At 38.3% G+C, this 144179-nt stretch overlaps 1 protein-coding gene across 1 annotated transcript; it reads right to left on the reverse strand.

The window, feature by feature from the left end:
- Nucleotides 1-19509: 19509 nt before the first annotated feature.
- On the reverse strand, nt 19510-81749 carry PRKX (protein kinase X-linked). Its single transcript, XM_029999043.2, has 9 exons — nt 81290-81749; nt 51148-51316; nt 46627-46890; nt 40137-40256; nt 34122-34217; nt 29738-29795; nt 27075-27152; nt 23872-24020; nt 19510-23345 (listed from the first exon to the last, which is right to left on the reverse strand). The coding sequence occupies exons 1-8, from the start codon at nt 81471-81473 to the stop codon at nt 23895-23897; spliced, it is 1095 nt and encodes a 364-aa protein (XP_029854903.1). The 5' UTR covers nt 81474-81749; the 3' UTR covers nt 19510-23345; nt 23872-23894.
- Nucleotides 81750-144179: the final 62430 nt, after the last annotated feature.

Raw genomic sequence — 144179 nt, forward strand, 5'->3', positions numbered from 1 at the left:
ATGAATTTTCTCGCCACTGAAATACTGGGAAAGCCAGGAGCCACAACTTTGGGCACAGTCTTATTTACTCCAGATACTCAGAACATATCTGTAAAACCAGTCCTAATGTCCAAACATTAGCAAAACCATATGGATTACTGTGTCCTACTGGGACAATGACGGACTAAATATACCTACGTTGGTTTGGCAGTGGATGTTACATGCCTATGAGATAAGGTGGCAGCTGAAGGAGAGTTTTGTGCATCTCACAAGCACATGACGCTGATGCAAATTCCTTCATAGTAAGGAGATGCAAATTGGCTGGGAAAATCTGCATGTAACGAGATGAGTAAGAGCTGCTATCCTCATCTCTCCAGAAGAATAATATAGTAAAGCATTGTCCATCTCCATCTAAATTTAACATGAGGGATCCTTGCGGGTTTTATTTAGTGGATTAATAGTTACCTTATCCAAACATCCTCTTCCCTTTCACTGTTTCCTTCCCTATTGCCTGTCTCTCCTCTACAGCTGGGAGGAAGCACCCCTTGGTCCCACAGGACTGTCCAGCAGGTCACACTGCGCTCGGCCAGTGCCCCTCACCCCAATTTGAGCTGAACACACATATCTTAGAGGTGCCAGAAGCCTAAAATACATGGGCAATGGGAAATACAGATTAGGCACCGGGAAGGGGGGAGAGAGGGAGGAAGTCTGGCATGAAACAGTGAGCTGAGACGTTATCCCCTCCGTTCCTCTCCCTGCTGTCAGGAAGAAGGAGAGATGCTCAGGAAGGTGTCTCATTCAATACAAGGCTCTCAGCCCTCGTATTGCTGGAAACGGGTATCTGATAAACGCAGAGCTTCGTTTCCCTTCCCTGCCACCCCAGCCCAGGTCTCCTCCAGGTGCTAGAAGGGAATGAATTCCCTCTTTCTCCGTCCCCTGGCCACTCTCCCGTTGGAGCACCCTTCAGCAGCTCTGACTGACGCTCCCAGGTCACTGGCATTCACATTTTCAGAAAAATCCGGTGACACGGGGCCAGCCGTTCTGCACACAAAACCCTGGAAGGTCATGATGTGCTCAGCATGTGCAAGCTGACTAAGTTCTGGGAAACATGTAATTGTCTGCATATAGTTGGAGGTAGTAAGAAGAGAAGTTATTAAACATGGGATGAGGGAGTTTATTAGGAGTAATAGGATGGAATTGAGAAAGCAAACATTTGAACATATGGAAAAACTGCCTGACAAGAAGATCAACTTTAAGTACGAAAGGCTAGTGAAAGGAAGCGGTAAAAGCCGCATTTAAAATTAGACAACACTAGAAAATGTGCTGTGGGGAACACTCCCGCCCTGGCAAAGAGATGTGCAGACTGATCGAGTAAATCTTTTCTCTCTGCACATACCATTCCTGCATCTGAGAACAGGTCCAGTCACAACAGAGCCAGACTCCACGTTCTGAGGCTCCAAGCTGTCTCTGCCATGATCATGAGAAAACTGTTATCTTTTTAATGTATTTTACGAGCTATCGGAAATTGCAGCTGAGCTGAAAGTCACAGAGAAGATAGGGCAAACAAACAAGGGAGATGAGGCCGTCTTTGCACTGATAAAGGCCAAAGAGCACCTTGCAGGACTGTAATAGTTATTTACTTCCAGACTTGCCATCACCTGCGGCTTTGTCTAAAGATTTTATTATGCATCTAATATTTTCTGGATGGAGAAGGGAGTGAAAGGAAACTAAGATGCGTGAGTTTAAAAAAGAAAGTCTTTAAAATTATGTCCAGGGTGTGGGAAGTTCAAGCAGTATGTTTTGCCTTTCTTGCTTTCAGTGTAAGGGGAAGAGAGCTGTCGGCAAAGTCTGGCTTGATTATTTTTACACCTACACGACTATTGCTAAACACAGCATGTAGACACTGCCGACTGGAAATACCCACCCACCACCTACGTATTTATTGTGAAACCAAGGCAATAGCAGAAGGCACCAGTGCTGCTGTTATCAAGTCAGCTGGGAATACCAGCAATTCACACGTCCTCTGCAGCTCCAGCCAGGCAGCGAAATCCTGGTTCTCAGCTGATACGACAGTACATATATGGGTCTAAGAAGGCTTGAATTAACTGTCAGACATTGCCTCAGGACACAAAGATGCATAGATTTTTCCATCCTCCTTTTTTGCAATCTCTCCGCTTAATCCCACACAGCAGTTTCAGTGAAACCTGATAGGTCACTGGTGAGTTGCTTCCTACAGCTCCTGTTTTCTTCCTCCGCAGACAGTCTCGAATGGAACAGCTAAATCAGGTTTAAGTGTCTGGCATGCAAATACCAGAAAAGAGCAGAGGTTTGTGTGGATATATTAATCATCATATTGATTTTAATGACTGAACAGTGCTTTTTTAGGAGGTAAACATGGACGTGGCTAAAGCTATTGTTGCAAGTTGGTATTTTTGGAGGGTATTCTGGTTTTAGGACTAGAGATTTGTATTTTTGAAAAATATCTCTCTCGCTCTATTTTATGCTATGGTGCAGTTTTACACCCTTGTATGTGCACTCTGGGGGTGTCTTTGGCCTCTTGTATAATTTTTATGTAGAAATCAAGAGTATTTCACTGTGTAAACACACACCCATGTGAGGCAAATTGAACCATTTCTGTTCCCAACCACCTGCTCTATCTCAGAATCCCTACAAAGTGATTACACAGCTGAATATAATGTCTGTGGAATTTGATGCTTTTTCATTACAAAATCTTGGCTAAGAAATTCTGACTTTATCATCGTTACTGTTACGCACTTTGGCAGCATTACACAAGGAAATCAAGGAAGGTCAGTTTTGTTAGTTCACCCAAATGATATACGTTTTCATCATGTGGTTTGTAGAAAATACTGTAAGTAAAATGCCATGGGGAGTTGGTGGAGTACTTGCTAATCAATATATCCAAAAAACAATGGCAGATGGGTGCTAAAAAAACATTCAGAAAATGGCCTAAAGAATTCTGAAGCTGTGTAACGTCACTGTTGTTGAAAAAAACCAATAATATTTGCATTAAACTCAAACACTGTTGTTCTTGATAATACTTCTACTTAAATGCACAGATAGCCAAAAGACAATCAGGAAATACTACAAGTTTGTGTTTGCTCTTCTGTAAGTGAGAGAAAAGACCAGTGTGTGTTTACCTCATTCTTTTGAGTTATGTTTTCAGTCAGCGTGTAAGTGCAACGAATTTGTTTTCACTTCCACGCAATCTGAAATACGTTTCCCCATCTATGTTCCAGATCTGGCTTTTGATGTAGGTGACAGGATGTGAAATGGGTTCCTCTTAACCACTGCGGAACGCGGTCTTAGAAGGTTGTCGAGAGTTATCTCAGCTGTCCTGAAGTCTTTTGTAACTCAACTCCATCATATTTCTTGCTTTTCATCTTAACACCGATGTCTGTGAACAGAAGCTACACGGTGCGTTTTTTTCTGCTGTGCTCCTGTGTCATGCGGTATTACCAATGGATCAGTTAGAGAAGAAACAGGCTTTGGAGGTCAGGAGTTTTGGATGGCAGGCTGAATTTAAACATTTAATTGACTCTCAGCAAGTCATTTCATTCTGCGCATCAGTTTTCCCTCATAACTGTCATTCGTAATATCCAGGACACGGAGATTTCTGGGTGGGTGGCACTGTTGTTAATTATGTGCATGACTCACATCCAAGAGCCCTGGTCGCAGAGTCAACCCATCTGCGTTGAACACAGTACAAAACTGACAAACACACACATACAGATTGTAAAATCATGTGTTAGGGACAAAGTAACAATAATCCATAACGCAAACAACGTTAACGTTAGGTGTCTTTCATGACTCTTGCAATAGAAAATCCTGAAGGAAGCAGAGCTTTGAAAATGAGACAAATAGATGAAACATCCACTAGAAATGACTTAGTCACAACAAGTTCCCTGCTCACCAGCAGATTGTTTTGAGAAGCTGCTATCTGGAATACTTGAGGCAAAGCAGCTGTTTCCAGCCACCCCCCTCCACAGTGAGGTCTGCAGAGGAGGCGAACGGCGAGGATACGTGGAGGCAGCTAGCGCCTATATGATGTCACCCTGAAGCGATCAAACATCTGAGTTTTGTTTTATTTCATAAGGCTTTTTTCATTAACAAAGCCAAATGTCATATTCTGTTATCCCAGTCCTTCCCACAAAAGGATTATAGCTGTCTAGTTCATCAGGGTTCATTTTTTTGCTAACAATGCCTACATTTCCTTCTCTTTGCAGTACGATAAGACATTAATCTTGATTTTCTACTAATCAGTCCAAGGGTTTTAACACTTAATATTTTATGTGTGGAAAGCAAAAGAACTGTCAGCATGATATAATTAAATTCTCTCTCACTGACCCTTAAAATGTTTAACAGCACCTCTTGCAATCACATAATTACAGTAAATTGCAAGGAAAGTGTCCAAATTCACTCAGATCTCCAGAATAATAACTGCGTTCTGCATTCCTGAACCCACAGCTGTTAGCATTGCTGTCGAGATGTATTTAAAGAACCTTGAAAGAGTAACAACTATATACCCATAGCAATACTAGGTAGAAAATCCTACTTACATAATTGATGATTTGTTAGATATTGGAGACCTCACTGCAAAATGTTCGATTTTCCATCCAGAACACAGTATCTAGGATGTGATCAAAATAGTGTACCAGATGTCGTCTCTCTGCTCTACTGTCTCAGTAACCAAACGTACACAAACAGATATCAATTACAAATGTTTCTGATTAGAGATACTCGGGGAAGTATCAATGTCCCAGACCACGAGTCTCAGCAAAATGAATACCATCTCAGGCCATTTAGAGGTAAGATTCAGGAACAGATATATGAAAAATTAAGGATCAAAGCAAACTTTAAGACTGCCTGTCATTCGCACGCACCCAGAAGGGAAGCCAGGGTACCGACTGAGTCCTGGGAGAGTCCACCCTTTACGCCTGAGACACGGCCACCTGATTTTACTGTCGCAGACATCCTAAATGAAGATATTTCTTTTTGCTATTAGTTTAAGATAACGAACTCTCAGTTTGAATCCCTACATGTATAGGATTGCACAGACAATTTTGAACTGAAAAAAACAAGGTTTTTGTTTACTCAAGTGTTCTCTTTCACAACGCAGGACTTGCATACAGTGACAGCCGGGATCATCATACACACCAAAACCCCCCTACAAATATTGTTATTTAAAATAACCCTGAGAAGACATTGGTTTGCCACCTGCATCCTCTGTAGGTCCATTTCTTGCTATTGATTTACCAGAAACTCCTTCCCTCTCCGAGTCCTCCGTGCAGGACTGACCATGCACAAGTAATTCATGGAGCAAGTGAAGCGGAGGACCTGAATTTCAAGGGACCTCACTGCTGAGCCAGAGCAGCCACCCTTCTGATTCTCACCAGCAAAGCTCTGTTCTCCATAAATCTGATTTCCCTAGACTTTTCCTGCTGATCAAAGTATCGCCCAGTGATAATGCGGAGCAGAAATGGAGGTTTCTTGGCTGCTGGATGCAGACATGACAGCACTCAAGGTTAACAGATGTTTTTGCTTTATCAGAAAATGATCTCAGCTTCCACCCCCTAAATTTCTCATGCCAGGGGAAAAATCAGACCAAATCAACGGAGCAGATATTTGAGGAGCGGGAGGAGAGATAGGTTTCCTTTAACCTAGGCACCATCAAGAGCCCCAGCCAGCTCTGGCATGTCCATCTCCCCTTACCGCTGTGAGTGCTTAGGACGGGCAAAAGCCATTTTCCTCTCTGTCTTAGTCCGCAGCGTGTTCAGGGCAGTTTTCAAGGCTGTTATGTGCTTCCCCAGCCAGACATAGCAGCTGGGTCCGCGGCCAGGAGTCCGGCTCATTGTCCAGAAATGTGATTCTGATTTGGACTTTGTGATGGGTGAGGGAGCTCCGCTGAGCTTCCTTGGGGAAGAAAGGAGTTTGGCCAAAGTCTTTGTAACGCAATGCAAGTGTAAACCCCAGAGCTGGAGAACGTCTAGCGATAGAAGGAGCTTCGGCCAGCCTCATTTATATCACTTGCAGCACTGCTACAACTTGCAGCTGTACCACATCTGTATTGCATGTAAATGCTAATAGATCATCCCTGTGTTCACAGCCGTGAAAGGGCACAGGAACCCTTCGACACACGACCTACGGTAAATGGTTCGCACTGACCTCACAGCTGTTTGCCCCTACTTTGGAAGAGGATTAAAAATACACAGAAAGCAAGGAAAGTGGCTCGGTGCTGGTATCCTGCTTGTGCGGGGCCCTCTCCCTTGGAAATGGTATGTGAGGAAGAGGAGAGAGGCAGGCAAGCTCCCCTTCCACGAACGCTGGCTCTTTGCAGCCTCGGTGGGATCTTAGGTGGATGGGGACAGTGAAACTCAGTAAGGCTGCCAAGGCTTGGCAACACAGCTCTAATTATTTGAGCTGTTTGCATTTTGGTTATTTTCTTGATTGTTATATGATTATGTAAGTAATCTGTTTGTCATGATTTATTCCTTATCCTTTCAATTTCCTCAGGAAAGAAAGGAACCAAAGAAATTTAATAAGCAAAGAAAGGAACCTGAAGTATTTCCAAGGTCTTCTGTCCTACAAGCTCAGGACTAGAAAGCGAGCAAGTTCTCGAGTGTACAATTACAAACTACAACTACTACAAAAGTAGTTGGATGCTGAGAAAGCAGGGATATGTGCTTCCTAGTTAGGCTGGTTTACATTGCATAAAAATACTCTCTGGTGCAGGGATGGAGCCCAAGACTCCCTACCAGGCTGCAAACCCCTGAGCTTTTGCTCTTTCTCATCCATTCGTACTAGATCCTTGCCCCTAGAATATCACCTAGCTTCAAGAAAATGCATGGTCAGGGCTGAGAAAGTAAACAGTGATCTCTGAACTTCTGTTTTCATTTTGGGGGTAAGTAATCACTCTATTTTACAAAAGATGACAGCAGCAGCATTTCCTTGGGAGGCTGTGCTATCATGGTTACCTGTGCTAACCTGTAAGGATTTGAGGCTTTCTCTCAGTCAGATTGAGACATCTCGCGAGCGTGCCTGTGTGTGCCTGCCTAAGCTCAAGAAAGGAGAGGAAATTCAGCCCCACAACAGCAGCATGCCTGTTATTTCTAGCAGGAGCACTTACTTGCTTTTTCAGATACACACCTAATTTTTGCCAGTTTGACAATCCTCCAGTAATTCTTACTACGTGAGTAACCGCGTGCTCCGTTTTGGCACCTCTCCTAAGGCCAAGAAGCGACGGTTTAAGCGTGCTGGCCCTGTGAGCGGGCAGAGCGGCATTTTTGAGAAGCAGGACTCTTCCCTCAGTCACAGACGTCTCGAGGAAATTCACAGCTCCAGGTCTGCAGGTTGAGTCTTTTACCAGAGTTATCCTCTTAGGAATCACACATCTCTTCTCACACCAGTGGGATCTTTCTTGACCTTGTAGGGTCCTGAAAGAACCCCAAACAACATTCTTTTTAATTTGCCAGGATCAGACAGGAGCTGGTTATAGCTCTAGGTAGGATATGATATTTTATTCTTGAAAAAAAAAGACCTTTATGTAGAGCAAGTACAAGGTCTGGATTCATTTGCACAGTAAGAATTTAGATCATTCTCTTTCTAAGCTCATCCCATTGGATTTTTGAATCTCATTTAAAAATCTTTCAAATAATTACCCTATAATTTACGCTGATCTTTGCTTCTCTCCTCCTGACCCGTACTGCTGCCACCAGACTATCATTCTACAAACAAGTGGGCGCAGCAGTTCTTCTGTAGGAAGGCCAGAAAAAGGATAGAGAGACAGAGCAGGTAAGAAACGGGAGCAGAAACTGTCTTACGACTCCCAGAAGGGTTTTGTTCAGCTAACAGCAAAAGCTAGTTATTAGTAATTAGCCTGCAAAACCAGTCGCCTGCTTACCCTGCATTATAATTTTTCTGGTGTTTTTTCCATCTCTGGCTGCAGAAAAAGATTCAGTATCCCTGACTAAATAATTTTCTCTTCCCTCCCACTACAGTATTTCTACATAATTTCATCCCAAGAGTACTGAAAAACATAAATTCTCCCATGGCAATCAAAGTTCTTAAGTACATGAATGTACTGCTAGGCAAAGGTACCGGGCAGACAAATTTATCCATAGGAGATATAGCACAGGTAGCAATAATATAGGGTCTCACTATAAGAAATTACTACAGCTGATGAGATTAAGCTATCTGTTTTTTACAGGAAAATCTGTGAGAATGAAGGAGAGAAGCCTACGTCATTACATATGTAACTAGAGTAATATATATGTTTGTTTAAGTTACCCACAATATAATAAAATGGCATTCATCAAAAGCGACCAAAAGAGAGAGGACTGCAAGGAGAGGACAAACAACCGCGCGTCTACAGCCTCCAGCGCCAAAGCAGCCAGGGGTTCCCGGCAGGGCAACGAGCTTTGCTAAAGGACCAGCAGCAGCCACCAGAACGAGGAGCCCTGCCCGCCAAAGCGAACGGCGTTACGCCGCTGCGGTGACACGGGCTGGGGTGACACGGGTGTCCTCGGTGCCCAGCTCCCCTCGGGAGAAGGGGACGTCTCTGCAGACCCACCTACGCCGTAGGAAGAGGCCTACTCCGAGGGAGCAACGCGCTAAAAGCACTTTAAAAATATTTTTCCTTTCTACGGAGGTTGCTGCTTCATCCGGGAAGAGAGGCGAATGAAATCTCTCCGTTCGAGTCCTTTCAGCCTCGTTCCTTCTTAATTCGTTTTGGCTTTGTGACAGCTTCCCTTTCCTACCCCGTTGCTCTTTCAGATCTCGCCTCTTCCCCCAGCTAGCTGTCAGAGCTCTGCTTTCTCTCTCTAGCTGCTATTTAACATCTTTGTGCAAACCCCAGACCACAGGCTCTACCCCACAAGTCTTTTTTTATTTTTTTTTTTTTGGCTTGCTTTCCCTCGGACCATGCTTACAGACTCTCATCTTACTAAAATACAATGGAAAAAGACCACTCCTTATTTTGGCTCCTATATATTTACGCTACCGTTATAGAAACGGTCTGCTGAAAGACAGAAGAGACGCGCAGGTGTTCGGGTTTGCGCGTTGCACGGCGGCGTGCTTCGACACCTCCACCACAAAAGCCCTTACCAGAAGGCCCGTGGGGGCACCTTCCGCTTCATTAACGCCGGCAGACGCTTGAAGAGATAAAAGTATCAAAGAATTTTAAGTATTAATTTGACTCCAGAAGGACATTTCCAGCGACTGCTCATGCAGATGCTGGATAACTGCCTGGAAGGTAGTAAGCCTTGGCCCAAGCTGAAATAAGTGACTTAGGGTGCCAGGCTCCCATCAGTAAGTGTCCGACAGCATGCAAAAATGCAGCGTACAGCAGGCCTTCGAGAGAATTTTTACCCGCTACTCGGACGTATCTAGGACATTGTGGAAAGCTCAGATTGAAAAAGGTCTGCAGAAGCTCTTTATTGGATCGTGGCGCTGTCATTGTACATGAGGATGATGCATTTCCAGCCTGTTGAATCACACTTTTTTACTAATCACGTATGGGACCTGGATACGAAAATATTTCTGTGTGTTAGTAAAGGTTTTTCTTGTCTGTGAAATCATGTGTTGAAGCATTCTTATGAATCGAATCACTTCGTCCTTAATTTATCTCCCAGCTACTCCACTGGGAAACTATTTAAAGCAAAACCCAGAAATTTTGATTCAGGTTTGGATTTTTTTTTTCTTCACAGTACTCTGGTGCTAGCCCAAGTACCGTACATTTTTCCCTTCAAAATGCCTGATTTATCCATTCAAAGTTAATAAACGTTGTTTCATTCAGTAAAACCAGAAACATGATGATGTTAACCCACTATGACTGGCTTAAGGGAGATGGACTCACAGACATGGGAGTTTTGTTTTTGTGAAGTGCTTTAAAACTCCTAAACTATTACAGAAGAAATAATCTTTCCAATCTCATTACCATGTTTAAGTGTAAGCCAAATTTACAGGTGCCATTTACGTGATGACAAATCTATTTTTCAGCGAGTAAAGGCAACCTAAAAGGATAGCAGAACATAGGAACATCATGGCCTTCTTAAATCATGTCAGAACTACTTGTGTGACCTTGACTTACCTGAATAGGGAATCTTTAATGATTACTCAGTTAAACAGCTGCATAGTTTTCATCTGAATAAACTTACAATTGCCACTCTAGGTTAGAAAATACCAGAAAAAAAAAAAAAAAACAAAACCAAAATCACCTTTGTTCTTGAAAATGCTCCCATTAGATTCCTCCCAGTTAAATGCACTATGTTTTGTGAGCGATGTCTACCACTCTCACTGATCCCAGTGATGCTGTCACTTTCAGAATCACTAGTATTTGCAGACATAAATATCACAAAATATACATTTCAATTATAAAATATCAAGTTGGGCAGACTCACAAGGATGCAATAAAAAGCCTTGAGCCTCCTTATACTCTAGGTCCACACTTAATGTCTCAAAGAAATCCTCGATGCCCCACACGAGCGGAGACGCAGCCTCTCCGGAGGTCCGTGTAATCTCCTTTACGTCTAAGGATGTTTTGAAGCTCCTTGGCCATTACTTAAATTTTTAGGGCAGAATCTCCATCTCCTGATTCATTTATATCACTCCTTTTGAATCAGGACCATTGGGAGGAATCAGAGCACTTGGTGCGTGACAGCTGATGTTATCTCACTGTGCCTTGCTGTGCTTTTGCTGCTATGTATTATACTTCCAAGATTGTGATCAGCAGTATTAGAAGGCAATACATAATGTATTCAAAACACAGCAAGCTGAGAGTAGAATCACTTCTGTCCACAGTAGTGTAAAACCATTAAAATGCTTTTAATAGTGCTGTAGCTCATTTATAAGGACCCCCCCCCCCCCTTTTTTACAAAACACACTGGATTATCAATTCATGCTTTTCATATGAGGACATTCTGTGATCGTTGACTAAAAGGAGAGCTCATGGGGGAGTAATGCTTGCCAAGTTAACTAAAGAGGAGCCCGAATTCTCATCAATTCAAACAGGAAACGAGAGAGGAAGAGTGTTTTGTTTTCCTGCACATCTTTTCACGATCAATTCTTTAACTCCAAATTTAGAACTGTTTGGAACTAAGCCCGGTTGAAACAATTGAATGATTTACGATTGTTTAAAAATAAATACGACTACTCTGGAGTATACTATAAAAGTACTTCTGTGGTTATTTTATTCCCTAACTTACTTTTTTTTTTTTAGAGGGAGAACAATTCTTCCACTATCCTCCTGTCACCAAAAGGACAAGAACAATTCAGGTTCTGTTAATTAACAGTGGTCAAATGTTTCTTGACTTTGTCTGGAATGTTCTTCTTTTTCATTATATGGTATTTCAAAAGAGGAATATTAAAAAAAAATAGATGGTGTTATTACTGTATGTACAAAAACCCATCGCTAAGTAAACAAGGAGTATATCACAAGAAAGGCATTACTTGGAAATGGCCTCAGTCTTCCTCTGTTTTCAATTAAACATATTCCAGGTCAATTCCCAGGGCACGGTTTTCAGTGGAGGAGGAAGGAGATGTACCTTCTGTATTAGTAAAAGCCAAAGTATTAGAGGGAATTGTTTTGTTGACATGAGGCACCCTGCATGAGCAATATGGCAGTTAAAATTTGGGGTGTTTGAACAAAGCTGGGTGGGTACAGACGGGTCTATGTCTTTGGACCTACCGCACAACCCCGTCACCCAGCCCAAGGAACAGAAGCGAAGCTGCTCCAGCCTTTGCCTTGAACGCCTTTCCTGCCCAAGGTAACGTCTTCTTTTCCGAGAGGTCTCGCTGTGCTCCACTCCTGTCTGCCTGTGATGAAGAAGTTGGCTGGCAAGCTGAACGCGATCATGCTTGGGCTCATGGTTCCTGGAAGGGCTTTTTTGCGGTGACGCATTCTCTTTCCACACTCCAGCTAGCTGTACGGGAGCTCATCAGCATTTATGAGTCATCCAGACAACCACGTCTGGTGGAAACGCAAGCACAACATTACAAGACTTCATAATTTGCCAGCTTGTCGCATCACCATAGAAAGAACTGGGTGGAAATAAATTTCTGGTGAAACTTCATCATCTGACAGAGGCGTATTCCGAGCAGCATCCAGTACTCTTTGGATTCAGTGCACATCCAGCAACATGCGAGCACACCCATCTTCTGGCCCTCAGTTTGCAAAGAGCTGATTTCAGCCCCCCTCCACAAGTCAGAAGAAAGCCACACGAGCTTTCTAGACTTGAGAGAAACAAGGTTGAATGGCATGAGCATTTAAAACACCTCTGAGGTAAACAAGTTTATGAACTGCTGGAAACTTGGTTCTACACGTGGTAGTCAATGAGGTAACATTCTTTCTACCATGAGCTGGTTGACATACAAAATCAGGTTTTTTCCAAATGAAATTCCAAAGCTGTCTATAAGGACAGCAAATCAGCACCACCTTCAAACAGAAGAACTTGCTTGTCACGAGCAACCAACGTGAAGCAATTGACATCAACACATAGTCCACTTCACGACTTCAGACCTCCATTAAAACCAGAGAGGATGAACAGTCCTTCTACAGCATTTGAGAAGAGAAGGAACTGAAAAAATTCCTTAGCTTGTTATTTCAACTCTGCTGAAGTTAAAGTTGTGAGAACAATTAATTTATGAGTTTGGTGGCTGTTTGGAAAACTTTAAAATGGGGAAAAAATTAATAAACAAAAAAGCTTTATTTTTTAGTGAAATACCAAAAAAAGAGCATTGCATATTTTATTTACTTAACTTTTGAGGACAGTTCCAAAAATGTCATTTGGGATGATTGCAAAATACTGTTTTATTGTTTTGGCTTTCGATGGCCCTGCATGAGCAGGGGGGCTGGACCAGATGACCTCCAGAGGAACCTTCCAACCTCAACCATCCTGCGATTCTGTGAAATGGTCAAGTGAAAGTCAAAACTTTTCCTAAGTATTTCCTTCCCCCTTCCAAATTAATTTACCTAATTTGATCTTTGAAGTCCTGAGTCCCTCTGGTGTAACATAAGGTTCTGAGTATGAGATTCAGATAGAAAACTTTTAAAACCAAGGAAATAACACTTCCTCTCCCATTCCTGAGACATTGCTATTCTTTAGTTTCAAGTACTCTCTTCACCCCTAGAAGCTGCATCTGCCTTAAATCAACTACTTCGTGGGCGGTGGAGTTCTTTTAGTTGATTTTGGTTTTATTCTTATAGAAGTAAGAGGATACAGTATCAAAGAAAATAGGCGTTGAAGATTTTTATTTCACATAGTCTGTTTTCCAATTTGAAAAAATTAAAACCCTAACCAAAGAAAGGAACACTGCCTAAACGTGCTATGGTGATACCAGGAAACAAATGCATTTTTTTGAAAAATATATTTTCTTCCCCTTCTTGCCACAGGTAAACATTTGTTATGCGGTGTTACATTTCTATTAGAGCAGTTTGTAGAAAATAGTTTTTTCACTTATTCCCTTACCCAGAGACCCTCTTTTTCCAGCCAGTTACGCACACCCCTACTTACTGACTTCCCTCTATTCAAAATGTACAAAATGAGATAGATTGGGTAGACGGAACAAGTGACATTAATAGGAGAAATTGTCTTTGATCCTTAAGCTTTGTATCTTAATACGTTGTTTTACAGAGTTTTAACTTAATTGTGTTACTGGAAATCCTTTTAAAGACTCTAGCATGATGAGGCTTTTTCTCTCTGTCTACTTCTCATTCATAGTCCTTCATGTGACTCACAATAATGCATTGTTTCAATCTGTAATTTATTGCTGCCATCTCCTGTAACACCTTGAGAAGAAACAGGAGCAGAGATTCTGACAGAATAAACAGAAATGAACTCCACTGAACGTCACCCTCAGGGCAACTGGGAAACAAGCTTGAACATGAAGCAAGTACTTCCGAAACAATACAGGAAAATACAGCTATGGATGTCTTGAAAGGGAACTAGCTAAAAGAAGCCAGTAAACGTACCAACTTTTTGGCAATATATGAAACTATACTGTAACTCAAACCTGATTTTCAAGGTGGCTTGTATTTTTCCTTTCAATACATCATATGCTACAGCCCTATGCAGAGAAAAAAAAAAAAACCAAACCCCACACTTTTGGACAACATATGTTCTAGAAGTCATTGACTGTTTCTATAATCTTCTTGCAGTTTTTCTTTTTAGCTCCTTGAAGCTATGCCAATCTAAGATCAAGTAAAGAGATCAATCTAAGATCAACTAAAGAGATTTAGAGAGAAAAAAGTTATGGACTGAATTATTTCAAGTAGGATGAAATCTCCGCTCAGTCTACAGGATACACCAGAAGCTTAAAGACATTACAAGGTAAATGTCTTCTCATCTGCATTTTGATGGTATTAATTACTATTACTGTTGACAGTTTGAAATCAGAAAAAAACCCAGAACACACAGACTCATAACAAAGTTAAATAAGGAGCATATGTTTGGTACTGTTCATGATTCTGGCACTGGATGATAAGAAAGTCTATTTGTTTTTATTTTTTAATTACAATGCTAAAAATCATCACCCCACTGTTTGATCATTGAATCTTATTTTATACTAAACTCAAAAAATCTTTTGCAGCTCTTGTCTATCACCACAAGCTCAATGGAAGTTTGTGTCCTAGAGCTGATAGGTTATCCTTAACGTAGGCTATTTCACTCCATGAATCCCATCCTCTGGTAAAGTTATTACCTACGAAAAGATATCTCTGCAGAAAGCCCAGAAGCTGAAAACCTGCTTGTGTTGGCAACTTCACTCTTCCTTTGACATCCATGTGTATTGCTTAATACACATACAAGAACAAAAACAGTGAAAAAGCCTCATATTTTAAAGCTGCAATCCCTCCTCTGCTTAAAAAATGGGACATGTCACATGCTGAACTTCAAACCATTTAATGTTTCATGTAGATACTTAGTAATTTTGAATGTAAAAAAAAAAAAAAAAAAAAAAGACACAGTTAACACTATTAACTCAGCTGCTCCTTTTCCATCCAGGTAAACACTGCTTTTGGGGGTAATAAGCCAGATTTTGCACTTCTATCAAAGACTTACCCTTCAAAGTCATACAAAAGGCATTTAGAATATCAATGAATGACAACAACCAACAATTTGTTTTCAGGAGGTAAGTGACTCCCAACATGCCTCATCTCATGAAGTTTTTGATGAAAGCACCCTAGTAAAATCTGTCTAATACAAAACAGAGGACAAGCTGTGGAGCATTCACCATGACATGGATTGCAGTTTTAAGAAATGCCCTGTAGATATCGCAGCTTCAGACATTAGCTAGTGCCGTAACTACGTTTTTTTCTACTACGCAATTTTTGACAGGTGGGTGGAAAAGAGAAATGGGTGCCAACTTCCTCTTTTCATTCCTCATTCAATAGCTTCCCCTTTTAATCCCCAGCTGAAGAACTGAAATCAGCCCGCCTTCCTGATACCTGTTTATTCAGACAATATGACTCTATTTCCAATCTTAAAATATTTCACATCAAAAGCTTTGATATTTTTAAATATCTTGTTCTTAAATTGAATGCACAGATTTTCTTTATTTGACTACCATGTCAGTGTATTAAAGTATAAAAATTTTAAACAAATTAATGTTAAATTTCAAACCTGTCATATTTTGCATGTAAATAATCACCAGCTGTATAAATAAATTTAGAATAGTTAATTACTGGCAAAATCTACAGACCCTCTAAACAGACTTCACAGACATTTTCACAAACCAAAAATTCATTATCTCAAAACCAAGGGTCAGTAAGAAAACCTGACTCAAGAGTAATGGTCACTCACGTACCGATGGCCCGCCTAGGAAAAAAAAACCAAACCAAAACACCACACCACCACCACCTCCCCCAACTCCCTTTCTTCAATAGCCAGACAGTGAAACTGAAGAAGCGACTCAGTCCCTAACAACGCTGACTTAACTGATCCACCACCACCACACTTTCCTTCTGACTTCACCAGGATTTTGCTGGGGATTACACGAGTCACGGGAGCTTTATGTAAATATTTTAAAATGGGTTCAAAACGTGCTGTTTGAATCTTGTGTTACTTTACAGCACGTTGCCATAGTCTTTTTTTTTTTGCCCGGTGACAAATACCTGCAGAGAGAATAGAAGGCCTTCAGCCACACTCAGTTATTGGAAATTCCTTTTCAGATCAACTAAGTGGAAGTAGTGCTTTTGATCCAAAGTTCAGTTCATAGCAGGGAAACATTTCTCATAGATCAGTTGAGTTAACGGGCTCACTTATTGCTGCTACGTGGATGACGGCAGACTGGCGGGAGGAAGCAAGTGTCACGGCACAGGACTGGAGTGCTGCTTTAAGAGACAGGCCAGTAAGAAAAATCCTAAATCTGAATACACTCAAACCATGAGTGTATTAATCTGGAACAAACTTTGCTGCGCCTCGACAGTGCGTTTACATATGTAGTCCCAGCTCAGTTTTATTAACACAAAGACTAAATAATTTAACTACTTTATTTACTTACCTGTACTTGTTTTTTTGCAAAATGTGTTACTAGAAGGGTAAAAGCTTTATCAAGACCTAAGAACAGAATGTTGAGTAATTTAGTCAGCATGCCTCAAAGGAAACTGTTAAACAGTAGAAATGAAAGACATGCCACTTGTGAAGGTTTTACTGTATTAACACAGTCTAGCAGCCCTGCTTCAGTTATTTTTACAAGCACCTTGATTGGAAGAGGGTCCTAAATTAACTTAAAATTTCTTTCTAATTGAGAAATTAAAATCAGGTCAGAGAAAGTACTAGATATTACACACACAATTTGAAACACTCCATGTTTATGACATTTGTTCACCAAACTTCAGAAGCACCAAACAGCTGAGAGTCTTTTTTGTATCCTAAATCAAAAATTGACCTGTCTAATGCTTAACTTCTGAAGAAATGTGGACTTAAAGAAAGCTGCCTTTGAAAAGCTCAGAGATTTTCTCAGGCTCAGTCTTAATATTTGCTAAATGCTCAGTTACACTCTCACAAAGCTGCTGAAAGAGAAAAGACTTGGTCCTTCAAGGTGAGAAGACACGTTTAGGCTCTGAAGGAAGCCTGACACTGCATGCTCAAGCGAGCTGCTGTTTTCTTCATGTGATTTACAACAGTAGCAGCATTCAAAGCACAACCACCTCCTCTGCACAACTTACACTTGCGCAGAACAGAAAATTAAGAGGATGATGACTGTAAAGCACATTTCTCCTTCTCTAACCAAGGGGTTTTAGTCTCAAGGATTCTCTAAACTACACTAACTACTGACTAAAGTTGAAATAACTTCTGGCTCCTACAACTATCTCTTTTTATACAGTATTAGGAAGCGCACCAGTTTATAGCTTAGCAGCCAGCATAAAGCTAGAAAGGACACAATTTTCTCTACAACCTTTAGTGACAGAACAAGTACACACACAAGTACGTACTGTTCAGACATACCAAGTTCAAGCTTATTTAGTTTCCCAAAATAATTTTCTGTCTTCCATTTGCCTTCTTTATTACCACAGTCTAAAATATGGACAATATGCTGGAGACGAGGACTAAGCAAAAAAAAACCCAACCAAACAAAAACCCCACCTCAAGTTGGTTAGTTGTTTAAGCTGAAACAGACCTTACTTTTCAAGTGATCTATGTTATACTCTGATAAACTAAGTAAAAATCAGTGCACTAGAGACAGCACCTGCACAGCACCTTAACTAGAAGCAAGATAGGCCTGCATTTTTGGTGCTTCAGGTTACACATCAGTTTTGGGATCTCCCTCAGAGACTGCAGTGTCCTAAATTACAGAAACACTGGCTGGTGTCCTAAATCACAGATGCAGTAAGAGATGCTTGGCTCTCAACTGCCCCAACAACTCATTCTTATTGGCACCGAAACAAAGACAGCAAAGCGGATAAAACTGTATCATAAGTCAAAGCTGGTATAATAGCCCTACCTACTGCTGAAATTTTCTGTTGTCACAGTTGGGAATATTCCTGCACAAAACTAGAAAAATATTTAGAGACATTGAAAGAAATTATTAAAATTCAGCTTGGAAAAATTTTACAGTATTCCCGGTTTCAAGGATAAATATGAAGCTTAAGATATATTCACGCATGGTGGTTTTTTGAAGGGTAGATGGAAAAGGTAGTCGGAGAGAGAAAGGAAAGCTAGACTCTTCTACTGAGGACAGCAGAAGAGCCTTTTACCTTCCCTGTGAAAAGCTGCCTAAATTCTGAAGCTGAGATTGTAGCAGCTAGCAGGAGTTCGCACACAGAAGAGCTTGGTATGTGAATTATATACCAATTCACAAAGTACTGGGCAAGATCCAGAGTTGCAACAGTGCCAGTTGCTTTCAACCATTTCTTATAATATCATACTGGTACTGGTTAACAGTAGGTCATGGAAGGGTAGGTTCTTGTCAAATGCTGTTTTAACAGTGTTCTGCAGTAAAAAGGGCTAATGAACCATGAAGTGAGACAGATTTGGGAGTAGTGAGTAATACTGTGTGAGTATGGTCCAGACAAAGTTATACATCAGCAAAACTTACCTGCCCTGCACGAGTGAAAAAGCGTATTTAAAACGGCCTTTGTTGGATAAGATCTGGAGTACACATGCAATCAAAAAAGACACAGTACTCGGGTTAGAACAAATGAACAAAAACTCTACCACATGGCAAAAGGCTGGGGTAAGAACAAGAGGCCAAACCAAATTCTTTACAAACACCCTGGACACTTGCTAACGTTCAAAACTTTGGTATGTTTTAACTGAGCGGTTCTTTTGATTCATGTCAAAGACATGACTAAAAGCTTGCCAGGGCTTGTTGCAGTGTTCCTTCACTTTCCATTAGCAGTTTCTTGAGGCACATGACATAGTGGTTTACAAGAGAAAAAAGTCAATGCACAATATTTAGAATTAAGCCAGGCAGAAATAAAGCATGAAGTTCTGTGTTAAAAACCCAACCCTTAACTAGCCCAAACTGTATCCAGTTGGTTCTATGCCTATATAATTATCTCTGCAAGATTAAGCTATCTAGTGGGTAAGAAATAAAATACAATTGACACAGGAGAAGTAATTTAACACCAACAGCTAAACAAATTTTGTTAAAAACAGACTTTTGAAGTTCTTGATGGAAGATGAAATAAAGGTTTAGTTAGGTGTGCCTGACTTCATAAAAATATTTTTTAATGCCTAAAGAAACAGATTGAAATGAGTGTTCTGGACAGTGTTCAGGCCATTAAGTTGTGAAAATGTTGGAGCAATTAAGGTCATATAATCAAAGTTTAATGAGAAGGCTGAGTTAATACTTTTCATTACTGGTGCACTACCTGAAATGAATTTGAAAATATACTTTTTTGGTGCTTCTTCCATGCCAACTGAAATATGTTCCACCACTTGCATCTTGCTCTGGAAAGACTTAACTCCTGAAAAGAAGGAACAGTTATTTTTCTACTCCTCTCCTCTTTCCTTGCATCATTTTATTGGATGAAGAACCTCTACCTCCTCCCAACATAAATGGAAGCAAACTAGGTTTAAACATTTAAAAAGATATAAAGGTTTATTAAATGAATCCAGATTTGACAGATATTACATAAATTAAACAGCAATAAAATTTTACTAGGGTTTATGTACAGATCACAGTGATTTTCATTGTGCAATGAGGGCTGACTTTGTAACTTTGAACAGTACTTATACATGTGAGCTACAACAAGCAACCAGCAACATACGTTAGTCCAAGTTAACCTCGCAAGTCTAGCAGTTCAAACTGATTATGCAGTACACAAATGCCTGCTACCACTATCACTACATACTACACAACAGAGTATTTATAAAGCAGTCAAGGTTTGCCATAGAAAAGTGCAAAACATGGAAAGTCTGTACACAGTACAGTACAAAAAGGAATCATGCTACAGTCATTGAAAGCTGAAAAATAATTCTATAGCATAGGAAGCACTGCATCACAACTCTTCTGAATGGCAAGCAGATGGGCTGAGGAACAGCCATATCTTAATTGCTTTCAAAACTGCAAAATCCCTGTTCATCCATTTAAACATAGTTTAGTACCTATATTTGATCCATTAACAATGACTTTCTACAGTGGAAGATCACATTAGTTAAAGCTCAGTAGCACACATATTCATTGATCAAGCTAATTTACAGGAAAATCTACAGCATGTTCTCCATTGAAATCATGAAGCATTTATATCATTTGGTTACAAGGCAATTGAGTTTACAATGCACGTTTATCACTTAAAACCTCAAATTGGGCAATTAAAAATATATATATATATAAAACTCAAAAATAAAGGTTGTTTTTTAATGTTTAACATTCTTGTTCACCGAAGCAGAATACCAAAGGCCTACGGGCTCTTCCAAGAAAACAGTCTTTATGCAACAGTCTATACGCAAAAACACGTTAACAGAAGCAACCAAAATAAAATGAACTTCAGAGACTACCACACTTGAATCGAAAATAAAAAAGTGTTCTAGTCTGCTTAAAAAAACCCCATAAAACCAGAGTCCTTAGTGCAGTGTGTATCTGGGGACTTCTGCATGAGCACTCAGACAGGACTATGTTAGTGGGCCACGAAGTCCCAGCAAAGACTTAATATAAAATATTCACTTGTGCAAATAAATAAAATGGGCAGGTAATAACAGCTCAAGTTCAAGACTGTAGAGAAAATAACTGATCACTTAAAATAATGCTTCAACAATGTTTTGGTTTTTCTTTTAGTGAAGGATTTTAAATAAAAAAATTTGAAAGAAGTTTTGTACTAGAAAGCATGTTGACGAGGTCAGTAGTTAGGCATATGTACACATGGCTCTGGAAACAATGTTAAGTCAATGGATTAGCATTATTAATTAGATTGTATTCATTTCTTTAGTCTCTATCATAATGAGTGTCAGTGCATCCACTGCCAGCAATGGATAAGATTCATAAAAAGAAAATCCACAATCGCCTGTCCTGTTGTTCAAGCATTCAAAACTTCTAACCACCACTGTGGCACATTAGTCAGATGCAACTTCATTTCCTCAGCTTTTGAAGACTTAAACACAGTGCAGTTTTTAAATTCGGAAAAAAAAAGAAAAAAAGAAAAAAAAAATTCTATTTAGCATACTTGCTTGTTTCAGTTTGTACATTTTTAAATAAGAAACTGGTTTTGTAGTACTCAGATTCCATAAAATACTGTAAGCTTACACATTAAAAAACCCCTGAACTGTGCTTGCTCCCCTTAGACAAAGTAAGCTGTGTTTTCTGTGCTTCAGTTATTCCCAACTAATTTCGAATAACTAATTCCACAGATACAAATAGAGTGGACCAGATTCTTTTTTTTTTTTTTTTTTTATTTTCCCCTCAAGAGAATGAAGTATTTTTACCAGGTTAAAATGACAATTTTCTATGGATTTTCCTGTATTACATTATACATTCTTACACAGTATTTACTGAGTGGTAGCTGGGGCTATCAACTTGTGACACTTACATAACATCAAGAAGACTTTATGATATTCCAGAATTAGCACTTTGAAGTATCCTGATTTTGTTAAATATTGTGCATTTTCGCAGTTATGCAATCTCTTAGACTTGCTTTATGAAGAAATAGATCTAATACCCTAGAAACTGCAAGCTCTCAACAGTATTTCTGTACTGTTTAGAGCTAAACAAAAGAAAATGGAGGTCACTTTTTCATGAGGAGACTCCAGCTGCAGATCTGTCAAAATTATAAACATGGCAATTTCAGTAGCAATTACTAGAATGTCTACTTCATAAGCATTCAGGATTTAGTTCAGAAAAATGAATCTTTGGCCTACATTTCTTACGGCATTTCAGATCAAAAATGTGGAGAGCCATTTGTGGGAGAAACTATCTGTATGATCTACTTAAAGAGTTTTATGTAGAGCCATCAGTCATAGTAGTGGAATTCCAGTGAGCTGATATGCTTTCGAAAAAAATATTTTTGGTCTAAATATCATAATTTCACTGAAAGTTATCTAAAACCACAACATCTGAAAGAATGTAATTACTTTTTGAAATCGAAGCACTTCAGAATCAATTCCCCTATATTAACACAAGTTTCACGTTACGTAACATGAAAAAAACCTAAAAAAAGATCCTGACTTGTATACAATCTACCTTCGTGTTTATGTGTATTCATATACATAGATACATACATATGCACTTATCGATATTTGGTGCTACTTAAAATGAAGCAGTACTGCAAATACTTCCTAAATACAGTGTACTCAAGCTGCTAGAAAGATGTTAGTACAGGATGAAAAAAGAGACTCCTTACATCTAAGGTTTGAACTCTGTACATATGGAATTCCTGGCAGCAGAGACTTTAGGACATTTCCAAAAGCAGGAGCAGAAAAATCAGGCTCTAATATATATTCAGTCTTCCCTCTGATACTCTGAAGTGCCAAGCATTCAACAACAACTATTTCAATAATGAAAAAAGTCTGTTATGGCTCATGCTTTACATTTGGAGAAGACAGCAAGCTTGAGAGAGAACAACTCCCGTAAGAGCTAGTTAGAGCCCTTTTATCAGTATGCACTGAATTGCATGTTTACAGAGAGTCTTCATGTGAGGAATCTCATTTCAGACAGTGTATAATCACTCAATATCCTGGTTTGTAAAGAGACATCACTGTAACAGAACTTCATAAATTAGCCATTAAGTTGCATCTTAATCAACAATAAAACATGCCCTTGTCTTTCTGCTTTCAAGTACTATGGTTGCAAGTGTGAGGCATTGGAAATTTTAGGTACAAATCTTTTTTAAAACTTAATTATTTTTATTTTTTACAAAGAATTATAAAATGTATATAAGATGATGAAAAACTCATTTATCCTTTTAAGATTTTTATTCCTAGAGAACTTCTTGAAAAACATTATTTGAAAAATAAAAATCATAGACTCTGCAAAGTACAAAAATTTACATCTTTGCACAGTTCCTGTGCTTTAGTTGTATTGTATTCATTATATACATATATACTAATTTGTGCTTTTAATTACACAAGTTTAGTATAAACTTATAAAATTAAGTCTATGAGTTAACTATGCAAAAAGGATCTGGGAATAGCAGGAAACTTAACTAAACCATAAGTTAAAAAAAAAAAAATCCTAAAATATACCATTTTAGTGAGTCTACTTCAGAGCAGACTATCAATATTACAATTTACTAAACTAATGTCAAATGTTTACAGCAAAAAGTTATTCTTGCCTGCCTCCATCTCTTTAGATATTTACTATATACTAATACATATCTGAATGCAGTATCATTCTTATCTACAAAGGAAGTCTTCATTTACGCATGAACTCCATTTTTCTTCAGACTTGCTCTTAGCACTTCAATTTCCTTCCAGTTTCTAAGACAAAAAATAATGAAAAAGGAACACAAAATACAATGTGGAGCATGTGAATTGAATGACAACTATCAGCCTATCACAGTTATAAGACAGAATTCAGGGTATAGAATTAATCTGACAATCTTATTCCTCTAACTGAAGTCTTCATTCTTAACATAAAAATCTTGCCATCAAGAATAATCAAATTTCCTTATCTGTCAAATCAATCTAGATATTTGCTTTTAACACACTGTTTTAAAAGTTTTAAGGACAGAACAACTTAAATATCTCAACGCAAATAACTCTTCATCACTGTAGAACACCAAAGCCTGTGAGATAAATTACCTTTGTCATTCCATAAGCCTGCTTCACAATATTTTATTTCAACCGTTTACTTTATACTATGTATTACTGTGACTCATGTTGTTTTTACGAGCTATAAGGAAGTATTAATCACTGTTATGAACCAGAAGATGTAATTTCTGCATACAGCTCTCATTCACAGACATGCAATTGTTTGAAGAGGACTCCTGACATTTGGACATACCTCATCCAGTGTAGATGTCGCATTCAGAAGTTCTTGAAAATTTCTAGATCTTTAGGGGGTACCGGAGGCATCTTGTTCCAGTCATCTTCAGGATAAGCTTCAAAATTGGAAGTATCCCCATCATTGGATACTTTTGGTACTATGGGAGGCTAGTCAGAACAAGCACAACAAAAATGTTAGTACAATTTCCTCAATGAGCTCCTCTCCATCACATTAAAGCAGAAATTCTGTAAAAGACTGATTAAACAAAAGGGGTATGTATTTATAAAAGTTCACCTTTTTCACAAATAACGAACAGCATGAGAGAGAAGCTTGCAGTGACATAGACAAATCCCAACACTTTGTCTATATTGCAGTTAAATATTGTGGTTAAAGGACACTTGTAATACTGATACCTGTTTTATTTAGCACTCAAGTTCTAGCTACTTTGCAGACCAAAGGTAGCTACTGTAAAAGATTACTACAACTAAGCTTCCAGGCACGTGTTGTTACAGCATAATCTGCCACTCTCCTTCCTCACTCTTGCCCTCTTCTGTGTCCTATGAGCAAAAAAGGAGTGTAATCACATTAGGTTCCTTTCAAGAAAGAAAGAGTCTTGATGGCAGTGTGGGGAACTGCTTTCTAATTGAAGGAAAAAAAGCTTCCTCTTCATTGCTTTCAAATAGATCGATTGCTTTCAAGAAGGTTGAGATGACTAATTTGTGTATGCCTCATAATACCTACTATGCTTTTTCCTAGACTAGCAATAAATTCGAGCAGGTAAAGAAATTGCTGCAAAAACTTATTTCACAAGCATGTCTGTAAAACCATCTTAATTCAAATAGATCTTTTCAAGGAAGCTTGGAGGTGCCAAGAGAAATATCTGTTTTCTATTTCTTTCCTCAGAGGATCCTTTGGATTTCCAGTATTGCCTACAGGTACTGCAAAGCTGGTGGTTTTTCCTTGTCTTATATCTAGCATCAAGATTACTCTGCCCTTCTAGCCACAGGCAATGAGATAAAGCTCCTTTCTGGAACATTTCATTAATCGCAGGGGTTAATGTAGGGCAAACCCCTTTTCTTCTTTCAAGGGTCATTCATCTCTCTAACCCCTTCTCAGTGACAGAGCGCTTAACTATCGTCAGGACTCCAACAAACACTTTAGAATGAGAAAACCTTAAGGATGATCACCAAACTGGCTAATAAAAGTCATACCACAGAACGATAAAGTACAGCAAAATGTTATTCTGCACCTCCTCAAAAAGATAAAAGTCCAGCTTCCGCTAGCTCTGAGTTCTTATCTGATCTTTTGGGCTTCTCAGTTTGAAACAATGCCCTCAGCAGGTTTTCAGTGGGAAAGAAAGGGTCCCTGAGGGATGGTACTTCTAAGCCTCAGACAAAAGCAAAGTCCTACTTTTGCATACAGCAGTCACAGTATGCTGCCCAGATGCTTAAGAAAATGTGCAGAATCTGCTCTGCTCCCAAGGACTATCTGTTCCACTGCAGGCAATGCCTGGCACCCCTACCTCCCTGTAAGCATTCTGGCAGAAAAAAGGGAAAAATAAAAAAAAGAGAGAAAGGAAAATCCTTTATTTTAGATTAACAAAATTATTTTCTCTCTTTCGGCCATTACTATTATTTATATAATACTGATATTTAAGCTCTTATCAGGACCGTCAATCAATGCTTCATTTGTACAATAGGCCAATTCACACTTTTTACAGGGAAAATGGAGCACTGTATCCATTATTTCATATTTTCAGTCTCTTCATCAGTATGAAATAGTGAGATTGTGAAAACTAATTCTGAAGAATATAGCTGCCTCTAGAAATAACAACGTAAATTTCTGACCCAATTCACATCCTTGCTCTGAAGTATAATTAAACAGCATTTCATCTTCTAAGATCTTAATGTAACCATCAGAAAAATTAAGAAAACAAGTTTTGGATTCATAAAAATCTGAATGCCATGGTGACTTTTTATTAAAAAAAAAAAAAAAAAAAAAAAAAAAAAAAAGGCAACACAAAGGATGTTTGGACCTGAAACTTTTGATTCGGTCCTCTAACATTCAGGTTTTAATACTATTAGTTTGTTATTTATTTGGTAATACGGTAGGTCGTCATAAACTTCAGAGCTGAAATACTTATAAAACATGTTATCACCCAGTTTGTGTTCTTTGTTGATTTGTGTGAGCAGAATTTACTGTAAATAATTTGAAAAATGTGACTTCATTACAACAGATCTACGTAAAACATCAACTGGGTGTAGTAATCATTAAAAACAAAAAACCCAAACCCACAAATTTAAAATAATGTAAAATTATTTTTTTTTTAAGGAAAAAAGTCACTTATAGCTTTGTATTAGGATGTTGTCTACAAGAATATACCAAGAACATTTTCATCTCTTAATTATTTTGCAAGAACTCAATTTAAGATATCTAGCCAGAAATTCATTGTAAGAAACTAATGCAAAGAGAAGGAAAACCAAACATTTAAGCGGTACTTGATTGACTGCATATGGCAACCTATGTTGCTGAAAATCACTGCTGTAAGAAATCGTAGTAGTTAGAACTTTGAGGAAGGAAAGAAAGAAGGCAGTTTTACTTCCAAAGGATTTTAAAAAGCATTTTGCAGTGTTGATAGCTTTTGCAAACATCTGCCCTCATACAATACTAGAATTCAGTGCTGTTAAAAACTATGTTAGAATTACATTAATAAATTCTTCTCTTTCACCTTCCCTATTCCTCCTACTCCCATATGCTTTACATTTTATTAAAGCATTTACCTGAATTGAACTTGGCACAAAAATTTAAAGCCCAGAGTAAAATACTTCCACAGATATAAGGGCGGGGAATCAAACCAACAAACTGCCAATCTCCCCTCATCCCCCCAAACAAAAAAACACCTACAAGAAGTAATTACTTACAAAATCCTAAAACTGAAAATTAAATGTTGTATTAACTAATCAGATTCAGCAAAACAAAGCAGGGATTTTTTTTCTTAGACATTTTGTATATAGACAAAAATGCAAGTAGACATTCATGTAATTAATTCTGCAGTGTAAAAGGGCAAAAATGCATGTAATTATTGATGTGTGCATATACATACATGCTCATACACACATACAAACACACAGACACAACACGCCACAAAACCTGAACAGATCAGCTTAAATGAACAATGATTTCTTGTTGCAATGTCCTATGCAGTATTTTGCAGAATATACCTTTAGTCTCCTTTGAGGTACAGCATCCCAATCTATAGACCTGAACCATCGATGTCTCTTCACATCATCTGCTCCATTCTTTAAAGAAAAAATCAAAATTAATATTTAGTGAGTTATAAGTATGCCAAAGCATGTATTTCACCATAAGAACTGTGGTGAAAAGGCAGACTAATGGTCTAACTTTTTTTCTTTTCTCAGGTGATAATCATTAAAGGATTCTACAGGATAAATTCATAGTTTTATTTCCCTAGCAGATCCTGAGTTCCAGCAGTAAGATCCAGTTTTGGGGTTTTTTTTTAGCAGCATTCTTCTGACACAAGGGAGATCAAGAACAGGCTTTAAAATACCCACAAAATCCTTCACTGCAGTTCTATTCACTTCTGTTTCCTCCAACATTTTAGAGAATGCCTCTTATTCAGATATACTTTCTAATTCTCACACTAATTAAAAAAAAATTGAGCATTGATGGTGTCAAATAAAAATTATGCCTGGGAATCACGTAGTTCTATCAAATATTACAGACGTTTAATGCTGACAACAAGAGGTTCTCAGTACTGTTACTAAAGTATTTATATAAAAACATTTGTTTTCATTTTAGATATACGGTTAAAGGCATATTTGTCTTTTAATGATTATTCTCTCTGAGCTGACTGTTTTGATTATGTGCATAAAGAATGAAAACGTCTTCCCCCACTGCCCCCCAGATGAAGCTTGGTACAAGCAGAGACCCCTTCTCAAGGCATTAAGCACTGGGCAAAACCAGCTGGTTCTCTGTCCCAGGCCTGATCACAGCATAGTTTTAATGCACAGCACTGCACTCAAGCTCATACCACATGCAGCTCCACAGAATGAAGCATATCACACATTTGTTTTTTTCTGATGTATATGGAGTAGGACTATCCATGCTCATATCCAAAGAAGGAACAAGGAGAGTAATTTATCACCTAGTTCCCTCAAAAGCAGATCTGACAATGCTTCGCCAGAAAATGCCCAATGGGATTTAAGCCTTTTTAAACCAACTACGATTTTTTAAAAGGATCAGACTTAAGACTGACCTACCGCCCCCACCACAAATCCCGCTTCAAATTAGAACTATTTTTGATTTTGACATTTTAGCCAATTGTACAGAAAAAACCCAAACCAAAACAACCACAGACAAAAAAAAAAAAACAAAAAAGAAAAAACCAAAAAACAAAACAAAAAAAACCACCCCAAAAAACAAAAGCCAGCCAAACACACTTCCTAAAACCCATGTTCAAATAAACCAAGGTTTGCTTTTGTTTTTGTCTTCCTTCAAAACTATCAAAAGAGAAAAAAGTTTTCACTGGTCAATAACTTTCTAAATTTTCAGCTTATGAAAGTTTGGTTTTAATCCTCTTGCTCTCACTCCCACCCCGAAAAACACTGGAAAGAACTCTGAAGGATAAGAAAAACATTTATTTCCTAGCTTTTCTTACCAGTCTAAGTTTGTGCCATAAAAGGCTCTGAAAAGGAACTTTGGACAGCAGGTTCTAGCATCTATACTTATATCAGTATGTTCAAGGAACCTGGATGACTGCATCTTTTACATTCTTCACTTAGGTGCATCATAAACTGTGCTTTGTGCAAAAAAGCAAACTTCTAACCTCCCCTGCCCAAGGAGATGGAATTTTTAGCTGTCTCTATAAAACTAAAAGATTACACAGCTAATTTACGTACCTGCAACACTGTAACAACAATAACAAGCCAATGAATACAGGATTATTTTACTCTGCCAAAGGGTAAATTAACCTACACTGAGTTTTGTGTGGTAGTTTGGCTAGCCTGTTAAAGTACCCGAGTTTGCTCACATGCAGCTAACTTCTCACTGCACTACCAACCATAGCTACTGCACAGCTGCAGAATCAAATAAGCTTGTAATACAGCTGTCATCTTCTTGGCATTACAAGTAGTACCACATCAGGACATCACACAGAATTCACAGGATTGCTTTGTGTTCCTCCTTGATATATCACAGATGTAGACGTATTTCTGAGGTAGGCTAGAATGTTACCTGGAACATGTGAGCGTATTTTTCATTAGTAAGCTATTGCCTTCAGAAGTCTGTTCAGAATGGGATGAATAATTCTCCTTGGTGGAAGACTGTTTGACTGTGCTTAATCAGCCCCACCACCAAACTATCAGGACAATGACCAAACATCATGGTACTACAACAACCTTTATATTCCTTAAAATAATTTTTAAGCTTCAAATTTGGTTAGTGCTCCTTCTGGGATTAAACAACTCCCAAGAAAGAACCAAAATCAGCTGGCGCTGTCCTACAGGACTTAACACCATGTTTCTGGTCTAATGTAATGGTTTAATATAAATCTTCAAATTAATCAGGAAACACGTAGGGTTTCTTTTTTTTTCTTCTCTCTTTTTTTTGGGGGGGGGGGGGTGGGTGGGGAGGGAAACTGTCAAGAAGGATAGCATTAATCCAGGCAAACAGGAGTATGATTTCCAGAAATACACTGTTAAACTTTGCATTTAGGATTGCACAACTGAATTAATGTATGGGAAAATACATCTCAATTTCACGCTTATAAAAACAAAAGCCATAGAAGAGCTGTTCTACATCATTCCTACAGAATTCTTTCAACCTTGTGCTATGTTCTGCATTACACCTAACATTTTATACTGACCTTCATATTTCCTAATCGTCTTGTCCTGTCTACCACAAGCAGCTTCTTAATAAGGTCTCTGCAGTAAAGAAAACATGTTCTCTGTTAAACAAAAGTAATTTATATTTGACTGTCATACAAATGTTACAGAATATGAGCATACTTCCCTTTGAATAGCTAGTACTATGTATAATTTACCCATTCATTTCCTACATATTTTAGAACACTTAAGAGTGAATGACAAAAAGGAATAACCTGTTCTAAAAGGAACTTGCAGAATTCTTGCAAGTTCCTTTTAGACTCTTTCAAGAAAGAAAGGAGAAAAATTTTCTCTTTTTCTCCTCCCCTGCCCCTCCGCCAAGTAGTACTATATCTTTCTTTGTATTTTTGTATTTTTCTGGGCATTCCAAATCTCAAAATGGATCTCAAACATATTTGGCAGAACACAACTCTAATATATATAAAAAAATACTGATAAAGCCGCACCCTCAACTTTATACATTGACATTTAAACCGTGGCAGCTAAACATTCAGAGAAACAGTGGATGAGCTAGTCATCTGCTTTAAACTACTAACATCTATAAGCTTTAATTTAATTGAAAATGAAAAGCCTCCCCTGAGATTTTAGTTCATTGAACAGTTCTACATAAAGCTAAATCAACATTTTAAAAGATGAATACAAGTTTAGAGACATAACGGACTTCCATTTTAATAGCAAAGTACTTTAAATACTAAGCACCAAAAACCCAACATAAATCAAAGTGAGCATCACAATTTATTGAGTTGGCTTGATTACTTCTGACCTGAGAGAAAAATCTGGCTTCACAGTTCTATAAGCAGTTACTTTTTATCTCAAAGATTATTTTGCTATTTATTTTTAGGATAATAGCATTCTGGTCTCATTGCATAAAGTACCAATGACAGGAAAGAACAAAAGTTTAGCCATCCTTCTTCCTATAGCCTCAAACAGACCCGAGAGATGCAATACTGCATGAAATGCTGGGAATCTACAGAGTATGGCTAATTCCAATTTTTAACTTTGTAGAAGGTTTAAAAAAACCCAACAGTTTTATTTACAGAAAAGAATGCAAACATATTAATGACACACCTGTCTCTCTCTATCCCTAACTGTAACACCTACTATCCCAAAACAAAAACAGTATTCTGTTACCTACCCCTGAAATCATAAAAGTGTATGCACAAATATATGAACTGAGAGTTAATGTGCTAGACTGCTTGAAAAGCTGTTGTATTTGGCAGGAATATAGTTCTAAAATTCAGCTAGAAAAATATTCAAGTGGTAGATAAAAGGAGAATAAAAAAGTCAAGGTAGAAAGCAACTTTTAAAACTCTCATGATCATTCCAGCCAATCAATATTTGAATTAGATTAAATTATGTGACCAACTCCTTTTACAGTCATCTCGCAGAAATACCTTCTCCCAGTTCTTTGCGGAGAATACTATTCCTTTTGCAGAAGGCTACAAGAACGGCTATAACCAGGCTTTAAAACGGAAGGAGGACTGAAAAAAAATCCAGAAACCCAGAACTAGATTCACAGGCTATATGGCCAAAGATAAATCATGGAGTTTCCTATTCCTATATACCCAGAAAACATTCAGTGGATCATTCTTGGCTTGCTTCAAAAATTCACCTTATAAGAGAACAGTTAAGGGATGAGCTTGCTCAGTGATACTGTGTTGTCACTAAAGATGAAGACATTTGCTGCATTCAATAGAACAAACACCCATTAAATTGAAACAATAGATTGTTTAGTACTTCTTTATTACATAGTTTCTCAAGAGTAATTTAGAAATGATCATGTTAAAGTCAACCCAATAGATATGTTGCTCTATGTATGCAGGGAATGAAATTCTACACCAAGGTCCTTCCAGACCAATAACCATTAAACTGCTGTAGCACTGGTGTTTCATTTGGTATTTTCCAAAATTGTCTTCGCAAAGAAAAGTTTACAAAAGCAAAAAAAAAAAAAAAATGTAAAGAAATAACCCATAAACTCATTAGTGGCCAAAGAAATAGGTGGAACATAATTAATACTTATGTTTTATCAGAAATTAAATAACACACAACTCTGCTGACAGTCTTATTTTGGAATGTCTAGTTGGTTAATTTATCATCATCATCAGGGCAGAAGTTGCTCTTCAGAAGAGATCTGAACTAATGGTCAAATGTGTCAAGGACTTCACGTATGCAGGACAAAGGTCTTGGAGAAAACACCTGATCAAATTGCAAGGTGGCTAGCAAAAGGGACACAGCAGAGAGCAATGTGAAGAGATGGTAGCTTAGGCCAGAAGGAACAGCACTTATACAAGACACCCAGCAGTTATACAGCACAGTAAGAGACAGTGAACATCATGCAGCAGGAGGGAAAGCAAAAGTAGTACAAATTCAAAAAGTAGAAAGCGTGGGAGGGTGATAGGGGGTACAAGGGCAGAAAAACGTCAACCAGTAAGTTTACGTAGTGCATCTAGGTAGAAAAGCTTTCTCAGAATTCAAAAAGGAAAACAGTTTTGCTGCCTAAAAGCAGAGAGTTAGAGTTCAATTGTTATAAACAAGGTATAGCACTAATACTTCAGACATAGCCTGGATGTGACAGGACCCAAGACAGTCTTCTTCCTTGCTGAGATACCGATAGGAAGAAGAGAGAAAAATCAAGCGGGATCCAAGTAAGGTAAGAAGCAGACTGTCGCCTTAGGACAAAATAATCTTGGCACCTGCTTTAAGCTAATGGCGCAGATGTCAAAGACTATCCAGTTCTGCATACTGTGGTTCAAAAAAAAGGAAGGGGGGTTGACAGAAGAGAGATACATTATGCTAACAACTCACTGCAGAAAGCAGGTGAAGCCTCACAAATGAATGAGATCACCCAAAACCAAGGTGTGAAAGGAGGAAAGCCCAAGCTAGAATCCCATGAGACCCCTTAAAGGCAGGAGTGTACTGGGAACAAGCTGCCAAACACACACTGAAAGGACATCTGGATAAGAAAAGCTGGGAAAGAGGTGTATCAACAGCTATGTTGATTAATGTATCCTACAATTCATTGGCAGTCACGTCTAGACTGAAGAGCAAAACCTGCATATGCATGCTTACTACCATAACTAGGAAACTTCACAGCATCAGGCATCTTCTGGACAGTAGAAATCAGTGGTGGTCTGTGAATGTCAAGCACGAACAGAAGCTAGCAGCATCTCTACTTTTAAATGCTTCCACCATGTTAGACAGGTTGCTAGTGATAATAACCTCATTTGAGCTGTTCATTTTCTGGTCACACTCTTATACTTTAGTGCACACAACACTATGTGAGATACTCAGTTTTCTTCTTAAGACAGACTGGGTTGGGAAGACAAAACAATGAGACTACATTAAATTGGAAACAGCATCGAGATAATAAGGGAAAACTCTGTTAAGAACAGACACAAATATGAGACATTAATCAGCCTAATGTGATGTAGACGTGCTTGATTCGGTGCACCTGATGATTCAGTGGAGGCTTAAGAAATCCTCCCCAAATGATTATTTTTGCAAGAGAATTCATAACAGTTCAGAGAAAGTTGGACAGATTTCATTAGATTTACCATACATTTTATCTATTTACCTAGTGACAGTAAGCAAGTGCCATCTCTATGGTCACTTCTTCAAAACACCTTGAATGATTAACCTGGGAACGTAAGAATAACTTCCTGTCCTCGTTCACTCAGTCATCTCTGCTTCTGAGCAGAAACTTCATGTTTAAAATTGCACTTCTTCTGTTCTAATGTGTACTAACAATTATTTCAATTATGGAATTTTTCAATAGGGAAAAAAGCATTTCATCTGCAATATACCTGTCAGAATTGCAAAATACTATGAATAAAACCCACACATGCATATATAAGACTGCATATTGAACTGGGGCCCTGCTATCAGAAATGGAAGTTGATTTTATACTGGGACTTCTGAAGTATCAGACAGTTCATTCAAATAGTTATGTTGCAGAGTGATTTAACTGGCTCATATGCATACAAAGGAACAGTTTAGTATTCGCTTCCTGCTCTCCTAATTTTTACTCATATTAAATTATCTCCTCATATTTCTCTTCTTTTCTTTCTTCCAGGCACCAACCTGGTACCAACGAGCTTTGCACAAGGTAGAAAAGCATTTAATATTCCAAAATATGCAGAAAAGTAAGAGATGCAGATACTATCTTACAAATGTATCTCCAGCTTGAAAACTACCAAACACATGATTTTACTTGGACTGCAAGAGTAAATGTAATTAAAATATTTTCCAATGTGGCATTTTAGAAAATCAGAATCTGGTATCTGGTCTTCTATGAAGATCCTTTAGAAACAGTGCTCAGGAGGTGTTTAGAATATAAAAAGACAGTGTTGGAAGTCATGGACTTACTTTACATATAAATCCAAATGCCTCGGGAAATCTATTTTGCCAGCAAGAATCTTCTGATATATACCAAATGGATTGTCATCAAAAAACGGAGGAAACCTATTTTAATACAGCAAATTTTTAGAGGTTAGAAAAAGAATTTCTAAAAAATCTTATAAACATTATGATGCTATAGTAATTCCCCTCAGAAACTATTATATAGTTCTTTATGGTAGGGCATCATCAATCAAATACTAACTTGAAGAATAACAAGTTAAGGCTGCTATTGCAAAACAAAAAACTTTTTTGTACACAGCACCATGAATACAGAATTAGAACTGAAGTATTACAAGAGAGATTTTTGTTACATTAATACAGTAAAAATATCAATTATGAAACAAATTTCCAGTGTTAAAGTAAAAAAATGCTTTGCCTTTATCTATAAAACCCCAGGGTATACTTTCCAAAACAGCATTACCATTTTTGTTCTTGTCCTGTAACTGCAGGCATACCCTTCCTTATTCACTAGTTTCTATTTAAAGTTTCAAAGGAGCCTCATATGAATATTGTCCAATTCAGTTATTTATTGTACTTCTGGAATTCAAGTATATATGTTTTGTTAGAGAAGGTGTGAAAGAGACAGACTGTTCAGAACCTGAAATTCTCTCAAGTGCAGCTGTCTTTCTGTGTTGGACAGATAAAGTACTTGTTTCATAATCTTCCCAAGATGATCAGTAAACCAAGATGCAATTAAATTTCTACTTCTGCTATTTTCTAGAAAGTTCTTCATGAAGTTACGAGCTAACAGAGAGACTACTTCTTGTCTTATAGCTACAGTAAGAATTGAAAGTTTTCTGTTGTGCTTCCTTTACTAGTATAATACATACCCTGATTACCGCAAGAGGCTCAGTATGGGTGCATCAGTACAGTCAGTATAAGCAGCTTAGCCCAAGTGCCAACAAGTTTTCAGAGTGGCAGTCACCTTTTTAGAAGTTACCACAGGAAACCTTCTAGGGGAATGGAATAACTAACTACTCATTCACTAATCTCAGTCCCGCCTTGACTTCTGTAACATGACCAAAGCATCCCTCCTACTATGCATCTGTCTCAAAACCCCTACAGAATAGAAAAAAAGGGATTTTGAGTATCAACCATATTAGTAACATCCAACCACCATTACAGTCTAACGTTTAAAATATTTTCACATCTCCCTAACATTTTATAATTACTTTCTAAGAGAACTTAACTGCATGTGTACACACACAAATACAGTGCTGGTGGCTTTGGAAATCATTGGTAGCACAAACAAGGGTGAAAACAACGTTTCTTCATTTCACATTCTTTCCTTCATTTTATGCTACTCAAACTAGCTTATTCTTCAACAAGTACCCTACATTATTTCCATTACGTATTTTCAGAAGTACTAATGTCTTCATTATTCAGCTGATGGTCAAGTGAATTAGCGTTTCCTTTGAAATACTGTAAAATTCAGCCACAAACAAAACCAAATTCCATCAGAATAGTTAAATAAAGTTGTCTGTATGCATAAAGTAAAAAAAGTAATACTTCAAAGCACAGAAAAGCATATGTGCTAAAACTATATGGTTAAGGAAAGGCTGAAGAACATTTGTTGATGGTGTTCAGAAAGCCAGAGTATTTTCATTCTGAAAAACTGAACAGTCTCAGCTAGAAAGAAACTGGAAAATATAAGAATCTCAGGAAAAAATATTTGTGTTTTTGTAAATTCCTGCTCTGACACTAAAGAACAAGGAAAATGTGATAGATATTTAACATATATAAAATTTTCCCACACCACAGAGACTATCATATAAAGTTTCTTTTTCAGTCAGGCAACATTATTTTCTTCACATTCTCCAAAGCAAGTTGACAAGCAGTACACTCAAATTTCCAATTTTGTATTTGTTATTAGGTATTAGCATCTATAAATGCATAAAGCAATTAGAATGAGACTTTGTAACTATGTATTACAAAGGTGCCAGCTGCAAGTAAGCAGATTGATATGAAATGCAGCAAGGTTTTTTCCCTCCATTTCCAAACATTCTTCACACCTCAGTAGTGTACAAAAAAGAAGAATAAGAAGTATGTATAAGTTTTTACATATTTACATATGTTTAAATTGCTCTTTGCTTTCCCACTTTGAAAATCCGAAATTACTATGTCTAGAATTCTTGAGAGAAATTTAAATCACACTTGGCTCTATAATAATTTAATGGCAATACTGCTTAAAGTGCATTTGAACTGTATGCAAAATGGGAATAGCTTTGAAAGATTACATAGTTTTCTTACAGACAAACCAAGTAACTTAACTTTGATACTACTTGTAAATATCAAATCTTCAACACAGAACAGATTTTAGACAAAACAATGTAAGTATTGTGCTGGAAGCTACCTAATAAATCAACAAAAACCCCCTTGAGTTTCAGACTGTCTTCACACCGTAACACAAATACAAACAGCTGCCTTTTTCCACCAACTGAAAAGCTGCTAAAAAAAAAAAAAAAATCTCTGTATATAGGACAACAGCTGCAAACCATTCCTTTTGCTAACTGACACATAACAATGGCACTGACATTGGTCTCAAAGAAAACAGGTAGTTTTAGCACTGGAGAAGAGAAATTGTAAAACCTCAAGGGAAAATACACAAGTCTGAGAATATTAAACCGTAGACAGGAATCATTAGCTACCTAAAATGACAGACCAGCACATCACATATGACCACCAAAGCAAAACAAAAAAACCCCACAAAGCCCTCATCAAATGAGAAAATTCAGTTAGCTACACATCTGATGAGAGTACAATTATGACCTAACGTATCTAACGTTAAATAACAAGTATATTTTCCTCTATGGTAGATTGCAGCAGAACACGTTCACTCAAAATAAATAGATCTTTCAACTCTTTCTATTGACAGTTTGTTTAGCTTGTTTAGATTAACTCTATGAACTTGATACTACTAATCTGTTCTGTAAAGATTTCTTCTCACCCCTGGTTTTCCTCATTCTTACCCCTTCCTATATTTTACTATCTTAAACCTAAATGGGACCATGCCTTAAGCCTAGTGTGTGCAGCACTAGAATTCCATGAGCCTCTAGAGATTAAGTTAGAGAAATAAGACACTGCAGAACAGGAAAGTGTGGTTTTGTTTGTTTGTTTTTAGAGAGACCATTTCCTTACACACACATCTACCAATCTTCTCAATTGCTTTTGGGGTTCAGAAAGAGTAACTTCAGGAAATAACTACCAAATGTCTTAAATAATTTACTTGCAGACAATATCTTAGTCTTAAAGTCAGTTTTTTTCAAATTCAAATAATTTTCATATTTCTTAAATAATCTTTGAATTTCAAGGGATAAAGTTACCTAGGACTGTTTTTGCATTAAAAGCCTTATTAGTAAATATCAAGCCGCATCTTGAGTTAAGTTTTAAAACACTACTGCCAACAACAGCAAAAAGCTGATAAAATGCTAAAAGCATATGCCCTATGTGACAACCTGCCTTCCTAAAGAAAACACACACAAGCCACAATCCCTGCCTCCATCAACCTCCCAAACCCTAGAATCTTAAAAATTCTAAGCAAACAGTATGAATCTATACCCCCCCAAGACCCCCCAAAAAACCAAAACCAAACCTGAAAAACCACAAAGCAAAACCAAAAAAACTCAACCAAACTTGGGTGGAGTCCCTATCCAAAGGGGTGATAGGGACTCCACCCAAACGCTAAAAAATAAAAAGAAGCATCCAATCATTATGAAGACCACATCTACACAAATACTGTAGTAAAAACCATTACAAAATCACTTTCAGCAGACAGCTGCTCTGTCAATCAGCCTATATAAGGTCTCGGTTGCCTTTTAGAAATGTGTAATTTATCTCTATTGGTTATGAGTCTCTATAGCCAAAGTGTTTATATTAAGCTTGGGGAAATCCAGATCTCATCACTTGAGCCAGATAGTGTCAGGACACAGAAGATCTTACATAGAAATAATTGCAGCTGCTCCCTTTTTTTATGAAGAATATAAACCGGTCATATTTCAGTAGAATATATAGCAGTCATACTTCAGCGCCATGCAGTCTTGAGGTCTCAATGACTCCAGAGATGAGATCTTGCTTGATTTTCACCTGTAGACAGTATGTTAACTTTGGAAACCATGTTTCTATTACTGCTCTAGTAGAGAGAATCCTACCAACGTCTCTAAGTCACAGAAAGAAAAAACGCCCAATATCCACTTACACTGAGACCACACAGACCAAACAGAGAGTGGTCCCACTGAAACCTGTGGCAGGAAAGTAAATCACTCAGACTACAGCTGGGAGACTGCAGCACTTGCACTCACATTACAGCACCAGACACTTTTATCTAAGTCTTCATGCTGTCTAGGACTAAGATTAGTGGCAACAAGGCTGCTGGGAATCTCTTGCTCCTTTTCATCCCTCCGAGAAGGATTCCCTTGACCAACTTGGGCCGCTGAGCCTTACAGGGAGAGGTGGAAGAAAGGTGAAGCCTGGCCTCTGCACACATCAGCCTACATAAATAATGACTTTTTATTAGACCAGTCAGCCAAGGCTGCCTGGGTCAGTAGGGAACTATTAGTACATTTTTATGCTTTTTCTGTCCAGAAATTGCCTTGAGATTCAAAGTAAATGCATGTGCAAGCCTTCAGGACATTAAGAAAGCAAGCAGTGGGCAGCAGTGCTGTCCTGGGATAAAGTTTTGATGCTGTGACTTCTTCACACCAAACACAAGCAATGGACTGGAGCTCTGAAGTGATCATCCATCTGAGGAACAGTCTGCTCAGGCAACCTGACGAGCTCGTCTAAACACTGGAAGAGTCACCAGTTACCTTGAACTGACAGTACGGTATAGAGAAAAGGAAGAATAAATCCATGCAAGGATGTTTTTGTTCTGACCACTCTATGGGGCTGCAGATTCAGAAGGAAAGGCCACCGAGGCAACACGATGCATGCTCAGGGAGCAAGAAGGCACACAGCACGCTGGGCCTGGCACTGAAAAGAAGTTCTAACGACTATGAAACCAAAACTGATTAAATACACTATGTTTCTTCCAAAGCTATGAAAGCCTTGCTTTCACCTGCATTTCTTCTACTGCAACAACCACGGCAAAACCACTTTCTTTCAAAATTTCCACTCCCCACCCCCAAGCGCCTTCAAAAGATACAGCCAAGACAAAAACCAAGGAAAAACATGTGGATGCCTTGTTTAGTACACAAGCAGAATTTCACGTTCTCCCTCCAACAGTTATTTATTTTACTGAAAATACTATTTCTTTTTTGAAATCAGAGAAAATTTAGACAATTACTTTTACCTACCTAATACTTAACGTCAGTAACAGTTAATTGTGTTAATGCCAGAAAGTGTCTCTTCAGTTTGAATTTGTATCTTTCGGAAACAATGCTTATCAAGCAAATTCCAAAACATCAAAAGTAGCATTTGAGCAAACCAATTTCCAAATAGACCTTTTAAGATTCTCCCTGTTCTGTTTCCTTTGGTTTAAAGAAAAACAGTGCTCAGTAGTAATACAAGCTGTACTAATAAGTCTTCCTACTTGCCACTATGCATTTTTACAGGCTAAACCTCCCACTGCAAATATTATTTTGCTATGCTAGAAATTAATTACAGAGGTTTCAAAGAAAACTGGTAGTCCTCTTCACCCTTTAAATGTAAAGGATTTTATGTATAAAAATCTAAACTTCAAGAAAATCTGAATTTCCAAAACAGGTAAGGAAAAGAGCAGCTGTTAAAAAAAGCCTTAAGTAAAAAAAAAACCCAAACAAAACCAACAAACAAAACCAACAAACTCAAAAAACTAAAAAATCCCTGTAAGAACAGTGATATATGTTTTCTACAGCTTCCCAATTCCTTTCTTCAGAGGCAGAAATGAAACTGGTATATCAATAATAAATTTAGCCCAAATTTGCTATTCCGAAAATTGTAAACAGAACTAGTAAAGAATCCTGTATTACATAATATTGCTGTGATATAGTAATCATTATCACTTACCCTGACAACATCTCAAATATAAGAATTCCTAGGGCCCACCAATCCACAGCTCTTCCATGGCCTTTGCTTTGTATAACTTCTGGTGCAAGGTACTCAGGAGTGCCACAGAGCGTCCATGTCCTGGGAGGAAAAGAAGAAAAAAAACCCCACAAACAACAAAACCACACTGAAGTGAAACTGAAATAACAGTAATAGAAAAAACCAAACACACATATGAAGTACTCAACCTATACCTATGTATTTATTGTATATAGCAACAGGAGAAAAAAGAAAGAACTCCACAAGATCTAAAAGGACTCCTTTGATGATGCTCTCCAATGTATTAACAGTGGTAAAGCCCTGTAAGCTGCAGACCCTGAGAGTTCATGGACTACTTCTGACAGGCCCAGCAAAAAGCAAGCTTATTGGCCTTTTCCAGCAAAAAGAAAAATTTTTGCTTAGAAAAAACAAAGGGAAGAGGGAGAGATAAAAAAAGTAGTAGTTTAAATCAGTAAACAGCTGCAGACATAAGTAAGATTCCTTTTACAGTCTAAGTCACATTTTTCAAATAGTATTGAAATGTAACCTGTCATCACTTCCACAATACCCATTAAAAGGAAAACATTTTGTATTTTTAATTATTTAAAATATTACAAGGTGTAGTTAAAAAAGTGTGAGATATGCAAGTAATACTTTTTATATATTTTAATGTCATTTTTAGTCATAGCTTTCTTAATATAAGCTCAGGATATAAAAGTGTTATATTGCTACCTAATTGAAATGTGCATTTCAAGTTCTATAAATTCATGAAATAAATTGAAGCTAAGTAGTTAATATTTACAAAGACATAAGCAGTTAACATTTACAAAGACCAAATTACAATTTGAAACGAAGAATATTCTGAAACCATTTCTTTCAGAAACGTGAACTCTTCTTTGTAAAAATACCCATGTGGAATTTGCCTGGCTTTGCTACCTTGACTTATGTTTAAACACATGCTAGAGAAAAAAAATGTGCTTTCGTTCTGAATAAATTACACTTCCCTGATAGCAAGTCAGAAGATGAAACTGAAAAAGTGCTCACTAATTCAACGGCACAGAATAAGAAAAAAGCGTACTGCATTTTAAGAAGAGTTCTAGTAAGATGACAAAGAATATTGTCACAAAATTAATGGTCACTGCACATGATTAATAACTTGCAGCAAAAGAAACTCTAGTTGTTTTGTCTGTGAGTGCAGGAAGAATCTTCTCCAATCAAACTGGTAACACGGTCCTGAACAAATGCATTAAGATGAAAAGCAATCACCTTTAGAAGTCATACAGACTCCTTGCAACTTCTGTTTTTTCCTACCACTGTTCTGCTAAACTTAAACTTTCTTTTTCCTAACTGTAAATGGAAATTCAAGATGCACCTTATGGAATCTCAGACTGTTAATAATTTTTTTAATTTGTTTTTTTTCTTTTTAAAGATTAAATAATACATTTTTCTGAGATAGCAGAATTATTTTAAACAGAGCTTTGGGGTATTTTTTTCTTGTTTTCCTTTTCTTTGTTGTTTTTTTTAAGCCTTACCCTTGATTCATAAAAATACTTAAGATCAAGGAATAGGAGCTGTACAGGCAGTCAAGACTTTACATGAAGATTTATGATGCACAGAGTTGAATTTCTTTAAGCTTGATTTTAATATGGCAAAAGCTAAATTACTCCAGCTAAACTGTCAGAATGCATTAGACACACTATGCACGCATGTGCTGCATGGTTCTTGAAACTACATTCATTAGTGTAAAGAATACATGTTTAATTTTTGTCATAAAAGGGTGGCATAATTTTTATTGCTAGAAAATATAAACACTCATTTTCCAAATCAACCATACTCAAGAAAATTCTTCGGTACAGCACTGCTTTACACACTACTGCCATCTAGCAGTTGCCTAGATCAGGACTAGGCAATTCAGAGAAAACAGCAAAGCTTTGCTATCTTAAAACAAAATAGTCGCCCCTCTCCCAAATTTAAAAAGCTGTATTACAATCCATCGTATGACTTTTTTTTCATATTGATTTAGCCAGCTCTGCAAATGAAGCCAGCTGACCATTTTACTGTATTTGGGAAGAAGGGCTGTACAATTAAAGCAGACAGGGCAGGCACATTCATTTTAATGGACAAGCTAGACAGTTTGCAGGATAATGCCCCACAACGGTCACCCTTTCCTCCCCCAAAATTGCCAACACTATGAATGCACAAATTCAGCTAAGATGCAGTCTTTGGTGATTTTCATCCCTTATTAAGGTCATTTACATACAAAAAAAAAAAAAAAAAAAAAAAAAAAAAAAATCAGTCTAACACCTGACCATGACTTCCAGGACCCACGTAATTTGCTGGTGACAATGTAACTAAAAAGACTCTCAATTACCATACAGGTTAATAACAAGATCCTTTTTATTCAAGCAAAAGGAAAACCACAAATTAAGGAAAGGCAAACATAACTTGAAGTCCCCTAGCTGCACTAGGAAATAAAATTTATTACCACCAGCAGGTCATCTACTTCTCTTACTTTCAATCAAGAAATTTATGTTTACTAAGTACACAAAAACTTGGAGGAAGCTCAAATTCTTTGTCAAGCTGTGTATTTGTGCCATAAGATCATGACTTTTATTTCCTCTTTTGTTGGTCATGAAACAAACTATTTAAAATTTTGGAAAACACATCAAGTAAATTCTATAAAAAGATCAAATTGTCTTCAGTATTTTTTTTTAATCAATACTATTTCATGACTGTTGCATATTCATCTGAAAATCCTGATCATTCTTTTGAAGATAAATTATAAAGCAGAAAAATAAGAATAGACTGTTGCCTTCAAACAGCTACAAAAAGTCCACTGCTCTGGGTTTTCAAGATAAAAGCTGAAATTCAGGTGAGCAATAGTTGATAGGTTGAACATGTAATTTTAAAACAGGAAAATAAAACAAAGAATCTACTCTGGTCACAAAGATAAGCTATAAAATAATATTTGCAGAACTTCTTCAAATAATACTGTTAACAAGTTAAGCCTCAATGGTTAACTATTTTAGCGTTCTACACCATTCAGCAGCCACGTCTGTAGTCCCTGACAGGCTTCTTGCATACGAGCCAGAGATTAACAACAATGTCCTTTTTGGTATTCTCTTCTGGAAGTTTCTCCATAATTATATTCAATGGAGATTGCTTTGTTTCTAGCCCACAAAGTTTGTTCTGCAAGACATTCTTGCTTCTAACAGTGACAAACAATACACTTTGCAAACAAGACTTCCTGTGTCTTTTTTCTCGTCAAGTCACTCTGCAGAACAGTCATGAAGCACATCCAGCTTAAGTAACAGTGCAGAAGTATCCCCAGAAGACTTTCATAGTTTAAAATTATTTTTTTTTTAGGAATGTAAACTGAACAAACTACAAATAACAGTGAATAACATTCCTCAATTAAAAAAAAATTAAAAAATCATGAAAGTCCTAACTATACCTAAAACTGTCGTAACATTCTGAGTGAACTCTGTGCATTAAAAAAATATAAAACTCTATGAGCTTTAGTTTTGTGCTTCTCTGAAAGAACACAGGAATTAAAAAAAAAAAAGTGAGAAAGATCAGAAACATATTTAATGGGTATGCTATATCCAAAAAGTGGTATGTTTTCCAGAAAAAGAAAGTTCTAAAAATGTAATGGCTATAAAGTTCAAAGGAAATCCTTTCTACCATCCTTCAGGTAACAATCATTTATACCCCCCCCCTTCTTTTTTCTTGACATTGCCTTTTTTTTTAAAGCAGTGGCACATATATTTTATGTGAATGTACTTACAAGAAACTGAAAAGGTTACTAATTCTTCAGTTAAGCAACACCAAAATAGAAAAGAGAAGAAATAAACAGTATCTGAGGCAAAGACACACTGTTTTGGAGAAAAACTTTTATTCTAAGTACACTATGAGTGAAAAGGGAAGAAAAGGGATAAACAGAAGGATATATCAACAAGAAACAGGAGACAAGAAAACCTCATCTTTCCTTTTTCTCCAGAAAAAAAAAAAAAAAAAAAAAATTAAAGTTTAGCCCTTCAGAAAATGTACTAATAAGAAGGTAAATGTGCAGGCTGTTTCCCACAGTGGGAACATGAGCTCTGAGCCAGCTACTCTCCCTAAAGAGCAGCTTAATTGTAGATGGACATGGTGAACACTTCACCCTTTCACACATGGTAATGGCAAGAAAGAAAAATGTGTACAGAAAAATCTCAATTAAGCTACTAAAGAATCATTCATGGGAAGTATTATGTATCAAAAATGTGTAGTTGTATTGAAGGTCTTCTGCTGACCACGTTTTATTTTACATATCATGTCTTATCTTCTCTAGGAATACTTTTGTTGGTTCTAAGTGGCAGGCTTCCTCACAGCTGTTTGAAAAACATACATACCTTGTGTTTTATTTTCACAATTCATATACACTATATATATACGTATACATATATACACATGAACCTTATGTGTATGTGTGTATGGACATTTGCCATGCATAAAAATTACATAACATCTCCTATACTTTTGATACAAAACAACCTACTGGAGTGCATTAGTGGATAAATTGCTGGCAACTGTGTATTTTTACAGTGACAAAACCAGCACTGTGAAAATTACTACAGCTAGTGGGAACAATACTATGTAGTTCCAAAAAACCCCCAAAACAAACAAACAAAAAACCCCCACCACCCAACAGCCCAACATAAAAAAACAAACCAGATTTGCATAGGTAACTACCTATGCTCTAACTGATACAATCCTTGCTCCTTCCAACTTTATGTTCTGTATTTATCTTACCTGTTGTACATTTATAGGTAAATCAGCTACGAATATAAAAGTACTATAACATTCTATGTTTCAATTCAACACAAACTGATCAGTTTTACTGCCCCCCCAGCAATACAGGATGCAAAAACCCAATTAAAAACAGTAGTGATAACTTGTTTTGATGTCCTAAAATGTATTTGAACAAATTTACTCTTACAGATTCATCTTCCAGATTGAAAAATACACTCTGATGTGAACTATCACCTTATTTAATGAAGGGTTACTTCTCTTGTGCCTTAAACCCACAGAAATCCAAATTAAGAATAACCACTAAGTGGCAGTATCTCCATGTAAAAAGGAAGTCATAAGAATTTGTATCAAAATATCTTCTTTACTTACGTGGAAGTAGCCTTACCTCTTCCTGCAAAAAGTTATTTCAATTTAAAAACAAAATATTAAAAAAAAAAAAGCCAATATTTGTAGACCTATCTGCTTGCCCAGTGGAAACTGAATTCAGTCAAACATGTTGATATTAAAACACTATGGTTTTAAAAGACTTTTAGACCTTAAGGGTGAGTAGAACCAGCATACTTACTAGTTGCCTACCATTCTTCTGTGCCAAGGCAACCCAGCACTGTGAGCCTGTAACTTATACGGAAGCAACCTTTATGACCTCCATAACACAATTTGATTTGTCTCAGCTGACTTTTACTTCATAAGGGATCCATTAAGAGTGGCTCCCTCAGATCAACTTTCATTTCAAATTGATGTTGTAGAATTTCCCACACACACTGAACTGTTGCAAAAGCAGCATCAAACAGATAAACAAATGAGTGAAGAGGATGAGCGCCTATGGAATGCCTAAGTCGATTACAAGGCTGCCTCAGCTAGAACAATCAGATAGTCTCCCTCAAGAGGTAGCCCAAGGGCATAATACCAATCCTTGTCACGCTGCTTTTCTAATAAGACAGGCTAGTTTTTTCCTCCCTTTTTTTGAATCCCAATGACAGCTCTTGCTTCCTTGTAAGAACATGTATTATAATCTTGGAAGAGTAGTTCAAACAGAGAGAACAGAGAAATCACTGGGGAAAACACCTCTGTGTTATCAAAAAGTTTACATATGCTAGTAGAACAGACATAAGGCTGACAGTATCATAGAAGTTACAGTTAAATAAATAACTTCTGCTGAAGCTAGCCTTATTGTTTCTGTCTAGATTTTGCAGTTTCATTTCAGCAACAGGCTAGTGAGAACACCGTATCCAGTTTTAAAATCTTATTCCCACATTTCAAAAATCTCTCTAAAATGAAAGCAGAAGGAAATACCAGTTACAAAACATTTAGCAATTCAACGTGTATGGAGGAATAATGTCCCATTTACCATGCTGATGTACATACCTCAATATTTGCTCATATTACTTCACAGAACTCCCTTTTTACAAGATGACTGCTGAAAACTTAAATGTACAAAACTACTCATATAAAAATATTTTTCTACGGTAGCTTATCTGTGATATTGCTCCTAGTTATACCTAAGGTGTAATATTGGTTTCTGTGCAGCCATTTTAAGACAATCATTTCCTTCATATTAAGGCATTTGACATGTGTGAACCACACGGAATGTTAGGTGAAATGCTGAGCTCTGAAATCGAACTTTTTTTTCTTCCAACTGTTTAACATGCAAACGTAATTACCATAACAAAAACCTACTTACCTATCCACCAGCTTTTTAGCAAATCCAAAATCAGTAAGCTTGATATGTCCTTCTTTGTCTAGTAATATATTTTCAGGTTTTAAGTCTCTGTAAACTATTTCTTTGGAGTGCAGGTATTCTATTGCACAAATAATTTCTGTAGAGTAGAACAGTCCTGTGCTGTTGTTGAAACGCCCCATGTTGCGCAGGTAACTAAAAAGTTCTCCTCCTGGCACATATTCCATTAACATATATAAAAAACGTTCATCATGGTTGGTCCAAAATCTGTAATAAAAATATTATTTTATTGAATAAAGAAATTATCTCTCTGATTTGCTTCAGAAGTAAATTTCTGTAAAATGGTCTCTGTTGCCCCATGTACATAATTAATTTATGCTTCCTATTCCGCACATATTAAAACCCCCAAGAATCTAGCAGGATTATGTAACAGACATTCAAGTACCTGACTTAACCTGAAAAATAAAACAGGTAGTTCAGGATGTGCACAGCACAGGCCAACAAAGAAAATCTAACTGATAGACTCCGTTGCATTGTACAAAACAGGTCTCTGCTAAGCACCTAACAACTGACTTAGTGTACTGCCAGTCTAAGACCAGACAATTAGTACACACCTTATTAATCAAATATTGCCAAAGTGATGCGAGGTGAGCAGAATCTGCTTTTGTAAAGATGTTTATGACAATATGTTCAAAAACAGGACACCAGAGAGTTCTCCTTCCGCTCCTCCTATCCCTTCATCCCCGGAAATCTACAACCCCAACTAAAGCATCAGATTACAATGCTTGCTCTTCTACAGTTATCTTTAACAAAAGCAATAGAAAAGCAAAAATGACAGCAAAACAAGATTTATTTCTGTACCTCAGAATTAACTTAATGATAAGTACTTTCCATTCCTCAGACTGTTGCCTTTAATTTAAGAGCTATTATTGTGGTACAGTCATTACTAGAGTGCAGTAAAGAGCAGCTAGGAAAGAAAATCATTCCACGTGGCTTTCAAATGCTTCATTACAGAATACAGGAATCTTCTCTCCCACGTTCCCCAAAACTAAGCTGTTTTTCCTTCTACCCACATTAAACAACTCATATACCACACCCCCAAATGTAACTCAACAGTTAAGAAGAAAATAAGTATCTGGTAGAGGTCCTGAAGAATATTCTACCATTTTAAAACAAACAGCTATCCCTATTACTATGATAATAGATAAAGAAGACTGTATCCCTACCTACTTCATTGATATAAGAACAGAAGTTACTGTAGCTTCTAGTAACTGCTTCTGCAGTATCACAAGAATGGAAAGATCAAATATCTTTGGGTTTGGTTTTTTTTTTTTCCTTCATTAGCTGGTTCCTAATCAAGGCATAGAGTCTCAAGAAAGATAAGCAGAGCAAACTGAGCTCCCAAACCCATGAGTGACTTCTGCTCAGTAAGATTTTCTTTCTTGATACCAGCACTGAGGCAACCAAGAAAATGAGACTATCAGACATCAGCAACAGCCCCTCCATTCCTTCAAAGTGATGAAGAAAGCAGAGCCCAGGCTTGTCTTTTGCTTTTATGGCACTACTTCCCTATCACAAAGTCATCAACATCATTAATTGGCTATTGATGATGTTCATAATATCTTTATTGACTATGTAAAAAACACTCTTGAGATGTATTTTAAGTAGTTAGGCAAAGTTGCACCTACAATAAAAAAAGAAAGAGGAACAGGAATGGGCAAAACAAAGGAAACCACATATTTAATAAACAAAAAAACACATACAGGGGAGAGGAAGGGCAAAATCTGACAAAGAATACAGAGGAAAAAAAATGGAAGACCTAGACCATTAAACCCCAATATTTTTACTGGAATTAATTTCTTCAAGAACTGACTCTTAAAGGTTTCTCTAGCCACAGAAAAATGGATACATTATTTAGTATACATGGAAGACTGCAAAATAAAGAACTTCAATATTTGCAATACAGATTGCTTTAAATGGTATTTTAATACAAAAAAAGAAAATATCACAGAAGAGGTCATTAGAATAATATGCAAGGTATCATGTAACTTTACAATTCAGCTTCACTACATGAACTTTGGATGCCACTTTGAACTCTTACAGACAAATAACCTATTTTAGCTTATAGGACTATAAGACAGTTGATTTTTGTTAATTTTTGTTCTCTTGAAAAAAAAAAAAAAAATCAAAGATACATGTCAAAATTACAGCACAATATGCACCCACAGAAGTATGATACATCACTCAAACATGTCAGTAAAGATTGCCTAGGAGTCTCCAGTGACCAGTTGTTGCAAGAGCACCAAACAAGCATTTCCAAAAATCAGTTTAAAAAAATACATAGATAAATAACTTCAGTATCTAGAGAAAAACAGGATCTCCCTATATGCAGGAAAAGCATTTCTCAAAAGTAATAGGAAAAGAAAAAAACTTTCTTATATAAAAGTCTTTATAAATAGGAAGATATAGGAAGCATGAATGCCAGGAATAAATTATGTGCAGTATTACTTTAAAACTCTCCATCATAAAGTACTAAAAATATACAGTATTATGCTGCGCTAACACATATTCCCTGTTTTGCAACCACAGGAAGATACTATCCATGTTTAAGATGGTGACGCTAACTGAAAATATAAAAACCAGACCATGTAGATAACACAGATCAAAGGCATTGAAACAAAACTATATAGATTTTTCTTTTTCCCTTTTTGTTGATCAATTATAGTCAAAGAATTCATGGAAAAAAACATGTACTGGGCAGGGGAGGAGGCAGCTGAAAAAAACCTGTTAGCCACACAAAAAGCTGCAGGAAGTTTTATTTGTCATACAGTCAGTGATAATCATCGATGAATGCTTGTTTAACCTAAAGCACACAAATATTAACATGACTTAAAATTTAACTACTTCACTTCAGCTAGGTTGCTTTGAGTCTTCTTTGCCAAGGGACAAAGGCATCACATGGACAATTACAAGAGCATAGCTGATCCAGCATCTCATTGAACACGTCAAGGGAAAAGGCAGAGAGCTAGAAGACATGAAGAATGTTTGTCTTGCACACAAGTGAACTTCCATTTGAATTGTGTCTTTCCTTTGGTGATTTTAAAAATCTGACATTTTGGAAATAACGCCTGAATGAAATCCAAGAAAACTTACCAGTTTGGATTTTTGATCACTTCTGTATGGACACAAACCCTCACATCCCCGTCTCTGATTTCTCACCCAAGTTTCTCTATTCCCACACTTGCTGCACTGTTCCAAACGCACAAATGTACTGGGTTGGGGCGGGGGGAGGTTTGCTTGCTTTTGGTAGTTTGTTTTTCTTTTATAAAGAATTTATGTATGTACACAGATATAGATATAAAACCCTGTTCCCCCTGTTCCGTCCATATTTTAACCAGTCTAACCAGATGTACTCAGCCTCTCCATCTTGCTTTCCTGCATGCATCTTGAACTCCACACACCCTAGGACTCATCTTAAACCAATACTATGCCACACACAGTATTTTTGAACACTGGCTGGAAACTAATAACATCATGATGCTAGAAAATGCAAGAGAACACCAGGGAAAAAGCCTCCTCCTGCAGGGCTCTTTCTGTCTTTCAGGTAACTACCATGCTTTTGCCTCTTCTTTTTTCCCTCTGATACCTTCTTAGCCCTGGGAGGAGGCTGCACTCCCTGCAGCTAGAGATTAACTAAGGCTAATTTTACCTAATTTTATGTAAAACTGTAAATGCAAAACAAATCTTGGTCAATAGCCCTGTATCCATGCATGAGAAAATATAAATGGAAATTAACTGTGCAATTACCCAGAGGTTTAGTTATCTCATTAATAGATATGGACTCAGATACACAAAAGGCGTTGTGGTGCTGTGAACAGAAAAGTATGCTGCCTTCTCTCCTTAATAAAGGCATCACCACAATTCCACTAAAAAAGTAGTCTTCATGAACTGTGTTTAAATCATGTTTCTCAATAGGTTCCCTCACTCAACCTCAAATATGGGAATAACAAAGCCCAAGAAGTGTTGCAGTCATTTAAAATTTAAACTCTTTAAAAATAAAGTTTGCAAACGTAAAGTTCAAAAAAGTTTTCGAAAAGCAGATACTTAAATCTAATTATATCTTTATCTAGGTATCTACAGGACATATGTATGTAGAAATACTTCTTTTCTTGCCATTCTAACATCAGGAATCATTCTAGAAGTCATTTTGATAAGCCAATCCTAACATTTCTTCATTAGTATTTTCCCATCACTTAAGAAAATTTCACTTCTGCAGTATGAAAATAACAGACAGAGTAAAGCTTATAATAAATTATTGCTTAAATGTTTAAATTATGCCTCTTGATTTTAAATTGATTCTTCTGTAATAAATACTTTAGTCTGAAGTCTATTTTAGTCTAGATTACATAATAGACATAAACGCTTGGTGTTGGTTAAGTACCTAAGAACTTGCAGTGAGACTCTGGAACACCTTAACTGCATTTTATACACGAGTTAAATGAATTAAAAAAAAATAGAACTCACAATCTGATCAAAAAGGGGTGGTTGACTTCTTTCAAGACTGACTTTTCATTGTGCACATGTTGCTCTTGCTTCAGTCGAATGACATCAGGAATGCTCATTACTTTCAGTGCAAAGTAACGTTTGGCCATTTTTTCCTTCACCAGATGAACGCGCCCAAAGGTACCTGTGCCTGAAAAGTTGAAGAACAGTCAACTTATTGTGAAAAAGACAAAAAACAAAGATAATTTACTAAATTAAAACCTACAGGAACACAATTTCTGGTTTGTTTGGTTTTGGTTTTTTCTCATCAATATACCAGTACTACATTTTTTTTACCTGTTTTCACACCATTTTTTCCTTGGGATTTCTTAATTTTTAGTGATTTTGATTTAATAAAAATAATGGTATTGTGATACTGCCACTCTTTGGAAAGGTACTGGAAGCATTTCTTGCAAAGAAGAGAAGTGGTCCTGAGAAAGGGTAAGGGAGATGTATAAAAAAAAAAAAAAGTATGTAATATGTAAGATTCGAATATAACCAATATAAATGAAACAAGCAAAACTGTTCTCAAGTGCAGAAGAAAGCCTGGGAAAAAGTTTTAAACTTCAGAGATCAGTTTTAATTTAGACAGGGTGCAGAGGGATGGGGATAAACTCAAAAGTAGCATTCAGCTTATTATATCCACAGTGTGTGGCATAAAAGAAAAAAGAAATCTCGTTACTGTCCAAGAATGTAATGTTCAATTGTAACAGATTTATTAATTCCTCAACACAAAAAACTACTTAATTTTCCATATATTATTTATTAAAACAAGGTAGCTAAAAATCAATCAGTTTTTAAAATGTAGGAACTCGTAACATGAAGAGTACAGAAAATACAAAAATGACGACAAAAAAAATTTCAAAATATTCATTTACCAAGGTTCAGTGACTGAGAACAGCTGTCTGCAATTATTCAGGTGAGGAGATTATTCCCTTAAATGTGTACAGATAGGTGAAGTAGGATAAGGGAGAGATGGGAAAAAGTACTTAAAAGTTGCTGACCCTTCTAAAAACAAATAAAAAAATCTGCTTATAGTGCTGCATCGTTATATCACATGGAAACAGTAGATTTCGGGCACCCGTTTTTTGTAGTTAATGTATTCCTTTTTCATTTCACTCTTAAAAATATAAGAGGAAATAAAAACATTGTCTTTTAAATAATGGATTATGCATTTCTCTATTTCTCAGTAGTCATTAAAGTTCCTTTTATGTGCATAGCACTCAAGACAATTATACATAACTGAACTCAGTATTTCTTTTAGTTTGAAATGAAAGTTAAAATCAGTACATTTAGCCACACTGCTATTTGTACTGCAGCACAGTGTTATACATTTGAAGATGAACACACATTTCAGCTCGTTGGGTGGTTGCTCATTGTTTTTTCGCTCATTAAACAATGCCATTTAGGTGCCATTAGAACAGTACACCAGATATTTTTAATCCTATTCTCTGACAGAAATATGTGCCACTATAAAGGATGCTTGGCATTCAGACCAATTCCCTAACTTGTAAAAGGTCACTCTTGTTGAGAAACACCTTTCAAAGAATTCAAAATCTTATACTTAAATTAACAATCATCCCCTTCTTTGCACATACCCTAAGAAGGCAGCCCATAGACCTGTTTCAGCACTATTAACTCGTATGTCAATTGATTTCAGATTGTGCTGACCTGTTACAATCAATCTATACTACAAGACAATTTTGTAAGACATGTAACGGGTGCAGGGAGACGAGTATGTATGTGAAAGGAAATAGATTTTTGAGAGAGAGGTGGGTGGCAAAGACTAAAAAATGAACTTCCAAAACTGTATTACTTGGGGAGGGGAGAAAAAGCAAGGGAGTTTTTGCCTCTGGTAGGTTCAAGAATCTTGAGAATTTATTTAAAAAAAAAGTTTGTTTTCTGTATGTGTATTCTCACTTAAAACATTTACATTTTATCTAACAGTTATTCTTTCCAGTCACTTGTAATATTAAGAGCATGGCATTTACTAAAAACCAAAACAAAATACTCATATTACAAACTAGAAACTAACAACTTCAGCAATCCAGTTTTAGGGAACTTCCAGGTCCACTACCAATACAGCTTTCAAAACCAGCTTTCGAGATAAAACTTCTCACTACACAAACCCACCAAGGACTACAGTTGTCCAAGCACAGAAGATTCTATCAAAGCAGTTTTACATTCCCACCGGTCCTGAGTTACAGTTCTTTAACCATAAAAACTGCAAATAGGTCTCAGATAAAGCCTGCTATTATAGTGAAGTAAGCCATCAGGTTACCCCGGAAAATTTATCATGCAATTAAATCCTTTAACAATGCAGTCACATTACATGACTATACCTGTAAACAACCTTATTTGCACGGGGATGGGCTTCTGCTGTAAAAGCACCCGTAACAAAAAAAAGGCCCAAAAGCTTCCAAGCAGAGCCATCTGTTCAAGCTACTTAAAATACTGATTATGTACATCTATATTGAATGCATAGACAAAAAATATTAGGTTATTTCAGAATTAGGAGCTGAAATTTAAGTTCTGAGTAAAAACACTGTCAAGAATAGCTATATCCGTATTGCACACCAAAACTAAAAATCTTCTTAAATTTTTAAGACTTCCAAATGTGGACTCAGGGAAATTAACAGTACCAACCCCATAAGTAAATACTGGTTTTATATGCATTTTTATACTTGTATGAACAAAGTGCTTCCATAGACACACAGGAAAGTCAGAAGTGAACACATACCTAATTATTCCTAGGTCTCCAGTGATCTCATTTTTCATGACTTGTTCTACTTCTCCTAGAAATTTTTATTTTAGAACAATTTAATTTTTCCTTATGCTATTGGTCTAACTTTACAAATGGTGCTGCTGAGAAATAGTAACAGTAATAATAATAGCAATCACAAGTTCCATCCATTTTCAAAGAAGGACCTGTCGGAGACTTATTTAGCAATAGTTCTAACTTTGGAAACATGGCCTCTTTAAAAACATCTCTGCCAGGAACGGCAAAGCCTGGCAGGCTATTCCAGAATAGTGGCAAGCACCTAATCTCAAGAGCCTCCGGGAAAACCAGAAGACCACACAGACAGGCGAGAACATACAACCTCCCTAGCTAGTTTTATTGTTGAACTGATTGCAGTCTTTCTTCAAACATCTTTAGCCCAATTTCAAGCAACTATGGAAATCAAGACGACAATACAGACCAAGAAGCCATCTAACATTTGTTTTCAGATGTCTGTTCTCATAATATGAATTTTCTCCCATTCAAGTCTTCTCAGAAAATCCATTAGGCCTACATCAGTTGGTAGTGACAGTACCCAGACACAAAACCACCAGCCTTCCAGCACTTTTGACAAACAATACATTCTCTTAAAGCCCTAAAGAAAAATAATAGTGATGTTCTGGAATTTACTTACACCATTTAAGCTGTTCAAACTCCTCTCACTGCAAAGAGAAGCTAAGAGCAAACATGGCGAGTACTACATATTTTTTCAACCAAGAAAAAAAAGACTTTAACCATGTGGGGCCATTAACAATGGGGAGCAGGGGAACTTGGCTGAAACTTAAAACCAGTTGTGTAAAGCATGCAAACGGGGTTTAATTTATGCCTTTGCACAGCCACATACAGGACTAATTGTTGAGCTTTTTTTTTTTTTTTATGCTTAGCCAGTCTTCAGACAACCAGATAAAGTTTGCATACAAAGATGACTACAATTCAAATACCTCACTTCAAACTTTAAAACTTTTGGTCTGGATCTCCTGCTCATGCTTTTAGCCATTTCTGCAAAGATTTTTAAAATTCTCTTCCTTGCAAACGGAGTGGGGGGGGGGGGGGTGGTGAGGGAGGAATGGGATGGGACATGACAGTCAAGATGCAATGTTGCAACAAGGTGTTGTTATGGTTGTTTAGCACAGTCAAGAAAATCTAGCTGTTTTATAAAAACAGGTCTTCTTGTTGTGACTAGGTGGAAATTCTGCCCCTCACATTCACGGAAAGAAAACTAAAAAATTGAAACAGCAAAGTGGCAGTGTGTAAGACAGAAGCCCAGCTCCATAAATCTGAGGACAGGTTTTTGGAAGCAGAAAAAGGCAGGGTTACTAGTCTTCCATCAAAGCACCACTGCCTTCTGCCCACCAGGAAGGAGACACTAAGCTATTGAAACAGTTTCTGTTAATCCTCATGAAAGAATTGTTCAATTTTTTGCCTCGATCACCTCAGAGCTCAGCTGTATGAACCGGCTAAATTTGACCTTCTGTGACAGATAAGTAAACATTCCTTAGGATTACCTTAAAATAGAAATATTCTGTACTTGCCCGTCTTGCACGTAATAATGAAAGGAAATACAGTGTTTCCAGATTTGCACAGTATTCTACTGACATTTATTTAATGTTTACTTCAAACCAAGAGAACGCCAGGGACCGTGTACCATTCTAGATGAGTCCCGGGATCTACTGAGTACTATCCTGCTGAAGGAAGAGCAATGGCTATGCACATACAGGGGCACACATGCGTATCCCTACCTGTATCTATTATAGCACATAATGCCAGAGTTTTAGAGCAAAAATGTGCTTACATCAGAAAACTATACCTCATTAAAACAGTTGTTATTAGAAGGTCTAAAGGAGGATTTGTAGTTTATTTGTGCAGTCCCCTTCTCCCTGCTAAGGCATATAGCAAAAGAAGGTTTCTGGCCACCAGTAACAAAAGCAAGCGAAGAGTGCCTGTGCTATTTGCAACATGCAACACAATTCAAGATTTCCAGGACTAAACGGGCAAACAGCATAAAACATGCAAAATACTAACCACTAATCCAGTACAATCTGTTTACTACAGAAACAATAAAAATTTTGGATCCCTTTACAAATTTAATGTGGTTGCAGAACTTGAAGGAATGCCAGCAACCTTCTCAATTAGGTAACCTTCTCATGTTAAACACACAGAAAAACTGCAGAGGACCAGCTTGGCCTAGGTATCAAACACAAGAAGGGCATTCTCAGTCTTACAAAACAAGCTGGAGTCCCTAACACCATGCGAAAATACCATAGCCAGTTTCCAGGATTTTACTCTCTTTGAAGCCTGGTAAAAAAGAATAAAGAATGTGAGAATATTTCTGATGCAATTTTAGATACTTTTGATGCTAGGAAAACCAATCCTGCAACTTTTGATCAGCTAAAACAATTGAGTAGTCATGTAGTAACTATTTTGCTATTGATGTAGGTGACTAATTTAATGCTCAGTTTGCCTCTTTATTCGCTCCCATTAATTAGGCCCAGCTGTTCCAGCTTCCCATCTTTTTAATCCCCAGCTCTTTCTTAAAACCAAGTTTGCCTTGCTCAGATAGATACCATCTGTTTTAATGAAGAATAAACTAGGTCATGTGAGATCCATGACCCTGAGGGCTGCTTTCTGAGTCCCAAAGGGGTTGGTCCTGACTTCCACAGATGCCTACAAAAAGCATCAGATGTATTTGCTTTTATTTACTTAGAAGAAACGTTTCCTACTGTGCCACATGTTAGTCTTTATTGGTAGCCACAAGCACAACAGACTTAATTCTGTTAAATATCAGAGATAAACTAAATGAATTGTATCAGATTTCAAACTCACTATTGAATGTCAAATTTGTCTGCTATTTAATCTCTGTCTCATCTTGGAATGGGACTCAAACAGCCTAGCAATACATATCTTACAAGGAGGAGTGGGGGTTGTCAATAAGTCTTGACAAAGAAGGGGAAGAAGTGGCACGGCAAAGGAAACCAGCCTGACCAAATAGACTGGTGATCAGAAGATTAACACTTGAAAGAAAGATATGGGGAGACCACACGACACAAGCAGCTGTAGGCTTCTACAACAGAAGACCTGGTTGGCACACGAACAGGGCAACACAGAACGAGGATGATGATTTGGGACATCATAGTAGCCAAGTTCACTTTTGTTTTTTTTATTTTTAAGTTCAACCCATAGACCAGTGTCAACTGAAAATGCCTTGCAGACTACCACTCAACCTTCTCAAATTCAGTGTCTTCACACTGTTCCACAAACCAGCTGTAGATTGCTCACCATAACTCTTAGACCACTGCTTCTATACCTCTGTACCACACTAGAGGGTTCTGATCTAAACCTGAAAAACATACCACAGAAATAAAGAAATTTAGAGGAGGTTTTACAGGCTGCCTATTGTTCTGTCTAGAACTGCGTATCTCATACTACTGAATACAAGAAGTAAATGTCAGACATACTTTTGCAAAGCTTTTGTATATCCTTCGATATTCAAATATCTGAGGAGACAGTCTGATTAAGAGAGCTTAAAAGCGTAGAAAGTAGATGCCTTGTGTAGTGTTCACCATGTGCAGCTCTGCCAGAGCAGCTTGCTTCTATGACTTTGTTCATTCACCCATTGTGCTGTGATGCAGTTTACACTAGGAACTCCTTGGATAGAGAAAATGTCTTTCTACTTAGCAATAATGTGAGATATTACACAGCAAGAAATATGCCCGCTACATTCCAGGCAACATCATCACTTTTCAGACTATCTGTCCCAGAAATTTTATTGCCAGTGGCATAGCAGTGGTTCTCTCTTACTTCTGTTTTGGATTCTAGACTCATCCCTTGTCAACCCATTTTTCAACTGAAAGCTCAGTATCATTAATTCTTTATCCCAGCTCAGCTGGAGTCGAAAAGAAAGTAGAAATGCATGTTCAAAGTACAGCCTAGCTTTTCACTCAAAGATGCTGCTGTAAAAAAATTCCACCTCTTTGCTGCTTCCAGATTCTAAAGATCTGACATATTTTCAAGTTCCTTCTTACTTGGTATACAGGGAGCTTATAACAATGCACCACTAAAACTACATTTAACAATCTGGAATTTGGTATAGTCTCTTTCAACATCGCACAAGATTTGATATGCCAGAGAATACCAAGCAATTGTGTCAACAACAGTTGCTGTTGACCCACCCAATTAAATTTTTCTGATTTACAATCCTTAAAGAATTAAGAACACAGAAATCACCAAGCTAATTAATACCCATCAGTCAAGCTTCCTGTTTTTCACATAGTTCAGAGACAGGTTCCTGATTTCCAAAAAGTGCTATTCAGCAGAACGCCCATGACGGGAGTTCCTTCTAATTCCAGATATTATATTATTTTTTGGCTCAACTTATTGGGTCTCTATAAAAATACTGTAAATATCAGGGTGTCTTTAAACAAAATAAGCAGAATCCTTGAAAGTTTCTCCTCTCTCTTTTATTCTTTATTTATTTATTTTGAAATACCAGGGACCATAAAAAATAAACAAATAAATAATAATAAATAAATGAGACCAGAAAGTCACCAGCTTGCTGGTGATAAGATAACCTTTAATCCTTTCCATTTCTAAACAGCTCTTAGAACACTGAATTTAAATGCATGTCCATGTCCCTTCACAAAACTTTCACATCCACAATCTTCAGAACAAATTCTCATGAAACTGGTATTTCCCCACTTGATTCTTCAGTGGTATTTTTGTAACTCTTCCCATGCCTTCCGCTACCTGTGATTCGTGACATGTTGATATAAAAATGAACAGATGAGTGGATGAAAAGTTTTTCCTCTGTATTGAAAATAAGACATTGCAAAGTCACTGTTACTCCTACTTCTACCTATTCAAATATTGCACATGAAGTGTTGATAGGCCTCAACTGCAAAACTGTTTTTTTATAAAAACAGCTCAAACAGAAACCTTTAAAGAGGTACTCCTTTTTCACCTAGAAACTAAGCTCTATACTACTTCTGCTGAACTAAATTTTGGAGGCCTACTGAAACAGTATATTTTAAATGATACCAAACCCCAGCTAAAAGTAAAGCATATCAATCTGTATTGACCCAATTTGACAAAAACTTCACCTATCACCTTTTAAAAGACAAGCACAGTTAAGCTAAGAATCAGGTACCTGTCTGGCTAGCAACACATTCCAGGTTAAAACACTAGAAAGCATTAAATTATCCATTTCATCTGACAAGAATTTCAGGTAATTAAAGCATTATCAACAAGTGTCACTTTTTAATAGCTGGAAGAGAATCTGTAAATCAGAAAGTATACTAGCAAGATAGGCCATCTTTGGACTTCTTAAAGTTATAAAATGTCTTTCCAATCCTATTCACAGAATTGCTTCTTTCAGATAGGGAGAGATTAAAATAAGCATGTTAACCAAGAGCTTCTTGGAATGCAAATATGAAAAAGAAGGATTTTTTTGTGTTGGCTTTTTCAAAAAAATAAATCTCTCAAACAACAAAAGCCAGACATACAAAACCCAACATCCAGCCACCTCCTGTCCATTAACTGGTGCTCAAAATTCCCATAAAGTTTAGAGCAATTCAGGATTCTTTGTAAATGATTTGTGCTCAAAGTTAATCTTTTACAATTGCTTTAATTATTTTTTTCTTTACATGTTTAAAAATACTATGAAAAAGCTTTCTTAAAATGAAACCTAAAACAAAATGATGGACATTTAGGCTAAAAGTTACTATTTTTAATTGAAGTGTGTTACACTTTTGCTTACCAAAACCAAAATAATACATGAACGCATCACAAAGTAACCAGCTCAGGCAAAGAAAAGGAAAACCAAAAAGATCACTCTAGCATTATTCAAATCCCCGGTTTTAAGCTACAAGATTCCTTTTGATTGTTTAAAAAAAAAAAAAAAAAAAAAAAGCTATGATGGCAACATTTTATATTATAACCCAAAATTATGAATCCTGATCTCTCTTCAGATACTGTTTAATTTTGGGTCTGCTGTTGTGAATACATGGCTCCTACTTCTTGAGTTAGCATTAGTACTACATTCAAAAGTTTGAACTGGATGCCCCATGAGCAGTCTAAGCCAAAAGGGATTAACCTCTAATTTTCTATGAGGATGAATAACTTGCAATTTATCTCTGGTAGTACATAAAGAATCAATTCCGGTAAAACATTGATACACCATTTTTCACTTATTCTATTCTGATGATGAGCTAGAAGTGCTTCCAAGTGATTTCCCCCCCCCCCCCCCAATGAAGGTAAGAAGAAAGATGGTGAGTAAAACCTATGCAGGGACATATTAAATTGGAAAAAACATCTCTGCTGCTAGGTTTAATTCCCACAATCAAATCTTTACCCAAGAGGGCGGTAAAGCTTTCTCTCTCATCATTTGCCAGCACTTCTATCTTCACCTTCAGTTTCCCTGTTTACAGGAAGCATTTACAAAACTGATTTGGCTAGTTGCTTTACTCAAATTCAGCATGGAGATATTTAGTTCAGTTTTCCACACAAAAAAAAAAAAAACAACAAAAAAAACCCAAAACAATTTGCTATGTCACAAAGTCAAGGACAGACTTAGCTTTTGCAAGTAACTTCAACTAAAGGAAACAGTCATTAAGGTCTTAAAAGTTTAAAACAGCACCTCTGTAGAAGATACACCACAGTTCAGGTATTTAACAGATTGTTCCAGTAGCTTTTCCTCTGCCAATTACTACAGATGAATGTATTAGGTCCTATATGTTGCTGCGAAACTACTGTATGGACAAAGCTTACAATTATACCCAAAGAAAACAGAAAACCTTAAAATAAAGTTGACTAGCCAAACGATTACAGAACACGGCTGTGCCCAAAACTCAAGTTCTCATCTAAGAAAAAGAAATAAAAATAACATTTTGATGACTAAAAAACAAACACAAATGCAATAATCCATGAAGGATTTAAAGAGTGACTTTGTTCCACAGAAGTTAAAGTTAAATGGAGCCTGATAAAGATCAGACACACATGCAGCAGTGTGGGTCGAAACTTTAACAGCAGCCCCCTCTGAACTATGTGAGGCTAAATAGGGGTGCTTAGAAGGTACCTAACACCTGATTTAGCCACTTTCCTTTTCAGTCCAGAAATATGTGCCTCTACACATTTCCAGGAACTTTACATAATGAGCATATTTTTGTCTGTCCCAAAACTCAGCTCTTACAGATTTCTTCCTTTGTTTTCTCCAGAAGAACTACTTGATGCAAGTCAGTCCCATATTAATGCAAAGAAAGTATCAGGCTTAATATCCTTGACTGTGTCCTTTTAAAAAGCAAACCAAAAGATCTTGTTAAAGTACAAAGGCTTATTATTGCTGAACGAATGTAATAAAAGCCACATTGTTTGTACTTGACCGATTTCCTCCTTCACCAGTGCTGGACAGAAGCCTTTGAGGGACTGGTACCTCTTATACATTCCTTTCAATTACATTTCGCTTCCATCTTCACCTAAAGTAGTGCTAAAGGAGAAACAAATCGAGGGGGACATTTCACATATTTAAAAATACATTTTTTGTGCACTACTTTTGAAACAGATTATCTATTCATTACTTAATTTGGTATTTCTACAATGCTTTTGAAGAGCTCTTGGATGAAGACAGACCAAAGACTTTGACTTAATTTAAATGTACTCAGCACGTTTTAGTTCTCTCATGTGTTTCAGGAAATAGCTAATAGGCAACTAATAGAAAACTGTTCAAGATTACCTATTCCCTGCTATTTTGTGTGTTACCACAGAATTAGGCACAGAAGGCCCTAGTCCAGAAACACATTTGCATATTTACGCAGACACATATCAGCAAAACTGAAATTTAGCTAGAAAGGCCAGGTTGAAATCCTGGCCTTTACGCTAAGATTCAGAAAGCAAATTCTATCAAATTAGCAGTGAAATTAAAGTTCAGTGGCGGCCAATACCTACTTTTCCAGTTTTGTTTAAGTTTAACCTTTTTTCACTCAGACTTTTAACTTTCATTTTTTTAAATTTCACTGACCTAGAGCTAACTCAGGATAACAAAAGAAAAAAAAAAAAAACCCAAGCTCTGGACATTCACACTGAAGACAAAGCCTGTCCACTGAGTAGTAGCTAAAGGCCTCGAAGCATCAGAAAGTTTGATCTTTGCATTCTACCTTCAAACTTGAAGACTGGTATTTTGGAAAAGTGACAAACTGGAGTTCTTTCAAAGACAGATTACCACCACAGAGGACCACATAGCTCCACATCATCTCTTTATGGTTGGACATTAAAAGATACAATGGATATAAGTCCTGAAAGGCTGCCATTGTTCTTGGCCTGTTGCAATTCATGGTGGGAACTTATAAAAAGTCATTTCATAATATAAAAAAATGGAAGTAGTAAAGTTGCAGACTAACAGCGTACAAGCAGTAACTGACGAGCTCGTTTGTACCCCAAACACAAGCTGAGAGAATTTCTCCACCTTCTAGGCAAACAAACAACAGCCTCTCCAGACACCTTGAACTGGAACTTCCTCGCTTATTACAGAGCTTACCTTTGCACCAGCCAGGTGGAATCCTTTCCCAGTCAACAGAGGGAAAAAAGGCACTTCTTTATTCAATTGAGCAGTTTTACACCTCCAGTTTACGAACTCAGAAGTACCTATTTCCCTCTGCTGATTATAAAGTGATTCTACAAATGTAGGTTTGATAGTCATTTACACTGTATAGGTCTACATTCAGACAGGAGAAACCAACCTTGAAGTTATATGGTCTGATAAGTGCACGTGGGATTTCATGACGTGGAAATTATTGACACAGAATATGCTAATTTGTGTAACGAAGTATACATTTGTGAGGTTTAAAGAAAGAATTGTTAGCAACTCACTAAATTCTTCATATGTGTCACCAATACTATGCCAAATGATACCTATACAACTTCAGCACTGTGACGCAAATAAAACTTACTGGCACAATATCACAAACGTGCCATTAAAAAGTCAGCTCATTTATCTAGCAATTTTTTAAAAAATACCTATATAGTTAATAAACAGACATTACACACAAGAAAGAAGAGATATAGATTTACAAATATTCACAGCTCAAACCACATCCAATTTGCAAGCTTGCATTTACCCGTATCATCTGTAATCTGACATATGTCATGCAAGTTTATACAGCACAACAGAGTCTTAGAAGGTACTTTAAACTATTGTTGTTTACATTGCATAACAGCTCAAGTGTAGACAGAAACAGAAAAATATTTCTGATACAACTAAGCCCTTCTCTGAAAATTTTATTTAGTTTGATCTTTGCTTTGAATGGGTCGTACTGAGTACTAGAGATTTTATCATAACATGCACAATGGACTAAGTGTTGTAACTATAGCAAAACGAATACCTTCCCAAAAGACTCAATTTTTTTACATCTGTAAGCTATGAACAGTGTTCTGGGCCACTGAGACCCTGTATTCTGTCTTCTGTAAATGAAGTCTCTCAAAACAAAACCAAGCTTCAAACCAGTAAGAATCTTCTCCCAAAACACTATTTCAATCTGGAACAGGCACTGCAAATGGATTTCTTTTTAGTTGAGGGTTAATACACTGAGAATTCACGAGTGGAACAAAGTATTCCTCAAAGAGAAGGCTTTGTTTATATTCATAAGGCAGCATCAACTGATATTCCTGAGAGACTACAGAGTAAAGATGCATTATGTATCTAGAATTTACTTCACGTGTTCATTACCTTTCCAAATTCTCTCATACTATACTATACAAAAAAAATAGTGTAACACTGTCCGAGGTAAGGTGATGAAATCACTGTTGCTTGGCACTAGAATGGACATAATATTCTGCACCTAAAGAGCTATCATGCAAGAAAGAGAAAGTAAGTCTAGAATATCCAAATAAAGTTATATCTGATAAGGAACTGGAACAAATATACTAGCACAAATATTAAGTTTCAAAACGTCAGTCTCCAAATTCCATTCTCAAATATCAATTAAACATTTCAGAAGAAAATCTCTGTAGTGCCCAGGAATTACATTACTGATAGAAGACTGTATTAATACCTAATGTTAACGAAGACATGCCAGTGTTAATTTAACAGTTATGTTTAGTGTAAACACTTAAATACTCTACCAGAAAGGGACTGTGGTCTTTAAATTTTTCAGGCTATTCGGGATTGTATGGACGACTACACTGTTTTTTCTCTATAATGCAGAAAAATAAGTCTAAACAATTAAAATTCTGCTGTCTTCTAACTTCAGTTCAGCCTACTATGCAATTGAAACACAGAATAGATAGGTTTTTTTCTATTTTTACGATGCGGTTTCTTAATAAGAAAAAGGCACTCTACCAAATTTCCACATTTAGAAGCCAACTGCCCGTTTTAGTTTTATACACACACTCTCGTTCCCCTCCCATCTCCAAACTGGGATCCAGTTTCTCTCCAGTATTATACCTCTGAATATCATACCCAAGAAACCCATCCAAGCCAACAAGTAAGACTTTAAAGACAAGGTTGTACATCATTGACAATTACTTAAATGGACAAAAACGAACCAGGATGAAAACATTTGAGAATTTATGAAAGAGCACACCCAAACAACCTACAAATAAATTCCTTTCATAAAACAACCTTGATTTTCAAAGTGACTCTCAAGAAACAAACTGTACAAGAAAACAGAAATCAAGAGGTGAACAGGTCACTACAGTAAACACTAAAGTAAGTTTCAGAGGCTATGGCATATATCTTAACAGTTATAACAGCAAGGTTAGACTTTTTGGCTGATACGAGATGGCATTTTTGTGCCCGACATTATTTCTGTACTTTTTTTTTTCTTTTTTTAAAGCATAAAATCATCTAAGGTACAACATTTATTTTAATGCCATGTGCATTAAATATAGTTTGCTAACTTCATATATCTGAAAACACAGGTGGGAAGATGCAGTATGTCACAAACAGGCAAGGATACAGGTGAACTCCCTAACAATAAAGTTTTTCCCATCCAAAAGCAAGGTTGACATACAAGGTTATGGAAATAAATCTCTTGCAATAACTACAACCTGCTCCTGAGCAAAGATACTTAAAGAGTAAATATGTATAATAAAGAATTTATCAGATTTTAAATTATTCATGAGTCACAATATGAAACAGAGAATTCTTCACACAGTCACATGAAGAGCAAAGAGAAGGATAAGGTTCAAAATTAAACACCCATGACATAGGGAAATAAAATATCCTACAGGACCTATGCTTCAATCATACATAGGCCAAGGCTTTTAAGATTCCCAAAAGGATGCTTTGTTTGGACAGGTGAGCACAATTTAGCTTACCTTAACTTACACTTACCAAGCTGCAATATTCACTCCTGAATTTCCAAGCTAATATAAACACTGGAGAAATGCTAAGCTCATTACTTCTTGGAATATTTATATCAAAACGCAGGTAAGTTATTTCAGACACATTTTATACTATTTGATAGCTAGTTTTACAGAATGACAAACATACCTAATATAAAACAGGATATGTAGCATGAGAATGCTTAAACCTGAGCAAATCAAAACCTGTATTGCAGAACACTAAGTCCCATTAATGGGACAGTATATGCTTCTTTAAATTGTATATAATCTTTCAAAATACAGATATCAAGTGTCATTTCTGATGACAACTGTGTTCAAATTTATGATTTCTAAATTGTTTGAGAAGGACTTTCTTAAATATTGTCTGTCAATTCAAGGACTGGCTCCATTAAAATAAATAAAAAAAGTCACCTCGTCTTCATGTTGCAGGATTTGAACAATACCATAGACAAAAATCCGTATAAATCCGGAAGAAGGAAAACAGTAGGTACATACATGAGCATGTACCCTACACAAATCCTTCCGTAAGACCTGAGAACTTGCCATAAAATCTGAAAGCACTTCAAACACTGTCAAACAAATTTAGTTCAGTTTTTAAATGCATTGAGAAGAAAAGACCGCATAACTCTTCACATGTATTGAGTTTGGGCTGATAAAATCTCATCCTTACTAATGACCCAGTGTTGAAGACTTACCTCAAATTGCAGAATCTCAGCCTAACAATTAATTGGATTCACCCACTAACTTGAGGTGACTAAGCCCAAAGCAGTACAGTGGCAAATCACTTAAGGTGTGTACACAAGAAAAGTCAATTGAGATGTTAAAAACTGCATTTCAGGACAACTGGTTGGACAATACACTGACTCAATACACATGGACAGCTCTCCATCCTAACTGGACCGGCTAATCTAAATAATGCCTCAAATGGAAAACAAAGCTTTAACAAGACGACAAAACACCCCCCCCAACCCCCTCTCCATTGTCTGTGACAGTCAAAAGCATGAGGAGATCAGAACCTTGAGATCTAAAACTGATCAGTCCATGATTAGTGTTACCTGGTTACACCCTTTCTCACAAACCTCTACTCTAGACACAAGATTTTAATTTTTACATATAGTGTATTTAGAATACTGCATGGAAACTTATTCTCAGCATTAAACATTTATCAATTGCTCTATTCCACAGGCCATGAGGAGTTATTTCCTGGATCTTACCTCATAATGCTCTGTATGGTCATGAAGAGTATCAAGGACATTATGTAGTAGTAATAATAGTGAAGAGTACTAGATAGACCTCACTAATAGAAACAGAATTTCCAACCCATCATATCACAGTTACAGTTATGAGCTAGTCAGCCATACAGAGCCCTTTTTACATCCCCAGTGTTCTCGCTTTCCAGTCACTGAAAGCAGTTAGTCATTAATACTCAGATCTTGAAAAGAAAACCAAGCTCTCTTTTTTCATAAGAATCAATATTTTCTTTTAGATTTTCAGTTATTTCACTCTGCTATCTGATGTATGTCTTCATCATACACAAATTTCATAGCAACATATACCCATATATACATAGATATATGGGTATATAATATACATATACACATACACCCATTTACTCGACCACAGGTTATTTTGTTTACTGCCATAGTTGCTTCTCACTTCTACTCTCTCCCATTCTCTCACCCCATAAAATCTCAGAATTAATTATCTGAACCAAATCTGATATTTAAAAACAGGTTCACAGTCTGCAGCAAAGAGAGCAATGAATAGCAAATCCAACACCACGTTGATAGGATAGATTAAATTACAGCTAATTGAATTCATGAGCCGTAGTTCACACGCCAAGAGTACTTGTCATGCCCTTGTAGACTCTTTCTCCAAAATTGTAGCATCATTGCTTACTAAGAGGTTCACTCACTGTTATAGTTGACACAGCACACCTTTTAACAGAAATGTATTTTAAATTATTCGTTTTAAAGAATAAGCATTTCAATATAATTTATAATTCAGGACTTACTCTTAAAGAAATAGTGCACAAGCACAAATGTGCTAATATTAGAAAGCCAGATAAAAGGATCAGAAATGAACACAAAACCAATTGTCCTGGTTTCGGCTGGGATAGAGTTAATTTTCTTTCCAGTAGCTGGTACAGTGTTATGTTTTGGATTCAGTATGAGAAGAATGTTGGTAACACACTGGTATTTTCAGTTGTTTCTAAGTAGTGTTTAGACTAAGTGAAGGATTTTTCAGCTTCTCCTGCCCAGCCAGCAAGAAGGCTGGAGGGGCACAAGAAGTCGGGAGGGGACACAGCCAGGACAGCTGACCCAAACTGGCCAAAGGGGTATTCCATACCATGTGATGTCATGTCCAGTATATAAACTGGGGAGCACTTGGGCTGGACCGGGGGATGGATCACTGCTCGGGAACTAACTGGGCATCAGTCGGCAGGTGGTGAGCAATTGCATTGCACATCACTTGTTTTGTATATTCCAATTCTTTTATTATTATCATTACTATTTTCTTCCTTTCTGTTCTATTAAACTGTTCTTATCTCAACCCACGAGTTTTACATTTTATTTTTCCAATTCTTTCCCCCATCCCACTGGGTGGGGGGAAGTGAGTGAGCGACTGTGTGGTGCTTAGTTGCTGGCTGGGGTTAAACCATGACACCTATCTACCTGGGCCAAGTCACCAGTTCACATATAACCCAAATCAGTTGTAACTGAGGGTTACCGGTATTTGACAGTTATTAGTTTATCATCCATTAATACTTTTTACAGAAGCTGAAGCATATTAAGTTTACAGCAGCAAAGATAAAAGGCATAGTTCTGCCCTGAAGAGAGATGAAATATGCCAGACAATAAAAATTATTAGGCATATTAGATATTTACTATTCTATGAAGTGAACTGCAGTTTGTTTCAGATGCTTGCACATTTCCTAGGAACAAGTAACAGTCTCAGAAGACAAGACAGAGACTGATGAAATTATTTTTTCATATATAAGAGGTCCTCCTACATCACTGACAGAAGAGGAAACTTGCATTGCACTATCCAAAATATACGTCCTCGGGAGGTACCAGAAGAAAGCTGTGCCAATGACTAATACAAATATCTTACTTCTTGACACAAAATGTTATCCTTAAGAGGATTTGCCAGTACACAAGTTATATACCATCAATGTTTAAAGAGTCCCTAAGCACCTGTTTTCACTGTATTGCCCTTTTTAGTCCAGTCAAGTTTACTGAGTTCCTCAGTCTTTTAAAATGAGGTCTGTGTACGACATGCAAAACTCTTTGGAGATGACTGTACTTTATGGTAAATTATTCAATAGTTTGCACCAGGAACAAAAAAAAAAAAAAAAAAAAAAAAAGGATTTGTCTTGCTTATAAAACTAAACCAACTATGCTTTTTTCCTATTACTACAATCATAGTTTAATTTTATTTCAAGAATCACATTTCAGAGAACCAATGGAGGCCAAGCAACAAAGCTGTGTTTGTTCTCAAACAATGCAACTCCTAACATCTCTATCAAAAATAAAAGCCAATTAGACTAGAAATCACAACTAGTCTGGGAATATCTGGAGTGCTGAATCTCTCCCTACCTGTTACATCTAATTACCAGCAGGAGAATTTTTTCCTCCTACAAATATTTTAAATGCCAAAACACGTGAAGATTAGGGAGAGGTTTATCAATGTATTTTCTTACAGGAGATAAACTGGCAGTATTTCATGCGAGAGTGCCCAGCTTTAGGGTATCAGTGAATCCCTAGCTGGTTTATTTTCAGGTGAAGCAGTAACATAAAGTTGCTGACATCACACACTAAGTATTAACTAGCAACAACTACAAGTTCAGATATACCTACCAAATCAACCACTAGTAATGTTTTCTTCACATACAATCATGTAGAACACCCAACTGTGCTCCTAGCCAGACTTTTACTCTGTTCTACTTGTTTTGCTCTGAAAAGAAACAATATCAAGGAAACACAAACCTACCTAAACAAAATGGAAGTGTATCAAAATAGCGTTAAATCCTCTTATCCTACTCTCTTTTTCCAACATCATTTTTATATAGGAATTCCAACATTTTGAACCAAAGGTATAGCCTCACCTAAGCATTCATCTCCGTTACTGCCTGCCAGCCCTCTCTGACTATTCATCTACTTTGATAGTCCCCATTTCACTAAGAACCCTCTTTATTAATACACAAATAGCAACCATGCAAAAAAGTCAGTAAAATTCAAACAGAATGTTTAAAATTAACACAGAGGTGTGAACCCTTGTCTCCAAACACAGTGTCAAACCATTTCACTTGCAATTAAACATTTAAGATCAAGATTCAAAGACTATTTATATTGCAGGCTTTTATCACCAAGGTACACTCCTAGGAAACTCTAAAAAGCAATGTGAAATAGGCATACTCTAAGCTATGAAATCAGTAGCTATGCAACCAACTCCTGCTTTAGTTCTAAGTTAGATGGGTTTACCTGCAGACCTGTCAGAAAAAAAAAAAAATAAGGACTGCTGAGGGACTGGCTAATTAGCCACAAAGCCAGTTGTCTTCTGCATTTCCCATTTCACAATGTTGCTTCTCTATTTACTATTAGCATGTATTGCAAGCTCTTCTCAACAGGTAAAAGAATTCACTGATAAGTAACATCACCTGCAGTATAGCACAACTCATACATATTTCACATTAACAGAATATTAAAAATCCTTTCTAAACAGGATTTTAAGATTCTATTTCTCAATCTGCCTCTGATGTCAGTCAGGTTGAATATTTATGGACTTACACCCTAGCCACATCTTATGATCACCTTCTGCTCACAAAATTAAATCGTATTACACTTTTTTTGGGTGGTGGTGCGGGTTGGGGAAGGCATAATTCCAAAATACCCTTTGCGTTCCAGATGTCAAATACTGTTATTTCACCAAATGCACAACTCACTCAAATTGTCCTATCACAGAGCATTGTTTTCCCAGAATTATCCCAAATCAAGCCAACAACGCTATACTCTGCCTAACTTACAACCGACAGTGCAGTAGGAGCATTGCAAAATTTAGGCCTACCTAACAACAAAGGCAGCAAAAATACGTCTTCACTGCCACCAAAATAAATCTTTTAGCTTACAATAAGTGTTGCAGACACAAAGAGTTGAGACAATTCTAGAAACTCTCTTCACTTAGACATTTAGAACAAAGGATATAGTTTATTTTATTAAACACATAAAAGGGATAGCTTTCATAGGCTTTACAGCATCAGGAATGGATGTGCCCCAATTTGTTTCTACTTTCAAATGACTAAGTATAAAATGTATACAACTGAAATCCAAAAAAATAACTTAAAAAAACACCTTCCCCCCACCCAGAAGAAATATATTTCCATGTCTTTTAAAACACTTTGCATTAACTTTGGTGTTAGTTCTTTTTTTCAGATTCTTTCCAAATCTCAGTTACTATGTTTTCCTTCTAATGGTTCTGTCTTGTAGGACACACCATCTTTCTAACAAAACCAACTTTAATCAAGGAAAATTTTCCATGAACAGATCCAAGGAATCACTGGTACTCACTGTGAAATTACTAGGAGAGATTCAGAAAGCTTTTAAACAGAATATTTTGAATTAAGTTGTAATACTGGGAAACTTTTAGAAATACTTCTAAATATATTATATCCCAAATGACATTATTTCCAAAGATATTAATGAAAGAGCAATTTCTACATATATGGTTGCTAACATGAATTTATTTTAAGTGGATTGAACTATGTCAGTCACTAAAAAAGGAGGAAGAAGAATGTTGTTGATTCAGTATAACTTCTATATCTGCCACTTCTGAGTGTGACAACTGGGTGGGTTAAATAAAGACGTACTGCAGAAGGCTTCATAGGCCTTTGAAAGTCACAAAATTCAGGGAGAGTTTAGTGGCCTCAGAACACAAATTCAGCATACCAACATGCAACCTGAAACATTTTCATGAAAGAGGGGACAAGAATCCCAGTTTAGAAACAGACTGACCAGCAGCTGTCCTCATTGTTTGTTCTCCAGGGACAGACAAGGAGTTACCCACTAATCTTCCTGAAAACAAACTAAAAATTTACAATGCATACTCTGAAGTTATTTTTGGCAGACTATACAAATTAAAACTGTACAGGCTATCATCTCCTGCACCCAGGGAGCTGTAAAGAAGCCAGTACCAAGCTGGGGGGAAGAGGTCTGAGGCTAGAAGTCTGTCATCAGTTTTGAGGCAGGTGGCTAGAAGAGTCTGCTATTATAGCACCCAGAAGTTTCACATAAACACAGTCAGCTCCAGCCTCTTGTTTTTTATATTTGCTGTCCATATAGCTATTACAGTGCATCCTAATTAGTAGATCAGCAAAGTAAAAATCTTACACCCAGTTTAGCCTGTTTCTGAAGAGTCTATGGAGGCATAGCTCTCTTAGCATCTACCTAAACAACTTTGGAGCATTTAATTTACTGACTGGAGCACTACCACAGAGCCATAAAAAGCAATACTGACTAGATATTTTGCTTTAATCCAGAGAGCTCCCTGCACCTCAAACAATAATGGCAGTGTCATTACCCTAAATATTTCAAATTGCTCAGAGTGCCCATATTCCTCAATACAAACAGAACGACATTTAAGCAAATGCCACAAATGCTGTATAAGAAGCTAAGTTTTAATGAAGAACCATACCAAAACTCAAATACTGCATAGTGGGCATCCTAAATGGTCACTTTATATAATTTTGGTAACAAACCATTACCTCCAATGTAAGAATCACGTAAAAAAAACCCAACGAAACAAAAAACCCCAAACCTTGGCAGCTCCACATGCTTTCCTCTTGTATTAGGCAACGTAAGAGATTATATAGTCGCTTTTTCCAAGCAAAATAATGTATTGTATTCATAGTTTTAGTGCTTTTTAAAAGTATGTATAAGACAATGTCAAGTGTACACAAGACAAACAAAAGCGCATTTAAGTTGCAGGTTACAACTGCTAATAATAGTTTATATTATATAGCTCTTCTGCCTTGAGTTGCCTTTCCCAAGTACTCCAATAAATACAACTTATAAATCATTACACCTGAATTCTTGCAAATTGCATGTTAGAATCAAATTAACAAATACCAGATATGTGACCTTTCATGAAAAATTAGCTCAGAATCAATCCTTTAAGTAAAAAATATCCTGGTTAAAAAAAAAATTGCTACATGTTGTAGATACTGTATGAATACTTTGAAGAAAAAACTGCTAAGTGCAATAGACAGCCAATTAAGAAATTCTATATACACTGACAGAGAACGAGCAGACTTTTCCATATTCTCATTCTTTCTACATCAAGCTATAAAATTCTAGAACTTAGGTTTTATGAGTTTATATAAATTTAAATATATACACATATATATATATATAAAATCGATAATCCAATAGAGAAAGCTGTAGGTGATATTCAAACTGAATATCCAGAGAAGAAACAAGAACAAAGAAGATTTTACATAAAAATTAGTCTGTTTTAGACACCATAACTTGTTGGCATAAGGGCTACGAAATACATTGCAAACCAAGTAAAACCATATAACCAATCTACTTTTACTTTGGTATTAAATAAACACTCACCAACAAATAGAGTCACAAGACTCGAAATCCAGATACTTCACAAAGTATTCAAATCACCTGAGTGGTGTAGTTCAGATTTACTTAACTATAACATAGGTCAAATTGAGCCGGACTTCGCTGCTCCCTCAACGGACTAAGAAAGCTGAGGGTCAAAGCAAGACTTTGGGAATGGTTCTGCTGACCAGATCAACCCAAAAGACAAGTCTAACATTCCATTGACATTGGTATTATACAGAAATAAGTTATACCATGCAGTTCATTCACACTGAAACGATGCTTCCTTCATTAATTTTAATGTGTTCCAGTTATAAATAAATCAATAAAACGCACACACTAGCAATTTGTCTGAGATGAAGCGTATCGAAGCAGACCAATTGATTCCCTGGAGAAAAATCACAACAGATATACACAAAAGTTACTGTCAATCCATTAATAGACCAGCTATCAACTGCTCCAAGCTGGGACTGGAGTGAAGGAGGGCAGAAGAAAGAGGGCAGCCAAGTGGAAAGTTTTCATGAACAAATGCCACAGATCACCACAATTTAAGACTGGATAGGACAGATGTCAGAATTCACCAAAAGAAAATCTGAGCGTCCACGAGCAACTCTGCAACACAAACATCCTTGAACTACCTTACAATAGGTATAGATATTAATACAAATCCTTCAGCATGAGCATTACACAGCAGCTCAGGCAAGCTTATTTCACTAACCCAAAAGCACAAGCACTTTAGCAATACAACTAGCAGTTTTACTGAAATGAAGTGAAAACAGTTTAAATCTAGTTTAGGTATGCCTAAAAAGGAGAACTGTAATTGTATATTCTACAATGTAGATATGTCCAGAAGACCACATTCTGAATACTTCTAGTAATGCTAGGATTTACAGTTTCAACACCGTTTTCCCTGCTCCAGCCACCTTTTGCCCTTTCAGTGAAAGAGCTTAGGTATTTACAAAGAACAGTTATGTTGCTTACATTGAATTGCAAAAACACAAAATTTAGAGTTCAATAAGACTGCAGCCCTTAAACTGTCTATAAACAGATGCTTAAGTTAATCCTCATAATGAGATTGCTATTTTAGTATTTTCAGAATGCTCTTCAGAGTAGAACAAGATGTTTTCTTCAAGTTCAAAGAAGCTTTCCGAAATGATAAATCTGTATTATTCTCAGAATATTTTTTTTTAAGATTATCAATGGGTCTAGGGAAAACCTGCTCACAGAAACACTGTAGCTATTTTATACCCTGTCCCTCTAAACCTTTAGAAGAAAACAAACATCCCTCACTGCTTCAGAGGTTACATCTTTTCAAACACCGTCCCCTGAAACCCCTCAAGAAAGAAGTCTTTAATTTGCCAACTTACCATCACAATTGAAATTATTTCAATACCCTTGAAACATATTATTTACCCAAAATAAAATGGTAAACATAATACAAAGGGCAAAAATTTGAACATTTCCTTTACCAAAATTAACAAAGCAAGACTACAATTATCCACAGAAATACAATAAGATGATTGACATAAGTGGCTTTTTAATATTCTCTCATTCTGTAACATTCCACTCACTTTCCAAATACAATGTGTTTTGTTAACTACTTTCACAATTTAATCACCTGTCTCCCAGGTGAATTTCCTTAGCACTCTAAATTTACAGTTTCTGTAGTAAAGAAGGGGCTGTACTATGGGAAAAAATCTCTGATCCACCTTTAGTATTAAAAAAAAATAATAATCATAATAATAGTAAAGCAATATGTATTTCAAATAAAAACGGAACCACTACTCTAATGTGAAGTGCAAACAGTGGTTACAGAAATGTTGTACCCTATATCTACCCCCTCCTTTAAAAAAAAAAAAAAAAAAGGCCACATTTGTTCATTAGAGATACTATTCCTGTGGGAAAACAGAAATACAGTCTAATTTTGAGAATTGCTCTTCCCTATCACCTTAATATCCCAGGTGCATACTAACACACAGTACTCAGCAAAATTTTACTTGCCAACATCTTTGAAGCTGCTACAAAACCTCTAAAACTGTGTAGGAATGGGAGGATGCTTTCCCAAGACATTGTGTCAAACTACTCCAAGTACTATTCCAAGTAGTACAAGCTAATGCTGAAGATTTTTTACACTCATAAGTATCAACAGTAAGGGAACTGTACTGTTTAACCTAAACCAATTTGGTTAAGAACAACTTATGCCCAGACAAGCCCTTGCAACATGAACACAAAGTTCCCATCTTTTACTTCACAAAAATTCACTCTTTGTTGCTGTATACACATCTATGCCTCTCATAACAAACAAAAGTAGTACATAAACTCCACCACCCTTTCTTTCTTCTGGTATTTACATATTGCATATCACCCTTAAAGTGGACCAAACCAGGATTAAATGCACTTTAGCTTGGGATTAATTTCTCTAAGTTTTCGTGATGTAAAAGCCAAAATATCAAGACATCCATCTCCAAAAGGCTGCTCTCCCTGTCCATTACAAACAGTCCAGACATGCAAACTCAGGAACCTAAACATAGAAAAGGTGAGTCAAGACCTAAGAGCCTATGTGCTGTCAACCACCAGTACTTTAAGTTCAAGTTTCCTCCCTTTGAAGAAGGGGAAGGAGAAAAAAAAAAAAAAAAAAAAAAAAATCAAATCTCTATTTCTCTTCTATCTTTTTCAGTTTGGGCTGACAAACAACACTTTTGATGGAAGAATTTTTCAACAGCATCTTCATCTGGAACATTAATTTTATTTAAGCATAAACTTGGCAGGAGGAAGGTGTGGTGTTAGATGCTTTTGATTTTGTGAAGAGGAGTTTTGCATGCTTATTTCTGAAATATTAGCACTAGTTGGTTCAAGATTATTTGATTATTTTCATTGCAACAGGCACTTATGGGCGTCTCTGGGCTATTTATAGGACTTAAATTATTTATCTTCAAGAATTGTATCTGAGTGTCAAAGCCCATTCTATAACATACCATGAAGTTCACAACATCAGGGAAAGAATTCTGAATTTCTTTTCACAATCAGTTAGATATATAAATATGATTAAGGCAAAAGAAACAGGTGACAGGCAAACAGGTGACTAGCCGTTTACCTCAACACTGATTTTAAACACTGGAGATAGAAAAGCAAAAGTATGAACTTTCAGTTTTCACATGTTCAGACTTATTCCAGGTACTCTCACTTTTCTGACCTTTCCGAAAGATAAAAAAAGAGTATTTGTTTCAATCCACTTTTTCCAGCCTAATGAGAACAAAAACCTTATGGGAAGGGACCTGGTGCTGCCTACTCCACAATAAACATTATGCTACTGAAATTCACCTCAGCAGTGGATAACAGGAAAAGCAAGAGAAGAAAGCTGAGTCACACCTGGTCATTTTCTCTCTAGAACATCAGCTATAACAATACTAAGGATTTATTTTGGGACAAGTATGATCTTGTGGGAGGGAAAAATGAAGCAAGAAAGACATTCCACAGAGAGTGAAAACAAAATCCAAGTCATTTAGCTTTATGACTAAAGTCTCAAAGATGTACAAATGTAATGGTGAATTCAGGTCACCATTACAGTCACAACATTCAGACCATGTTTTCTTTCAAAACTTGTGGCATTTAAGGATGTTGCCAAGTAAAATCATGGATTATTATTTATCATTTCAGTATCAAGAAAGGTGAAGAAACAGGAAAAAAATGCTCACAGATCCCTTAGAATTATTTTTTAATTATTTTTAAATAGGTGAGGACTCAGTAATGAAACCAAAAATAGCACTTGGTAAGAAACTAAACTAATTTGAGCCCCTTTAAAAAAAAAAAAGCCACCAGTGTTCCCTGCTAGTAAAGAACATAGCTATTCTGGTGCAGAATTTTTTACCTAGACTATACACAGGGAAAACAGCACTGTAATGTCCTATACAGGAGCAGATTCCTTCTTACAGCATTAGACTCCAGTTCTGTACCTACTGTCCTGCTGATATAATGCCATTTGAAATATATTTGGCTAGCATATTTTCTGTGTGAACACAGTGAAATTAAGTATTTAAAAATATGTTGCACTTCACTTTTCCCATGTACTTTTAAAAATTTTCCCATGCTCATAAAAATTAAAATACTGGTTTGCCCAATTTTTTATTCTGCATTTGTTTAGTGTAAAGCACTTCATGGGAACAGTTGTTTAAATTAATCTTTTCACATGAAAATACTATTATTAAAATATTTCAATCAATTGAATAGATTTACAAAACCCAATTTACATTTATAAAGCCTGCTATGGAATTCATTGCACTTTGAAAAATGGGCAGGAAACAAATCTCACAGGAGAAAGGGCAAGAATAAGTTTGTCATCTTTCTCCTCCTAGAGTTCTCTTCCTTCCCCCTTCCCTATTACCATACTTTTCATTTAGGAACAAAACATTTGTTCTCCCAATTTCACCTACTCAAAAGTGAAGAAATATCTTCTGGTTTTCTTGTACTTATTATTCTAGTTTATCTGAATTACTTCTTCATTATGGCATAATTAAAAATTTAATATCTCAAATTCAGGACATATGTCAGGTGTCCAACTGCAGCCCCCCTGGCTACTGGAATAGGAAGGTTGCTCTTGTTAAATTCTCATCAAAACCAAGGATGATTCAGAAACTATGCCACTAGTGTTCATAGTCTCTCTCTTCCACCAACCAGACCTACAAAAAGTTTGAAATGGGTTCAGATAAGCATGGGTGGGCCATGAACTTTCAGCAGTTAAGTTTCAATTAACATGTTGGTCATGGCATATAAATTTTTGCTTCTGTGCAGCACAGAACTACCTCAGTCTTGGCACAGCCGAGTATGTAAATTCAACTGAGATTCACAGAATATTTCAGCCTGGTCCAAGCAGCAGTTTCTAAGTGTGCTGAGCAAATATTCGTATTTTGACCTCCTTTGAAAGGAAAATTAATCCAGAATCAGAAGTGGACAACCAGGCACCTTCAACAGCTCCAGAGCAAGAGCGCTCACCTTTCATAGAGGAGGACTAGTTAAAAAACCATACACCTCAAAGGTTCAAAGCCACATGTTCAACCTCTCAGGAAGTACCCTCAAAGAAATACTCTTCCTGTTCAACCTCTCTTAAGTGCCAGAAACCAGTATGCACCCCACTCCTGTGCCCTCCCCAAACCTGTAACTCCACTTTATGGACTGAATATAAGGGCACTTCCCCCAAAAGCATACCTGTACTCTAGTCTCTGCTCCCAATGCCTTTTACCAAAGGGCCCACAAACACCAAAACAAAGGTTGAGTCCTGGGATGTTTGGGGGAGAGAAATGTCCTCCCGATCATTATGCTAAACTGTTCTCCCCTTTTGCTCTTTCTTCCCTCACAGTGAGTTCTTTGCTAAACCAGGCACAGTGTCCAAAAGAAATCACAGAGAACATGTCCAATCCAGCCTGCATTATGGTGGTCGGGTCAACAGATTTTAATCCTCTTAAACTATGAAGGATATTCAAAACAGTAGCTATTATAGTCAAAGCAGGTACCGCTTCCAATTTTTTTCTTTTTTTAATTTTTACATGAACTTTATTCCATCCTCCAAGAGAAGGTGCCTAAAGTCAGGGATGACCACAATCTCACAGACACCAACATCATTCAGCTGTAACAGCATGGAGCTCCCGTCCCTGTTTTGCTACTTTCTCAAGCTGATAGTTTCCAAGGCCACACTGTTTCTAAACCTGAGTATGTCTATAAGCAACAATGATTCCACTAGAGAAGATAACAGAACTTCCTGTCCTCTAATTTCTCGGTATCCCCCTCCCCACCACAACCATCTCCAAATACCTCAGATAGAGCACACGGCTTTCGAGAACATCAGCAGAAAGAAAATGGCTATTCTTATGACAGCAATCAAACTGCAAACGACTCTGAATTGCTGTAGTGAAATTGATGACAATACATTAAGCTCATCTATTTGTGCAGGGAGATCAAAACAGGATAGGGTAATATTGACTTAAACCACTGCTAAACAAAACCCCGTAGATATACTCTTTCAGTACTTGTGACATAAACCTAAACTGTACTTAACAAACTCAGTTAAAAAATATGTAAGCCAAGCAAAAATGAGCCTTTCAAGCTCAACCACATACACATCTACATAGTACTCTGCAGTATTCTGCACTGATTTAACTTGCAGCCCATTTAACTCAGGAATGCAATGTAGCATGTTAGTAGGTGCGTACAGAGCAGCCTAACCTCACACAGAGTTACCGGCTCAGATCTCAGCTGCACTACGACACATTAGCGGGGCACTGCATCTTTATGAACTCTGCCACTCAGAGGCAGGTATAAATGTGTTGAGTTTCAGTATCGCTTTGAGGCTGCTGTATTGCTTCCTGGTCAGGAGCTAGATCCCTTCCCTCCTCACAGCCTTCTATTGAGGCGCATAGGCATATCATAAACTCATTTTAAAACCAACTTACAACAAGCCAGCTCAGCTTCTTTGGTAGGGTAAGGCCTTATGTATTTATCTGTGCATATTTTTGTACCCTTCAAGTTTTGCGTTTTGTCTTCCTTCTCACTACAAAACAACCAATGCCACGGTTCATAAGAGATGCAAAGAATGGTTGTCATCTCAGACGGAGCTATCTGAGAAAAGAAGAAGAGAAAAAAAATCAAGCTGGGGAAGACAAAGAAGGAAGGGAGACCATTCTTTAAGTATCCTGTCAGTGCCCTGATAGGCAGCTATCTGCTCCTTTTACATTTTATTCCCTTCTCTGTGTCTTCATATCAAGCAGCTTCACTTTTTTTAAGTCTCTCTATACCTTTTGGAATCACAACTCTCCTATTCCTTAACCTCTAAGGAACACTGCACAGAACACTCTAAAAAGATATGCTGTTTAAAATTGACACCAGGATTATTTCCACATTTCTTCATTGGCCTCGGGGACATATCCGTGACTTCTATGTCTTCTTTAAAAATTACAATTTTTCTGCAGCCTATGCTTCACTTTAAGTCATAATCCTCTGTGATGACAATTGTATCCACAGCAACTAGCCATGATGTAACAAACAAGATCAACCATTTCTGGTGGAAAAAAAAGCATCACAAACCTTTCAAGAAGTCTTTTAATAATTTTAATTAATTTCTCAATAAAATGCCTGTTCGCATTTCAAATTGGAAAAAATATCCCAAAACCCAACGCACTTCAAGAGAAGATAACGTGGTCTTCACTGATCATATTCTCAGGCATGGTCTTCACCGATCACAACATTCTCAGGCCTTTCCAACTCCATATTTAAATACTTATTAAACCCATCAACTTCCCTAAGAAAGGGTTTAAATCACACCTTTTTGGCTAAAGAGAGCTTAAGGGAAATTAAGATTTACAGCACTTACTGGAATAAACCTATCCAAAATCATTTCACAGTCCTATGAAGAAAAAAAAAGAATAAAACTTCCGTATACTTGAACACACAAGACTTCAAACCAGGTGCAAAAACGTATGTAACTACACGTACTTTCAAACACAACGCACAGACAGATACAGTGGATACGAACACAATGAACATCATCACTGATGTCTGAAGCACCAATTTATTAAACACACGCGTTTACTCTGCAACGCCGCTGATTACAGGTGGTTTTCAGTAAGTGTGGTAGATGTGACACGCAGCCTTGCCTTCTACCAAAATTCTACACACGCAAAGCATCTCTGCATCAATATTCAGGGCAACAGCGCGTTGGGGTTTTGAAATATACTTAGCCGCCTCCAGTTAACCTGTTTGATCTCTTCACCGGCCCGACAACTGCATTTAAATGATGAATTTTTTATCACGATGCAGGTAAGCGAAGTGAAACCAGATAAATCAGGTTTTACGCCAAAAGCTCTTTCGGCTTCAGCAGCAGCCGCCGTCCCCGTCTCACAGGCAGGCCAAACCCGCTTCCAGGCTCGTTCAGCCGCAGATCAAAAACCACGATCGCGCAGCCAGAGACCGGCGACACCGGGCAGCGCCGCGGCTGCTCGGCGCTCCCGCACAGCCGCGCCAGGGACAGACAATGCCGCCCGCCCCAAGCGCGGCTCCCAAACTCCAACCGAGCCTGCTGCCGCGCCTCTCCCCCCGCCGCCCGCGGGCAGCCCCGCGGCGCCCAGCAGCCGTAAGGCCAGCCGGCGGCCCCCTCCCCAGCGCCGCCGTTGTGTGTGTGTGGTGGTGGTGTGGGTGGGGGGGGGATCGCTCCCAACGGCACCTGCCGGCCGTTAAACGGCCGGCGGTCCAGCCCCGCTGCCTCAGAACGGGCCCGCCAACGCCCGCGGCTCCGGGGGAAAGAAAAGGGCGGGCGAGGCGCCCGGGAAGGGAAGGGGGCAGACGGCCGGAGGCAGGCACCTGGGCAGCTCCTTTGTTCCTCCCCGGTCCCGCCGCCTCCCTCCTTCCCGCACTCACTCACCCACGGTGGCCAGGGTCTCCAGGTCCTCCAGCTTGTAGGCGGCGGGCTCGGCGGGAGAGCCGGGACCGGCGGGGCTGGGGGCCGGCGCGGCGGGCTGAGGCGCGGCCAGCCCCGCCGCCGCCGCCGCCGCCTCGCCGCCGCTCTTCGCCCCCATTTTGGCCTTGGCGGCGCTGAAGGCGTCCATGGGGCCGAGCGGGCGCCCCGCGGCCGCTCAGCGCATGGAGAAGGGCGAGCCGAGCCGGGACGGCGAGAGGGGAAGGCGGGAGGAGGGGAGAGCGGCGGGGACGCAAAGTTTCAGTCTTCAGCAGGCGGGCTGGCTGCTGCCGGGGGCTGGAGCCCGTTCCCGCTGCCGCCTCTGAGGGGGCGCGGAGCCCTTCAGCATCGCGGCCAGCCGCCGCGCCGCCCGCAGCGGGGACCGCGGCGCGGATGAGACAATGGCGAGGGTGAGCCGAGCCGAGCCGCGCCGTACCGAGCTGTGCCGAGCCGAGCCGAGAGCCGCGCTACACGCGGGGCGGAGGGGCGGGGTTTGCCTTCCTGCCGCTGCGGCACGGTCCCGCAGAGGGCGGGCGGGGAGGGAGGGAGGGGTGAGGGAGGGAAGCGCGGCCCCGCCGCACAGCGGGAGCGCGGAGCTCGCCCCCCCCCGCCGCGGGCACAGCCGCCGGGGGGGGCGTCTGGTAACGCCGGCGCCCTTCGCTCGGCCTCCCGCCTCAGAGGCGGCGGGCGGATGCCGCGCCCGCCCCCGCGTTCCCTCAGTGCTGCGGCTGCGGGGACGACGACGGCGACGGGGGGATGTCCCGTCCGCTCCCCACGGCAAGTTAAAAACGATTGATGTGGCCCTTGCAAAGCGGCTTCCTGGCCTTACCTGGTTCCACGGTGACAGCCGCGGGGGGGGGGGGGGGGGGGGGGGAGAGCCAGCCGTTCCCCACGCGTGTCCGAGTAACTCGGCGGGGCCGGGGTTGGCGAGCGTCCCTCACCCGCACGTTGCAAAGGGTTCCTCAGGCGTGATTTTTACTCCCTGCTTTCACGTCAGGTGTGGGTGTCGCGACGGCCGCGGGCCCTCCGCGTTCCCTGCTCGAGCCCGCGAAACCCTGCGGGGACAGGGGACGGGTGGCGGGTGCGCCGGGCTCGGCTGAGGAGGCACCTGCTGTGGCAGCAGCCGAGCGACCCATGTCGGCCCTTCCTCGGCCGCCGAGAAACTGTGGGCGATTACGCCGAAAGACGGGGAATATTGGCGCGCGAGCCGAGTCACTGAGAAGCGGTCGCGTTCAAAATTGGGAAGGAAATCCTCATTTTTTCCCATGCCTTGTTCGGGCCCAGTTTCAGGCTGTTCGCAGCTCCTAGCCTGCGCTCCAATAAGCAGGATATCTGTAAAGCTGATGTGTAAATCGAGTCACGAAGGTGGCGTTTTGCATCTCCTTTTTATTAAATGTGAAAACATGGGCATGTAAGGCCTACTAGTTTCTGTGTGGAGTAGGCTCAATAATAATGAGAAATAATTACGTGTGTGTATACAAAAAATGAGTATAAATATGCGTTCTATATAAGAATTACAAATTTATGTACATCTTTCCTGATCTTTAAGAGATCCTTACAGTCTCGTTTATAGTCACGATACCCAGAGGATATAACATGTATTTTTATCTTTAGCTTGTTGACATGAAGGATTATGACTAATTTGGAAAAATGCTAGGTCATCTCTGCTTCCTGTCAGCCTGTGAAAAGAATTACCGGTCAATAAGGATGACATCACTTATGCTACAAAATTTCAAATTTCATTTGTGTACTCTTCGGAATGCAAGTTTTGCACTTCTGTTTTGCTTTACTACTTAATTTCTTTTTCTATTACGTTTTGTACATCGCATACAAAAATTATCGTGATTCATGCCTTGAATTGAATGTTTTAAAGATTCCCTAAACTGCAAATTGTAAATGTTCTGGCAGGCTGTAAATTTAGTTCCTGTTTGGTCAAAAGGTGAGCAAGCCAACAAATCTGTCTCAACAGTAACAGAAAATTTTGTTTAAAATAACAGTTTGAAAAATAAGCATTGAAGAAATCTCAGTGTATATAAAAATGTAACTTTGTTTTTTAGACAAATAATTGCAAATTGAGATGATATTTAGGAAAAGGTACAATCTAATTGTGATCATCATTTTCAAGAGAGAGTACCTTAACTATCCAAGAAGGTCAATATGTGATCTTCCTGAAACCTCCTTTTTTTTTTTTTTTTCATAAAAACTAAGAAATCATTCACTGCTCAGATGTGAAAAAGGACGTAAAATCCTTTACAGAAGGTACTGATTAGTTTCAACTGATATTTCTATTTATGCTACAAACTTTACTTAGTGATTAAATTACTTGCATTCAGGAACTTCAAACTTTCTTTAAAGAGCCTCCTACTGCCGTACTTCCACAGTTGGTGGCCTGTATGACAGCACACATTCAAAAAGGCTATGATTCAGCAAGGTTTGTAAGCACAGGATTAGCTCCATTCAGTGAAGTGTCTATTTTCTTATGATTAAAGTTAGCTTTCTACCTTGCTAGACTGGCATCCAAAGCATTCGCTAGTTGTAGTTGTAGCAATATAATTGCAATGTTTATATTTAGAACGTCAACATATTATTAGTGTGCTTTACCACCTCTGTATAACCTACTTAGAATTTATCTTGCAGACACTGATTATTATTCACAATATTTCAGGGAAAGAAAATGCCGTTCTTTCGAAATAGAATGAGATTGAGAATCAAAACTCCTAACTTCATAAATTGCATGTGGAAGTAGAGCTGGCCACGGGGCTGCAATACTGGATATGAAACTTAGTTTCTTGCCCAATTTGGCCACACTTCATAGGAAAGTCTGCAGCCCTGTTCTTCTTTTGTCTTTCATTTTTGCTACTATTTTAACTTAATATGCGAACATTTGGTCACAGGTACTTTTTGAATAATCTTAGCCTTTCCCTTGCCCTCGGTAATTCATAGTTCTCATCTTTTTCACTTCACCCACACATATGGTAGATGCCTACAGCCAGGTTCCTTCAGTTTAAAACAGAGTTTAATGCCTTATGTTTCCATTCCTTTACCTTGAAGATGCTTACACCAAGGGTTAGCTCTATTTTCATTTTCCCTTAACAGTACCAGATATTACAGATGATTCTTTACAAAGACAGTGAATGCCTTACTCAAAGAGATTATTTTTTTTTTTTTAAATACAGAGAACAGTAGTTTAAGTAGTTTTCTAAATACTCATGATTTTAGGTGAGGATTTTTTTCTTCCATTTCAGCTGCAAAAAGTGTTCAGTGTACTTTATATTCCTTTATATGCTCAGAATTTTGAGGGGCCAAAAGGGTCCCAGGTGTCAATTTGGTTACTCCATGCTGCCTTTCAGGTATGTATGTTTGCCAAACTTCAGTTTGCCGCACATACAGCCACACCAGTAGTTCAGTGATGCTTTGGCTGCTAAATTACTAACCTAGCTCCCATTCCTTCCTTTTTGTTTGTTTGTAGGTTTTTTATTTCCCCCCAGGAAACCTTTGGTTAGCAATTTTAAACTAAAGGGAAGGATTACAAACTTTCTACCTGACTATGAATTGATATGAGATGATTCCTCTGTCATTTCGAGGGGACATTGTGATACACATATCATGCAAATGGAATATGATTTAAGCACCTAACTCTTGGTCTTTTGGTTCTCTGAGAAAGGCATCAGTCATTTAAATGTCTCCATGACTGCAGACAAAAGAGTGTCTCCTGTGGTCTGAGCAGGTTTGCATTTGTCTACCTGAAAGGATGTTTTTTTCTTCCCTGCAAATATATAATTTTCCTTACAAATCTTGTTAAAGCATATCTTTACCATCAGTGTCATAGTAAAACTACTACAACAAGTTTGCTAGAGAACCAGTTCAGACCTGTAGGGAGAAAATGGACAAGTCCTTCAATGGTGGTTATTACTAATATATAGCTCTGTATCGTCTCCTTTTGTCACATTATGTGCCTAAAAACGTGGGACTGCTCTGAGGAGGAAGAATAACTAGTAAAGATAATTAGTACTGGTATGTGTTTTTCATTTGTTTTGTTTTGCTAAAGAATCTCATGATCAGGCAGGTTCTATGAAGTAAACAAGTTCCCTTTCATGCAAGAAATCTCTGCCTGTGACAAAGGAAGGGGGAAATTGTTCCACCCATCTGAAGTAGTTCCTTCATAGTATGGAAATAAGACCATTTGTATAATGAACGATCACACATCATGTGAATGTATCCACACATTCATAAAGCAACTATCACACTTGTATTTCAATATGATTATGTTTAATGTTTTTGTAAAAGCGTTGAAATGATTATGAGTCTAGTGACTGAATCCAAATGAGAATTTAAGCACTAAGAATATAAGGTAGATGCCGACATCCAAAACTGTGATTCTGTCGAGTCTTGCCGAGTCAATGCCTCGCTTCGGAAGTGCATCGTCTTAGCCAGTTCAAACATGGAAATGCTGTTACTAGGGTGTCTAGACTTCTGCCCAGTCTGAGCAAGTTTGTGCCTAGCTTCTGCCAAAACTAGATTGAGATCTGGAAGCAAGACATTGCTTTGCCTACGTTTGCTGAGGAACTTGTTCTGGTAAGCATTCTGAAAGCATATCTCACATATATGCAAAACTGCTCCCCTCACAAAATTAAGTTGTGGCCACCTTTTTAGAAAAAATTGTTGGAGGAATGCTGTGTTAGCTAATAGGAGACACTGAAATACCAGTGTGCTGGACAAGCTCTCCAAAGACAGATGGTGATATTTTCTTCAGATGGAAGACAGGATAGAGTAGCAATACACTAGGACATCTTTTTGTTCATTCTTTTCCCCAAAGAACTAGTTATGTACATTCATACTAGCACATCTCGTTTTGAATACTCAGGATAGCATGCTAGTTAGAGCAGTCACTCTGCAAATGGAATATCCAGCATTTTTGATCTTAATTGTATGAAAGGAGTTCTCATTCCAGCCTCCTTCCTTTAAATTACCAAAGGCAACTGCAGGACATATTCTCCCATAGTGTGCATTCCTACTTCACAAACACTCCTTTTTTACTGTGCCCATGAGATGAGATGTTTAGCTCACTGCTCTGTGGAATGTTGCAAAAGTTGTAGAAATTAAATATAGTACAAGTCACATTTATTTATACAACTTTTGGTAGGTAACTGTGGTGTGTTCTTACAAATTTTGTCAAGGTTCTGCAGAGACTACTGTAAAATAATAAGTTCCACAAATTATCAAATTGGTATGAGCTTTATTAATTTTTTTTGTAGCAAGACATAACATTCAGGGTAGTCAAACAGAACAAGAAAACCCATCTGTTGCTACCAACTTCAGGGAACTAAGCTATCTCATCAAGGAGTCCTCAGTTAGATAAATGTAACATTTCTGTGCCGAACCATTTTTTTCCCCTATGTTTAGAATAGTTAAAGGGCTTTTAAAGTGAAATTGCGTATAATGTCTTTTCTAAGGCAGACACATCTAATGCATGAACAGAATAAATCTTTTAATTAAAAATTTTTTGAAATTCTATTTGGTTTCATGTTGGTATCTTCATATCCAAGACTAAGGACTTGCACAAGGAAAAACAAACAGCAAAAACCGTTCTTTAGTTGCAGGCATCAAAATGAGAAAGACGCCAGGCTTTAGAGTCCATCGTGTCTTCATTGATTTAGTGTCAGGTTTTCCCCATGTCACAATTTATGCAGGCTTCAGGCTTAGAAAGGTGTGGTTCATTTTAAACTGATCCAAATCCAGGCTGCCACAATTCTGTTGTCCTCCTCCCTCTTTCGCATCAGCAGTCCCACCCATGCCCTTGCTTTTGCATTTGACATTTAGGTAGCTCCCTGGTAAGCCAGTTCAGGAATTAGTTCAGGGATTTATTTATACAATAATTAGGGGTTTTAGCCAGATCAGCTCCCCAAACCATTGCCACGCACAAGGTTTTAGGGCATTCAGTGCCCTAACCACTCGGCTGTGGGGAAGTCTGAGGCAGGCTGTGTTTCCATCAAGCTGATTCAGCTTTATCCTCCACTTTCTTCTGCTTATGCCTTTGCCATCCCTCCTATTGCCCCTCAAAAGCAAAAATCAGCACTTTGAATACTCCATGGATGTACATGGCTGCAGCTGAAGTTAGTGTTTCCCGTGAATGGTTTTTAAAGAGATCTTCATTCAGTGTTCTGGACAAACTCATCGCTTCACAGGGGCATTGAGGCTGGCCATAAAACCAGAGGAAAAAAATGAGTACCTCATTTAGATTATCAGGATTTCTTGTATTCTGGACGTATCTGCCTAGCTCTATTCAGGAAATACGTAGTTACTAGCTCCAGGCAAGAGGCTGGCATTCTCTCTCTTACTTCTGTAGCACTTGAAATCAGCTAAGCAAAGTCTGACCCTTACTAACTCCCAGTTTAGGCAAATCTCTACAAATCTTTGCAGTTTATCGCTAAAATGAAGATGACACCGCAAACCCCAAAGTTTTACAGGTACTATGCAAAGATGCTTTATAAATATTGATATTCACGGCTAAAAGTAAGCAAGTCTTGTTACTTATTTTTTTGAAAGCAAAATGCTTGCATGTGTGTTAGCTACCTCTTTAAAAATGGAATGGAATTGAATTGTGAAAAGAAAGGACATTATCAGTTGAATCCAGCAACATTAATTATGCCTTTATTACCCATAGCTGATATCTTCTGCTGTGAAGTAATGTATTCTTTTCTTAATCTGTTCTCTGGTGTTCTGTAATTCATTAATTTTATTTAATTAAAATACTATAAATTCTGTAAATTCACTCTGTAATGGCACAGTTACCACTTTAACACTCCAAGCTGGCCTGATTTATACTTTTATCTTTCACTATCAGTTAATACCCTTATAGAAACATGAGCTAAAGTGGATAGAAAAGCCTTCAAGATATTTCTGCTGATATTCTTACAATCTGATCACTACTGAAGGTGAAGAAACAGATTTGAGATGTCTTAGAATTCATTTTTTGTACTCTTATGTATGAAATAAAATTTATCTATGATTTTCAAACTCTTTTTCTGCTAATCAAATATTTATTTTGCCAAAGAAATATGAAGTGATATAACTGTGATTCATTCTTCTGTTTACAGTTCAGTTCATGAACTGTTCAGTACATGAGAGTCATTGCAGACTCATTAAGCAAAGTAGTTAAGCATCTACTTAATTTCTATTAGTTTTAAGCAAGTGCCTAGATTCTGTTAAAGCCAAGGGAATTAGTCACAAGGTGCAATGTTTCAATGACTACAGCTGAGTTTATATACATACTTAAAGTCATGCATGCACTTACGTGCTTTTATGAACAGGAGCATGAACCAAAAAGCATAAAACTGTTCAAGCAACGAACCTGAGAATGGATCTATTTTCAAATATAAAATGGAAATACATTTTAGTCAGGCATCTTGCCCATTTAACTATGAACTTCAGCAAAAAAAACCATTGTGGCTTTTTGGAAAAATCAAGTTAATATATGATCATTATAGATCTATGCAAACCCTAGGTTGTGTCCAAGCATATATAAATACATAGCTGGGCACATTCACTCCTGAAGAAGGACAATTTACCATCAAGGGCTTTACATGTGAATTCATTTAGTGATCTCACATTTTTTGCTATTTTACGGTGCATTTTATTTTTCCTTGTATATTGCTTTTGTTTCGTATAAAATCTGCAAAATTGTCAACATAAATATATAGCGCAGTGAATGTTGGGCAATACAGAGTATGAATGTAGATGAGTTCAGCAACGTATAAGCAGACCAATAATTCATTTATTTTGCAAAATACCTAGTTACGTAACTTCCCTACTATACTTAGCAGCTGATCTCTGGCCTTTGAGCTGATCTTGTTTCCAGTCCTTGTGGTTGTTGGAAGGCAATGGATCATTTCTCTGGATGGCTGGAGTGGATCACTAGTTCTGTTAAGGATGAGAACTTTTAGAAAGCCAAGGTTTGGTGCCCAGCCATGCTGTTATCCAGGTTTCAGACTGATGTAATTTTACAACCTTTGTACAGATGAAATTAGGATTATTTAATTAAATGTAAAATCTGACAGCTGGAATTTAAGCTAATAGCATTTCAGGAGATAGGTAACTGTGTTCAACTGACGCACTGTCAATGCAATTTCCTGGAAGTCTGAGGAGAATGAGGAAGACAGTGGCTTGAATCAGAAGAAAAATTCATTTAGGAAGAAGAGGTGCTTTAAAACAGCTAAAAATAAATGGAAGCATTCTTTGCCAGCTTTGAGCTTAGTATATGTAAGAAACAGATCATGTCTGTCATGAGGCAGATAAGTTACTCACATCATTAACAAATTCACTTTATCAAGGCTTATACCCAGTGTTTTGGAAAGTTTCTCAACATGTTTATCTTTTTTTTTGGCCATGATTATTTTTCTTCATCCACCCATCTTCTCCTCATAGGCACAGGGATATTTCTGTGATGACAGAGGCTTTGTATCAGATATAATCTACATACACTTGGGGTGGTTTGTTGGTTTGTTTGTTTGCTGTGATTAGTTAATAATGACACACTTCAAGTATTAAGAGGTGGTTGTTTAGATACTGATTCAAACCTAGTGGAAATTAACATGAATCTTGCACTTACTGATATCCAAGATTAGTAGATAATATGACTTTGTAAAAGAAGAAATTATCTTTGGGAGTCTCAGCTTACAGGAAAAGGACCTTCAGTTCTGATGTTTTCCTCTCTCCATTTTAATAAATTTCTCAAAATGTATTATGTGCTTGTTCACATTTCCTGTGATGTATGTATCTATATATATATATCTATATATTAAAAAAATGACAACTTTAAGTTGTATTAAAAGTTACTTTATTATAACTTGGAGTCCAATTTTAAACATTACCGTTTAAACATACCAAGTGTTTCCCTTGCCATTAATGTAGGCAATTCTTGGAATACTTTAAGTTTGTCTGAAAAGCTGTGGATGCTTTTTTGCATGCATGTGGACAGAATACTTTAAGTTTGTCTGAAAAGCTGTGGATGCTTTTTTGCATGCATGTGGACGTTCCTCTTGTGCAGAAGGCTCTCACTCGCTCCGACTGTAGCTTTTTTCCATTTTGGTATATTTGCAGGTAAAGGAAACTGCAGGTAGAAGAGATGTTTAGGAGATTGTACTGGAACTGCAGATCAACCTTTGTAGCTGCTGCTATCCTTTATAAATATGATGGGCAATCCTGCTCATGTTGAAAACAAGAGGAGTTTTGCCATTGATTTCACTGGGCTCACCGTTCGGGGCATGGAGCTGACCACTAATCAGCACACCACAGAGCAAGAGAAACCTCTCATTAGTTTTCTACTGGAATGAATTGTGAGGTTTTCTTTTCAGCCATGGCTTGTCTCCTCACAGTCCCCAGCTGCTCCAGATGGGCTTCCCAAGGCAAACACCTGGGACCACAGCCTCTGTTGATCACCCTCCTTCTCCATTTCTGGCCATGCTTGAGAAGCGGACACAGCAATCCCCTAGAATCCCTGTTCCTTTTGGTCTGATACTGCTATGCATAAATGGATACAGAAGAATAAGGTGATGGATGACCTTTCTTTTAGGTATGGTATAAGGTATGACATTTCTTTTACTTGTGCACCCTTAATATTATGTATTAATTTTAAAAATATATTTTACATAATGTACCTGTAATCTATTTTATCTAATATATCTGCGCTCACTTTTTTTCCACATATAAGTTTAGTTCTTGTTGCTATTCAGCTCTCAGGTGTGCCTGTGTGTGTCTGCAACCTATTAACTAGAAATAGAAGGGGAAAAAGATAGGATTTGGGGTGGGGGAGAGGACAAATACCATAACAATGCTCTTTCTGCACTTACTTCAGAAAGAAATTTTGTTGTATTTAATCAAATAAGTTTCATTTTGAACAGTTCTATTTTCCTTCTTTCTCTCTCCTGTACATTATATGTCACGAAAGCCACATAGATTTATATATTCTATTTTACTAAAAGAATTCTGACCATATATATTTTAATAAAATTTTGTGTGTGTGTGTGTGTTAACTTTGTTTTTAACTTGGGCTGCAGTTAACCACTTGGTAGGTCCTGTAGCATGGGGATAAGGTTTTGATCTTTGTTTGCTTAGTCCTTTTTTGTGACTGTTATTCTTCAGATACTTTACTGCCTTAACCGCTTTATCAGCGGTGCTGCTTTCATGTTATAAGAAGCTGTTCTCCTCATGTTTATATACTGTGGGTTTCTTATCTGCTTCTGTTTTTACACACCCTTTCATCAGAGAGCCAAGTAGTCTCCTTGCTTAGAACAAGGTTCATATCTCCCAGTGACACTTACGCAGCTGAGATGGTTACTGCTCAAAAATGAATAGAAAACTGTGCCAGGTGGCTTCATTTTTTTCACATTCTCCATTAAAAAGGATACCCAAATTCACTGTAGAAAAGCATAGTATGTGAAAAATGACAAATGTCAGTGACAAATAATAGCAGACACGTAGACCAAGGCGAAAGAGTGTTCCTGTTTGAAAACTGAGATGCAGGGTGGGTGGGGGTGTGGGAATCAGGGCTGCGCTTCCAGGCGGCACTGCCGAGGAGGAGGGCTGCCCAGGAGTTCCGAGCCAACGTCAGCATCTGTGCTGCTTGTAGTTTATGTAAGCTTTGGTTCATTTAGACTCCAGATACGAATCTGATTCTAAAATTAATGGGAGAAGAAAGAAGTTCTTTCGCGATGACTTCGCTGGGTTCATCAGTCGGTTTTAGTATCTGAATTTGAACAGCTGGAACTTGGGGAGTATTGAAAAGAGAAAAATTACTGTAATTCAGAAAGAAACATAGGTAAGGGGATACAGGGATTTCTCAAAGAACAGTGGTGAAGAGAGAGAAGTGCTTCCCTAAAAATGGAGCAGTACAAGTTTTAGGGCACAGGTGGCTCGGGGAACATCTGGCGAGGAGTTTTGGAATGAGCATGTGCTCTTCAGGCTGGACAGCTGAGCACCTCGGTTTTCTGTCAGTGGTAATTCCTGGCTGTGCCAGCCTATGGCCCCAGTGGATGTCACGTAGGATGAGCGAGGCTCTTAACAAAGGGACATGCAGGCAGGTTTTCAGAAGTTAGGAAATGGAGAGCTGAACATGTGAAAATCATATTATGATGGTGTTACAGATAGTGGAGTAACAAGGCTGAATTGGAAGATGGAGACATCAAACGTTTCTTCAGGTTTATTCAGTACTCTTCTACTCTGCTATGTGGGATTGAGTAACTTTTACCTGACCATTGGTAGATATTCCGTTCACTATAGATATTCAAGATCTGAACAGTCTGCTGTTCTATCAAAATTGTTTAATTTATAATATTCGATGGGGAAAAAAACAGACAGCACAAAGATGACTTGTGCATTTGAGAAGAGCTGCGAGAATAATTGGTGATACTATTCCTGAGATTCAGTGAGAAGTGGCTATCACTAGCTAATTTGAAAAGCACTACTAGCATTTATTTGGCAATATTACAAATATTGCATATCTTAATCTCATTACATCGTAGATTATTTTTATTTCTTAAAAATCACTAGTTATTTGCTGAACATAACATGACAACTTTGATAGTTATTTAAAGTTTTTTGACAGGTTTTAACTTTAGATAAGGTTCCAAAGGCTGACAATTTAATCTCCCTAGCTATAGTCACGGATTTTGCACAGGATAGAATCGTTACTGAATTTTAATGGAATCAGATGGCAGCTTGAAGCTTTTCTTGGATAAGTCCATTTAAAATACATTTCTCAGTTTGGCCTTGTTTCCTGAAAGCAAACGCGTGTGTGTTTCAGTTTAAGCTTATGTATAATTTGAAGTCAGTAGGAACGAAAGAAATGTTTAAGTGCTTTGTTGACTAACAAAAACCTAAACACATACGTAACAGTAAGTGCTTTACTAGATTGAAACTCTTATAATTTAAACGTTTTCTCCACTTGCGGTGAGAGTAGACTGAAAGAAGAAGAGAAAAATTACCTTTGATCTCACTGAACCATTTAAATTATAGGCATGGCTCTCTAGGAACCATTTATACCAAATCAGGCCAATTCAGCAGAATGAAGCTTCAAACTACGTATTCTTATTACATGTAACACTAATTTCACTGGGTGTGAAATTGTTTTCTGCTAATCCAAAAGCATGAAATAAGCACAGAGCAAGGAATACCTCATAAAAATAAAGTACCACACTGATGGTTTCTGACAGTGGGTAATGATTTGACAGAGGGAAAAGATGCGCTTATGACACAGATTGGCTGGAAAGTCAAAAATTCACTTTCAAGTATTTCTTTAGCACCCCAATTTATTCTTTTCCAAAGATGTACTAAATTTTAGTTTCACAAAGCAGTAAAAGAATCGAAACTGGAACTATTGATGCAAAGGATATAGTATATTAGAAATGTACATTCTTGCATTTTTATACATTTGCTGAAAATATGAAATCATTTCTTGCCAAATGAACCCTACAGTGCAGCGCAGAAATAAAAGACTAGCAAATGATACATCATTGACACATGTAAATCTCTGTGCTAAGGTCTTCCAAAGAATTAAAATATTTTCTATTAGTCCACACGTGTTAATATAAAGAACTGGGTTCCCCCATATTACAGAAATACCATAAGTTGGCATTAGAAGTGATTATGCATTAGACATCTCAAAATAAAACTGCAATGATATAAATTTCCTGAAAAGATTATTCTTTGCATGAGAGGAAGGTCTGCTTCTGTTCTGAGAAGTGTTCCTGCTGAAGCTGTGACAATCATTCAAGGCCATGAGAATATCTTCTCTGCAGTGAAGCCTGTTAAGGTCTAAGTAGGGAACTATTTTAAGACAGGGAAAACTATATGACCTCTGGAGCCCTTCAAGACCCCTTGCTATACCACAGAAAGATTTCTGCTGGTATCTGTTTGTCCTCACTTAGCAAAGTTTCATATCATTACAATAAGGAAAGGTTCGCATCAAAACTTTTATGAGAATTTTATATGTTGGCTCCAAAAACCAACTCAAATTATTAACTCACTGTTTTATTCATTAGTTTTTGCTTTTGTAACATGTAAACATGAACATAAAGTAGTCTACCACTTATTTAAGTTTTCCTGGTTTTATCTAGGTTTATGCTAATGAAAATCAGACATTTTCTGAGTAGTTCATTTACCTGATGCAGGGAACTTCAAAACTAGGTTAGAATCAGAATTTATTTTGCCATATTTTAGTTTGAAACAAAATGTTTCAAATGTAAACCAAACATTGCTTAAGGGTCTAACATTTTTCTTCTAGAGACACATCTGATAATTACTTGAGTGCCTCTATGGCAGTTATGCTTTGCGCTTTCTCAAAAGCGTATAATTACAATGTAAAATGCCATGCTGTATCTTTGGTTCTCTTTTAGAAATTTCATCTAAAATTGAGTTTTTTCACTGTTTAGATTTTGAAAACAGGCATATTTAGTCAAGATAGCACATGGCTTTCTGAACAAAATTCCATTTCTGTGAGTGCAGGGGAATTACCTGGGTTTTTTTCTCACTCTGCAGAATTCTCTTTGTTTCTCCCTGAAGGACTAGATTATTTCTGTGGCATAAAAAGAAGAAAGAATGAGCACTGCTACCTACACTAACGTAATACTGAAACCAGAGTTGCAGAGCCCAGTGCACTGAGCGAGGAAGTGGTAGTCATCCACGAGCGAGTGGAGGCGACAGGAGGCAAGGGCAAGTGCGGTGCGGGCAAAGCGAAGACTTTACCTTTGATATGCAGATTAGTGGTATACAAAATCAAGATGGAAATGCAGGTGCCGTATCACCTCAGCCATTGGGGCAAAATGGGATTCAGGCCAAGTTAAGCAGCCCGCAGCTGATATTGTTTCTTTTTTCCCCAGCCCCTTCCACTTGTCCCCTCGGTTGTACCACCACCCAGTGAACGGTCCCGGCAAAGTCATCAGACTGGAAACTGATGTAATAGAAAGAGAGGGCTTTTTTCAGCCTCACCAGTTCCTCGGTTTGGGTCACCACACGGCTGCAAAAATAGCTCTCCCAGAAAAATGGAAGAGGTGGTCAGGAATAGAGGATGTATGTGAGCCACGTGTGGTGGTGCTGCAGCTGAAGAAACCCACATAAGATGATGACCTCAGAGACGTATTTTTGTCAAACTGTTTCTTGCCATTGACTCACTACAGAATATAGTGGAGTCACACCACCTGTGTTTCCTGCTGAATCTAGATATCATCTAAAGTTGTTTTATAAGACCACTGTTCTTAAAAAAAAAACAACTGACATTTGCTTATCTACATTTACTTATGAAATTGGTTGTTTTACCTAAAAAATAATCTGGTTCATCAAAATTAATGAGAATAGTCAGAAAAGACACAAAGAAAGTGGAACCTGTCTCTAGTGATTTCTAGCATTCTTTGGACTTCATTCACAGTTGAATCTTAAACTGTAGTCCTTCACAATATGATCCACAAGTTGATTCCAAGTGAAGTTATTTCTTTTGTATTCCTATTTCTTTTGCATTCCTGTAGCGCATTATCTACCTTTTATAACAGAGACATGTCTTTTGTTGTCTTTTTTTCTTGTTTTGGCCTTATGCTTTCAAGTATTTGGGAAGAACCCATCTTCATGCAGTTGAAAAAGAAATCTGACATTCTAATGTCTATTTGTTTTGTTGTAATCTTATTACTGGAATCTCTCAACAGAGCCAAATTCAACCCAAGATCTTGCCAATCTTGACTTCTTTTTATCATTCATAGTTCTTTGCTATCTTCCTTTGAAACACATTGCCACAAATATTGGACAGGTCCCCATATGAATTTCTCAACAGTTATTATCAAGGTGCTATTATCTTTTCTGATTTTTGACATTTTTTCATTCCTTTTTCCATTATTTCACATCTCTGTTTTTCCTGTCTTTAACAATCTCTTTTCTTTCTTCTGTAATTGCATCTCACCATTTATAATATAAAAATATGTGAAATCTGTCATGGCTGTTAGTTTGAAGACTAGACCCTGAGCTGCTGTAAAATTCATCCTAACTTACCTGTGTTAGGTTTTGTTCTTCCTCATGACGTATTTAACATTTCTATTTCTCCGTATTTCTCCCTATCTTTCATCTGTTTCATCGTGCTGTAATACAAACAGTCTGTTTTGGAGCTCTTGCTACTTTTTGTTGTTTAGTAGCCTACAAAATTACTTACCCTCTGTTCTATCTAAATTTCATTTCTGTAAAACATGCAACAATTTCTGGCATATTTCACTCATTCTCACTCACAACTGTCTTCCCTTCTGCTGTTTTAGATTTATTTCACCTTCTGTAGCAGCATTTCTATCTGTTTATGTCTTGCATATGTGTCTTTAAAAATGTATTGATCCCTAATGATTCAATTTTTTTACTTATTTTGCAGGAATATAAATATTTAGCAGATTTCCTATGCCATTGTCCTTCTCTGTCCTTCTCATCCATCTCACATGTATTTTATCAGCTGAAGGCTTTTTTTTTTTTTCAAAATCTGTTTGGCAAGAATTCCCTTTGAGTGATTAATGGGTTGCTTAATTGTTGCTATGATTGGTGGTACGTGAGCATAAGGTAAATACAGCAACTGGATTTCCCTAAAAAGGATAACAAATCAGAAAAAAGTTAGAATTTTTTTTCACTGTGGAGTGAAGGGTGGAACAGAGTCCGTAGTTATCCTCACTCGGGATTTTGGAAGCAGTGAAGTCATGCAAGTACCCAGCTGACAGGGCTTTTTAACTCGGGTGCAGCGATGGCTAGTGTAGCAATGCTACTTCTGTGTTGTACCAGGTAAATATATTAACGCTATTGGGCCCTGTAGTTGTGGCCTTAGTGTGGGAATGCTTTTAAGAAAACATCAGTGAAGACCATATGGAAATAAAAATTCAGCTGAGGAAGAGACACATGCTGACAGAGTATGGTATAAGCTATACAAGTCATTATAAAGTCTACTGCTTTAACTGCATCTCACAGCCGAAGGTATCCTTTTCCACTTCTGGCCTCACTGTGCTCTTCCCAGCAATACCGGAGTCACTTCACTGCTAAGCTTTGTCTGGCAAAAGGCCCTGGAGAAAAGCCCTGCAGGGAAGGTGTAAAATATTAGCACAAAATGAAAAGAAACAGCTTCAGGCTTCCTAATCTTTTTTGAGGTTGAGAACAGCCCTGGTTTTGATCCCTGCATCACTAGCTCCAGAAAATGGGCTACTCAATAAACATTTCTTCTTCTCTGTGTGATTCCTCGGCCCGTGACATTTCCGTACCAGCTTAAGGAGGCTGGATGATGCCAGAGGGGCAACCAAGCCAGACTTTTGCGCTGCAGGGGGGAGAACTGTGCGTGCCAGGTCTCCTCCCAAACCGATTCTCAAAAGAAATCAGGCAGTTCTAGAGTTTCAGAAATAATTCCTGCCTTGAGTAATGGAAGATTCACAGATCAAATGCTCTGTGTCCCAATTCTGTAAGTAAGTGCTCTTCACAGTTTATGAGAACTGCTAACTGATAAGCAGAATTCAGCCTTTGTGTAAGACTTTCTGAAGCATCTTCCCCAGGGCTAAGCAGCACTGGACAGTTTAATGTTCTCTAGCTCATTCCCAGGTCCTTATTAATATGAGAATGAGGAATGCTATGTCAAATTGTTCACCTGAGAACAAGTCTTTTGATCTTGTTTAGTATTTATAACTAGAACTTAAAAGTCAAGCTGGTTTAGGCAGCTACAAGAATATGGTCCATACTCTTTCCTTATTATTTCTCATTAGATGGTGTTTCTCCCACACTTTATTCTTTTTACTAGCGTTTAACTTTTCCATTCTTCTAATTACATTCTGCAGAGTGTATGCGCCATTCCATTACCTCTCTTGCTCTCTTTTCATGCCTGTTACAGAGTCTCTGTCGATTTTAAAGATCATTGTTATTGTTTTGGATTGCAGTAGAAAACAGACATTGATAAATGAAAGAGTAGATATGGCAGTGGCTGTGTAAACGTTCTCTTCTATTGCCCAGAAATTACCCACTCTTCTGGTTTTCCCAGGAAATAAATTATCATTCTTTTAAAATAATCATACTAAAGTAGTGCTTTATGGTAATTTCTCCTGAGGATCATTTTTAAGGCTGTCTAAACTTAAGACTGAAAGTTCGCTTTTGGCTCCTAAATTAAGGTCTGAGCTTCATTAATGCTCAGTCTCCGGTAGTTTCACCCAAGACAGTTGCTGCATACCCTACCACATCAGAAAATCATGCTATTGGTGTCCCTGTGTGGACATAGGAAGCCAGTTTTATATTTGGTCAAATTAGAAAATCTCATAAATTTTATTTTTACATTTTCAGGAAGAATTCACATTGTTTGTAAGTTCTTAAGGATGTGCTCTCATTCGATTGCTCATAGATTGCTTAGAGGAATTAATTAGGAGTGAGAGTCACAAAAATACCATGTGTCCATCATACTGCTTAGGCTTTCAAATTTTCTCTGAATTGTCCTTTTTGCAAATTAGTGAAACTGATACAGATATTTTTATGGTCATGGTCATTCAATAAATCATGAACAATATTTTCTAGTAAATCTTGTGCTGATACCTTGTGGGTTTTCAAAAATATTACTTAGATGCCTTATTTTTCATTATTTTGGAGAAATGGATAAATAATGAAAAATACCTTGTTACATTTATATCCATGTTTGATCATGTATACAATTCTAGGACATGCTACACCTTTAATTTATGTACTTTTTGCCAGATGATTCCATGGTCATTAGCGTGCCTTCAGATTGCTACTATAATTAGTCACCGTGTAATCTGGAGCCTAATAATCATATATAAATACCCTACTAATTACCCTGTAATCTACTATTTGTTGATTAGAAGAGCATGGGATGAGTATTTCTACTATTATTAATCTCAATTTGCATGATAATTATAGGGCTGTTACCGATTTTTCTTGTTTACTCGCTTGGCTATGTTGTGCGGCATTTTGTTGTGTTAATAAAATACTGCCTTTTTATGTTCATCCATTTTAATCCCTACTCAAGTAGCTTCTCCTTACATGCACTTCTAGTCGGCATTGTTCTTGGGCTGGTACACACGCAGGTCACTACAATAGGTCATCCTTTGTTTTCTCTGAAAAGTACCCAGGCAAGTTTTGAGGCTTCAGGATATAAGTCAACGTTTATGTGAAATAGTTACCATGTTCATGTTTAGTTTAAACATAGGGTGAAACCCGGCCCATGCTGAAGGAAAAACACAGGGAACTGTTGCTCTGTGGATCAAGAATGTACACATACCTGCTCTGAAGTTCAGGAGGAGGCAGTGTGGTTGGATACTTGGGTGAAGATGAAAGGGGAAAAGAATAAGGTTAATTTAATGGTAAGGATTTACTATAAACTGCCAAACAGAAGGAGTAGGTGGATGAGGCTATTTTTGTGTAGCTGTGTAATGCTTTGAAATAACAGGGTTGTAGTAGATGGTTTTAATTAAGTTTGTATCTTTGGAAGAGTAATGTTGCTTTTCACACAAGGAATAACAACTTGTCAGACGGACACAATATTTTCATTTGAATAAATAGTTAGTACTAGCAGTTTTAGATGTCATTCTAACTAGCCAGACAATACCACTTGAAAATCCAAAGACAGAAGATATGTTGATGTAAGTGATTATGATGTATCTAGGATTCTAGGAAGAGGATGCGTGGATGGAAGAAGAGGATAAAGACTGACAGAAGTATGTTTCAACAAAGGAGACTTAGCAAATTCCAAGTGCTGTTAGGTAGGGTCTCTTGGGAAGATAGGATGAAAGAAGGATAACTATCAAGGTAGAAAGCTATAACTCACTTAAAGAATTAATTAAATTTTGCAACAGCAAAATATCTCAATACAAAAAAAAAGTGAGAACTTAACGAATATGATAATTTCTCTAATTTATCTGAAGTCAGTAAGATGAAATCCAGTAAAGAAAAATGCATATTAAGGCACTTGGGGATCAAAAAAAATACAAATACAAAATGGGGAATGACCCCTTAGGCAGAAGAATTACAGAAAAGGATTTTGGAGATATTGCATACAGCAACATAATAAATGTAAATCAACAGTGTGATGTGGTTAAAAAAAATGCAAATTTCATTCTAGGGGGTATTAGCAGCTGTGTTATACGTAACACAGGTAGTAATTATTCTGCTTTTTCCAGATCTAGTGAGGCCTCAGCTAAAATGATGTGTCTAATTTTAGGAATTACTCTCTGTGTACATGGAAAATGTAATGGCAGAATACATGACTGAGCTTTATGCCTCCTTACCTCTTACCAGTTTTTATACTGGATCACAGGATTTAGTGTATTCTCCCCAGAAACTGGATAATTAGATGGATGTAGCTCAGCTACATCATGGTATTTGAAAATTTTCATAATTATAGGAGTTCAGATTGATGCTAACAATTTAAAATAAAATAATTTCCACTTGAGTGCCTTCTTTCAGATTCAAATTATAAATTCTCATTATAATTGACTCATTCTAAGAAGCTTTTATTCTTGTGGGTGATATGTTATCAATCTTACTTGAATCATTGGGAACAAATGCAGAAATTAACATAAATAAATGAATAAATCCAAATGAAACTATACCTGTGGTAATCGGATAATGTTCTAAATAAAAAAAACCTTCACCCACATTAAATATTGAAGAGGGACTGGCTTTTGAGAAAATACTTGGAAAATTTGAACGCTAGAGTCTTTCTCATCTTACATTTTTTCAGTGTAAAAAAAAAAAAATTACTTGCATCTCCCTATCAAATCAATGTCAGTCATGAATTACAGAGAAGTCATCACTCAAGGGCTAGCCTTCTACAATGGAAGCCACCAGCACATAACCAGTGTTATAATTAATACAATGATTTAGTAGCCCATTCAGATCATCACCTGCTTTTAGAGAGGGTCAGAGCTGCTACCCAGGAATTTTCTATTAGCAATTTTTACAATTTGGAGATTGAGTGTCCAGCCATGCTGTCTGACTACAAGATATTTTAGAACTTTGTGCCTGAAAAATAGGTGTCACCCAAACACATTTCAAATTACAACACTTCTTATGAAAAAAAAAAAAAAACCAAACAAAACAACAACATAAAGCAATAGTAAACATTGCATTACTAACGGAAAACAAAACTGCAAAGTGTAATGCCACATAAGTTTTTGATTTTCTCTGAATAAACAGAAAAATGATAGTTCCACACAGTGGCAGTCTTTATGGAAGTAGTGATATATTAATGTACTCTTATTGTGTAAGTAAGTTGTGAAAGATCACACGAAGACACCTACCTAGAATAGGTTTCCCATTAACTTCTGTTATGTAGAAGAAAACATTAGGGGTATTTATTTTTATGGTAACACAACTGAGTCTCTTTAAAAGCAACACACTCATTAGTACCAGGGTATGAAAGGAGTAAGAAGAGATGTATCCTTAAATTGCTGTAAAATCTCTTTCTTACAGGCAGCTCAATCTGTATGTATGGTTGATTGTTCAGATATGATAGCAATGCTCAGAGTGTTCCTTCTTTTTGAACATTTGCTCATGAAAATAGAGGTAGTCCACTGTGCTAAGTTTCCATCATCTTTTGCTGTCCCTTTTGAAATCCAGCCATTCTAGGTTTTGAAGAACTGTCGTATACAACCACTGGGTAGATTTCTTAGATTTCATCAATAAAAAACCTTAAGATTGTATCCCAGGATAAATGAGGGAACTCCCATCCCTGCTGTCGCTGCCCAGGCACTGTAGGTGATGGATGTACCACCTAAAATTAGGCTTGCAAGATACAAACCCATTTTGCTTTAAAACCCTGTAGAGTTTGTGAAGAGTGAGAGGCTTCTAAATTAAGCCTCTTCTCTGAACCGGAGGATCATTTTATGAAAAACTCTCTGAGTGCCTGCCTCAAATATAGAGGTGGAAAATCCTGGGCTGTCTGCTGGAAGCAGAGGAGGAGGCTGTGATACACAGCTCGGCAGAACTGGGACAGGGCACGGAGGAACCCAAGCTTGGCGGCTGGGGTCATCAGGGACAAATCCGGTTATTAGCGAAGTATTGAGACAAAATGGACAAACGGTGGGAGTGAGATGCTGAAAGGAGGAAATTGTCATTGTGCAGTCAAGAAGAATGGAAAAAGTTAAAATCAGGTAGCCCGTGGGGAAAAGCCTGGTGTGGAACAAATTGGAGAAGATGGAAAAGCGTGGGTAAAGACTGCAAAAGGCTCTGCAACCACAGTCACGTGCTCCTGTTCAGAAATTAGGGTTCAAGCAGATACTCCTTAAGTGTCATCAACCCTCTGCTGTAGTTCCCGATTCTACTGACAACCTGTACAGACCATCGCCATGATACAACAGTTTCTGTTTTATTGTTTTGCTTCAGTTTACATTTTAGAAAATACATGAAGAAAAGGACACATTAAGGAAATAGAAAGTTTCCAAATATTCAAAATTAAGAAATGCTAGACAGAGGCTTGCCTCTTATGCTATAGTATTACCTTTATTTGCATGATCACAGGACCTGGTCCCATGGGCCTGCTTTTATAATGGAGGCAATTGTCATCACAGCATCTTAAGTTTCATTTTCACTGCAGCTGGAAGCTTTGAAAAATTAGTGTCTTGCTTTCTATTAAATAAACACCATCTACTCTGTGTACTGCAATTATTCACTGAATGCAGCAAAAGAATAATGAACATGTAATAACATCCATGCTAATGCAGATGATATAGTGGGAACCTGAGCCAAGGTGGCACAGGTGACCGTAATTTAGTTGCTTGAGTTTTTCTGAGAGCTTGATTTTGTTCATTGAGTTCTAGTCTGGGCTGTTCTTTGCCTTGGCCTTAGGTTCAGCACTCAAAAATTGCCTATGAAAAGTATGAATTATCATGGGTAAATATCTCTCTGCAATCTGTTTTTTGTTTATCCTCAAGAGGAAATTTTGCTTTTAAAAGCTGCTTTCTCATCCAAGTTTCACTGGAGCTTGTTATACTCATCTTCATTCCTAAGCAGTTTTATACCAACATTTTCCATCTATTTGTGATTCTTTCTTTTTCTGTTTATTTTCATTTCATCCCTGCTTGATAGTAGATAGTTCTAGACAGTTCCATTTTTTAATGATATATGTATTTTTTTCAGCCAGGATTTCAGAATTCTTTTGCAGTGCATTGTCTCCTTGGTATTGTGACATGAGAATTTTTTTTCTGCAAATACAAAAAGTTTTATTATTTCTCTTTTGATATTTTTAGCTATTTCCCTTCTCTCTATTCCAAACCAACCTACAGTAAAGCTTTTCAAGAAAGCTATAAACACTTTGTCTGGAAAAGTCATTTTGCCTTGCTGCCTGATTTGTATTATTCTTGCAGCTTTACTGCTGCGGTTATAGAGTTTTTACTAGTCGCACTTGGGACGTGCATCTTGATTGTAACTAGACAATCAGTGGCAAGATTTTATTCTTATAAACTGTTCATGAATGCAAAACAGAATTTTTGATTCAGTTGTGTTCTTTATCCTTTATATTTTCCTTGACCTGCCCTCCTTCTAGCATCATGGGAGTGGGAAGCAATCTATTTGTACATTTAGGGGAAAAAGTTGCTCACAATTCCCCCCCCCCCCCCAAATTTGAAAAAAAATATAGTTGATTGAATGAAGAAATAGCAGTAATTGAAAGAAAATTTCCTTAAAATGTAAGAACAAGTAGAAAGTAAAAGTATAGATGAAGAAAAGAAGATGGAAGAAACCTGGTGAAAAGATGAATGTGTCTCATGAAGAAGGGAGAAAAAGGGGAAAAGAAGAGTTTGAAGGACTCTGTCTCAATGTCTGGAGGCCTCAACATTTGCAGCATGCAACTTCACCTTTTCCTGAACATTTCTTCTGTACACAAGTGGGGGAAAAGCTGTCATGACATGTGTCCTTGGAGCTGTTGTGACAGTACAGGTAAGTCAGAAACACAGTCTAGCAAAAAAGAACTGGCCTCTGGAAGAGGTATAAAGCCGTCCTCTCCAAGGCTCATCACCCTCCTCTTTCATCTGACTGTCTCTCTGCCCTCTGGGAATGCTGCTGCCCCGGGACCATGACTGTAATCCCAGAAGTTTGCTCCCATCCTGAGGAAGTCCTTCATTTAGTGATGCCTATATCTAGATCATAAACTACTTTGTTCAATTCATCCTCCACAAGTATAAGAGTTGCAAAGGATGTGACAGGCCAAATGTTCAGAAATACTCTGTGTAATGCAATTTCACTCACGTTACAAAAATAGCTATGTGTAAACCCTGTGGACAATAAAAAAATGAATTATTAAATAGCGCCAGAATAATTCATCTACTGGTAGATTTGCTGTGTGTGAAGAAAGAAGATGACTGGAACTGTTGTGATAGCAAAACACAACTGAACAGGAGACAGACAAACAGACAGAAGCTGACTTGCTAATTATCACTACTAAGAAACTGTTAGTGAGTTGTCTGTGTGCCAAATGCTGCTTTCAGAGGGTACAGTTTATTCTACATTGCCTGCTCTCTCCTTCCCCCCACCCCCTTCCCTTATGCTAACCAAATGAAACCAAATGATCTTCAAGAAAAAGGCAGCATATGTTTTTAGTAAGTAAACCTGTTTCTGGCTTTTTTTCTCCCACAGGCATGGTAGCACATTATGGAGTAACCTATTCAACTGTTCTTGAGGAAAGCGTGGTCATAAATTTGTCAGAAAACAGAAAGGTGACTGTGGCACAGTCATTGCATGTTGCAGTATTTGCTGCGTATTAGAAAACTGGAACGTTTTCTGAGTAGGTGAGGAAGGTTAAGATGGTGTCTCTGTGGACCCAGCAATAACCTCCTCTTGGAGCAGTATCTACCCATGGATATCACTGACAATTAAGATACAATAGATAAACACTGACTTCTGACACACATTAGATTTGAAATGTATAGTAGGCACCGTGAAATTAAGTAGCTGGGTCAGTGTGCTTGCTTTCTTGTTTTCCACTTTCTTGCACAGTCATGTTGAATAGGTATCTGCTCCTCTAGTATTACCTTTATATTAAATATCATTTAATTAAATTCAGCTACACAAGACATTTGAGAAGCTAAAAGAAAACCAAAGGTTGACAGTTAGAGAAAGGGTAACTGGGTCCTCAGGCACCTAAACCAGCATAAGACAGTTTGGTTTTCAGTATTGAGGGACCAGTTTGATTTGGACGAGACATATTTCTTCATTCCCTGACTTTGCTGGCCAGGTAGGGAATTGCTTTAAACATGCAAAGAAAAGATGTGAATGTCTTTAACCTCGCACAGCAAACATTTGCCAAAAGCTGTAGGTACGTCCAGTGTGGGTGATTACCTAGTAGTGATCTAGTAGAATCAGTAGTGAAATAATTGATGTTAAGAGAATTGTCACCAGACTTCAGTAATAACATCCTGCCAGGAAATACAAGGCATTTTATGCCATTTCAAGCCATTGTTCCAGACTGTGAACTCAGAGAGACATCGCTGCATTGATTACACACTCATTTTATGCTTTAAAGCATGGGGACTAGAGACGTTTTAAATATAAATCATGAATCTGGAAGATGGCAGTTTAAAAAAGCATCTGACATAGTACAGCAATGTGCCCAGGTCTGTAATCAAATTATACTCATTCCCTGGCAGTAAGACCTAGGCAACGTGGATGGGATATATCTGGCAGTCATTACCCTTGGCTTTATGTGGGCAATAGAAAAATGAATATCATTATGACCAGTCTTTCTGGTCCTAATGACATTGTGGATCTTCTGGGTAATTATTGTCAGGGCACTGATGACTTTTTTTAATAAACTATATAATGTTTTGGAAAACTTCTTTACATTTGGACAGTGCTCTGGCAACCAGAAACCAAATCTGCAAAATCAGACGCTTGGCTCGGTGGAGGTCCTGTGACCTCAGTAACTGGTAGTCAGGTTTGTTACCTGTCTGAGCACAGATGTAAACCACTGGTGTTAGATGTACAAACTTGACATTTTAGAGCTGCTTTTTTTTCTTCTGACTTTGCATTTCACTATGGTATGATTTTGCGCTGGTGGATCAGAACTATAGTAGTGGCGAAATACCAAGTGACTTTTTCATTCCATTCATTTTCTGCAACCAGGAGAAAGCAGGCCAGTATACCAAAGCTTATTATCACCTCTGACTACTCCTAAAATTACCTGGTTTGTAGAAGGATTTAATGGGTAGACTTACACTATTAAACAACATTTAAATCATGCTAAATCTTGTATGGAGATCTGATGCTTGCAAGTAGAGTAGGGACAGCATGTACCAAACTGAAAGGTATTTTGGACTAGGAGCTCCTGAAGTGTTCTGTGCACCTGCAGGCCTGGAGCAAAGTAAAATCAAGTCTGATAGCTAATACCAAAGAACAGGAGGCACTGTGTTTTGATACACACCACATGTCAGTGTCACCCTTGCTGGCCCTTTGAAGGAGCATAAAGTTAGGTGCTTCCGTGTCTTTGCTGGGCTGGTTCTTCTGGCCAAGGCAGGGGCAGGCAGAGCCGGGATCCTGACCTTTATTTTTACATCCATTTCTTTGTGAGAAGGCTCTGGCTGTTTTCAGTATTAGCTTTAAACAAGCTTCATGAGGGAGAAAACCACCTTGTATTCTAACCTCTATGTCTTTTATAGGATTGCTGTAACTTAAGGTATAGCGTTAGGTTTGTGACTTAAACCGAGAAAGTCTGGCAATCTCAGAAGCACGTGTCAGAATTTAGAATGAAGATATGTTATTATTAGACATTTTTGTATTCTCTTAACTACAAGTATGTTGTCTTTCAAGGCCGATGTTTACATTAAAACTCTTATCGGTGCCAACAAAAGCAAGGCTTGCCTCTCTGACAATAGGAACCCTGTTATTACATCTTGATGAGTGCTAGGAGAAAAACGTCTCCCTGCTGCCGTTGCTCAATTGGGCAGGAACAAGCAGTGCGAAAGGAAAACATGTGACCCATCACAGCTTATCTCTGAATGTGACCGTATCAAGAAAGTGGGGATGTTTTTTGCAGCCTGTCACACAGAAATACTCCAGCATCTCTGCCTATTGTTAAGGAGCTGTCAGCTCTGTGGTAGCCTGGCTCCACTAGACTGCTGCCCAGAGGACGTTAGCAATAAGGGTTAATGCAAAATAAAAGAGATGGAAAACGGAAAACGAGATGAAAGAAATTAATGTAATTAGTCAGCACAAATGATGCTGATCCCCTTTCCAAAAATAGCAGATTTAACGTTTCTCACAAGCAAGAGCAGAAGTATCTCAGTGACATTGGCTTTGCGGTAGGAGAAATATAAATAGAAGCAGGCAGTTATGAAAGCTGTTGAAAGGAGAACTAGAAAACACATGAAAGACCTTGGAATCACTTAATCTGATTACAAAGAAGTAGGAAGCTCAACATTAAAGCTAATGTTAATATTCTCAAAATTAATTAACAAAATGAAAATAAGATGAAATAGGAAGCAGGCAGCCTCACTAGTCTGTTAACCTAATTTGGTTAGAAAAGTTGTTGGTTTTTTTTTTTTTCTCTCTTTTAAATTAATGAGTTATAAAAGCTAGAAGGATATTATTTTCTTTCTTCCTTTGTCTGATGTGGACTGTAAACCAGTTGTCTGCTTACCCTTTCTCATTTGGATCACATCTTTGTTCAGTGGGAAATGGTTTAAAAAACTCCTTCATTTTCCTTCTGTTTCCTGATGGATTGTATCACTGCAATTTTCTTTTATTTAGGAAAAAAATAGAACAAGGAGGAAGATGGTAGACACAATGCAGAGTCTTATTTTTAGGTCACTGGTTTGTTTTGGCATAGTTCAAAACTGACAGTCAAGTCTTTGGAAGTGAACCAGCCCTTTGAAACTTTTGCTGAGGTTTAAATCTGATGAATCCCGCCCTTAAACACTACCCACCCTGTTCAGTTTGTGCTCACATTTCTCACATTGTATCTTGTGGTAAGATCCAGCGACTTTCTGGGAAGAAAAGAGGCTTACACAGAGCCGCTAGCTTCCCCGCTGTATGAAGAGGTAATGCATTTTTATCAGTCTTTTTTGAATGTAGTCTGAGGTTTGAAAAGTCATTTAACTTCAGGTGCAAAGCAACAAAAACATTTAGAGTTGACATGCTTTTGGCTGAATCTTTGGCCATAGATTACTTTGGCACAAAAGCAAATGGCTCTGATATACTAATTAGGTTGTAGGCAGAGTGTTCAACTGATCAGCATTTGTGGATGTGGGTGTGGTATGTTCACAGGAGGTAAGGTTTTGTTTTTTTCTAAGGTACTCTTGGGGTTTGGACTAATAAATTATTCAAAATAATGGATGATGAGCACGTCAGTTTTTAATGCAAGAAATCCAGCCTCTTTTGCCAACAAGAAACTCACTTGTAATATTTAATAGGCTTACATTAAAAAAAAGGAGAACCTAATAAGTAGTATGAAAAACCCTACATAAAAATGGGGGGAAAAAACCAACCCCACTGTAGAAAGAAGTATTAATACAAGTAGCAGAGCAAAGAATGCAGAGATGCCTGATGGATGGAAAGTCACCACAGAAAAACAGCTCTAGTCTTCTCCAGTGATGAAGGACCGGCAGGCAAACACAACCTTAGACGGGAATGGAACCTACTAGGAGGGGTGTGCTTTATGTGTCATGTTGCAGAGAAGCCACAATGTTTTACCATAGCCAAGATTTACTGAGAGTCAAGCAAGGGTCAGCCTAAAGTCATGTAAGGACTCCTGCATTCACTAAAGCTCTTCAGACTACAGGCAGCCAGCTAACTCCTGAAGATAGCTTCTTCTGGCTGGAAATGTGGGGAAAATGCAAGTGCTTAGAATTGCAGAGAGATTTAAAAAATTAAATATTGATTAACTAAAATTATCAAGTAATTACTGACTACAAAATTATAGTAAGATGACCCAAGAAAAGTTCCAACATTTTCCATTAAAAGCGCTGTTTGTGATAGACAAAAGGAAGCAGGCAAATGTAGGCTCTGTATGCTTCTGCTCAGGTAATCCTCGTACTGCATCTTCTTCTGAATTTGCAGTGCCTTCTGGTTGCTTCGAGTAAAGCTGAGTTTACACCTTGTGCTGGGTGATTGAGGCAGTTAAAACTTGCTGCTGTGAGAGGCCCATGTGTTCAGGAGGCAAAACTTTTAGGTTTTGTGCTCTGCTTCCTGCCTTTCCATAGTAAACTCAGGAAAAAATATAGGTGATGGAGAAATTAGTGCAACAAGTTGATTTTTGATGAGTTGCTGTTCACTGGAATGAAATGGAACATTAGCCTTCACTAGTGTGATTTGCATTTTGTCTTGTTCATCCTGTAGTCTAAAGTAATGCATTTTGGCTATTTAGATAAAATTAGTTCTGCTAAACTAAAATAGAATTTAGTTCTGTAAAATGACATAGAACAGTGCTGCTAGGACATAATACTTTAAATTTTCATATATAGTTAATAAGCAATTTTCAACTGCAAATAGTACAAACTTCACTATACCATAATTGCACTTTCAAAAGGAAGTAAATGATGCTCATTGACATCTTGGGCTGTCGCTGCCTTCTAATAGAGCTGCAATGCCCTGCAGTGTAGACTGCAAAGAACACAGCCCATTTACAGTAAATATTTTGCTGATCAGAATATGTCCACTGTATCCAAATGGATCTTTCTTTCTTCTCAGAGAAATATTTGAGGTATGATCTCCAACCTAAGTGATGAACACTTTAACACACTGAAGCCTTAAAAAGAAAGAGAGAAAACGGAATTTGTTTTGAACTTTTGTCTCCTGTTTCTATTGCTAGAAATAGTCATTCGGCATCAGTACCTGAAAAGCCACCTTTGCATTCAACGGATTATTGCTTCAAATCCAATTGCAAGTTTCTAAGCCATTTTCCAGTTAAAAACTATCATGGCCATGTAATCGCATTAGTTGTTGACTGGCTTCTATCTGGGCAAGGCAGAATGTCATGATTGATGCAGAAACTTGGCACATGCTAGCTCAGGCCAAAGAGCATTTTTAAATGGATTATCCACAGAACAGCTCTTGATACAGGATCACAGAGGAATCCACAGCTGTGTTCGCCCATCTCTATGCCTAATGCTTTTTCATGGCTATTCAGTGGAGAATTACTGAAAAGCATTTTGTAGAGCTATTCTCCATCTCTTGTGTGTGTGTTTTGGCTTTAGGCTTTCTTTGTAGATTTACGGTGAATCTGCTATACCCCCAGATACTCTTTTTTAGGTCTCACTATCATTGCATGGCTTAAGGCAGGAAGAGCTAAGAAACTGTATATTTAAAATATGTAAGCATTTATGCAAAGTATACTTACGTATTCACAAAATAGAGGAAAAGTTGAATTCATGATGCTGTGTAGATTACCGCGTAGAAAATAGCTGCGTGGTATAAGCTAACCCACATCAAAGATACAGAATAGATCAGTTCGTGGTCATCTTGTTAAGATACGAGGGTGACTGTTAATTACATACATATTTCCAGCTTAGTACCAGAACAAACTCTATTAGCATATATTAGCATATTCTAATACACCTCACACCAGCCTAACTCTAGACTCCTTTGTAACATCAACACTTCCAGGGGGACTGAATCCTGATGGCGTCAGTCGCATTCTCTGATTTTTCATGGTGGTGGCTTACATTTGAGAACATCTCCAAGCTTCCTTCTCCTTTTGGGGTTCGGCATTAGTATAGTTTTACCTGTGGTCTTCATGTGGGTTAACCTGAATTAGATATCTTGATCTTGGCAGCGCCGGGTACATTCACTTCCCAGGCCACACCTGTAACGAGAGTGCTCCACCAGCTCAGAATTGTCTGCATATGACTTGTACTTCAGAAGCGAGGTACGAGGAGAGTCCTTTTTATTCAAAGGAGCTCTAAGAGGAATCGGGATGCAGTCTGTCAGAATGGAAGACCCTTTTTTCTCCAAGACATGGCACGGAGAAGAGCAAAATTACACAGGAGACACACACAAAAAAGCAGGCCAGGAGAACATATGGAGCAGAGTAGCAAGCGTACAGATCATAGCAGGCACGCAGAAAGCCAGTATGCTGGCAGGGTCTTGGCATCACATCTATACTTCAAGAGAAGTGTGTGAGAAGGGTGTTTTTAGTTCCTTTAGCAGTTTATTTATTGAAAGAGCCTTTATTATGCTAACTCTGTGATCACTGCCCTCTGAAAAATTACCCAAAGAATGTATTTGGAATTACCCAGTGAACTTTGTTCTGTGTTGCCAGCATATTTTGTCTGAACTTCATGCATGAACATGCCCATTTCTCAATATAACACTCTCAATTTTCTTTCTCTTCTCGTGTAATTCTGCAGCTGCTTGAGAGAAAAAGCAAAAAGAGCCATTTGGTCTTGACACTTATGAATGCCTTGTTCAGTCACAAGGAGAAAAAAAATCAGAGATAGGACACTCGGACTGTGTTTAAGTAAGTCATCCAAGTCTATAACTAGATCTTGCACTAAAAATAGCCTCAAAACTAGTGTGTGTTTATGTGAATAATTTACATTACTTTGTGTGTGTATAAAAGAAAACACTTAAATCACTGATTTTACAAGAATAGAAAACTTATTTTCCAGCCAACGTTGAACTGCTTCTAAATATTTCTAAATTTATATCTTTGGCTTAAAAATCAGAGAACAAAATTAGGTGAAAGGATGAGAGAAACTTGACTCACACAGTAATGTGATTTTTCAGGGTCCAGCATGTGGATGCTCTGGCAGACAGAATTGGATTAAGTTTGTCTTTTGAAATGCTTTCCAAAATATTTTGAAAACATTTATGTTACAATATAATACAAATCCAAATAATTCAGAATTACACAATAAACATCATTAACTTTGTAGTGGAAGCTATTCAGAATGTTTTAGGCGAAAACTGTTGCCATCCTGCTGAATTAAGAAAGGGATAATATCACTGTAATGGATATTTTTGTATTAGTGTATGTCATAAGGGTTTGTAATTAAACAGTCTATGATGAAATTGCATATGCCTGTTTTGACAACATGTTGTTTTAAAAATAAATTCCCTTTCATCATTATCTTCAAACACCTACACACTGATAATCTGTAGATAACTTTCCCCTCTGCCCCTCCAAAAAGACCGTGGAAAAACATATGTTTTTCTTTATCTCCTGGATCAAGACTGTATTTTATCCCCCAAGTTACCTTTTAGATAACTGTTCTTTTTTTCTTCTGAATGATTTCTGTTTTCTTTTAATATGCACGCAAATAGACAGATGGGCAATTTGATGAAAAATAGCCTCCATTTAAACAATGAATGTGTATCACAGTCAGATTATCCCAGACTTTTTTGCCTGTATATATATCTGAACTATTGTTACAGTTACAGCTAGTAAAACTGTAGTGACTTCTTTGCCCCAGAGGTACAAGGATTTCAAGGTGCCCTTGTGAGATTGGGGACCAATCTTGCAATGACTGTGATATTATCTAGTGCTAATAAAAAGAGCTGATTATGAGTTTTCGCTCATGTGTCAATACCACTGGGAAAGTAGCAGTCCAGCCTCATGTGGCCAAATCCTTCCACTCTTAACTGCAGAAAGATTTTCCTTTATAGTATCTATTAGTTTCTTCAGTTTGTATGACAGGGAGTTAGGTACTCTCTTTGTAAATACACAAAGCAGAATAAAGTGAATACCAATGACAAGTGTGACTTTGCCATAAGGGTGTTATACTTCGATAACAGATGAATAACAAATAAATGACTGTGGATTCAGAGTGGCTGAGAATGTGAGGCTGGACCAGCTGCCCAGAGAGGCTCTGGAGTCTCTACCCATGGAGCTGTTCTAATCTGGGCTGGACGAAGGCAGAGCAACCTCACCTGCCTTGGAAATTCACTGATTTGGGACCTTTGAAGTTCCCTTTCTTCCTACATGCATTTATGCTTCTATGTATGTATGTACGTGTATTTCTTAAATGTTCAGCTTGGCAAAATCAGTAATCTAATGATCAGACTTTTTACATTTTCTCTTTTCAATGGCATATACATCTGGATTTTTGTAATGAATACAGTATTTGATAATTTTTATGAACCATTTGTGATCACTTTTTCTCTTTTTTTTTTTTTTTGGCTACTACTGTATTTGCTCCTCACTGCTGTCCAACTAGCAGTCTGTGCTAACAAATAATCCCGTGCTATTTTTGCTGACCATTCTTTCCAACTATTCTTACATCTTTAAGGATGGTGCTGCCTATGTTCAGTCAGACAGGGACATTTTGGCCATGCAGTTCAAAAGACTATTTCAAAGAAGTTATAGTTGGGGACTTAACTGTGTTCCACTTACAAAATTCAGCAATTAGGCAATGTTGCTATCACTCCTGAGCTCTGTAACGGGAGTGCCATAGGACCATCCTTAAACGCGGTTTGACCCAAAACTCGTGTGTAACAGGAATCATCCCAAGCTATTCAATAGCTTTTGTATACGGCCTCACACCAAGCTGGTAATTTATCCCGTTCTAGTTCTGTTTCTGTGAAAGGTGCCAGAGTTACGGCAGAGGCATGACTGGCTTTTTGGATGACAAATATTAGCCTGCTGACTTGGCCGTCACTGAACAAGATATTCAAAGGGAAGAACTGATGTTCATGTGCTAATGTGAAGTCCTTGGGTAGAAGAGGACTGCTTCATTATTATGTCACCTCTTACGAGATGACGCTTGATTTATACTACTTCTCTAAATTGCTTTTGGCACGGAATAAACTGGATGCGGCGCTCCATGTTGTGCAAAACAATTTTGGAATAAAAATTTGTTGACAGAGAATAAGAGACGAAAATGAAGCATAAAAGTAGAAAAGGCAGTGACGAAGCTAGGCCGTTACTTCAATTTGCTGCCTGGATATGCCATATAATACTGTCTCGAAAGAAATAAACGCGCCGAGCAGTACTTCTTAAGGAGGCAAACCCTAATTCTGTTGCACTACAAATACAAGGTTTGATGCAGAAGTCTTCTCCTCCCTCCCTCCTTCCCTCCCGCTCGCCCTCGCGGCCCTCGCGGCCCTCGCCTCCGTCTCCCCGACGCGGGACCCGCCTTTGCAGCCTCCCTACGGGGCTGGCGTCTCCCACCCTGTTCCTGAGCTCCCCGGGCCGCCGGTGGCCCTGTCACCTCCCTGCGGGGCTGCCCTGTCCCCCCGGCCGGGTCCGGCCTCCCTCACCGACCGCCCCGGCTGCCCTCGCCGCCCGGTGCGGCCTGTGACCGACCGCGGCCATCTCTCGCGCCGGCCTCCCTCGCCCCGGCAGCCTCCACCTCGCCCTCCGGCCAGGCTCGGCCCTCGCCCGCCGGCCCCGTCGCTCGCCGGGAGCAATTTTGGGGACGTGATTTCGTTAGGACGCGCCGGGTCGCGGGTGGACGGGTCGTTCCCGGCGCGGGTCTGGCGCGTTCAGGGGCCTGGGGGCGGCTGTGGTGGCAGCGTGTGGCGCTGGGCTGGTGCCGCGGCCGGAGCGGGGATCGACCCCTTTTCCTTGTGCTTGCTGTGACAAGTTAAATGGTCGGGGAAGGAAACCGATTCTGCTAATTCATCTCCTTGATTTTCTTAAATAAGTAGTGCTAGACAAATGATACGTTTCCGCAAGTTACCACTTGTAGTGACCTAGGTATGCGTACGCTGGGTGGGAAAAAAGTAATTATATGTCAAAGTTTCTAGCTACTGAGTAAAAACGCTGCTTAAATTTTTTATATTGAAGGCATTGAAAAGCAGCATCGCAGCTTAAAAAACCAACCTCTTTAATGAAATAAAAGGTGAAGTTTAAGACAGAGACGATTGATTCTGTCTGACAGTTGAAAGCAAGCAGTTGTTGGGCTTACTGTCCTTCATCACCAGGCTCAACCTCCACGGACAGGTATTGGCCGAGGGTGCATAAATGATATTGCATTATTTTGGATGTTGCATAAAAAAAGGATGGTCTCAGTCTAATACTTAGGGATGAATGTCCACGTTGCTTGAAATTTAAGCTAAAAGTATAAGTATTGTTGCATTCGTTAGAGGGCAGTTACATCCAAATTGGATATTTCAGTTACAGTGATAGAATGATACTGATTATTTGGTGCCATCATTCCTGCATTCTTACTTTATCTTCCTCTGAAAGTATTTAAGATAAATATTTCATACTATTACTCTTTATGATGAAATACAGCAAAATCTGATACCAGACAATTTTCAGTTCTGCAATCCTTATGACTGAATTGAGATATTCTGACCTCTAAAGATAAAAAACAAAGAAAAAAAAATTGTATTTGGAGCTGTTCAGGAGGGAATCACCTCCTCACAAGTAATGAAAATGAATCTGACAGTCTGATTACCCATCCCTAACCTTGTAGTAGCCTTCTGGCAACAGCTAGCAGTATCAGTTTAATGAGTTTGAATTGCACAAATACAGAGAGAATTTATAAACTTGACCCTTGCCAAGGGACCAAGAGGCAATAATCTGTGATCGCTGTGTTAAATGAGGTTGTCAGTGCCAAAGCAGGACTATAGCTTTCCATCTTAATCTGAAGAAATTTTTCAGAGGAAAAGACATAATAAAAGCGGAGCACCTTTCCTGGTGCTGTGAATGGGCATATGCACGTTTTAGTAATTTTGTAGGAAATGAATATTGAATATTCTTACTTGTGAATCTACCTCTACTTGACTAATATTTCTTCTTTTCACTACTTCAGAAATCTTCATTCAGTGAAATTTGTATGAAGTAACAGCAAAAATCCATTTGACCAATCCAAGTATACAGTATGATGTATAGTGCATGCCAGAGCCTGCTCTATTTTCCAGTCTTCTGTGCTTTGAAATAGGTTTTATTCTTCATTTCATTGGCACAACAGACAGCACAACTTCTCACAACATTTTCATGGCAATGCATATTATTATGGACCCATAATCTGTGCCTTATATGCATGACAGATTTTTTAAAAAATCCTCAATCAATAGGATTTTATCTGCTTTACACAGAAGAGCACCTCTAATACATGTACAGCACGTATAAACATGCCTAACATTTTAATGAAAAATGGTCTCTGCACAGTGATCCTATTGTTTCTTCTAAACACCAAAAAATTTTGCTCTTACATTTTTATTCATGTTCTGAAAAACTGCATTCTGTTCTGCTGGCTCTCTGTTCCTTATGTTAAAGTTCCACATAGTTTAATATGGAATTGCATTCCTTAGTATAGGGTTCTTAATCCATCCCACAAAATTTTCTGTCTGAGACAGTTATCTACTAAATCTTAATTGATTTAATAACTGCTACAAAATGTGTTTAGTGTTAATAGAAACATATATACTTAATTTCTAATACATGTTATCGGGTTTTGCTGTAAGGCACAGTACACAAGGGAATAAATAAACAAACAGATTGGTTTATTTATAAAGTCTAAAACAAACACCTAAACGAAACATTGATTAATTATTCCCTTCCACATAATCTAAGAAGCTCCCATAGGAATATATGTAGCTGTGAGGCATTTCTGAACAGAGACATGCAAATGATTGTTTGGGTTTTCTGTTTGTTTATTTGTTTGCTTTGGAGTCAAAAAGCTCATTTCAGCCTCTGCGCTGCTCCAGTGGAACCCTCTGTGTTTCTTTGTTTTTAATGGAAGCAAAATGGTGGCCTTCATATTTCAAAGTGCTTTTCAACTAATCTACTCCTAAAAATTAACCCTTCTAAATCTGTTTAGCTGTTCTTGTGATAATATGTGAATTAATTTTCGTAAGAGATGCTTTAAAATAGCTGATATGGCCTGTTTATGACTGGAGCTGTATTTCAGGAGCTATAAAAGCCCACAAAAAAAACCTCTAAGAGGAAACAACTGTCGCAATTATAGTACCTTTATTTTGACTTACTGGATATTAATTCAAGTAATTTGCCTTGTGCATGCTTTAATAATTGAGCACATTAAAAAAATGAAGATTTCAGCAGCAGAAATATACATCCATACTGCTATCTGACACAAATATGTGCAGCAGTGATTATTTTTGTTTGCTCATCCATGAAGCTTCACAGATTTGAAATATGCAAATCCTTTGCACTTCTGTAGACACAATGCAGCTTACACCTCCTCAACAGGCTGGTTTGTAGGGAAAATGAATCTCCACTGTTACAGTACTAGTGAAGGTATATCTCATTTTCCTTAAACAAAAAGCCCCAAACTTTGGGTAGCTGTGTACATTATGCAATTATATATTTAGCTGATGAAACAACTATTAACACCGTAAATTTAAACAGGGAGAGATAAAATGTGTTCTACCTGAATAAGCAGCTAGCTACAACAGTTCCATAGACGAGGAGATACTTTAAGGAAGATATAAACATTGTTTTGTTTTGTTTGCTCCTTTCCTCTTATTCAAATAATTTAAGCATTTGTTACTGGAAGAGCTTGAAAAATTAATGGGACAGCCTGATAAACTGTAAAAGAGCAGAAACCCTCATATTTGGATAACATATTTGTCCATCAGCAATCTTTGAGGAGATTAAGACATGAGTTATTTACACATTGGAGTGCCACATACAGACTTTTGTGGATTATTTTTCACTGTGTGATTCTGGGTTCATGAAGGTAAAATGCCTTTTTACTTTGGCCAAGTTAACTGGTTTAAAACTACATTCGTACGGAGGGGATGCAAGTACACCAGTTTGTACTGCTGAAACACGGGAGAACCATACCCAATTTTTGCTAAAAGCAGCGGTCAGCTCTGCTACTGTCCAGCAAAAAGTTTGTAGGAATATATCCATAATCCATGGATTTTTACATGCTCATTTTCCCTTCTCTGTTCATGACTCTGCAGAGATGAAGTATGAAGCATATCCATACAACACTTCAAGGGGAAGCTCTAAAACACTGGCTTAAGTTAGTACAGCCAAAACCATATTTCTTTTTAAAGGAAGTCTGGATATAGTAGTACATTTTGAGACCAACTGGAATCACACTGACACTGAAGCAACTAGGAAAAATGTCTGGAAAAATGTCTGTAAACATGTTTGTAATTCAAAAGGTTATTAAAAAATCAGAATTATCAATATTTTGATACAAAACACAGATGCTGGATGTATTTTCTTCCACAAATTTTTCAGAGATAGCAAAGAAAACTTGAGAAAAGTTTTAAGTTATGAGTTTGCTTCATAGATGCAAGTGTTACCGTACTGCAGAACTGTTTGCTGGGTATTTGACAGAAAACTATTTGTGTGTGTGAACATCTGTGTAGTCAGTTGTGGTTGCCATAAATGGTAAAATTGTTTGCAGTGATGTTCAAGGAATCTTTTTCATACCCGAAGGTATAAGAATTCAAGCAAAAAGGGGCTATGAACTCTTCCATTCACAATACGTAAACCATACTGCGTGGCTAAAAGAAGTAACACAGATTGAGCAGTGACTGCTCCCACTGAAGTTTTCATAGTCAGCTCCAAGACTTAGCAAGATCTAACCCGCACCCCCTTTACCCCCACCAACTGGAGTGATAGAAGGTAATAAAACTTTTGAGAAAAAAACGTATTTTGAGAATGTGGCATGTATTTCATAAGCAGCAGAGTTCTTTGGAGAAATAGTTTATTAAGAGTTAGTCTCCCAGTTGTGTTACTAAAATACTTTCTATCGATGCCATGTGTGAATTTCAGAGTACAGGTCTTGGCTTGTCACTGGGGCATTATGTTTAATCAGTCAAAGTCTAGTTAAAATGCTAAACTATCTGGATATATAAACATATAAGTCTCATAAATATAAATGACTTGTGTTCCCACTGTGTCTTATTTTGGTAGTGGTCAGAAAGGAACAGATTATTTTTCTTTATACAGATTAGTATTTATTGTATTCTTTCCTCTGATTAATGATAACTGATGCTGTGATTCCCAAGGCTATATACAAAAATGACAGTACTTAATTGCATTGTTACTGCAAAATAAGCACATTCATGTCAGTATTTATGTGTGTATGAGATTTTTTATAAACTATATTTTCTATAGGACTCTTATTTGACATATGATAAGCAATTTTTCTCTGACTGCATAGAGGCATTTCAGAATGCATTTGGTGAAGAAATGACAAAGAATAGAGGTAGATTGACTAGTAGATTTACTCATTTATACATGATCAGGGTACTTAAAATGTAATATAATTTTTATTATGAATAGAGTGATCTGGAAGAAATATTTGTGAAGAAAAGTAACTACTTTTATCTCTTGGCTATATAGTGGTCCAGCTACAACACAGAGGTGAAGTGTGTTCCCTCCTAGTCAATCCTATATTCGGGTAGCCGGACACCTTCCTAGAAGAAGACATCACTGATAAAAGACAAGAATCTCACACCTCATCTGAATACGTTAACCACTGGGGTATTAGAAAAGCTGGATGGTGACATGCAGCGTGACCCCTGCTAGTTGGGGGCAAAGGCCAAGAGATGACTCTGGTTTGAATTCCCCACAGGCGATGGGCTAAATGTGTCCTACCAGGCAGCTTCAGGCAGTTTCCTTGTTAGTGTGCGTAAACGCTGAAGTGTACCATCAGAGATAGTTGGCTTTTTCTACGTTTTGTGTCAAAATTATGTTTGAAGTCCTAACTATCTGGGTGGCTACAGACATATTCAGGCTACTTTGTCCCTTCCCTGAATTGTATGGACACAGAGAGGAACAGGCCCATGTCTGAACTGGTAGTTAATGGTATTGGGGCTCACCTTGCTAAGGACAGATGTCCATGTTCTAGGTATTACAATAGTTGTCTGCTGCCTAGTGCAGCCATTTAAACATTGGCCCAACACTGAAACAGGTTTGAGCTAATCTTTGTGATACATGAAGTTGAACTGGGACTTTTGGGGGATCTTATCAATGTGTATAAATATCTGAAGGGAGGTTATAAAGAAGACAGAACCAGACTCTTTTCAGTGGTGCCCAGCGACAGGGCAAGAGGCAATGGGCACAAACTTGAAACATGGGAAGTTCCCTCTGAACATCAGGAAACACTTTTTTACTGTGAGGGTGACTGAGCACTGGCACAGACTTCCCAGAGAGGTTGTGGACTCTCCATCCTTGGAGATATTTGAAAGTTGTCTGGACATCGTCCTGGGCAACAGACTCTCCGTGGCCCTGCCTAAGCAGAGGGGTTGGACCAGATGACCACAAGATGTCCCTTCCAACCTCAACCATTCTGTGATTCTGTGACCGTATAATGTGTGTTTTCTCAACAGGATTTTAGAGTTATGGCTTGTTTCACTGAATCATTGTTACAGAGATTGATATCTAGATTTTAATACCATCAGGTAGGGAGAAGTACTACCCAAAAATATGCATGTGGCACTATTTTTATCTCATAATTTAAATAAAGATATAATCTCAACACTTGGCTGGGTTTCCTGGGCATGAATGTATCTGCTAAGTAGTGCAATCATTGGAACTAAATATGCTGTACAAGTTGGAACAGGGATTAGGACAGGAAATGGGATGGGGTTTTCCCCTTCTGAAGGTGTGGCAAAGAAATGGTTTTCCAACCAGTAAATTCCAAATTCATGAGATTGTCCAGTCTACATTTATTTTCATTCAATATTTTAAAAAAATATTTTACATTAAATTCTTAGTCATATTTGTGTTTTATGACTAACAAGCTTTATATTGACTGTACTTCATTGGCAGAAATCCTTTAATGCTAATCCATTGGAGCGTCATTAGAGGAGGCACACTGTGAAGCTAGTATTTGGTTATTGTTGAGTTGCAAACATGCAACATCATCTCTACATTTCAAATGTCTGTGGTTTTTGCATATAAGCATATGGCAGTTAAATTATATTGCATATTTCCATCCCTTAACATCTTCTTAATTTTTTTAAAGTATTTTTCATTGCTGACAGTTCTGATCTCAAATACTCTCTGCAATTTCCTTGAAATGTCTTTGCTCTTAAATTGCTTACATATATTCTTAGTCCTAATTCTGTTTTGCTATTAAAATCAATGGATTATGACTGTTCTCTTCAATGAGGATCAGTTGAATAGTCTTTTCTTACAAACACTAGTAAACAGCACAGAGCTTTCAGACCAGTCCTTGGCTGACAGAGCAGCGATCTACCCCACTGAAGGCACAGACTGACCCTGCTAAGCAGAGGACATGGCTCAGGTAGAAAATGTCATTCCACATATAAATTAGTCCTTGTTTTTTGCAAATATGCCAATTTCAGTAATGTGGATCACAGCTTCTTCCCAGCCATAATTTTCCATTATTGTGTTTTGTAATGTTACATTTTATGAAGACTGCAATACTCTGATTTTAAGAGAGCATATATCTGTCTCGGCAGCGCTTACTGGCTTTGGTGAAGTTATTCACAACTCTGCAGCATGACCACAAAATGAGAGTGATTCATGCTTGTTCTGCTTGGGTAGCGTTAAGCATCCTATCCCACCTGCTTCAAAGAGGCGTAAGTGATCACATATGAACAGACTTACAGGCACTATGGGATTAAGAAAATCACAGAATATTCTTTTTTTTTTTTTTTTCTTAAATAAGACTTATACCAAATAGGTGAGAGGAAAAATAAAGCCACTGTTACAATTAAAAAAATTTCCATTACACATGAAATTTATCACTAAGAATCACAATTGTACAATGGTGATTTAAATACTATTAGGGCAGAGTATCACTCTAGGCACTCCTTGCATACATACACTCACAAACATGCACGTGCACACCTGCCTGGGAATCGGAGGAAAATACAGGCTATGACAGGGTGTACTGATCATACGACAGAGCTCAGAGGGACACAGTTCTTCTATGGCATGAGAATACGTAAGAAAACAATGTTCCTTACTACAGTTCAAAATCTGACCAAGCATCGGACTCCCCTGAAGTGATGCTTTTTGTCCACATGGTATTCAGGGTTTGCTGAATTACTTCACAATTAAGTTATTCATGAGCAGCTGGGCTTGTGGGTGAGTGCAGCGTGTGTTTGTATGTGCATGTGATTTACAGAAAATGTGATGCAACACAGGAAAATAAAATAACCCCTCATCAAGAGCAACCAGCCCAACAGAATAGGGTTGGTGTGACTTTACAAGAAATGCACCTAATGCAAAAGTATATGTTTCAACAGTGAGAACATTTCAAAATATTTGGCTGTGGTTTGGCATACCTGTTAATGACATCCAAAGAGAAAACTCCGTGTTTCTGGGGTTCTTTGTTTGTTTAGTTGGGTTTGTGGTTTTTTTTTTTTTTTTGGTTTTCGACCCCTTACCCTGGTCTTAACAAAGGCAGTTGCAATACTGACATTGGACACGCGAGATTTTCACCTTATGTGAAAACACGTAAAGATGCAAAAGAAAAGGAATAGCTATTGTTCCCCAAGAATAACATAATTTTAAGCAGTTGATTTTTGCCTGTATTCCCCAGAAGGGGAAGAGATACAATGATGTAGTGACAAAATTATTTCTGCGTAGGGTGTGCTGTGGAGACCTAATGGGTAATGTGCGGTGAGGTGAGAAGAGAGCTGCTGCAGGTGTGCAGCTTTGCAAGGTGCTAATTAGGAAGCAGGTGAACATAAATGAGGAGCACAGATGGTACTTATAGAGGTGATTGGGAAGGAAGGTATAGTGCAAACTCAATGTCTTCTAACCTACAATGATAAAAGGGTCTTGATTTTTCTGTTTTGCCTGAGTTAGCCACAGCTAAACAAATTGAGTCCAGAGTACACGTTCAGTTACAGATCTTAGAAACCAGCAATCTCTACTGTATTATAAAATTCTGACAAGGAACAGAGGAAAAACCTTTCTTGGTAATTCACACGTGGGAAAGAGTGTCAGATTTTAAAATCTGTTGTCAGAAAGGGAATGTTGACAAAGATAAAGAGATTATTTTTCCAAAATTTGTGCAATAAGCTGTTTAAGCTTAAACTGTCATTTGAATGCCAGCTGCCAAACAAATCCAACCTGATATTTCTTGGGGAAAAAAGCATTAATTTTTTCTATTATTAGGAAAGCTAAATAGGAAATTCTCTGCCATACTTGAGTATTCAAGTCTAAAATAAATGTTTCCACTGAGACAAAAAAATGAAAGTTCCAAACACGTTCATGATCCAGTAATCAAACAGAAAATTGTGATTGACAAATCAAATACTTCATTTTGATTGTCTGAAAATCCTGAATTCCAATTTTGATAGCTTTTTTTTTTTATTTTTCATGGAAATAAAATTGACTTTTAAAAATCATATTCTGAGTCAGAAAAATGAACTTTTTATTGAAGATATGAATTCTGAACTATAAAGTTCCAAAAATGTGGAAACATGGCATTATGTCTTCTTTTGAGATTCATGTTCGTCAGCATCTGTCGTACTTTTACAGAGATCAGTTTTGGAAAGAATGCTATCACTGTGCTTTGATGAGTAGGCAGAGTGCATTTCCTTTGGGGTGTATTCTTTGCATATAGTATTTTTACATCCAGCTCCTATAACAGGACTTGGTGAAGATAACACAATGAAATAAAGCAATTACTTAGTCCTTTTTTTTTCTTAAAATATCTATGGAGGAATATAATGTATTATATTTTACAAAAAAGTATTTGTTGCTGTCAGCAGAATTTGATTTACTCAAAAACCTGTGTAGCCTGGCTGTGTTTGAATGTTTCAGATAGTTATTTTGTGTGGACTGTTTGTAAATTTGCCAGATTGCAGTGCTTAGTTTTGATTAGTTACGCAAGCAAGCTGTTCAAATGTGGAGTACATTGATTTAAGCACCTAAACTTGATTAATATAACTTTCTCAGATTTTCTCAGAAGTATTTTTAGTCTTGCAACAGTTCAGTTAAATAATAAAAGTCACCCCATTTTCTAAGTGAAGAAATGGAGCATGGAATGATTTCAGTTCTGATACACAGAAATCCATTTAAGGATAGGTAAGTACTAGAATAGCTTTTTGAGAGATATCAAGGAATTTCCTTAATTAACTATGTATAAAAGCAGATCAGAGAGGTGGCAATACCAAGCAAACGTCTGTAAGTAATGCCATGGATATAGATGGTCTTCTTAAGTGGAGTAGGGAATATTCTGAGATATCATAAATCCCTGGTTATTTTGATAGGGTTATTTTTAGTTCCGTGATTTAGGCAGCTGACTGAGATTGAATGAGATTTTAATGGCAGATAATGAAATACCTTTCAGAATCTGGGTAGATGCGATTCATACAAAGTCACAGAGGAAGTACCTGGCAAAGCAAGGAGCTGAGTGGGAGTCTCCTGAGGCCCAGATTAATGCTCACGCCATTGCACAGCCTTTCCTCCTTCAGGTAAATTAGCAGAACTGGTCATGTTTCTAATTAGAAGGACATTAAATCTTTGCCTTGTGATTGAGTAAGTGTACATTTTACCTTCAAGGTCTGGTATGTAAGAATTTGAAATAAAACCCTGCGAAAATTTTGACTATGAAATCTATATATGGTTAGAGTTCGATTCAGATATATGCTGCAAGTGATCTCAAAAGATCATGGCTGAGGTAAACTTGTATTTAAGGGACAATTATTTTCCAATTGCTTGTACAAGATAATAGCATTAACAGTACATTATGCTAACGTGGAGTCTTCCACCACAGGACCTCACAGAGGTAATGCTAATTAACTAGCTTAACAATAACTCTGAGAAAACCAAGGCAGAGTTTGGTGCCCAATGTTAAAATCAGCCGAACCACATAGTAAGCAGGAACACAAATGTGGCCCAGAGAGCAGAAAGTTCTACTCGAACGTCTATTGCGATCAATGGGAAGACCACCATGAAATCCCAAGTCTTTCTACTGACTCCCAAGGCAATTAGTTCACGGTCATGCAGAACCGATTTTTCCTTCCAGTATTGGCTGACTGATTACAGCAATAATGTTTCTTTTTTATTTATGTTACGTAAAAGACTTTTCATAACAGTTTCATAACAATTAGCACAATCACATATATAAGCAAGGCAGAGCTACCCTGAACTCAGAGAATTTCCCTGAAGTCAGTGCCAGTTGTATGCGCTCCATAAGGTAAGGGCATTAATCAGTGACTAGACTCACAAGTCTCCTAAGCCAGCAAAAAGAACTCTAAAATACAAGATTTTGAATCAAGACCTATTCTCCAGAATCAGGAACATTCTTTATCTCTTTTGAGCACTTTTCTTCTTACTTTAGGGATTTAAAACAGAATGATTTTGGGATTAATGCATGTGTATCCACAAAGGCTATGAAAATTGGTCATTAAAACTTGACATTTCATCCTGCAGTGATTTAAAGGGAATTAAAATGCAAGAATAATAATAATAAAAAAGATGCAAAGATAGGAGATGCAAATCACCAGAGCCAGTTCTTCTTGTGCTTTTGAACTTTCAGTATTTTTAAGATACAATAATTTTGCAAATAAAAATCAAACCAGTCCCACTGATATGTAAGTGATTTCTACAAAACAGATGATAAATGAATCAACCATAGATATGTAGTGGTTTGCCTGTTAAAGTAGATATCTCACGCTGAAATTCACTGGATGTTTTCACTCTGTGGAGCCACAGTTCTGCTTTCTCCCATGACCCATACAAGTTGTATTCCACTACTGTTCGTTAAATACATGATAGCTACCATTATTTGTAGAGCTTGTTAACCTTCCAAAAAGTGACAAGTTTTTAATTCCCATTCACGCAACCAGTATCGTGTGTCACTTTATAATCTGTGAAAGCTGAGGATCCTCTTATATTTTACTCTATTCTCAGCTTCTCAGGAACGTGTGTGTGTGTTTGCATGTGTCTTCACATGCAAGACTGTAGGGTGTTTCATTTTTAACGGGCTAGAAATTGAAGAGAAATAAAGGACCATGGTGCAGAGATCCATCCAGGTGGTCAGTAGCTGCTTGTGAATTGTACGTATTGTGAGGTATGGATTGCTTTATGAACTTACGTGCTGTTCCTAGGGGAGAGTCAAAATTGCGTAGCATTCCTCCTAGTTGGGATGGGAATACCTACCTCTGATCTAAATTAATGTTCAATTCTTAAAAGTAATGTACCATGCAGCAGTGGAGCCTTTGGTTAGTGCAGTAATAAAAAGAAGCTTAATTGGAAATTCTTTTGAGAACTTGCATGTACTGTACATTATTAGCCTGGGGTAGGTCATTCTCACCTCCATTAGTTTTCTGACTGATAGAACACATTTACATTCTGCAAACTCTGTAAGTAGAAGATATGGGCTTTTTTCCCCCTTCTATTTTCCTCAATACCCTTGCGCTTTTTTCTTGGTCCAGTAAAACAGGCTGATGTAACAATCTGGTATGTATTGCTTAAAACTACTTCCATTGTCTTTAGACAGGTTGGCTGCCAGTTCAAATGGATTTGTTGAAACAACGTGCTTTTACCAGGCTACACTCACTTCTTCTCTTAGCAACAAGAGGTTCTGACGTTAGCAAGCTTATTTTGGAAAGCTCTGCTCTGTTCAGTGTGGGATCAGAGTACCCCAAGGGCTTGAAGTCAAACTTTGAAACTTGTAAATTAATTGACAAGCTGCAGAATCCTCCTAGAGACAAAGCAAAGATTTGTTTTGCCATTAAAAAAAAAAATAATCTGTAAATATGGAAAATAAAAGACTTAGGGTAACAGTTAAGAAGCACTAATGGGTCAAATATCCAGTTTTCTATTGATTTACACTGACACATTAAAATCAAAATAGTATTAAATAGCCTAATGGCATTGAGAAGCCTGTAGCTGAAACCTAGCAGTATATGTTAAAAAAAACAGTAGGAGATTCTGGTAAAAATAGAATAGAATAGCTGTACAAAAAGAATTGATTTAAAAAAACAAGGAAGAAGAAAAGAAAAAAGTGGGAAACTGTATCTTGCCACTTTACTGACCCTTTTTTTCCTCCAAGAATCAGGTGAGTAAGATTTTATTTGTAAAAATGTTTACAGAAGGGACAAAGCTAGAAATGCAGATAAATATTTCTGAGGATTCTCAGCCTGGGAAAGCTCCCAAGGCCTTTCAAAGCTTGTTCTGTGGGTCTCAGGGGAGGGGAAGGAGAATTTAGCTAAGAAAGCATAGAGGAGAGAATAAATCCTAATAATAAGGGACAGTAATAGTACACATTTCAGTGTGATTTGAGCGTGAATGTTCACACACCTAAATTTAAGCACTTGCCTCAATTGTTTTGCTGAGCTAGAGCCTAATTGAGGACAGCCTCGAATAACTGAGAACTGGCAGACTGTACATGAAGGAAAATACTCACATTGCGTGTCTGAAACTGTTTTGGCTGCACCTCTAGCTTTCATAGATATTATTCATGCCTGAGTCTTAATAATGACTCTGACCATCAGTTTGGGCCTCCCTTTGGCCAGGCTTTGATCACTCTTAGAAGCAAAGAGCACTTCAGCCCCACTGACTTCAGCAGGGCTTGAGAGCGCTGACCGTTTTAAAGGTATGCACAGTACCGTGAAAAGACCAAACCCATGTAGTGCTTACGCAAGAGGTGGTTTCTCAGAACTGGAAAGAGGTGGTCATTCTTTGGGAAGAGGAATTTGAAACAATCAGATGTTGTCTCTGGTGTGCCATCAGATGTGTTTCCCTTTTATCTGCAGAGTGTACATACGTCAGCATCAGCACTAGAGAGGGAGCAGACCTGATAAACCCTTGAGGGTTTACCTATGCTCATAGGACAAATATTGCTATGGAGGAGACTTACAGTCACTGTCTGCAAACAAAGCAAATTCAAGGGGAAAATCCTTCTGAGTTTACCTTTTTAAAGTAATCCTTTTAAGATTTAGTGCTACTTCTAGTTTACTCAATTTGTTTCCTAAACATGTAAGACTGTAGTTCTCAGAGTTATTTTAGAATAAAATGAATGACAACAGGTATTTCTAGGGCTTTTAATGTGTAAGCTATTATACAAACCTACAGCTCCAGCTGCTGGCAGATCTTCCTGGATTTTTTCAGTCATATGAGTAGGAGAAAACTGAACATGAAAGAGCCCTAAGAAAACATCCTTTTCTGCATAGAAAAAAAAACCATAAATAATAGTAAAAAATGTTCCTAATTTTTCCTATATCCTGGTATGTTTAGAGACCACCCAGTTCCCTTTTCAAGGTCAGCCTTGCATAATGCAGCCGATGGATCAACAGGATGTATTACTAGCGTGGCACAAATCGCAGGCTAGGCTGATACACTGAGTCACAAAGCTGATGTGCACAAGCTATGTATATGACTTATCTAGATATCGTTAGAGCCTCCTGATTCATCTTTGTGCCTGGCTGCCAAGAGGAATGAGTGGATTACAGGTTTCAAACTAAAAGATAAACCAAAGCTTCTAATTTAGATAGAACTCATTACTTTTATTGTCTCTTGACAAAATAAAAATGCAAATAAATTCTTGCATATTGGAAAGACTGGACTCATGCCAGCTATCTGAATGATAAACCAAAACCACAATTAAATCACAGAAGTTGTTAAAGATAACAAGAGAAGTGACAAGGAATAAAATACCTTCCTTGAGGAATAAATTAGCAAATAATCAGAAACATTTTTTTTCTTATATACTTACTATTTCTTTTGTGATTGATTTTTTTAATAAAAGACTACTATGAATCTATAAACAAATGAAATGTATTTCAGTACACAGAACAAATATATAATTTTTATATTCAGGTAGATATTTGTTGCAATTAATTTTATACTAGCCCTATATCATTGCTTTGTTAGCCTGGTATTGTCTGGTAATAAAGAAAAAAAAGATACAGCAATTAATTCCGATTGTGTTGAGCACTACTAGTAGCATATGTGCTACAATAATACTGCAGATCATGCGACAGTAACTTTTTGAACTCGTTTTTCAACAGACTGCTGACGGGCACTTCATTTTGCTTACTCAAGAGCAGATACTTCTTTGTCTGTAGAAGTTCATTCAAAAGTATTCCCAGTAGACTTCTCTTCAGGGAATATAATGCTGAGTCCTAAGAAAAGAGAGCAGTGGGTAATATGTGTGCTTTGCCAAATGTACAACAGGTACTGAGTTCTTGAGAAATGTGCAATTTGTCCCAGTGTGGAGAAAAGCCTTCCATAATTCAACACATAAAAAGGACTTCTTTTCTCAAATGTTCTGTTTCCTAAATGAACTAGTTTTCCCTGTAATAGGTTAATCCTATAAATTGCTCATTTAAGCAAACAGTCTCTGTTTCTACCAGAAGACTAATTAAGATTAATAAACTGTTTTATTAAAGGCAAGCCTAGCAATTGTTGGGCTTACCTTGCTCTTCCATTTTTCTGTGTTTTCTTTTTCCTCTAAATTTGCCAAATATGAATCATTTGGGTGCATATTTCTGAAGCTGGGTTGATCCTGGAATGGGATTATTTTTTAAATTGAAGCCACAAAAATTTGGCCATTATTGAGACAAAAGCTAAGGAACAAAATATGGCCCCTAGTCTGTCTATAAATAATAACAGCGCTTGAAAAGCCTTATGTATAATGCATTGTTATTATAGCTGTAAATGCTGTTGACCTTTCTTCCTTGCGCTTGAAGAATGAGCTCCATGTGAGAACTGGGTATACAACGTTGCCAAGGATGTGTCTTCTGAAACCAGGTTAGAATTTGCAGACATTTGGCCATGTTCAAAACCTGAGAAAGAAAAGTGGTTTGTGGAGTGGAGACCTCTTCCGTTTTCCTGTGGGATTCCTTGAATGTTCCATATGTGGTGAACGCGTGGGCTCAGACCCACCTTCCTGCAGCTATACGTTTTCTTCCGTAGCTCCCCTGACCTGGATACTTGAAATGAAGGAAGGGGTTTTATCTGTTTCCCCTGAGTTCTGAAGTAGATGCAGGATCTGTGTAGGAAAAACCAGTGTAATCTGAATGAAGATGCGATGGGAACCAGACCCTCTTTTGCCTGCGGTTGAGTGTGTTGAAGTGGAATGAGGAAAGGTGTGGGTGAGGAAAGCTGTGGGTGAGGAGGTTGGGCACAATGGAGCTGATGATAAGAATCCAAGGAAAGGCTGTGAAAGAAGTCCCCAGGAATAGATAGGTTAGGAAAGGAGTAGGCATTGAGTTGAAGACTGGGGCTGATTACTCAAGAAAATGATCAAGCCCAGGTAAAAAATTTGAAAGCTGGATGGAAGTGGCAGCAGGAAAGGAAGAGCTCTATGAGTAAGAAGAGGAAAAATGGGAACTTGCTAGGTGAAACTGAAACGGAGTAAGATGTTCAGGGAGTGAGATTGTGACTGGAATCCAGTGAGCTGAAGAAACGTAGGCAGGTGAGTGACTGCCCAGCTAACAGAAGTGAGTACTTGGAAATGGGTAACAAAAATATGCAGGGTAAGTACCTGGGGAGCGGAAAAGGTCAAGGAAAATCATCATTGGAGTGGGAGCAAACTGAGATTAGGGGAATCATGAGCCTGATGGGACACTATGTAGCACATAACTACATTTATATTTCATTTCTAGTGTATTTTTCACCGTATTTCTTTGGTCTCCTGACTCTGATGCCTTTATCTTTTACACAGTGAAATCTTGCAATTCTCCTATTTTTAGGCCAGATTCTGGAGTACACTACTCTGTATACAGTGATTGCCTCGTAGATCTGGCAATGTGAAGGATATGGGTTTTTCTTTTAGGAGTCTGCAGGCAATATAGTACTGTTTTCACGAAACTTAACTATAAACATAAGCAAAGCAGGAGGAGAAATGTTTTAAAATAACTCAATTTCTGTGTGTTGATCCCACACATATAGGAGCTCCAAACTTTCATTTTGGGTTTTAGTATTTCCCACTTTATACCTCTCCACAAGAGAGCATTGCTTCAAGACATCCTCCAACTTTTGAAATAGGACACTTAATCCTTTGAAAACCTGGCAAGCCACTCCAGCAGAAGAACCTGGCCAAGTCTTCAAATTAAAAGGCTTTATGAATTGTTTCTCAGTGAAACTGCCAGAAGATTAAATCCAAATCTAACCACCTTAACTCTCCTTCCTGTATGCATTACCTGAGAATTCTGCTTTTCAATTTAATAAATTACAAATAGAGAAAGCACTCTGCAGTATTTTATTAAAGAAGTTATTAGAAGCAGCTCAAAATGTGTATGATCAACAGAGCCCAAGGTGCAAGTGCAACATCAAGGGTCATATTTAGGAGACTGAGAAAATCAATACCTGTCTCTTCAAAGCTGGGAATAAAACTGACCCTATCTGAGTCTCTGATGTTATAAAAAATCCCAGGAAACCTGCTGATAAAACAGTATCTCTGGAACTAATGCTCAGCCACAAAAAAAAATATAATACTGCTGCTACTTTAGGTTGTGGTTTCATAGCACCTATCTACTGTGGGTGCTTATTGATCCTTCACTGATAATCCAGAAATGAAACTGCAGTGTTTTGCTCTCAGATTGTCTTTTAGCTAGCAGCACGTGGGTCTAGACCTCCACGGAAGCACAGCCTGTGGCAGCCTAGGTATTATAGGACCACACCGTGAGGCTGCAGGCTCACACCCTTCTGATGACTTGCGTGAAAATCAGGATAATGAGATCTAATGAAATTTTCTTTTTTCTGATTTTGTGGGGGGTTAATCCTACAATTTGCAAATATTAGCTGTATTAAAATAACATAATTAAGGACCAGAAATTAAGCTTGAAAGATTAGGAAATGTCAGAATTACGGCTGATTGAGTAACGTTCTTTTGACCCTATCGGGCACTTGTAGTATGACTTAGTCTTTAATTACATGATCGCATACTATTTTTTTACAGTAACCCTACCTCATTTAGTTAATAGGTCAGCCCTGTTCCAAGAATGGTCCAAGCTTGTGTAGTTAAAGATGCTGATAGCTTACACGTGGAACCACAGTTTCTCATACCTTAGTGCTCCACATCTAAATTGGGTATAATAATACCTTGCTGTCTCACTGGTGTGTTGTGAAAATAACTTAATTGGTGTTTGTGCATCACTTGGCGACTACAGCAGGCTACAGGAAAGCCCAGGAGGAAAATAATAATTTTGTATCTAGGGAAGGCCTTGAGTCACGTGCATTATACAGGGCGTGGTCCACATTTTGGACAATGAATAATAAACAAGATGGGGAAAGAGAACAGATCAGCAGTGGCATCAGGTATCACATGTTGGCGCACCTGATTTTGGCAGGTAAGCGGATCCTGGCTCATCTACTTGGAAGGTAGAGGAGAAGGAGGAGCAGGAGCACAAGAAGTAAACCAGTTCAGTCTGCGCACTGAAAAAGACAGACATTTACTAGAGGGAGAAAAAAGCATAAATGGCCAGGGAAGTAGAAACTGCAGTGTAGTCCAAGATTTGCAGAGGATACATTACTTTGCCATTCTCTAGCTTTTGAGTGCCAGAGCTTATAACCTAACCACACTTCTCTGAACGTATCTTTCTTTCTTTTGTATATACTTACTTAGGTTCCATCTACTCAAAGAAACATCTTAACTCCACTCTAGATTCTTCTTTGGCAATCCTTAAATAAACAGCCGTGAAATACAAACTTCATTCCACAGAAACCACTGATAACCACAAGCATTCAAGATCTATATCATGATCCATCCCTGCTAACGGAAACCTAGCTGGTCTTGCAGCAGTCCTTGGAGTTTCTCGGCTAAGACTTCAGTCAATTATGCAGATGAGATGGCTGATGAAACAAAACCTCTGCAAAAGCCAAAAAGCCCTACAAAAGATTAGGGTGTCTAACTGAAACATCTTTGTGATCATAACTGGCAGGATGGTTTCAGGTGAGTCTTACTCTTAGGAAGTTCAGTATTGTAGAAGACAAAACAAATCCCTAAAATCCACTTGTTTTGCAGAAAGCCAGAGGCAAAGCCAAAGGCCATGTCAGAAATAATACAATAAAATGCTCATAATAAAATATGACAAGGCAAGCTGTTAAATTTTGCACCACTTCTAGGTATCACTTGGAGATAAAATGTAGTCCAACAGTCCAAATGTAGTTCCATAGAAGAAATTGCAGTTCTCAATCTAGAAATCTAAAGTATACAAATTTCAGCTGTAAATTCTCTATTGTAAAGAAACTGGCCAAACCTCATTGACATCTTGCTGAAGAAAACATGTTTCTGCAGCTGCCACGTGATTTGATAGTAGTTGGAAATTAGACCAAAGAAAAGTCACTGCAAATAGCAACAACTATGTAAAAAAAAAAAGATAGGGTCATTGCCTCATAACAAGATGAGAGAGAGAAAAAAATGCTCAATATGTTTAAAAGCATTATCAATTTAATCTCAGTTCTGTCTGTGCTTTTGTGTAACCCTTATTTAACTACATTTAATCCTACTTATTTCTCAATAATTGTGAGAAACACCCAAGATGACTATCTAAAAGATAAGAACTTTATTTCATCACTTCATTGTATTTCTGTCCAAGTCTATAGTGAGTTCTATACTTTCCTTCACGTTTTTTGTATTTGTCTTACATAGAGTCACAGCTAAAAAGACTATTTAGAAATGAAAGTTTAAGATGACCAATGCTGCCACATATTAAAGGTGCTTTTATAATTATTTGTAGCAACTATGTCATGCCATGAACATCAGTTACAGTGCTGCGAGTGGCTGGAGTAGATTCAGGCGACAGCATTTTCTTCATACTCCGTACCAGAGCCTACATCAACCCCATTACACTGTTGCCAAAGGGGCAAATCCCACATTTCATAACTGTGTGTCAGGTACAACATGTATGGATCCTAGGATGGTTTTTCCGGGGAAAAAACACCAAAACAAAACAAGAAAGCAAACATTCAGTAATTTTCCTCGCTCTATTTTGTAGAGAAGAGGAAAAAGTCATTGTGAAGCTGATACACCTTTGCCTCTGTTTCTAGCAAGCATTTCTGTGTAGCAAACAGGTCAGGGTTTCTCTTGTGCTCACTGTGTCTCTGCCCCTGCTCCTGCTCTCCGGCAAAGGGAAATACCGAAGCCGATGAGGAATTCTCTGCTGTGAGAACTGTGTCACCCCAGATGTGAGTCGGGTGAGGACGACTGTGGGCGAGAGCCAAGCTGGATGGAAGCTACACAGAAAGCTCTGGGGAGCCAGACTGGTGGACTCTGGCCATGGCAAAGGGAGAAGGAGTGCTTCTCCAGGGGCAGTGCTCCCGGCAGGTGTCACGACCTCGGGTTCTCATAGCAACACAGCAGCCAGCATCACTTTCCAGTATCCCAGTGCAAGCAAAGCTAGCCAAGGAGACACGGCTGTTTCGTCTTTCTGCCAGTTAGTGTGTCTGCCGCTGCATAAAGATGGTGCTGCTTCTAGCCTGAGCCTGCCTCGAGTTACAGACGGGATGAGTAGGGGAATTTTTTTGTTTCTCTGTTCTCTGCTTAAGGCAATAGAGTTAAAGCAAAGTCATTTTAGTTTTGTTTCCCAACTTCTCACATCTGAGTTCTGCTTTTAATTTTTAAACTTCTATTAATAACAAGGCAGAAGGCAGGGGAAAACCAACAACAGCAACCCAAGGTCTAATAAAATCATTTGCATCCTAAAAAATGATTTCTTTTGAATCATCTGTATTAACATTTTTCTTCTGCTATGTATTTTGCTTACCATTGTGTTTCAGAAAGAAAATCAATTTGCCAGGTGTTACATAGTGGGGCTAAATATGCATTGCTGCACTTTTAAAGGAGGTGTGCATTTACTGGGTGAGGTGGAGAGGATTTCAACTTTCAGATATTAGATCTCAGAAGCCCAACTGAGCAAAATATCTTCCCCATTTCCTCCCCAAGCAGATTAGGCTACGGCCCAACCTGCAGTAAGCCAAAATACACCTGGAAAAATACCTGCTCATTCACCCATCCAAATTGTCTTTGAGTTTTGGACTCCATATCTGAAGGATTATCTTGTGTCTCAGAGGATGCATGTGGAAATGCAGATCAGAGTGCCTGAGAGGAGATTCTAGTCTAAGATAATAGCATGGCAAATAACTGAACTTTAAGCTTACGTCTTACACAAATACCCTCACATTTATTCTTTCCCTACGCTGTTTCAGCTGTTTGTTTGCATTTTTCTTAATCTATAAGGAACTGGAAAGTTTCATCACACCATGATTTTCTTACTCCAGTAAAAGTACAGTGGTATAAATTTAGCTTTTTTTTTTCCACATTAAATGGGAAGAATAATGAATAGGAATTAGTTCTCGTTATTCCATCAAGTGGTCAATTAACTAAAATTTGTTCAGAATGTAAAATGATTCCTCCCCTAAATCCTGTGTCTGACAGCATTATTTTCCCTATTTTTCCACATGTTCTTTCTTCCACCTTTATTTTCTCCAACTTTACACTGCAGAGAAGAGGCACATATGCTAGAGACGAAGAGATTCCCAAGATCCCCAATGTCATCGATGGTGAGGTTAGCTGTGTGTTGGAGTATAAGGACTGAAAAGTATGAGGCGTTACTTTGCTCCTATAAAAAGGAGTACCCATAAGGGCTATAGGCTGACTAGTTGGGTAAGAAAAGTGAGGAGAAAAAGTGGTTTCAAGCCTGTATGTCCACTCCCTCCTTGTGATGACTGAAATATAAACATCCTCCCAAACACATGTCCTTCCTTTAATCTCCCGCAGATTTCTGCTGCTTCTTCTCCCCTCTGTCTCGTCCAAGTTTCCTTTAACCATTCACATTTCTTAGTCTTTTTTAAAATAAAAAACCAAATCCAACTTCCTTTAATTTTCTGTTGGTGTTTGTTTCCTTTATGCCTTATGTATAATCCCCTGTGGTCTTCAACTCTCCCATTTCTTTCCTTTTATGAAGCATGTTTGTAGGGACTGCCCTATTAGGATGAGTGGGCTAAAAGGTAATGACGCCTGGGACACTATGTGTGAGAGCACTGGGCTCTTCATCTGAGCACACAAAAGTATCCTTGCTACCAAGGGTAATCAGGGGAAAAGTGGCCTTGTGTGCACCTCCAAACCCAAAATGGGGGGTTCCACTTAAAGGTATGTGTGTATCTCTGTGAGTATTAATATGGGATGCTTCTATTCCACATCAAGACCTCCAACGCCAGAACTGCTTCCCATCCTCTTTACTTTTCCATGCAGAGAGCCCTTACTTATGCCACATCCCCCTGCCCACATGTAGGCAGTTTCTCCAAATTGCTGCCAGCGACCTTTCCTTCCTATCCCTACCTGAGCAAAGTCCCCGGTTCTGGGGAGAGTGCCCCCTTCCTCTAAAGCTAGTGTCCTCTCTCCAGTCTCTGCAACACCCAAGCTTCTTCAACTTTTTTTCACTTATACTGTACCACCACCGCTCTCTTTTACCCTTTCTGTGCTCTCCTTGGTTGTAAGCCACTATATTGGCCTCTCTACTCTTGGAAACAAACCATTAGACCTTACCTTGGTAAACCCTTAAAAATGTAGACATAGACTTCACTGAACACCAATCTGTCCATATGGGATTGATTCTGAAAAAGGATGGAGAAACAGATATTCTATCTTCTGTTTGTCTTCCGTTCCATAACAGCTTCCCGTTCCCCTTTTCCCTTTTCCTTTTTCCTTTTTCCCTTTTTCCTTTTCCCGTTTTCCTTTTCCCGTTCCACTTTTCCTTTTTCCTTATTCCCTTTTTCTTCTTTCCTTTTTCCCCTGTTTTTTTCTTTCCCCTTTTTCCTTCTCCTTTTCCCCTTCTTCCTTTTCCCTTTCTTTTGATTTTGAGGTCATGTTATCTTATAGCCATTTCCAGCTCAGAGTTTTCATTAGTGTCATGGTCTAACCCCAGCTGGCAGCTCAGCCCCACGCAGCCACTCGCTCCCTTCCCCCCGGTGGGATGGGGGAGAGAATCAGAAGGGTAAAAGTGAGAAAACTCGTGGGTTGAGATAAAGACAGCTTAATAGGGAAAGCAAAAGCTGCATGCACAAGCAAAGCAAACCAAGGAATTCATTCCCCACTTCCCATGGGCAGGCAGGTGCTCAGCCATCTCCAGGACAGCAGGGCTCCAGCACGCCTAACGGGGACTTGGGAAGACAAACGCCATCACTCCGAACATCCCCCCCTTCCTCCTTCTTCCCCCTTCAGCTTTATCTGCTGATCATGACGTCCCATGGTCTGGCATCTCCCTTGGGTCAGTTGGGGTCAGCTGTCCCGGCTGTGTCCCCCCCCAACTCCTTGTGCCCCCCCAGCCTGCTCGCTGGTGGGGTGGGGGGAGAAGCAGAAAAGCCCTTGGCTCGGTGTGAGCACTGCTCAGCAGTGACGAAAACATCCCTGGGTTATCAATGCTGTTTTGGTCACAAATCCAAAACACAGCCCCATACTAGCTGCTATGAAGAAAATTAACACTATCCCAGTCAAAACCAGCACAATTAGACATTACAGCTTTGTCTTTTGACTCCCACGAGAATTGCTAGAAACTTGATTGGGCCACCTTGTATGAAAGTAAAGACTTACCGGTAATTTGAATGAAACGCTCTCACAAGCTCACCCAAAGCAGGGAGATTGGACTGGCTTTCCACATGCTTTTGCAACTGGTTATGAAGCAGCCTTAGCTTGTTAGTTCTGCTAGGCATCTCATATGTTTCTGTATCTTTCCTGACAATTTGTGAGTGTTTCTAGTTCTCAACAGGAAAAAGCTTAATAGGAGTGAACATTTGTAATATGATACAGTGCTCCTCTACCAATGATAGCATTTTACTCTCTGCTGCCAATAGGATTGTTTTGAAAGTGAATTTTTACAGTGAATAGAAGTGACATTCTCCAAAGGCATCAGATGCAAAAAGTGCTTTATAGAAATATAATGGCAAGAAAGATTAATAAAACAAAATAAAAACTCATTTAGGAGGGCTTTGGCAGATTTAGGCAAAACTCAACCACTTTTTTTTTTTTTTAAAAACAAAAAATGGGTTTATAGTCTCAGAAATTTTTTTAACAAAATATCCTAGTGCAGTTTGTCCAAAAGCAAAACCAAAATATTTAATTGAACACTATAGAAATATTTTGCAGATGTACTCATAAAGTTTCCCCATTTCTATTTCTGGCTGAGTGAAACTGAAGGAAAAAAATTCATGGAGTTTGTTTTTTTTAGAAAAAATTTTCTCATGCATCATTTGATTAATATTATTCAGCCAGTTCTACTAAAGAGTTAATGAGAATACTGGTGATAGAGTGTTGACATGGTGCTAAGAAACATGTTTTTGAAAAGCCTACCACCTTTTACAACTATAAGTCAAACGAACAAGGGAACAGTCTTGGTTCAAAGAGCAAACCGAAATAAAAATAAATGTTAGCCCAAACTTTATTTTGCTATGAATTCTTTTAAAATAGTTGTTTAAAAAGAATGGAAATAACAAAAATAAAACCCAGAAACTACAAGTGAAATGTTTCAGCTTCTCGCAATTCCCCCCTACTTCTGCTGAAGCAGTCCCAAATCTGTGAATAATCATTTCAGTCAGTCGAAGTCCAACTTTTTTTTTTTTTCTTTTTAAATAAACTAAATGCAATATTTGTAGCAAAACGATACAGTTGCAAACAACACTCACAGGCACAGACGACTCTGAAGTCCTTCTCCTGGGAACCTCTACTCCGGTAGGCATTGGGGGAATCGTGTGTGGCACAGAAAGCCCATATGACATAACCTCAGACCTGTCCCGCTCCCCACGTTCACTAGAAGAGCACAAGTCTCAGCTGCACTTGCCCCCCCAGTGCCCACTCTCAGCTCGCCAGAGTTCAGCCGTTCACGCAAGAAAGCTGTCAGGTTTGCAGCACAGTCGAGCTCAGTACTGCACAGAGAGAAAGAAAAATGGCAGATGAGCAGAACAGAGGTTTGGATGGGAAGAAGGAAAAAGCAATGGCAGGTGGGAAGAGGATGGTGGTGAACCAGCAGAATGGCCTGACTCTGCCGGAGATATCCATTAGGTGGATGGCGAGAACTGTTGTCCCCTCCTTGATCCTACAGGACCAAGACTCGATTTACAGCAATTTAAGAACTTCTCTTCATCTTGGCAGAGATAAACTAAATCCAGTCGTGTGATCAGTGAGGATTCAGGCCATGCATGTTGGCTCTCTGTGCCTGTGGCTGAGCAATAAGCGAAGCAGTGAGTCGCCAGCTCCAAAACTGGGCTGACAGCACGTGCTGAAAGAGTATCAGTTTTGATGTGTGAGGTTTGAGTGGTTTAAAAGGCCAAGCATCTATCAGATGGCCAGAAAGAGGAAGAAGAGAATCCGGAAAAAGACCTTGGGTCTGACGAAAATCATCATCATGTATTTTTCTGGGGAATGTTCAGCTGCTGACTGTGGAGAGATTTTTGCCACAGCATTTTCTAATCTTCAGGAACTCGTCACACAGGAATGGCAAAATGACATTGCACTGGCTGTTGAATACAGTAGCAAGGGCCCTGCTCCCATGTAGCTGCGATAGAGCCTGCTGAGCTGGAGAACACTGAGCAACAGTCTGTAAAGGTAATGGAAAGCAAAGATGAACCCTATGAGCCCATTAGGTCTTTTCCATTCCTTGCACTAGGGTACTTACCAGCCAGCATACCCCATTTGTAAGAAGCCAAGACTTATTTTCCTCTTTCAGTTGGCATGGACTCACTTCCTTGGAATAATTTAAGCCACTGACTACCAATGTATCATCTGGCTGAATATTTCATTTTATAGCCCCACCCAAGTTTCACAACTCTGAACATAACCTCTTGTTTTGTAAGGAGAACTCCCACCAACTGAATTGCCTAGAGTTTCACAACAAGGACTTTACATTTGCATATTTTCCCCATAATCCATCCGACATAATTAGGAACTAAAGCCTTGTCATATTAAATCCTGCAATGTTTCTGTCCCACCAAACCCTGCTACAGGCTAAACAAATCAATACGCTATTTTTCTTAAGTCAAAGAGCCTGGAAATTTTGGCTTGCCTTTTGGTCTTTAAATCAATGTAGCACAAAGAGATATAACCTGTTCCTTACAATCATGTTTATTTCTCATATGGACTAATTGCAAGTTTGTCCTGCATCATCAGGGAATTTGTAAAGGAAAAAATTGACTTTTTTCTTCCTTTTGGAGAACCATTGTTACTGTCCCCAGATGAAAATGAGTGTCTCAAGGGAGTTAATTATTGAAGTCATCTGTAATATATTAGCCCTTGATTCACCTGTGCTGCACAATTGTTACAAAGAAATATCAGCTGATGTTAATGTATGGTTTTATTGTTTGATCAGCCAAGAGTTTGATGCAATTCTAGACGACTTCTTTATTTTGGAAACAAAGTACAATAGTGCTTTGTCTGCAATTACAGAAGTAGGAAAAGTGAGAGAGGAGTTTTGGGTGGGTGGTATGGTGGTATGCACTGAAAGGAACAATACCATAAAGGGCTGGGACTGGGAAAGTTCTCTGAACTACATGGCATAACATAAAAATTATGTAATGGTAGGGAAATTCTAAAAAATTAATGAAGAGTGTCTGAAAGCCACCAATCTTTTCATGTTGCTGCTTTTTTAGACAGTTACTGCTTTTGTTTTGATACCAGCGTGTAAGTGAAAGACGCTGCATGTGATGGCTAATTAAAACTATAGCATCCTTCATGCTGGCAATTATATGTTTTGTCCATGACAAGTCATACTTTTAATGTCTTGAGTTTCAAATAAAAAAATAACACAGGAGTATAGGAATGGGCTTGGAGAAACAGAAGAAAAGCTCTCTATTCTGCTATGCTCTTTCTCTCAGTAGTTAATGCTGGATATTTCACAGCAAGGAAAAAAGAGAAAAGCAACTGCCCCCACTCATGAATAAGCTGCTCATCTCTGTATTTTTATGCTATAAGGGGTTACTTAGAATCTGATGATTCAGGTCAACATGATATATAATGTGGTATGAGTAAAATGAAAATGGGTTTGAATCTGCTGTTTGATATTCAGTGTCAACAAATGTGGCAAAACTATTTGTGAGTCAGAAGTTGTGTAAGCAAGCAAAATAGTTGTGACATCTTTCTCCGGATTGATTACAGGAAAGGTGCTTACTGTTCTGGTACCTAGAGAAGGAATTAGTACTACAATACAACATTAACATATCAGGCAGCAGATTCAACACAAACAAAGGAAGTAATTTTTCTTTTGACACATAATTAACTGTTGGAACTCACTGCCACAGGATGTTGTGGAGTTCAAAAGCTTAAGTGGCTTAAAAGGAGTTAGACAATTTTGCTGAGAATAGATCAGTCAGTGGCTGTTTAATGTAATAGTCCAGTCACAGCCCCTGGCTCAGAAATTCCCTGAACAGCTGGCTGCTGAGAAATGGTAGACAAAGTGAGAGAGAGAGTCCCCTGTGCTTTCTGTGCTTTAAAATTGTTAGTGTTTTGGCATCTGCTACTATTGATTGGTGGAAAAATGATACTGGGCTAGATGGGCTTTTGGTCTGACACAGTGTGATAGACAATTTTTGTGCTGTTGTTATGAAGTGAGGGAGCACGCAGCTGCAAAACCCCAAGCCTGACTAGCAATATTGTTTGCCCAAGCTATCGCACTTAAAAGTCTCTGAGATTTGCGCAGAAGTACTTTGTCAACCTTCTCAGTATCGGATTTAGGAGGATTCGGTGTCTGCCTGCCTCTAACAACAGCTTGCCGAGTGATTGGTAGAAGACGTTTTCCACCTTTGTATCTCAATTTCTCTATGGCTTCACATGAGGGAAGAGAACAGTGACCTGCAGTTAGAGATCTTCTTGTCAAGAAAACCTGCACCCCCCCCCCCATCTGTGTTATTACATTAGTGTGGACTCTTTGCAGTAAGCTACTGTATTGGTTTTGTTGGCAAGGTTTTGGTAGCGGGGGGGGTTACAGGGGTGGCTTCTGTAAGAAGCTGCTGGAAGCTTCCCCTGTGTTCAAGAGAAAGCCAATACCAGCTCTGAGACGGACCCGCCGCCGGCCAAGGCCGAGCCAATTAGCAATAGTGGTAACGCCTCTGTGATAACATTTTTAAGAAGGAAAAAAAAGTTGGGACAGGCAGATTCGGCAGCCGGAGAGAGGAGTGAGAACATGTAAGAGAAACAACCCTGCGGACACCAAGGTCAGTGAAGAAGGAGGGGGAGGAGATGCTCCAGGCGCCGGAGCAGAGATTCCCCTGCGGCCCGTGGTGAAGACCATGGTGAGGCAGGCTGTCCCCCTGCAGCCCAGGGAGGTCCACGGGGGAGCAGATCTCCACCTGTAGCCCGTGGAGGACCCCACGCTGGAGCAGGTGGGTTCCCGAAGGAGGCTGTGACCCCGTGGGAACCCTGCGCTGGAGCAGGTTCCTGGCAGGACCTGCGGATCTGTGGAGAGAGGAGCCCACGGAGCAGGTTTTCTGGCAGGACTTGTGACCCCGTGGGGGACCCACGCTGGAGCAGTGTGCTCCTGAAGGACTGCACGCCGTGGAAAGGACCCATGCTGGAGCAGTTCGTGAAGAACTGCAGCCCGTGGGAAGGGCCCACGTTGGAGAAGTTCGTGGAGGACTGTCTCCCGTGGGTGGGACCCCACGTTGGAGCAGGGAAGAGTGTGATGAGTCCTCCCCCCGAGGAGGATGAAGCGGCAGAAAACAACGTGTGATGAACCGACCGTAAACCCCATCCCCGTCCCCCTGTGCCGCTGGGGGGGTTGGTAGAGAAGCCGGGAGTGAAGTTGTGCCCGGGAAGAAGGGAGGGGTGGAGGGAAGGTGTTCTGAGATTTGGTTTTATTTCTCATTACCCTGCTCTGGTTGATTTGTAATAAGGTGAGTTAATTTCCCCAAGTTGAGTCTGTTTTGCCCGTGACGGTAAGTGCTGAGTGGTATCTCTCCTGTCCTTATCTCGACCCACAAGCTCTTTGTTATATTTTCTCTCCCCTGTCCAGCTGAGGAGGGGGAGTGATAGAACGGCTTTGGTGGGCACCTGGCAACCAGCCAGGGTCAACCCACCACAGCTACTTAACCTGTCTCATTTCGGTAAAATCCATGCTTGCCTAGAAAACTCTATTTTGAGCTTTAAGCTCACCGTATATTCACAAACACTTTATTTTAGTGCCCGCTCTGAATCGCTCGGATCACGTCTGCAGAAACGTGGACCGTAAAGGCGCTCAGGCCTCTCTCCCTCCCGTGCTCTGGCTGGCTTTCGCCTTCTATCCAACATGCAAGGGGTTTGTCGCTGTTTTCAAAGACGTTCCCTCCATCGCGACCGTACCGTTTCTCTGCCTCGAGCAATGCTCTCTCTCTCTCCAGCCCGTTCCGGCAGCGAAGGCCGGCGGGGCTCCAGGGCCGCGGGCCGGCCGGGCGGGCGGGCGGCGGGCTCGGCCGGAGCAGCAGCACCCTCTGCTGGGAGCAGGCCCCGCGCCTCGGCCTGCGCCTGGGCCTGGGCCTGGGCCTAGCGCAGAGCGCCGCGCCGGAGCGGGCCTCTTCCCCCCAGGCAGACGCCTTCCCTTCCGTGCGTTCCTCTGCTCTGCTGCCCCGCCTGTGGAGTTTAGAAATGGGGAAGTGTGGGTCCTGTTCCGTCCCTTAGAGCCGGAGGAGGACGAGCCCGAGCTGTGGCGTCCTGCGTAGCTGGGCTTTGCGGGCTGCTTCGGGGTTGGATCCCCGCGGTGTAACGCTGACTTTGAGGGTCTTTCTGTCGTTTTCTAAGCATCTTCTGGAGAGTGTATGAAAATGTTTTCCCACATAAAAAGAAAACCAAGCAGGATAGAAATGAGTCTGAAAGGTTACGTGTCCGTATAGTACCAAACACTTTGGATTTGCAGGGAGGATTTAAAAAAGGAAGGTGGATCCAGCTGAAGCAGAGAGAAAGCCTTTAAAAATCCTCAAGAAATTACTTAATTAAAAACATGTAGTGACTTGAAAAGACACATGAAGGCCTTGTAAGTTCCACGTTGTTCAGCAGTTATTGATTGCTAAGGAGTGGTTTGTGGAGTCGCAGAGGTTAACACAGTAAACTGTGGCATAACCTAGGATATAAAAAAATTCAGTTATATTGCAAACAGATATTCTTTTCCC

This window comes from Aquila chrysaetos, chromosome 23 (genome assembly GCF_900496995.4).
Source record: "Aquila chrysaetos chrysaetos chromosome 23, bAquChr1.4, whole genome shotgun sequence".
Lineage (NCBI taxonomy): Eukaryota > Metazoa > Chordata > Aves > Accipitriformes > Accipitridae > Aquila > Aquila chrysaetos.

Coding starts and splice junctions, on each gene's coding strand:
- PRKX (XM_029999043.2), bottom strand. CDS start 81,473: ATGGACGCCTTCAGCGCCGCCAAGGCCAAAATGGGGGCGAAGAGCGGC. Junction 46,891..51,147: donor CACCCCTTTTTGATCAGATT/GTGAGTTCTATT, acceptor TTTTTATTACAG/ATTTTGGACCAACCATGATG. Junction 27,153..29,737: donor GACGATTAGGAAATATGAAG/GTCAGTATAAAA, acceptor TTTTCTTTAAAG/AATGGAGCAGATGATGTGAA.